Source organism: Oncorhynchus gorbuscha, linkage group LG03 (genome assembly GCF_021184085.1).
Source record: "Oncorhynchus gorbuscha isolate QuinsamMale2020 ecotype Even-year linkage group LG03, OgorEven_v1.0, whole genome shotgun sequence".
Classification (NCBI taxonomy): Eukaryota; Metazoa; Chordata; class Actinopteri; order Salmoniformes; family Salmonidae; genus Oncorhynchus; species Oncorhynchus gorbuscha.
In genome coordinates this window covers 6,552,221-6,696,399 of record NC_060175.1, presented here as the reverse complement: position 1 = coordinate 6,696,399, position 144,179 = coordinate 6,552,221, and the positions used below count along the sequence as shown (strand labels likewise).

General features: G+C 43.0%; 1 protein-coding gene and 1 pseudogene across 1 annotated transcript in view; one reads left to right on the top strand and one right to left on the bottom strand.

The window, feature by feature from the left end:
* The first annotated feature begins 44,342 nt into the window (after window positions 1-44,342).
* LOC124032450 lies at window positions 44,343-122,844 on the top strand (annotated as a pseudogene).
* Window positions 122,845-129,931: 7,087 nt separating this feature from the next.
* The window catches only part of ube2j2 (ubiquitin-conjugating enzyme E2, J2 (UBC6 homolog, yeast)), a 14,775-nt gene continuing 527 nt past the window's right edge, over window positions 129,932-144,179 (bottom strand). The window contains exons 2-7 of the mRNA XM_046338851.1: window positions 143,576-143,723; window positions 143,072-143,112; window positions 142,596-142,698; window positions 140,046-140,184; window positions 135,459-135,539; window positions 129,932-133,654 (exon numbers count right to left, since the gene is read on the bottom strand). Coding sequence (XP_046194807.1) covers window positions 133,370-133,654; window positions 135,459-135,539; window positions 140,046-140,184; window positions 142,596-142,698; window positions 143,072-143,112; window positions 143,576-143,706 — 780 coding nt within the window. The 5' untranslated portion in view covers window positions 143,707-143,723 and the 3' untranslated portion in view covers window positions 129,932-133,369. The remainder of the gene's footprint in view (window positions 133,655-135,458; window positions 135,540-140,045; window positions 140,185-142,595; window positions 142,699-143,071; window positions 143,113-143,575; window positions 143,724-144,179) is intronic.

Genomic DNA, 144,179 nt, shown 5'->3' with positions numbered 1-144,179 from the left:
GTGTAATATAAGGCATCAGTTCCATGATGACTGTAGTGTAATATAAGGCATCAGTTCCATGATGACTGTAGTGTAATATAAGGCATCAGTTCCATGATGACTGTAATATAAGGCATCAGTTCCATGATGACTGTAATATATAAGGCATCAGTTCCATGATGACTGTAGTGTAATATAAGGCATCATTCCATGATGACTGTAGTGTAATATAAGGCATCAGTTCCATGATGACTGTAGTGTAATATAAGGCATCAGTTCCATGATGACTGTAGTGTAATATAAGGCATCAGTTCCATGATGACTGTAGTGTAATATAAGGCATCAGTTCCATGATGACTGTGTAATATAAGTCAGTTCCAATATAAATATAAGGCATCAGTTCCATGATGACTGTAGTGTAATATAAGGCATCAGTTCCATGATGACTGTAGTGTAATATAAGGCATCAACATCAGTTAGTCCATGATGACTGTAGTGTAATATAAGGCATCAGTTCCATGATGACTGTAGTGTAATATAAGGCATCAGTTCCATGATGACTGTAGTGTAATATAAGGCATCAGTTCCATGATGACTGTAGTGTAATATAAGGCATCAGTTCCATGATGACTGTAGTGTAATATAAGGCATCAGTTCCATGATGACTGTAGTGTAATATAAGGCATCAGTTCCATGATGACTGTAGGCATCAGTTCCAATATAAATATAAGGCATCAGTTCCATGATGACTGTAGTGTGATGTTCCATGATGACTGTAGTGTAATATAAGGCATCAACATCAGTTCCATGATGACTGTAGTGTAATATAAGGCATCAGTTCCATGATGACTGTAGTGTAATATAAGGTTCATCAAATATAAGGCATCAGTTCCATGATGACTGTAGTGTAATATAAGGCATCAGTTCCATGATGACTGTAGTGTAATATAAGTTCCATGATGACTGTATCAGTTCCATGATGACTGTAGTGTAATATAAGGCATCAGTTCCATGATGACTGTAGTGTAATATAAGGCATCAGTTCCATGATGACTGTAGTGTAATATAAGGCATCAGTTCCATGATGACTGTAGTGTAATATAAGGCATCAAGTTCCATGCATCATCAGTTCCATGATGACTGTAGTGTAATATAAGGCATCAGTTCCATGATGACTGTAGTGTAATATAAGGCATCAGTTCCATGATGACTGTAGTGTAATATAAGGCATCAGTTCCATGATGACTGTAGTGTAATATAAGGCATCAACATCAGTTCCATGATGACTGTAGTGTAATATAAGGCATCAGTTCCATGATGACTGTAGTGTAATATAAGGCATCAGTTCCATGATGACTGTAGTGTAATATAAGGCATCAGTTCCATGATGACTGTAGTGTAATATAAGGCATCAGTTCCATGATGACATGTATGTGACTGTAAATATAAGGCATCAGTTCCATGATGACTGTAGTGTAATATAAGGCATCAGTTCCATGATGACTGTAGTGTAATATAAGGCATCAGTTCCATGATGACTGTAGTGTAATATAAGGCATCAGTTCCATGATGACTGTAGTGTAATATAAGGCATCAGTTCCATGATGACTGTAGTGTAATATAAGGCATCAGTTCCATGATGACTGTAGTGTAATATAAGGCATCAGTTCCATGATCTGTTCATCAGTTCCATGATGACTGTAGTGTAATATAAGGCATCAGTTCCATGATGACTGTAGTGTAATATAAGGCATCAGTTCCATGATGACTGTAGTGTAATATAAGGCATCAGTTCCATGATGACTGTAGTGTAATATAAGGCATCAGTTCCATGATGACTGTAGTGTAATATAAGGCATCAGTTCCATGATGACTGTAGTGTAATATAAGGCATCAGTTCCATGATGACTGTAGTGTAATATAAGGCATCAGTTCCATGATGACTGTAGTGTAATATAAGGCATCAGTTCCATGATGACTGTAGTGTAATATAAGGCATCAGTTCCATGATGACTGTAGTGTAATATAAGGCATCAGTTCCATGATGACTGTAGTGTAATATAAGGCATCAGTTCCATGATGACTGTAGTGTAATATAAGGCATCAGTTCCATGATGACTGTAGTGTAATATAAGGCATCAGTTCCATGATGACTGTAGTGTAATATAAGGCATCAGTTCCATGATGACTGTAGTGTAATATAAGGCATCAGTTCCATGATGACTGTAGTGTAATATAAGGCATCAGTTCCATGATGACTGTAGTGTAATATAAGGCATCAGTTCCATGATGACTGTAGTGTAATATAAGGCATCAGTTCCATGATGACTGTAGTGTAATATAAGGCATCAGTTCCATGATGACTGTAGTGTAATATAAGGCATCAATGATGACATCATCAGTTCCATGATGACTGTAGTGTAATATAAGGCATCAACATCAGTTCCATGATGACTGTAGTGTAATATAAGGCATCAACATCAGTTCCATGATGACTGTAGTGTAATATAAGGCATCAACATCAGTTCCATGATGACTGTAGTGTAATATAAGGCATCAGTTCCATGATGACTCAGTTCCATGAGTGTAATATAAGGCATCAGTTCCATGATGACTGTAGTGTAATATAAGGCATCAGTTCCATGATGACTGTAGTGTAATATAAGGCATCAACATCAGTTCCATGATGACTGTAGTGTAATATAAGGCATCAACATCAGTTCCATGATGACTGTAGTGTAATATAAGGCATCAGTTCCATGATGACTGTAGTGTAATATAAGGCATCAACATCAGTTCCATGATGACTGTAGTGTAATATAAGGCATCAGTTCCATGATGACTGTAGTGTAATATAAGGCATCAGTTCCATGATGACTGTAGTGTAATATAAGGCATCAGTTCCATGATGACTGTAGTGTAATTGTCATGTTTTGTCTTATATTGTCTTGTCATTTTGCTTTTCCTTCTGTTCGTTTTCCCCCTGCTGGTCTTTTTAGGTTCGTTCCCCTTTTTTCTCTCTCCCTCCCTCTCTCTCTTCTCTCTATCGTTCCGTTCCTGCTCCCAGCTGTTCCTATTCCCCTAATCAATCATTTAGTCTTCCCACACCTGTTCCCTATCTTTTCCCCTGATTAGAGTCCCTATTTCTCCCCTTGTTTTCCGTTTCTGTCCTGTCGGATCCTTGTATATTGTTCGCCGTGCTGTGTCTTGTTTCCCTCAGATGCTGCGTGTGAGCAGGTGTCTGAGTCTGCTACGGTCAAGTGCCTTCCCGAGGCAACCTGCAGTTTATGATCGAGTCTCCAGTCAGTTCTCGTGATTACGAGTGGAATTGTTTCTTATGCTTTATTTACCGCTCCGATTTGTCTAGGAGTATTGCTATTTCCTTAAACTGGATTAAAGACTCTGTTTTCGCCAAGTCGCTTTTGGGTCCTCATTCACCTGCATAACAGTAATATAAGGCATCAGTTCCATGATGACTGAACAAACAACCTTGGGATGAACGAGTGACACATTTCCGGGCAAGGGAGATCCATTTGAAATTAATTCATTCTTCCCTCGACCTTCGACCCTCGACCTGCAAGTGTCAAGTCGTCAGACGTCATGATACGTCATCAGAAGTGTCCACTTGATTTGAGGGTGGAGGGGAGAGGGTTTGGAATACAGCCCTGCACTAGTCACACCATATGTTGCGGAGGGGAGAGGGTTTGGAATACAGCCCTGCACTAGTCACACCATATGTTGCGGAGGGGAGAGGGTGTGTCTTTTGAGTGTTTGAAATACAGCCCTGCACTTTTTGGTACTTGTAGTCTTTATTTATATTTATTTATTTATGAACAAATATCAACAAACAAAAGAGGAATTGTGGCATGCAAACAAGCATACATACAAACTATTTACATTGCCAAGAATCCTAAACAAACAAATCATATTCATTAATAATACAACACATTTTAATTGCCTTTTTGTTTTTCATTTGAGTTAAAGTAGTGCCATATTGTTTAAATTCATTTATAAAGTGAAAAAAGTTTAGGTTTTGAATTAAACCATTTGCATTTGTGAATATGAAATGTACCTAGTATTATTAGCAGTTGAATGAAATATACTACATCTTTATCTATGTCAGAATTTCTGAAATAAATCATTGTATCAAAATCATTAAATAGTACAACCGGTCCTATTTTTGTTTGTAATAACACAAGTGGGAAAAGACAAGTGGGAAAAGGCTACCTAAGTATGATTCTCAATCAGAGACAACTAACGACACCTGCCTCTGATTGAGAACCATATCAGCTCGGGGATTTGAACTTGCAACCTTCCGGTTACTAGTCCACTAGGCTACCCTGCCGATCTCTTAATTGAGATCCCTTTGTGGTCTGTTAAAATCAATTGTTCAATCGAGACTATATCAACCTTGTCAGCCATATCTTCAGAAATCAATACGGGATTGTATAGATAAATCTTTGGTACTCCATGTAAACATAATCTTATCTGGGTTCTTATGTCTCCAAATATCTAGAACACCTAACCTTAGACATATATTCCTTATTACATTTACATTTAAGTCATTTAGCAGACGCTCTTATCCAGAGCGACTTACAAATTGGTGCATTCACCTTATGACATCCAGTGGAACAGCCACTTTACAATAGTGCATCTAAATATTTTAAGGGGGGGGGGGAGAAGGATTACTTTATCCTATCCTAAGTATTCCTTAAAGAGGTGGGGTTTCAGGTGTCTCCGGAAGGTGGTGATTGACTCCGCTGTCCTGGCGTCGTGAGGGAGTTTGTTCCACCATTGGGGAGCCAGAGCAGCGAACAGTTTTGACTGGGCTGAGCGGGAACTGTACTTCCTCAGTGGTAGGGAGGCGAGCAGGCCAGAGGTGGATGAACGCAGTGCCCTTATCTCACAAACAGAATTGCTGTCCTTAGGAGGCCATCCATCTAGATTATCATGTAATACTCTATTAAAATCTCCACCCCATATTACTTTGGCCAATGGAAATGTAGACGTAATTTTACTTATTTTCCTCTCAATGTCTCTAAATAAAATACAGTTACTTGACTTGTTTTTGGAAGCATATGTTATGCAGGTGAATGAGGACCCAAAAGCGACTTGGCGAAAACAGAGTCTTTATTCCAGTAAAGGAAAATAGGCAATACTCCTAGACAAATCGGAGCAGAAAACAAAACATAAAAAACTAATTCCACTCGTAGTGACGAGGACAGACTGGAGACTCGACCATAAACTGTAGGTTTCCTCGGGAAGGCACCGACCGTAGCAGACTCAGACACCTGCTCACACGCAGCATCTGAGGGAAACAAGACACAGCACGGCGAACAATATACAAGGATCCGACAGGACAGAAACGGAAGACAAGGGGAGAAATAGGGACTCTAATCAGAGGACAAGATAGGGAACAGGTGTGGAAAGACTAAATGAGTGAGTAGGAGAATAGGAACAGCTGGGAGCAGGAACGGAACGATAGAGAGAGGAGAGAGAGGGAGGGGGAGAGAGAGGGATAGAAAAAGGGAACGAACCTAATAAGACCAGCAGGGGGAAACGAACAGAAGGGAAAGCATAATGACAAGACAATATAAGACAAAACATGACAGTACCCCCCCCAAACACCGAGCGCCTCCTGGCGCTCTCGAGGAGGAACACTGGCGGCAACGGAGGAAATCATAGATCACAAACGGTCCAGCACGTCCCGAGAAAGAACTCAACTCCTCTCCTCAGGACCGTAACGAAAAACGATAAAAAGGGAAACTAGGGTACTACTCTAAAAAAAAATGAGACACGGGTAGAGAACTGAAAGCTTTAGAGCAAACAGGACCAAACAGGCCAGGAGAGTAACAACTAGGGACAGACTGAGACACAGCAAGGGCAGGAACAAGAACAGGAGAGATGCGGTGGCAGGGAACAGACTGAGACCCAGCAAGACCAGGAGCAGAGGCAGAAAAAAAATTACCAGACTTATTCTGCGCGCAGTCCGAACACGCAGCCACGAAACGGCGCGTGTCACGCTCCTGAGTAGGCCACCAAAACCGCTGGCGAATAGAAGCAAGCGTACCCCGAACGCCGGGATGGCCAGCTAACTTGGCAGAGTGAGCCCACTGAAGACCAGCCAGACGAGTAGAAACAGGAACGAAAAGAAGGTTACTAGGACAAGCGCGCGGCGACGCAGTGTGCGTGAGTGCTTGCTTAACCTGTCTCTCAATTCCCCAGACAGTCAACCCGACAACACGCCCAACAGGAAGGATCCCCTCGGGATCGGTAGAAGCCACAGAAGAACTAAAGAGACGGGATAAAGCATGAGGCTTGGTGTTCTTAGTACCCGGGCAATAAGAAATAACGAACTCGAAACGAGCGAAAAACAACGCCCAACGAGCATGACGCGCATTCTGTCGTTTGGCAGAACAGATGTACTCAAGGTTCTTTTGGTCAGTCCAAACGACAAAAGGAACGGTCGCCCCCTCCAACCACTGTCGCCATTTGCCTAGGGCTAAACGGATGGCGAGCAGTTCGCGGTTAGCCACATCATAGTTACGTTCCGACGGTGACAGGCGATGAGAAAAATACGCACAAGGGTGGACCCCATCGTCAGTATCGGAGCGCTGGGACAGAATGGCTCCCACGCCCAGCCCCGACGCGTCAACCTCAACAATAAACTGTTTAGTGACGTCAGGTGCAACAAGGATAGGAGCGGATGCAAAACGCTTCTTGAGGAGATCAGAACAACAATCATACGACCGGTGAGGAGGAAGGGAGTTGGCTCTGGACCGACTGAAGACCGAGCGCAGATCATGATATTCCTCCGGCACTCCTGTCAAATCACCAGCTTCCTCCTGAGAAGAGGGGACAGAACAAACAGGAGGAATAGCAGACATTAAACACTTCACATGACAAGAAACGTTCCAGGAAAGGATAGAATTACTAGACCAATCAAAAGAAGGATTATGACACACTAGCCAGGGATGACCCAAAACAACAGGTGTAAAAGGTGAACAAAAAATCAAAAAAGAAATGGTCTCACTATGGTTACCAGATACAGTGAGGGTTAAAGGTAGGGTTTCACATAATATACTGGGGAGAGGACTACCATCCAAGGCGAACATGACCGTGGGCTCCCCTAACTGTCTGAGAGGAATGTCATGTTCCCGAGCCCAGGCTTCGTCCATAAAACAGCCCTCCGCCCCAGAGTCTATTAATGCACTGCAGGAAGCTGCCGATCCGGTCCAGCGTAGATGGACCGGTAAGGTAGTACAGGTACTTGACGGAGAGGACCGTCTAGTAGCGCTTATCAGTCGCCCTCCGCTTACTGATGAGCTCTGGCCTTTAACTGGACATGAAATGACAAAATGACCAGCGGAACCGCAATAGAGACAGAGGCGGTTGGTGATTCTCCGTTCCCTCTCCTTAGTCGAAATGCGAATACCCCCCAGCTGCATGGGCTCAACACCAGAGTCAGTGGGGAAAGATGGTAGTGTCGGAGAGAGGGGAGACACAGTTAACGCGAGCTCTCTTCTATGAGCTCGGTGACGAAGATCTACCCGTCGTTCAATGCGAATAGCGAGTTCAATCAAAGAATCACGCTGGATGGAACCTCCCGAGAGAGAATCTCATCCTTAACCTTAGCGTGGAGTCCCTCCAGAAAACGAGCGAGCAACGCCTGCTCGTTCCAGTTACTGGAGGCAGCAAGAGTGCGAAACTCTATAGAGTAATCCGTTATGGATCGATTACCTTGACATAGGGAAGACAGGGACCAGGAAGCTTCTTTCCCAAAAACTGAACGATCAAAAACCCTTATCATCTCCTCTTTAAAGTTCAGATAATCGTTAGTGCACTCAGCGCTTGCCTCCCAGATAGCTGTGCCCCACTGCCGAGCCCGACCAGTAAGGAGTGATATGACGTAGGCAATCCGAGCTCTCTCTCTTGAGTATGTGTTGGGTTGGAGAGAGAACACTATATCACACTGGGTGAGAAAGGAGCGGCACTCAGTGGGCTGCCCAGAATAACATGGTGGGTTATTAACCCTAGGTTCCGGAGGCTCAGAAGACCCGGAAGTAGCTGGTGGCACGAGACGAAGACTCTGATACTGTCCTGAGAGGTCGGAGACCTGAGCGGCCAGGGTCTCAACGGCATGCCGAGCAGCAGACAATTCCTGCTCGTGTCTGCCGAGCATCGCTCCCTGGAACTCGAGAGTAGAGTAGAGAGAATCCATAGTCGCTGGGTCCATTCTTGGTCGGATCCTTCTGTTATGCAGGTGAATGAGGACCCAAAAGCGACTTGGCGAAAACAGAGTCTTTATTCCAGTAAAGGAAAATAGGCAATACTCCTAGACAAATCGGAGCAGAAAACAAAACATAAAAAACTAATTCCACTCGTAGTGACGAGGACAGACTGGAGACTCGACCATAAACTGTAGGTTGCCTCGGGAAGGCACCGACCGTAGCAGACTCAGACACCTGCTCACACGCAGCATCTGAGGGAAACAAGACACAGCACGGCGAACAATATACAAGGATCCGACAGGACAGAAACGGAAGACAAGGGGAGAAATAGGGACTCTAATCAGAGGACAAGATAGGGAACAGGTGTGGAAAGACTAAATGAGTGAGTAGGAGAATAGGAACAGCTGGGAGCAGGAACGGAACGATAGAGAGAGGAGAGAGAGGGAGGGGGAGAGAGAGGGATAGAAAAAGGGAACGAACCTAATAAGACCAGCAGGGGGAAACGAACAGAAAGGAAAGCATAATGACAAGACAATATAAGACAAAACATGGCAGCATAAGTATTTACAACAATGAATTGAACGTGGTTGACATCTACCAATAGTATAATCCATCTCCCTGTATTATCTGCTTCTTGACTCAATATATAACCCTTAAAGTTGCCTTTTAAAATAGCGACACCTGCTGAGCAATTAATACCAAATGAAAACCAAATATCATTCTCCCATTGACACTTCAAAACGCAGTATCTGTGGAAGAGGCATGAGTTTCTTGAATTAAATAAAAGTCGGCACTCTTACCCTTACAATACAAAAATAAAGATTTCCTTTTCAAAATATTACGGATGGCATTAATAGAAAAAACAGGAATGGACACTTACTATCACAGTGACTATATGAAGAATATTAAACTTGTATAGGTTCACATAAATCAGGGTCTCACAAATAGAAAGGTTCTTACTAGGTGCAAATAAAAACAGTCCTTTGCACCACGCAAGTGGTTAACCTAAATTATATATATATATTTTTATACAATTGCAAATAACATTGTACCATAGTTTGGTAAAACAAATAGCCATCAAGCTAACATTAAAAGTCAGTGCGAATTTCCCTTCCATAAAAAAATATATATATTATATATATATATATTATATAATAATAATATATATATATTAAAAAAAGCTTGGCTCACACAAAAAATGCTCTTTCCACAAGAAATATAAAGTTTTATCAGATGCAAATAAAACTCACTTGATAAGTCCAGCAGTCAACAAACTAGGCGTCAGCGTGAATTTCCCTTCCATTACCAAGTCTCCATTACCAAGCCTCCATTACCAAGCCTCCATTACCAAGCCTCCATTACCAAGCCTCTATTAACAAGCCTCCATTACCAAGCCTCCATTACCATGCCTCCATTACCAAACCACCATTACCAAGTCTCCATTACCAAGCCTCCATTACCAAACCTCCATTACCAAGCCTCCATTACCAAGCCTCCATTACCAAACCTCCATTACCAAACCTCCATTACCAAGTCTCTATTACCAAGCCTCTATTACTAAGCCTCCATTACCAAGCCTCTATTACCAAGCCTCTATTACCAAGCCTCTATTACCAAGCCTCCATTACCAAGCCTCTATTACCAATTCTCTATTACCAAGCCTCCATTACCAAACCTCCATTACCAAGCCTCTATTACCAAGTCTCCATTACCAAACCTCCATTACCAAGCCTCCATTACCAAGCCTCTATTACCAAGCCTCCATTACCAAGCCTCCATTACCAAGCCTTCATTACCAAGCCTCCATTACCAAGCCTCCATTACCAAGCCTCCATTACCAATTCCCCATTACCAAGCCTCCATTACCAAGCCTCCATTACCAAGCCCCCATTACCAAGCCTCCATTACCAAGCCCCCATTACCAAGCCTCCATTACCAAGCCTCCATTACCAAGCCTCTATTACCAAGCCTCCATTACCAAGCCTTCATTACCAAGCCTCCATTACCAAGCCTCCATTACCAAGCCTCTATTACCAAGCCCCCATTACCAAGCCTCCATTACCAAGCCTCCATTACCAAGCCTCTATTACCAAGCCCCCATTACCAAGCCTCCATTACCAAGCCTCCATTACCAAGCCTCCATTACCAAGCCCCCATTACCAAGCCTCCATTACCAAGCCTCCATTACCAAGCCTCCATTACCAAGCCTCTATTACCAAGCCTCCATTACCAAGCCTTCATTACCAAGCCTCCATTACCAAGCCTCTATTACCAAGCCCCCATTACCAAGCCTCCATTACCAAGTCTCCATTACCAAGCCTCTATTACCAAGCCCCCATTACCAAGCCTCCATTACCAAGCCTCCATTACCAAGCCTCCATTACCAAGCCCCCATTACCAAGCCTCCATTACCAAGCCTCCATTACCAAACCTCCATTACCAAGCCTCCATTACCAAGCCCCCATTACCAAGCCTCTATTACCAAGCCTCCATTACCAAGCCTTCATTACCAATCCTTGGTATGCCCTTTTCCCTTCCTTGCTCTCTCAATCATCCGCCACAGACGATTCCGAGCTTCTTTGTCAGGTCATTTTTCTTTGCACTTTTCCATGTCATATCCCTCACTGTCCTGGAGATGAATCTCATGATCACTGGTCGTGGTGGCTGGTTGTTTTCCCCATCTCTCAGCCTACCCAGGCGGTGCACTACATCCAGAGAACCTGCAACAACATTTCGCTCCTCCTCCGGGACTAATTGCCCTGCAAATGTGCTTCACTCTTGCTTTGATGTTCTCGTCAGGTTTTTCTGCTATTTCCATCAATTCGAAGATTCCATCTCCGACTATACCGGTCATTCTCATTGACCTTTGAGTTTCCTCTCCTGCTTTGCGACCTGAATGTTCAATGTTGCGTTCTGCTTCTTGTTAAGGGTTGCGTCAATCGAATCTGGTATCAGGATAAATATGACAATGAGTCACCGATTGTATACTATGTACTTTTATTAGCTAAGCACTAAGTGATAAATGCAATTCTCGTATATACGGGCTCTCTGTCACACCTCAAACAGAGAACTGGCCAACACCCTAACGGTATCTTCTTTAATACTCTGACAGAAGTAGTTCCTACTTCCGAGCCGGCCTGTCAGAGTAGAGGTCAAGTGTGGTTTAAACCTACTCAACCTATCGTTGATTGTTGGCGCACGAGCTGGTCCCAGCCCCCGGGCGAATCAGTTGATAGATGTAACTGTTGCTGTGTAGAGTATCTATGCGCTCATACCCTAATCTGGTTCCTGTTATTGCTAAGTTTGAGTTTTAACAAAAGACAGTCTGTTTAACTGCCTGCGTTCTGTGCTTGTTTCCCACAACTCATGATAGCTGCCTACACCTCAAGGCCAGCCACAGCCTTTCCACTAGTCACACCATATGTTGCTTCTAACATACACAGACCCCCTAATGATAGGCCAAGCATATTTTCAATCCTCACAATCCCCCTTTTCACATCCCTATGGGTGTGAATAAAAATTCAGCAATGAATCATATAAAAGCTACAAAGTTTAAAATACCTTCATGTCCTCCATTCGATCCCACTATGTTACTAGATTACCAGCCACCTCGGAACTTAAAACCCTCATGTCAAAAGAGAACAACAGCTCATTTAAAAACAGAATTTAAAAAAAACTGTGTTAAATTTGAGTCCCCATTTTGACACCCACTAGGGTGTCACTCATTATCCTTTATTTCAGCGGTCCCAAAATATTAATATGTTAATAGCATTTCATGAAATTAATAACATGTTGATTATAATATATATAAAAATATTTACAGAAAAACAGAAAAGAAAAATAGAAAAACAAATCAACAAATGATACATGCTTTTGTCTCCCCCTTTTGACACCCACAAGGGTGTCACTTACCAAAAATAGGATAAAACTTCATTGTTTATTGACATGTCAGATATAGGATAAAACTTTGTTCATGGAAAACAGAGTAAAGCAAAGCCAAGCGTTATTATAAACCATCTGGTCCCCTCAGCTACTCCTATCCTGTACCAGGTGGGCTCCTTGCCACCAAAGGACTCTAAACCTTCACATAAGAGAGGACAAGTTATAATCGTACACGTTATGTATTTAAGAAGTTATCATTCCACGACCTCACCCACAGCAAACCATGTAGAGACTATATAACATGTGGAGAGAGACTATATAACATGTAGAGAGAGACTATATAACATGTAGAGACGATATAACATGTAGAGAGAGACTATATAACATGTAGAGAGAGACTATATAACATGTAGAGAGAGACTATATAACATGTAGAGAGAGACTATATAACATGTAGACTATATAACATGTAGAGAGAGACTATATAACATGTAGACTATATAACATGTAGAGAGAGACTATATAACATGTAGAGAGAGACTATATAACATGTAGAGAGAGACTATATAACATGTAGAGAGAGACTATATAACATGTAGACAGATACTATATAACATGTAGAGACTATATAACATGTAGAGAGAGACTATATAACATGTAGAGACGATATAACATGTAGAGAGAGACTATATAACATGTAGAGAGAGACTATATAACATGTAGAGAGAGACTATATAACATGTAGAGAGACTATATAACATGTAGAGAGAGACTATATAACATGTAGAGAGACACTATATAACATGTAGAGAGAGACTATATAACATGTAGAGAGACTATATAACATGTAGAGAGAGACTATATAACATGTAGAGAGACACTATATAACATGTAGAGAGACTATATAACATGTAGACTATATAACATGTAGAGAGAGACTATATAACATGTAGAGAGACACTATATAACATGTAGACTATATAACATGTAGAGAGAGACTATATAACATGTAGACTATATTACATGTAGAGAGAGACTATATAACATGTAGACTATATAACATGTAGAGAGAGACTATATAACATGTAGAGAGACACTATATAACATGTAGACTATATAACATGTAGAGAGAGACTATATAACATGTAGACTATATTACATGTAGAGAGAGACTATATAACATGTAGACTATATAACATGTAGAGAGAGACTATATAACATGTAGAGAGACTATATAACATGTAGAGAGACACTATATAACATGTAGAGAGAGACTATATAACATGTAGAGAGAGACTATATAACATGTAGAGAGAGACTATATAACATGTAGACTATATAACATGTAGAGAGAGACTATATAACATGTAGACTATATTACATGTAGAGAGAGACTATATAACATGTAGACTATATAACATGTAGAGAGAGACTATATAACATGTAGAGAGACTATATAACATGTAGAGAGAGACTATATAACATGTAGAGAGAGACTATATAACATGTAGAGAGAGACTATATAACATGTAGACTATATAACATGTAGAGAGAGACTATATAACATGTAGACTATATAACATGTAGAGAGAGACTATATAACATGTAGAGAGAGACTATATAACATGTAGAGAGAGACTATATAACATGTAGACAGATACTATATAACATGTAGAGAGAGACTATATAACATGTAGAGAGAGACTATATAACATGTAGACAGATACTATATAACATGTAGAGAGAGACTATATAACATGTAGACTATATAACATGTAGAGAGAGACTATATAACATGTAGAGAGAGACTATATAACATGTAGAGAGAGACTATATAACATGTAGAGAGAGACTATATAACATGTAGACTATATAACATGTAGAGAGAGACTATATAGCATGTAGACAGATACTATATAACATGTAGAGAGAGACTATATAACATGTAGAGAGAGACTATATAACATGTAGAGAGAGACTATATAACATGTAGAGAGAGACTATATAACATGCAGAGAGAGACTATATAACATGTAGACTATATAACATGTAGAGAGACTATATAACATGTAGAGAGACTATATAACATGTAGACTATATAACATGTAGGGAGAGACTATATAACATGTAGAGAGGGACTATATAACATGTAGACTATATAACATGTAGACTATATAACATGTAGACTATATAACATGTAGGGAGAGACTATATAACATGTAGAGAGACTATATAACATGTAGAGAGAGACTATATAACATGTAGAGAGGGACTATATAACATGTAGAGAGGGACTATATAACATGTAGAGAGAGACTATATAACATGTAGAGAGAGACTATATAACATGTAGAGAGAGACTATATAACATGTAGAGAGAGACTATATAACATGTAGAGAGAGACTATATAACATGCAGAGACTATATAACATGTAGAGACTATATAACATGTAGAGAGAGACTATATAACATGTAGAGAGAGACTATATAACATGCAGAGACTATATAACATGTAGACTATATAACATGTAGAGAGAGACTATATAACATGTAGAGAGAGACTATATAACATGTAGAGAGACTATATAACATGTAGAGAGAGACTATATAACATGTAGAGAGACTATATAACATGTAGAGAGAGACTATATAACATGTAGAGAGAGACTATATAACATGTAGAGAGACTATATAACATGTAGAGAGAGACTATATAACATGTAGGGAGAGACTATATAACATGTAGAGAGACTATATAACATGTAGAGAGAGACTATATAACATGTAGAGAGACTATATAACATGTAGAGAGAGAGAGACTATATAACATGTAGAGAGACTATATAACATGTAGAGAGACTATATAACATGTAGAGAGAGACTATATAGCATGTAGAGAGACTATATAACATGTAGAGAGAGACTATATAACATGTAGAGAGACTATATAACATGTAGAGAGAGACTATATAGCATGTAGAGAGAGACTATATAACATGTAGAGAGACTATATAACATGTAGAGAGAGACTATATAGCATGTAGAGAGACTATATAACATGTAGACTATATAACATGTAGGGAGAGACTATATAACATGTAGGGAGAGACTATATAACATGTAGGGAGAGACTATATAACATGTAGAGAGAGACTATATAACATGTAGGGAGAGACTATATAACATGTAGAGAGACTATATAACATGTAGGGAGAGACTATATAACATGTAGACTATATAACATGTAGCGGGAGACTATATAACATGTAGAGAGACTATATAACATGTAGAGAGAGACTATATAACATGTAGACTATATAACATGTAGCGGGAGACTATATAACATGTAGAGAGAGACTATATAACATGTAGAGAGACTATATAACATGTAGAGAGAGACTATATAACATGTAGGGAGAGACTATATAACATGTAGAGAGACTATATAACATGTAGAGAGAGACTATATAACATGTAGACTATATAACATGTAGCGGGAGACTATATAACATGTAGAGAGAGACTATATAACATGTAGAGAGAGACTATGTAACATGTAGAGAGAGACTATATAACATGCAGAGAGAGACTATATAACATGCAGAGAGAGACTATATAACATGTAGAGAGAGACTATGTAACATGTAGAGAGAGACTATATAACATGCAGAGAGAGACTATATAACATGCAGAGAGAGACTATATAACATGTAGAGAGAGACTATATAACATGTAGAGAGAGACTATGTAACATGTAGAGAGAGACTATGTAACATGTAGAGAGAGACTATATAACATGCAGAGAGAGACTATATAACATGCAGAGAGAGACTATATAACATGCAGAGAGAGACTATATAACATGTAGAGACTATATAACAATATACAGTACCAGTCAAAAGTTTGGTCACATCTACTCATTACAGGGTTTTTTTTCTTTCTTTCTTTCTTTCTTTCTTTCTTTCTTTTACTCTTTTCTACATTGTAGAATAATAGTGAAGACATCAAAACTATGAAATAACACATATGGAATCATGTAGTAAACAAAACAAAAAAAGTGTTAAACAAATCAGAATATATTATTATCTTTGAGATTCTTCAAGTAGAAAACCCTTTGCCTCCATGACAGCTTTGCACACGTGTATATATTCTTGATATTTACAATTCAAATTCAAATTGCTAAATGATCCCTAGATGTGGATTTAGACTGTTTATTGCCAAAAGATAAGGGGCCTTTGTAGTTCAGCAGGCTGTATTGAAATGTAACCTAACTGTTCCACAAACAAATGCGTGATGGAGGAGAAATATTTACACGTTATGATAATAAAGAATTATGTATCAATAATGGCCTTAAGTGTTCAAACGAAAGTCCATATTAAACTATCGAAATGTCTGATGAATGTCTAAATGTCTGATGAATGTCTGAATGTCTGATGAATGTCTGAATGTCTGATGAATGTCTGAATGTCTGATGAATGTCTGATGAATGTCTGAATGTCTAAATGTCTGATGAATGTATGAATGTCTGATGAATGTCTAAATGTCTGATGAATGTCTGAATGTCTGAATGTCTAAATGTCTGATGAATGTCTAAATGTCTGATGAATGTCTGAATGTCTAAATGTCTGAGGAATGTCTGATGAATGTCTAAATGTCTGATGAATGTCTGATGAATGTCTGATGAGTGTCTGAATGTCTAAATGTCTGATGAATGTCTGATGAATGTCTGATGAGTGTCTAAATGTCTAAATGTCTGAATGTCTGATGAATGTCTGAATGTCTGAATGTCTGATGAATGTCTAAATGTCTGATGAATGTCTGATGAATGTCTAAATGTCTGATGAATGTCTGATGAATGTTTAAATGTCTGATGAATGTCTGAATGTCTGATGAATGTTTAAATGTCTGATGAATGTTTAAATGTCTGATGAATGTCTGAATGTCTAAATGTCTGAGGAATGTCTGAATGTCTGATGAATGTCTAAATGTCTGATGAATGTCTGATGAATGTCTGATGAGTGTCTGAATGTCTAAATGTCTGAATGTCTGATGAATGTCTGAATGTCTGATGAATGTCTAAATGTCTAAATGTCTGATGAATGTCTGAATGTCTGATGAATGTCTAAATGTCTGATGAATGTCTGAATGTCTGATGAATGTCTAAATGTCTGATGAATGTTTGAATGTCTGATGAATGTCTGATGAATGTTTAAATGTCTGATGAATGTCTGAATGTCTGAATGTCTGATGAATGTTTAAATGTCTGATGAATGTCTAAATGTCTGATGAATGTCTGTGAATGTTTAAATGTCTGATGAATGTCTGAATGTCTGATGAATGTTTAAATGTCTGATGAATGTTTAAATGTCTGATGAATGTCTGATGAATGTCTGAATGTCTGACGAATGTCTAAATGTCTGATGAATGTCTAAATGTCTGATGAATGTCTGAATGTCTAAATGTCTGATGAATGTCTGAATGTCTGATGAATGTTTAAATGTCTGATGAATGTCTGAATGTCTGAGGAATGTCTGAATGTCTGATGAATGTCTAAATGTCTGATGAATGTCTGATGAATGTCTGATGAATGTCTAAATGTCTGATGAATGCATTCTTTCTTCATAAATCCAAGGCATCAAAGGAACGTTGTCCGTGAATCAAAACCAACATTTAGGAAGTTTTATGAAACTAAATATACATACTAAAGCCACTAAAAACAGGCTATGAAGTCACAACAAACCCGATTTGAAATATCGACAAGAAAAATAAAATAACCTACCCATTAAACTGCTGACCACAAATGTGAAAACGTTGATAAATCCCCCCCAAAATAATGCATTGAAATAAACGGCACGCAATCAAAATGAATGACAGGCTCATTTAGTTCTCTCTGGGAACAAAGAGCTGAACAGAAATCAAAGCTTTTGCTGTTCTGGAGCAGAACCGTCATCCTCTGTGTTAAAGGCAATCGGCTGACGTGGGTCTTTCTCCACCAGTCTTGTGGACATGTGCTTGACCTGAAGGTGCGTCTTGATATTTGAAGTTGAGTTATTCGCAGTTGAAATGCACTTATCAACGAGGCCCAGTTTGCATTTTATGATTATTCTTTTGTAATTAAAAAAAAAAAAGAAGTAAATATATTGCTTATTTGAAAAACAAACGTGTTATTTGAGTACTCTAAACTGTTACTTTGTAAATGTAAATGCAAATGCCTTACCCCCAACTGATTGTGAGAGTCTCATCTTTCCATAGAAGAGTTAGGTAATCATTTGTATACCAAACCGTTCAGATGCTACAGATTTTTTTTGTGAGACTATATTGATTTTTCGGGAAACTTCCTGGTCTGACTCACACCTCTGTTGCTCTCCCAGATACGGAATGCGGACATCAGCAAATACAGTAGATTGACACACAGCCCATGCAACAACACAACAGCAGCTCTCTTCAGCTTAAACAGACATATTTATTTTTTTTAAATGGGGAATTGTTTTATTATGCTAATTGGATTGGCGTAATGAGCAGACATCGACTCTAGTTAAAACCACTACAATGACAAGGCACGTTCTCAGATAGGGGTCTAGAAGTGCTACCCTCCTCCAGTGAAAATACCCCTACAAAATAAGATGGATCTATTTTAGATATCGGTGACCAAAAACTGGACATGTGTGTCGTTTTTAGACATGAATACCTGTTTCCTAAATGTCTCTGCAAGGTCCAGACAAAGAGGATTCCAGCAAAGCATTTCCTGGAAGAAAGAAAACATGGCGTGAATTCTCCACAAGTGTTGACAATTCTGTAGAAGAGGGCTAAAAGTGTTTTTGGACTTCCATGGAACTAACCTGCGTCACCTGAGAGCGGAGGAGGTGAGAGACCGCCCCTTATGGAGAGAAAAAAATCATAATCACCTCCCCAGTGGCTTAAAAGGAGAGCACATACACAGGCAGACAATATTACAAGACTTTTATTCTCTCTCACACACATTCACAGATAAAGTTTAGGCATCGAATAGTTGGTTCCTGGGCTGTAAACCTCCCAAGTAAGTAAAATATTTTCTCTTACTGATAATGATGAACGGAAAACATATGGTCTAAATGTGATAACTATGGATGTTATTAAGAGTTGTGTGATGTTAAAAAAAAAAAAAAATATTCACGTCTTCTCAGAAAAACCTGCCAGCATGTTGATTTGAGAGAAATCATTAGATATGTTTCTATAGTGTCAATGATTGAAGTAATTTAAACATCTTGTCTATTGCAGCTTCCTGGTCCATGCTCCAAAGGACAGATCTAGGATCAGCTCACCCTCGTCAAATCCAAACCAGGACCTTAATAATCCACAAAGGGGAAAACTGACCTGAGACCAGCATTTAAACCCCACATCTTCCTGCCCAGACACTGCTCTCCATCCAGAGTTCCTCCTGTGCTCCAGCTGTCCATCCATCTATCCACACCCCAGCCAACCAGCCATGGGTCTGATGAGTGAAGACATGAATTGTTGTGTCTGCTTCCAACCCTATTCTCGCAGTGAGAAAATCCCCCGGGTGCTCCACTGCGAACACACCTTCTGTGGGCCATGCTTGGAGACAATCTCCAGGCTCCAGAGTGGCCTCCGGACCGCGTGCTGCCCTCTGTGTCGCTGGATCACCTGTAGCCAGGTCAGCCTACCCTTTTCTGGTTCTCTGGTTGTCAACACTGAGATCTGGGACCAGATAGCAGACAGACAGGAGGAAGAGGAGGAGATGGAGGCGTGGATACCAAATAACAGACAGACACAGACCTCCACACAGTACAAATGGTGAGTACTCCAAGCTAAGATGGATGGATAGCTGCTATGTAGATGGATTTAGAAACTTCTTGAAACCTTCCTCTGGTCTCTGTTAATGGATGTCTGTTGATGTCTGATCTTCCTCCAGTCTCTCTCTCTCTCTCTCTCTCTCTGTCTAACTCAATCTTCTCTCTCTCTCTCCAGTCTCTCTCTCTGAATCTTGTTTTTTTGTCGTACTGTGATAGTTTTACTTTTGGTGTCACTTATGATGATCGTATAAGTGTGTTGTAATTCGCAACAATATCATATAATTACGTTACATTCGCTGCCATGTCGTTGTTATGCCACTGAGGTTAGAAAGCTTGTATCCATGGTGCAACAACTCTTAGTGTAATTACGGTATAGGTGTGACAGCTATCCGCTGTTATAACGGTATAGAGAATTCAGAGTTAAGGGTTTATAAAGGACGTCGTTTGTTCGGTAAAAAAAAAACAGTCAGGATCCTTCTGAGATAATTGTGCACATTTTCATAATTTTCGCCCTAATTTACAAAGTATACGGGACGGGACTTTTATTCTGAAGGATTACATAAATCCGTGACCCCTGACCGGAGATGCAGGAGAAACAGCTGATTCTTGAGAAGTGAACGTGAAAGGAGGAAACCTGAAGGTGATGACAGACGGTTGGTGCACAGACAGAACAATGATATTTCACCGGATGAATAAATATGAAACATCTGATTGGCGTTTCTGCTCACTGTTTCCAAAATCAGAATATCTCTCTAGTTTAAACAGACTGATATTTATGTGGATTTTTTTTCATAATGCCAATTAGATTTCTAACTGGGCGCGGACATCGACTCTAGTTAAAACCACTACAATGACAAGGCACGTTCTCAGATAGGGGTCTAGAAGTGCTACCCTCCTCCAGTGAAAATACCCCTACAAAATAAGATGGATCTATTTTAGATATCGGTGACCAAAAACTGGACATGTGTGTCGTTTTTAGACATGAATACCTGTTTCCTAAATGTCTCTGCAAGGTCCAGACAAAGAGGATTCCAGCAAAGCATTTCCTGGAAGAAAGAAAACATGGCGTGAATTCTCCACAAGTGTTGACAATTCTGTAGAAGAGGGCTAAAAGTGTTTTTGGGCTTCCATAGAACTAACCTGCGTCACCTGAGAGAGGAGGAGGTGAGAGACCGCCCCTTATGAAACAATAAAATAAAAATAATCTCACCTTCGCAGTGGCTTAAACGCACAGGTAGACAATGTTGCAAGGGTTCCCAAACTTTTTTGCCCTACGACCCCATTTTGATATCTGAAAATTCTCGTAACCTCAACCATGTGAAAAAATGAGAGGGGGGGGGGCTATGGCAGTCAATTGTAAAACATTCTAGCAGTATTTCTGATTGCCTTCTCAACTCACCATCACATACTTCTTATCAAATCAAATCCTATTTGTCACATGCACCGAATACAACAGGTGTAGTAGACCTTCCGGTGAAATGCTTACTTACAAGCCCCTTAACAAACAATGTAGTTCAATAAATAGAGTTAAGAAAATATTTAATATTTAAATAAATAAACTAAATGTGGGGCTATGGCAGTCAATTGAAAAACATTCTAACAGTATTTCTGATTTGTCTTCTCAACTCATCATCACATACTTTAAAATGTCGGGCTGTGACAAGTCAATTGCAAATAAGTCTAACACAATGTGTCTTATCTCACCATCTCGTTTTCATTATGGGGTATTGTGATGTCATTATGGGGTATTATGATGTCATGATGGGATATTGTTATGTCATGATGGGGTATTGTGATGTTATTATGGGGTATTGTGATGTCATTATGGGGTATTGTGATGTTATTATGGGGTATTGTGATGTCATTATGGGGTATTGCGTGTAGATTGATTTGTTTTTATTTAATCAATTTTATAATAAAGCTGTAATGTAACAAAATGTGGAAAAATGGAAGGGGTCTGAATACTTTCTGAATGCTCTGTAGCTAACTAAACTACTATCTATGACTGAAAATAGAAGAGGTTTTACAATTCTGAGATCTGTTTTTTTTTAAATCTTGATTGATTGATCATCCTTGATGCTCAAGTTACAGACTTTCTTAAAAGGACAATGGGGCACAATGGATTAGTTCTGAAAATCTTTGGTTGGAGGGAGAAAATGGTGAAAGCGGATGACAGGAATTTGCAAATGAGTCTGGCATCCGCCAAACCCAGTTTCATCCGTCGGACTGCTAGATGGTGAAGTGTGATTCATCCCTCCAGAGAAAGCATTTCCACTGCTACAGAGTCCATTGGCGACGAGCTTTACACCCCTCCTGCCGACGCGCGGCTGCTCGGCCATGGAAACCCATTTTATGAAGCTCCCAACCAACAGTTATTGTGTTGACGTTGCTTCCAGAGGCAGTTTGGAACTCGGTAGTGGAGTGTTGTAACCGAGGAAAGACGATTTTTACGCGCTGCAGCACTCGGAGGCCAGCTCTAGCAGGGCAGCTCTAGCAGGCCAGCTCTAGCAGGGCAGCTCTAGCAGACCAGCTCTAGCAGGCCAGCTCTAGCAGGCCAGCTCTAGTAGGCCAGCTCTAGCAGGGCAGCTCTAGCAGGCCAGCTCTAGCAGGCCAGCTCCAGCAGGGCATACATTTGACTGACTGACTTGTTGGAAAGGTGGCATCCTATGACGGGTGCCACGCTGAAAATCACTGAGCTCTTCAGAACGGGCCTATTCTGCTGCCAATGTTTGTCTATGGAGACTGCATGGCTGTGTGCTGGATTTTATACACCTGTCATCAACGGGTGTGGCTGAAATAGTCGAATCCACATACTTTTCGGGTGTATTTATTTTGCTTTTACTCCTGGCGTCACCCCAGATATAACACCCTTCATAGGGCATGAACGTGTGAAGTGTTGAATTGCAGTCCAGTCTAGATATATAGGAAGTGGGATCTCCACCAGCCACAGCTAACTGAACCAAGGCGTTTGTTGACTTTCATCCAGTCTAGATATATAGGAAGTGGGATCTCCACCAGCCACAGCAAACTGAACCAAGGCGTTTGTTGACTTTCATCCAGTCTAGATATATAGGAAGTGGGCTCTCCACCAGCCACAGCTAACTGAACCAAGGCGTTTGTTGACTTTCATCCAGTGAGCCGTTTAAGAAGTTATGGCTCTTGGTTGAACCTCTAGAGGAATGTCTGAGTCACACTTGGCTGAGAATGTACAACGGTGATACTGGTACTGAGTCAAAGCCGGGCCTGTCTGGTGTAAAGGACCGGAATGCTGCCTTCTCTAACACTGGCTGCTGGGGGGCATACCATCTTGTCCAAGTGGGGGTGTTCAGGACAGAACACCAACACGACACATTCCAATTCGATATCCTCGAGGCGCAGATCACGCTCCTCCTGTTCCATAGATACGAGAATTGGGCTTATTTTTTTAAATATATATATTTTTTTATATTTTACTCTCATTGAAGCCACCTCATCCAACGCAGAGAGACTTCACATCTCCCAGGTAACAACATCAATCCAAAAAAAAACTTACAAAAAATGATCAGAACCAGGTTTGAATTGACAAGATTCCACTACCATTTATTTTACCTTATTTTCTTCTCCACTGTAATCAGTCCGACGGATGAAACTGGGTTTGGCGGATGCCAGGAGAACGCTTTCTGTCCACTGCAAAGTCCCAACTGTAAAGTTTGGTGGAGGAGGAATAATGGTCTGGGGCTGTTTTTCATGGTTCGGGCCCCTTAGTTCCAGTGAAGGGAAATCTTAACCTATATCATACAATGACATTCTAGACAATCCTGTGCTTTCAACGTTTTGGCAACAGGTTGGGGAAGGCTCTTTCCTGTTTCAGCATGACAATGCCCCTGTGCCCCTGTGTACCCGACCTCACTAATGGCTGAATGGAAGCAAGTCCGCGCAGCAATGTTCCAACATCTAGTGGAAATCCTTCCCAGAAGAGTGGAGGCTGTTATAGCAGCAATGTTCCAACATCTAGTGGAAATCCTTCCCAGACGAGTGGAGGCTGTTATAGCAGCATAAGGGGGGACCAACTCCATATTAATGCCAATGATTTTAGAATGAGATGTTCTATAAGCAGGTGTAGTTGGTGTACGCAGGTGTAGTTTGTGTACACCGACTGACCCGTGTGGTGGATGGAGTGAGGAAGCCCCCTCCATCCATTCTATAGGTTTTTTATTTATTTAGAATCACTTTTTTAAATTTAGAATCTCTTTATTTATTTAGAATCTGTTTATTTATATAGAATCTCTTTTTTATTTAGATCTCTTTATTTATTTTGAATCTCTTTATTTATTTTGAATCTTTATTTGTTTAGAATCTCTTTAGCTATTTAGAATCTCTTTATTTATTTAGAATCTCTTTATTTATTTAGAATCTATTTTTTTATTTAGAATCTCTTTATTTATTTAGAATCTATTTTTTATTTAGAATCTCTTTATTTATTTAGAATCTCTTTAAAAAATAGAATCACGTCAGTCTGATTCAGTATAAACAGGTCCTGGTGAGGAGAACTATCCCTCAGTCTGATTCAGTATAAACAGGTCCTGGTGAGGAGAACTATCCCTCAGTCTGATTCAGTATAAACAGGTCCTGGTGAGGAGAACTATCCCTCAGTCTGATTCAGTATAAACAGGTCCTGGTGAGGAGAACTTTCCCTCAGTCTGATTCAGTATAAACAGGCCCTGGTGAGGAGAACTATCCCTCAGTCTGATTCAGTATAAACAGGCCCTGGTGAGGAGAACTATCCCTCAGTCTGATTCAGTATAAACAGGCCCTGGTGAGGAGAACTATCCCTCAGTCTGATTCAGTATAAACAGGTCCTGGTGAAGAGAACTATCCCTCAGTCTGATTCAGTATAAACAGAACTATCCATCAGGCAAAGAGGTCATGTTGGCGTCGATTCTGTGACACCATTGGAAGGGCGACACCAGGATGATTAAGAGGATGTGTGGGGTCAGAAGGGAGTGGGATTATCCAGTGTTGACGAGGTGGAAGGATGTGGCAGTAGCAGATGAAGAGAAGGCAGAGATGATGGCCAAAGCGTTTGTTGAAGTGCATAGCTCGGCAAATTTGTCAGAGGAGGGGTGGAGGGGGAGAGAGGGAACGAGAGAGGAGCATCCTGGAGTGATGGATGGGAGAGAGGGAACGAGAGAGGGGCACCCTGAAGTGATGGATGGGAGAGAGGATGTAAATTATGTGTTTAATGCACCATTTACCATGACAGAGGTGAAAAGGGCAATAGGTACGGCCGTGTTAACTTCACCTGGGAAAGATGAGGTGTGCTATGTTATGTTAAGTTGGCCCATCTTAGTCATGGTTTGGGTAATGTAAAACAGAGTGTGGGAGGAAGGGAAACTACCAGACATCTGGAAAGAGACAGTAGTGGGACCAATCAACTACCAGACAGCTGGAAGGAGACAGTAGTGGAACCAATCAACTACCAGACAGCTGGAAGGAGACAGTAGTGGAACCAATCAACTACCAGACAGCTGGAAGGAGACAGTAGTGGAACCAATCAACTACCAGACAGCTGGAAAGAGACAGTAGTGGGACCAATCAACTACCAGACAACTGGAAGGAGACAGTAGTGGAACCAATCAACTACCAGACAGCTGGAAGGAGACAGTAGTGGAACCAATCAACTACCAGACAGCTGGAAAGAGACAGTAGTGGAACCAATCAACTACCAGACAGCTGGAAGGAGACAGTAGTGGAACCAATCAACTACCAGACAGCTGGAAGGAGACAGTAGTGGAACCAATCAACTACCGGACAGCTGGAAGGAGACAGTAGTGGAACCAATCAACTACCAGACAGCTGGAAGGAGACAGTAGTGGAACCAATCAACTACCAGACAGCTGGAAGGAGACAGTAGTGGAACCAATCAACTACCAAACAGCTGGAAGGAGACAGTAGTGGAACCAATCAACTACCAGACAGCTGGAAGGAGACAGTAGTGGAACCAATCAACTACCAGACAGCTGGAAGGAGACAGTAGTGGGACCAATCAACTACCAGACAGCTGGAAGGAGACAGTAGTGGAACCAATCAACTACCAGACAGCTGGAAGGAGACAGTAGTGGGACCAATCAACTACCAGACAACTGGAAGGAGACAGTAGTGGGACCAATCCGGAAGCCAGGGAAGGACCCAACGAGGCCAACAAGCTATCGGCCAATAGCTTTAACATCACATGTATGTAAGACTATGGAACATATGATGAGAGGAGAGGCTAACTTACTTCCTGGAGAGCAGGGGGTTAGTATCGCTACATCAGAGTGGGTTCAGGAAGGGAAGGGGAACTATGGACCCAGTGCTCTGCTTAGAAGCAGAGGTCATGAAGGCTCAGCGGAACAAGGAGTCTTGTAGCTGTATTTTTCCTCATTGAGGAAGGGGGGGAGGGGGTGGGGCTGGGCGTTCCTCATTGAGAACCATGTATGTTGCATTGATCTGGTCTGTAATAGACTATGGTAGTATAGCGTATGGTTCGGCAGCCCGGACATCATTTGAAAGGCTAGATGTTATACAGGGAGTTGGGCGTTTCAGACATCCCCATTGGCTGAACTACAGGTGGAGATGGGGGATATATGCCATTGCAGATTAGGAGACAGCAGCTGGCAATCAATTATTGGGTCAACCTACAGGGACATGGGGTGTCTCCTCCTGCGAAAGAGATTTTACAGGCATGCTGGGGACATGAGCGAAGACAGAACACGAGCTTTGGGTGGCTGGGATAATATCCAGATCGAAGGAGATGGGACTGTACGGAAGGGAGTTTCGTCCAACGGTAGCTCTTCCTGTAAATCCACCATGGCTCCTCCCACCTCCAGTAGTAGATCTAGAACTATTGGAGAGACTACAGAATGTTAGGGAGGGTGTTGATCCATCTGATTGGTTTAAGAGACGTCTGGATACTTTGTATCAGAATATTGTGGCCATTTACACAGATGGTTCAAAAGATCCAAGGACAGGATGTACTGGGTCAGCATCTGTAGTGCAGGAATGTGGGGTGAGAGTCAGGAAACGTATTACAGATCATCTGGCTGTATATATGGTGGAGCTGATGGCCGTACTGTTGGACTTGCAGTGGGTGGAGGAAGTCAAGCCAGACAGAGCAGTTATTTGCTCTGATTCATGTGCAGTGTTAATGAGTCTCCAGTCCTTTAGGTCATGATCCCCGGGACCACCCATACTTAGAATGTATGCACACATGACTGTAAGTCGCTTTGGATAAAAGCGTCTGCTAAATGGCATATATTATTATTATATTATGTAACAGACAAGATCTGCTTTAACGAGGTGCTACAAACCCATGGCAGGATTAGACAGATAAGATTGACTTGGGTCCCAGCTCATGTGGGGGTGGAGGGGAAGGAGGCAGTTGATGTACTGGCTAAACAAGCACTTAGTAGTGGGGATATTGATGGACAGTAATGGTGTAGAGATGGCAGGAGCAGGTTAAAAGCCTGATATGGACAGTGATGGTATAGAGATGGCAGGAGCAGGTTAAAAGCCTGATATGGACAGTGATGGTGCAGAGATGGCAGGAGCAGGTTAAAGCCTGATATGGACAGTGATGGTGTAGAGATGGCAGGAGCAGGTTAAAAGCCTGATATGGACAGTGATGGTGCAGAGATGACAGGAGCAGGTTAAAGCCTGATATGGACAGTGATGGTGCAGAGATGGCAGGAGCAGGTTAAAAGCCTGATATGGACAGTGATGGTAGAGATGGCAGGAGCAGTGGAATACTAAGGGCAGGCATTTATTTCAAGTACAGAGGAAAGTCTGGAAAGGGAGGACGGCAGGAAGGGACAGGAGAGAGGAGGCTATTTTTTACAAGATTAAGGGAGGGACACAGACAGTAGATTAAGGGAGGGACACAGACAGTAGATTAAGGGTGGGACACAGCCAGTAGATTAAGGGAGGGACACAGACAGTAGATTAAGGGTGGGACACAGCCAGTAGATTAAGGGAGGGACACAGCCAGTAGATTAAGGGTGGGACACAGCCAGTAGATTACGGGAGGGACACAGCCAGTAGATTAAGGGTGGGACACAGCCAGTAGATTAAGGGAGGGACACAGACAGTAGATTAAGGGTGGGACACAGACAGTAGATTAAGGGAGGGACACAGCCAGTAGATTAAGGGAGGGACACAGCCAGTAGATTAAGGGAGGGACACAGCCAGTAGATTAAGGGTGGGACACAGACAGTAGATTAAGGGAGGGACACAGCCAGTAGATTAAGGGAGGGACACAGACAGTAGATTAAGGGAGAGACACAGACAGTAGATTAAGGGAGGGACACAGCCAGTAGATTAAGGGAGGGACACAGACAGTAGATTAAGGGAGGGACACAGACAGTAGATTAAGGGTGGGACACAGACAGTAGATTAAGGGAGGGACACAGCCAGTAGATTAAGGGAGGGACAGACAGTAGATTAAGGGAGGGACACAGACAGTAGATTAAGGGAGGGACACAGACAGTAGATTAAGGGAGGGACACAGCCAGTAGATTAAGGGAGGGACACAGACAGTAGATTAAGGGAGGGACACAGACAGTAGATTAAGGGTGGGACACAGACAGTAGATTAAGGGAGGGACACAGACAGTAGATTAAGGGAGGGACACAGCCAGTAGATTAAGGGAGGGACACAGCCAGTAGATTAAGGGTGGGGCACAGACAGTAGATTAAGGGAGGGACACAGCCAGTAGATTAAGGGTGGGACACAGCCAGTAGATTAAGGGTGGGACACAGACAGTAGATTAAGGGTGGGACACAGACAGTAGATTAAGGGTGGGGCACAGACAGTAGATTAAGGGAGGGACACAGCCAGTAGATTAAGGGTGGGACACAGACAGTAGATTAAGGGTGGGACACAGACAGTAGATTAAGGGTGGGGCACAGACAGTAGATTAAGGGAGGGACACAGCCAGTAGATTAAGGGCGGGGCACAGACAGCAGATTAAGGGTGGGACACAGACAGTAGATTAAGGGTGGGGCACAGACAGTAGATTAAGGGAGGGACACAGCCAGTAGATTAAGGGTGGGGCACAGACAGTAGATTAAGGGTGGGACACAGACAGTAGATTAAGGGAGGGACACAGCCGGTAGATTAAGGGTGGGGCACAGACAGTAGATTAAGGGAGGGGCACAGACAGTAGATTAAGGGTGGGGCACAGACAGTAGATTAAGGGTGGGACACAGACGGTAGATTAAGGGTGGGGCACAGACAGTAGATTAAGGGAGGGACACAGCCAGTAGATTAAGGGTGGGGCACAGACAGTAGATTAAGGGTGGGACACAGACAGTAGATTAAGGGTGGGGCACAGACAGTAGATTAAGGGAGGGACACAGCCAGTAGATTAAGGGTGGGACACAGCCAGTAGATTAAGGGTGGGACACAGACAGTAGATTAAGGGTGGGACACAGACAGTAGATTAAGGGTGGGGCACAGACAGTAGATTAAGGGAGGGACACAGCCAGTAGATTAAGGGTGGGGCACAGACAGTAGATTAAGGGAGGGGCACAGACAGTAGATTAAGGGTGGGGCACAGACAGTAGATTAAGGGTGGGACACAGACAGTAGATTAAGGGAGGGACACAGCCAGTAGATTAAGGGTGGGGCACAGACAGTAGATTAAGGGAGGGGCACAGACAGTAGATTAAGGGTGGGGCACAGACAGTAGATTAAGGGTGGGACACAGACAGTAGATTAAGGGTGGGGCACAGACAGTAGATTAAGGGTGGGACACAGACAGTAGATTAAGGGTGGGACACAGACAGTAGATTAAGGGTGGGGCACAGCCAGTAGATTAAGGGTGGGGCACAGACAGTAGATTAAGGGTGGGGCACAGACAGTAGATTAAGGGTGGGACACAGACAGTAGATTAAGGGTGGGACACAGCCAGTAGATTAAGGGTGGGACACAGCCAGTAGATTAAGGGAGGGACACAGCCAGTAGATTAAGGGAGGGACACAGACAGTAGATTAAGGGAGGGACACAGCCAGTAGATTAAGGGAGGGACACAGCCAGTAGATTAAAGGAGGGACACAGCCAGTAGATTAAGGGAGGGACACAGCCAGTAGATTAAGGGAGGGACACAGCCAGTAGATTAAGGGAGGGACACAGACAGTAGATTAAGGGAGGGACACAGCCAGTAGATTAAGGGTGGGGCACAGACAGTAGATTAAGGGAGGGACACAGACAGTAGATTAAGGGAGGGACACAGCCAGTAGATTAAGGGAGGGACACAGACAGTAGATTAAGGGAGGGGCACAGCCAGTAGATTAAGGGAGGGACACAGACAGTAGATTAAGGGAGGGACACAGACAGTAGATTAAGGGAGGGACACAGCCAGTAGATTAAGGGTGGGGCACAGCCAGTAGATTAAGGGTGGGACACAGACAGTAGATTAAGGGAGGGACACAGCCAGTAGATTAAGGGTGGGACACAGACAGTAGATTAAGGGTGGGACACAGACAGTAGATTAAGGGAGGGACACAGCCAGTAGATTAAGGGAGGGACACAGCCAGTAGATTAAGGGAGGGACACAGCCAGTAGATTAAGGGAGGGACACAGCCAGTAGATTAAGGGAGGGACACAGCCAGTAGATTAAGGGAGGGACACAGCAAGTAGATTAAGGGAGGGACACAGCCAGTAGATTAAGGGAGGGACACAGCCAGTAGATTAAGGGAGGGACACAGCCAGTAGATTAAGGGAGGGACACAGACAGTAGATTAAGGGAGGGACACAGCCAGTAGATTAAGGGAGGGACACAGCCAGTAGATTAAGGGTGGGACACAGCCAGTAGATTAAGGGAGGGACACAGCCAGTAGATTAAGGGAGGGACACAGCCAGTAGATTAAGGGAGGGACACAGACAGTAGATTAAGGGAGGGACACAGCCAGTAGATTAAGGGAGGGACACAGCCAGTAGATTAAGGGTGGGACACAGACAGTAGATTAAGGGTGGGACACAGCCAGTAGATTAAGGGAGGGATACAGCCAGTAGATTAAGGGTGGGACACAGCCAGTAGATTAAGGGAGGGATACAGCCAGTAGATTAAGGGTGGGACACAGCCAGTAGATTAAGGGAGGGACACAGCCAGTAGATTAAGGGTGGGACACAGACAGTAGATTAAGGGAGGGACACAGACAGTAGATTAAGGGTGGGACACAGACAGTAGATTAAGGGAGGGACACGGACAGTAGATTAAGGGAGGGACACAGACAGTAGATTAAGGGAGGGACACAGCCAGTAGATTAAGGGAGGGACACAGCCAGTAGATTAAGGGTGGGACACAGCCAGTAGATTAAGGGAGGGACACAGACAGTAGATTAAGGGAGGGACACAGCCAGTAGATTAAGGGAGGGACACAGACAGTAGATTAAGGGAGGGACACAGCCAGTAGATTAAGGGAGGGACACAGACAGTAGATTAAGGGAGGGACACAGCCAGTAGATTAAGGGAGGGACACAGACAGTAGATTAAGGGAGGGACACAGCCAGTAGATTAAGGGAGGGACACAGCCAGTAGATTAAGGGAGGGACACAGCCAGTAGATTAAGGGAGGGACACAGCCAGTAGATTAAGGGAGGGACACAGCCAGTAGATTAAGGGAGGGACACAGCCAGTAGATTAAGGGTGGGACACAGCCAGTAGATTAAGGGTGGGACACAGCCAGTAGATTAAGGGAGGGACACAGCCAGTAGATTAAGGGTGGGACACAGCCAGTAGATTAAGGGTGGGACACAGACAGTAGATTAAGGGTGGGACACAGACAGTAGATTAAGGGAGGGACACAGCCAGTAGATTAAGGGTGGGACACAGCCAGTAGATTAAGGGTGGGACACAGACAGTAGATTAAGGGTGGGACACAGACAGTAGATTAAGGGTGGGGCACAGACAGTAGATTAAGGGAGGGACACAGCCAGTAGATTAAGGGTGGGACACAGACAGTAGATTAAGGGTGGGACACAGACAGTAGATTAAGGGTGGGGCACAGACAGTAGATTAAGGGAGGGACACAGCCAGTAGATTAAGGGTGGGGCACAGACAGCAGATTAAGGGTGGGACACAGACAGTAGATTAAGGGTGGGGCACAGACAGTAGATTAAGGGAGGGACACAGCCAGTAGATTAAGGGTGGGGCACAGACAGTAGATTAAGGGTGGGACACAGACAGTAGATTAAGGGAGGGACACAGCCGGTAGATTAAGGGTGGGGCACAGACAGTAGATTAAGGGAGGGGCACAGACAGTAGATTAAGGGTGGGGCACAGACAGTAGATTAAGGGTGGGACACAGACGGTAGATTAAGGGTGGGGCACAGACAGTAGATTAAGGGAGGGACACAGCCAGTAGATTAAGGGTGGGGCACAGACAGTAGATTAAGGGTGGGACACAGACAGTAGATTAAGGGTGGGGCACAGACAGTAGATTAAGGGAGGGACACAGCCAGTAGATTAAGGGAGGGACACAGCCGGTAGATTAAGGGTGGGACACAGACAGTAGATTAAGGGAGGGACACAGCCGGTAGATTAAGGGTGGGGCACAGACAGTAGATTAAGGGTGGGGCACAGACAGTAGATTAAGGGAGGGACACAGCCAGTAGATTAAGGGTGGGGCACAGACAGTAGATTAAGGGTGGGACACAGACAGTAGATTAAGGGAGGGACACAGCCGGTAGATTAAGGGTGGGGCACAGACAGTAGATTAAGGGAGGGGCACAGACAGTAGATTAAGGGTGGGGCACAGACAGTAGATTAAGGGTGGGACACAGACGGTAGATTAAGGGTGGGGCACAGACAGTAGATTAAGGGAGGGACACAGCCAGTAGATTAAGGGTGGGGCACAGACAGTAGATTAAGGGTGGGACACAGACAGTAGATTAAGGGTGGGGCACAGACAGTAGATTAAGGGAGGGACACAGCCAGTAGATTAAGGGTGGGACACAGCCAGTAGATTAAGGGTGGGACACAGACAGTAGATTAAGGGTGGGACACAGACAGTAGATTAAGGGTGGGGCACAGACAGTAGATTAAGGGAGGGACACAGCCAGTAGATTAAGGGTGGGGCACAGACAGTAGATTAAGGGAGGGGCACAGACAGTAGATTAAGGGTGGGGCACAGACAGTAGATTAAGGGTGGGACACAGACAGTAGATTAAGGGAGGGACACAGCCAGTAGATTAAGGGTGGGGCACAGACAGTAGATTAAGGGAGGGGCACAGACAGTAGATTAAGGGTGGGGCACAGACAGTAGATTAAGGGTGGGACACAGACAGTAGATTAAGGGTGGGGCACAGACAGTAGATTAAGGGTGGGACACAGACAGTAGATTAAGGGTGGGACACAGACAGTAGATTAAGGGTGGGGCACAGCCAGTAGATTAAGGGTGGGGCACAGACAGTAGATTAAGGGTGGGGCACAGACAGTAGATTAAGGGTGGGACACAGACAGTAGATTAAGGGTGGGACACAGCCAGTAGATTAAGGGTGGGACACAGCCAGTAGATTAAGGGAGGGACACAGCCAGTAGATTAAGGGAGGGACACAGACAGTAGATTAAGGGAGGGACACAGCCAGTAGATTAAGGGAGGGACACAGCCAGTAGATTAAAGGAGGGACACAGCCAGTAGATTAAGGGAGGGACACAGCCAGTAGATTAAGGGAGGGACACAGCCAGTAGATTAAGGGAGGGACACAGACAGTAGATTAAGGGAGGGACACAGCCAGTAGATTAAGGGTGGGGCACAGACAGTAGATTAAGGGAGGGACACAGACAGTAGATTAAGGGAGGGACACAGCCAGTAGATTAAGGGAGGGACACAGACATTAGATTAAGGGAGGGGCACAGCCAGTAGATTAAGGGAGGGACACAGACAGTAGATTAAGGGAGGGACACAGACAGTAGATTAAGGGAGGGACACAGCCAGTAGATTAAGGGTGGGGCACAGCCAGTAGATTAAGGGTGGGACACAGACAGTAGATTAAGGGAGGGACACAGCCAGTAGATTAAGGGTGGGACACAGACAGTAGATTAAGGGTGGGACACAGACAGTAGATTAAGGGAGGGACACAGCCAGTAGATTAAGGGAGGGACACAGCCAGTAGATTAAGGGAGGGACACAGCCAGTAGATTAAGGGAGGGACACAGCCAGTAGATTAAGGGAGGGACACAGCCAGTAGATTAAGGGAGGGACACAGCAAGTAGATTAAGGGAGGGACACAGCCAGTAGATTAAGGGAGGGACACAGCCAGTAGATTAAGGGAGGGACACAGCCAGTAGATTAAGGGAGGGACACAGACAGTAGATTAAGGGAGGGACACAGCCAGTAGATTAAGGGAGGGACACAGCCAGTAGATTAAGGGAGGGGCACAGCCAGTAGATTAAGGGAGGGACACAGACAGTAGATTAAGGGAGGGACACAGACAGTAGATTAAGGGAGGGACACAGACAGTAGATTAAGGGAGGGACACAGCCAGTAGATTAAGGGAGGGACACAGCCAGTAGATTAAGGGTGGGACACAGACAGTAGATTAAGGGTGGGACACAGCCAGTAGATTAAGGGAGGGATACAGCCAGTAGATTAAGGGTGGGACACAGCCAGTAGATTAAGGGAGGGATACAGCCAGTAGATTAAGGGTGGGACACAGCCAGTAGATTAAGGGTGGGGCACAGACAGTAGATTAAGGGAGGGACACAGACAGTAGATTAAGGGAGGGACACAGCCAGTAGATTAAGGGAGGGACACAGACAGTAGATTAAGGGAGGGGCACAGCCAGTAGATTAAGGGAGGGACACAGACAGTAGATTAAGGGAGGGACACAGACAGTAGATTAAGGGAGGGACACAGCCAGTAGATTAAGGGTGGGGCACAGCCAGTAGATTAAGGGTGGGACACAGACAGTAGATTAAGGGAGGGACACAGCCAGTAGATTAAGGGTGGGACACAGACAGTAGATTAAGGGTGGGACACAGACAGTAGATTAAGGGAGGGACACAGCCAGTAGATTAAGGGAGGGACACAGCCAGTAGATTAAGGGAGGGACACAGCCAGTAGATTAAGGGAGGGACACAGCCAGTAGATTAAGGGAGGGACACAGCCAGTAGATTAAGGGAGGGACACAGCAAGTAGATTAAGGGAGGGACACAGCCAGTAGATTAAGGGAGGGACACAGCCAGTAGATTAAGGGAGGGACACAGCCAGTAGATTAAGGGAGGGACACAGACAGTAGATTAAGGGAGGGACACAGCCAGTAGATTAAGGGAGGGACACAGCCAGTAGATTAAGGGTGGGACACAGCCAGTAGATTAAGGGAGGGACACAGACAGTAGATTAAGGGAGGGACACAGCCAGTAGATTAAGGGAGGGACACAGACAGTAGATTAAGGGAGGGACACAGCCAGTAGATTAAGGGAGGGACACAGCCAGTAGATTAAGGGTGGGACACAGACAGTAGATTAAGGGTGGGACACAGCCAGTAGATTAAGGGAGGGATACAGCCAGTAGATTAAGGGTGGGACACAGCCAGTAGATTAAGGGAGGGATACAGCCAGTAGATTAAGGGTGGGACACAGCCAGTAGATTAAGGGAGGGACACAGCCAGTAGATTAAGGGTGGGACACAGACAGTAGATTAAGGGAGGGACACAGACAGTAGATTAAGGGTGGGACACAGACAGTAGATTAAGGGAGGGACACGGACAGTAGATTAAGGGAGGGACACAGACAGTAGATTAAGGGAGGGACACAGCCAGTAGATTAAGGGAGGGACACAGCCAGTAGATTAAGGGTGGGACACAGCCAGTAGATTAAGGGAGGGACACAGACAGTAGATTAAGGGAGGGACACAGCCAGTAGATTAAGGGAGGGACACAGACAGTAGATTAAGGGAGGGACACAGCCAGTAGATTAAGGGAGGGACACAGACAGTAGATTAAGGGAGGGACACAGCCAGTAGATTAAGGGAGGGACACAGACAGTAGATTAAGGGAGGGACACAGCCAGTAGATTAAGGGAGGGACACAGCCAGTAGATTAAGGGAGGGACACAGCCAGTAGATTAAGGGAGGGACACAGCCAGTAGATTAAGGGAGGGACACAGCCAGTAGATTAAGGGAGGGACACAGCCAGTAGATTAAGGGTGGGACACAGCCAGTAGATTAAGGGTGGGACACAGCCAGTAGATTAAGGGAGGGACACAGCCAGTAGATTAAGGGTGGGACACAGCCAGTAGATTAAGGGTGGGACACAGACAGTAGATTAAGGGTGGGACACAGACAGTAGATTAAGGGAGGGACACAGCCAGTAGATTAAGGGTGGGACACAGCCAGTAGATTAAGGGTGGGACACAGACAGTAGATTAAGGGTGGGACACAGACAGTAGATTAAGGGTGGGGCACAGACAGTAGATTAAGGGAGGGACACAGCCAGTAGATTAAGGGTGGGACACAGACAGTAGATTAAGGGTGGGACACAGACAGTAGATTAAGGGTGGGGCACAGACAGTAGATTAAGGGAGGGACACAGCCAGTAGATTAAGGGTGGGGCACAGACAGCAGATTAAGGGTGGGACACAGACAGTAGATTAAGGGTGGGGCACAGACAGTAGATTAAGGGAGGGACACAGCCAGTAGATTAAGGGTGGGGCACAGACAGTAGATTAAGGGTGGGACACAGACAGTAGATTAAGGGAGGGACACAGCCGGTAGATTAAGGGTGGGGCACAGACAGTAGATTAAGGGAGGGGCACAGACAGTAGATTAAGGGTGGGGCACAGACAGTAGATTAAGGGTGGGACACAGACGGTAGATTAAGGGTGGGGCACAGACAGTAGATTAAGGGAGGGACACAGCCAGTAGATTAAGGGTGGGGCACAGACAGTAGATTAAGGGTGGGACACAGACAGTAGATTAAGGGTGGGGCACAGACAGTAGATTAAGGGAGGGACACAGCCAGTAGATTAAGGGAGGGACACAGCCGGTAGATTAAGGGTGGGACACAGACAGTAGATTAAGGGAGGGACACAGCCGGTAGATTAAGGGTGGGGCACAGACAGTAGATTAAGGGTGGGGCACAGACAGTAGATTAAGGGAGGGACACAGCCAGTAGATTAAGGGTGGGGCACAGACAGTAGATTAAGGGTGGGACACAGACAGTAGATTAAGGGAGGGACACAGCCGGTAGATTAAGGGTGGGGCACAGACAGTAGATTAAGGGAGGGGCACAGACAGTAGATTAAGGGTGGGGCACAGACAGTAGATTAAGGGTGGGACACAGACGGTAGATTAAGGGTGGGGCACAGACAGTAGATTAAGGGAGGGACACAGCCAGTAGATTAAGGGTGGGGCACAGACAGTAGATTAAGGGTGGGACACAGACAGTAGATTAAGGGTGGGGCACAGACAGTAGATTAAGGGAGGGACACAGCCAGTAGATTAAGGGTGGGACACAGCCAGTAGATTAAGGGTGGGACACAGACAGTAGATTAAGGGTGGGACACAGACAGTAGATTAAGGGTGGGGCACAGACAGTAGATTAAGGGAGGGACACAGCCAGTAGATTAAGGGTGGGGCACAGACAGTAGATTAAGGGAGGGGCACAGACAGTAGATTAAGGGTGGGGCACAGACAGTAGATTAAGGGTGGGACACAGACAGTAGATTAAGGGAGGGACACAGCCAGTAGATTAAGGGTGGGGCACAGACAGTAGATTAAGGGAGGGGCACAGACAGTAGATTAAGGGTGGGGCACAGACAGTAGATTAAGGGTGGGACACAGACAGTAGATTAAGGGTGGGGCACAGACAGTAGATTAAGGGTGGGACACAGACAGTAGATTAAGGGTGGGACACAGACAGTAGATTAAGGGTGGGGCACAGCCAGTAGATTAAGGGTGGGGCACAGACAGTAGATTAAGGGTGGGGCACAGACAGTAGATTAAGGGTGGGACACAGACAGTAGATTAAGGGTGGGACACAGCCAGTAGATTAAGGGTGGGACACAGCCAGTAGATTAAGGGAGGGACACAGCCAGTAGATTAAGGGAGGGACACAGACAGTAGATTAAGGGAGGGACACAGCCAGTAGATTAAGGGAGGGACACAGCCAGTAGATTAAAGGAGGGACACAGCCAGTAGATTAAGGGAGGGACACAGCCAGTAGATTAAGGGAGGGACACAGCCAGTAGATTAAGGGAGGGACACAGACAGTAGATTAAGGGAGGGACACAGCCAGTAGATTAAGGGTGGGGCACAGACAGTAGATTAAGGGAGGGACACAGACAGTAGATTAAGGGAGGGACACAGCCAGTAGATTAAGGGAGGGACACAGACAGTAGATTAAGGGAGGGGCACAGCCAGTAGATTAAGGGAGGGACACAGACAGTAGATTAAGGGAGGGACACAGACAGTAGATTAAGGGAGGGACACAGCCAGTAGATTAAGGGTGGGGCACAGCCAGTAGATTAAGGGTGGGACACAGACAGTAGATTAAGGGAGGGACACAGCCAGTAGATTAAGGGTGGGACACAGACAGTAGATTAAGGGTGGGACACAGACAGTAGATTAAGGGAGGGACACAGCCAGTAGATTAAGGGAGGGACACAGCCAGTAGATTAAGGGAGGGACACAGCCAGTAGATTAAGGGAGGGACACAGCCAGTAGATTAAGGGAGGGACACAGCCAGTAGATTAAGGGAGGGACACAGCAAGTAGATTAAGGGAGGGACACAGCCAGTAGATTAAGGGAGGGACACAGCCAGTAGATTAAGGGAGGGACACAGCCAGTAGATTAAGGGAGGGACACAGACAGTAGATTAAGGGAGGGACACAGCCAGTAGATTAAGGGAGGGACACAGCCAGTAGATTAAGGGTGGGACACAGCCAGTAGATTAAGGGAGGGACACAGCCAGTAGATTAAGGGAGGGACACAGCCAGTAGATTAAGGGAGGGACACAGACAGTAGATTAAGGGAGGGACACAGCCAGTAGATTAAGGGAGGGACACAGCCAGTAGATTAAGGGTGGGACACAGACAGTAGATTAAGGGTGGGACACAGCCAGTAGATTAAGGGAGGGATACAGCCAGTAGATTAAGGGTGGGACACAGCCAGTAGATTAAGGGAGGGATACAGCCAGTAGATTAAGGGTGGGACACAGCCAGTAGATTAAGGGAGGGACACAGCCAGTAGATTAAGGGTGGGACACAGACAGTAGATTAAGGGAGGGACACAGACAGTAGATTAAGGGTGGGACACAGACAGTAGATTAAGGGAGGGACACAGACAGTAGATTAAGGGAGGGACACAGACAGTAGATTAAGGGAGGGACACAGCCAGTAGATTAAGGGAGGGACACAGCCAGTAGATTAAGGGTGGGACACAGCCAGTAGATTAAGGGAGGGACACAGACAGTAGATTAAGGGAGGGACACAGCCAGTAGATTAAGGGAGGGACACAGACAGTAGATTAAGGGAGGGACACAGCCAGTAGATTAAGGGAGGGACACAGACAGTAGATTAAGGGAGGGACACAGCCAGTAGATTAAGGGAGGGACACAGACAGTAGATTAAGGGAGGGACACAGCCAGTAGATTAAGGGAGGGACACAGCCAGTAGATTAAGGGAGGGACACAGCCAGTAGATTAAGGGAGGGACACAGCCAGTAGATTAAGGGAGGGACACAGCCAGTAGATTAAGGGAGGGACACAGCCAGTAGATTAAGGGTGGGACACAGCCAGTAGATTAAGGGTGGGACACAGCCAGTAGATTAAGGGAGGGACACAGCCAGTAGATTAAGGGTGGGACACAGCCAGTAGATTAAGGGTGGGACACAGACAGTAGATTAAGGGTGGGACACAGACAGTAGATTAAGGGAGGGACACAGCCAGTAGATTAAGGGTGGGACACAGCCAGTAGATTAAGGGTGGGACACAGACAGTAGATTAAGGGTGGGACACAGACAGTAGATTAAGGGTGGGGCACAGACAGTAGATTAAGGGAGGGACACAGCCAGTAGATTAAGGGTGGGACACAGACAGTAGATTAAGGGTGGGACACAGACAGTAGATTAAGGGTGGGGCACAGACAGTAGATTAAGGGAGGGACACAGCCAGTAGATTAAGGGTGGGGCACAGACAGCAGATTAAGGGTGGGACACAGACAGTAGATTAAGGGTGGGGCACAGACAGTAGATTAAGGGAGGGACACAGCCAGTAGATTAAGGGTGGGGCACAGACAGTAGATTAAGGGTGGGACACAGACAGTAGATTAAGGGAGGGTCACAGCCAGTAGATTAAGGGTGGGGCACAGACAGTAGATTAAGGGAGGGGCACAGACAGTAGATTAAGGGTGGGGCACAGACAGTAGATTAAGGGTGGGACACAGACGGTAGATTAAGGGTGGGGCACAGACAGTAGATTAAGGGAGGGACACAGCCAGTAGATTAAGGGTGGGGCACAGACAGTAGATTAAGGGTGGGACACAGACAGTAGATTAAGGGTGGGGCACAGACAGTAGATTAAGGGAGGGACACAGCCAGTAGATTAAGGGAGGGACACAGCCGGTAGATTAAGGGTGGGACACAGACAGTAGATTAAGGGAGGGACACAGCCGGTAGATTAAGGGTGGGGCACAGACAGTAGATTAAGGGTGGGGCACAGACAGTAGATTAAGGGAGGGACACAGCCAGTAGATTAAGGGTGGGGCACAGACAGTAGATTAAGGGTGGGACACAGACAGTAGATTAAGGGAGGGACACAGCCGGTAGATTAAGGGTGGGGCACAGACAGTAGATTAAGGGAGGGGCACAGACAGTAGATTAAGGGTGGGGCACAGACAGTAGATTAAGGGTGGGACACAGACGGTAGATTAAGGGTGGGGCACAGACAGTAGATTAAGGGAGGGACACAGCCAGTAGATTAAGGGTGGGGCACAGACAGTAGATTAAGGGTGGGGCACAGACAGTAGATTAAGGGTGGGACACAGACAGTAGATTAAGGGTGGGGCACAGACAGTAGATTAAGGGAGGGACACAGCCAGTAGATTAAGGGAGGGACACAGCCGGTAGATTAAGGGTGGGACACAGACAGTAGATTAAGGGAGGGACACAGCCGGTAGATTAAGGGTGGGGCACAGACAGTAGAGCAGATTAAGGGTGGGGCACAGACAGTAGATTAAGGGAGGGACACAGCCAGTAGATTAAGGGTGGGGCACAGACAGTAGATTAAGGGTGGGACACAGACAGTAGATTAAGGGAGGGACACAGCCGGTAGATTAAGGGTGGGGCACAGACAGTAGATTAAGGGAGGGGCACAGACAGTAGATTAAGGGTGGGGCACAGACAGTAGATTAAGGGTGGGACACAGACGGTAGATTAAGGGTGGGGCACAGACAGTAGATTAAGGGAGGGACACAGCCAGTAGATTAAGGGTGGGGCACAGACAGTAGATTAAGGGTGGGACACAGACAGTAGATTAAGGGTGGGGCACAGACAGTAGATTAAGGGAGGGACACAGCCAGTAGATTAAGGGTGGGACACAGCCAGTAGATTAAGGGTGGGACACAGACAGTAGATTAAGGGTGGGACACAGACAGTAGATTAAGGGTGGGGCACAGACAGTAGATTAAGGGAGGGACACAGCCAGTAGATTAAGGGTGGGGCACAGACAGTAGATTAAGGGAGGGGCACAGACAGTAGATTAAGGGTGGGGCACAGACAGTAGATTAAGGGTGGGACACAGACAGTAGATTAAGGGAGGGACACAGCCAGTAGATTAAGGGTGGGGCACAGACAGTAGATTAAGGGAGGGGCACAGACAGTAGATTAAGGGTGGGGCACAGACAGTAGATTAAGGGTGGGACACAGACAGTAGATTAAGGGTGGGGCACAGACAGTAGATTAAGGGTGGGACACAGACAGTAGATTAAGGGTGGGACACAGACAGTAGATTAAGGGTGGGGCACAGCCAGTAGATTAAGGGTGGGGCACAGACAGTAGATTAAGGGTGGGGCACAGACAGTAGATTAAGGGTGGGACACAGACAGTAGATTAAGGGTGGGACACAGCCAGTAGATTAAGGGTGGGACACAGCCAGTAGATTAAGGGAGGGACACAGCCAGTAGATTAAGGGAGGGACACAGACAGTAGATTAAGGGAGGGACACAGCCAGTAGATTAAGGGAGGGACACAGCCAGTAGATTAAAGGAGGGACACAGCCAGTAGATTAAGGGAGGGACACAGCCAGTATATTAAGGGAGGGACACAGCCAGTAGATTAAGGGAGGGACACAGACAGTAGATTAAGGGAGGGACACAGCCAGTAGATTAAGGGTGGGGCACAGACAGTAGATTAAGGGAGGGACACAGACAGTAGATTAAGGGAGGGACACAGCCAGTAGATTAAGGGAGGGACACAGACAGTAGATTAAGGGAGGGGCACAGCCAGTAGATTAAGGGAGGGACACAGACAGTAGATTAAGGGAGGGACACAGACAGTAGATTAAGGGAGGGACACAGCCAGTAGATTAAGGGTGGGGCACAGCCAGTAGATTAAGGGTGGGACACAGACAGTAGATTAAGGGAGGGACACAGCCAGTAGATTAAGGGTGGGACACAGACAGTAGATTAAGGGTGGGACACAGACAGTAGATTAAGGGAGGGACACAGCCAGTAGATTAAGGGAGGGACACAGCCAGTAGATTAAGGGAGGGACACAGCCAGTAGATTAAGGGAGGGACACAGCCAGTAGATTAAGGGAGGGACACAGCCAGTAGATTAAGGGAGGGACACAGCAAGTAGATTAAGGGAGGGACACAGCCAGTAGATTAAGGGAGGGACACAGCCAGTAGATTAAGGGAGGGACACAGCCAGTAGATTAAGGGAGGGACACAGACAGTAGATTAAGGGAGGGACACAGCCAGTAGATTAAGGGAGGGACACAGCCAGTAGATTAAGGGTGGGACACAGCCAGTAGATTAAGGGAGGGACACAGCCAGTAGATTAAGGGAGGGACACAGCCAGTAGATTAAGGGAGGGACACAGACAGTAGATTAAGGGAGGGACACAGCCAGTAGATTAAGGGAGGGACACAGCCAGTAGATTAAGGGTGGGACACAGACAGTAGATTAAGGGTGGGACACAGCCAGTAGATTAAGGGAGGGATACAGCCAGTAGATTAAGGGTGGGACACAGCCAGTAGATTAAGGGAGGGATACAGCCAGTAGATTAAGGGTGGGACACAGCCAGTAGATTAAGGGAGGGACACAGCCAGTAGATTAAGGGTGGGACACAGACAGTAGATTAAGGGAGGGACACAGACAGTAGATTAAGGGTGGGACACAGACAGTAGATTAAGGGAGGGACACAGACAGTAGATTAAGGGAGGGACACAGACAGTAGATTAAGGGAGGGACACAGCCAGTAGATTAAGGGAGGGACACAGCCAGTAGATTAAGGGTGGGACACAGCCAGTAGATTAAGGGAGGGACACAGACAGTAGATTAAGGGAGGGACACAGCCAGTAGATTAAGGGAGGGACACAGACAGTAGATTAAGGGAGGGACACAGCCAGTAGATTAAGGGAGGGACACAGACAGTAGATTAAGGGAGGGACACAGCCAGTAGATTAAGGGAGGGACACAGACAGTAGTAGATTAAGGGAGGGACACAGCCAGTAGATTAAGGGAGGGACACAGCCAGTAGATTAAGGGAGGGACACAGCCAGTAGATTAAGGGAGGGACACAGCCAGTAGATTAAGGGAGGGACACAGCCAGTAGATTAAGGGAGGGACACAGCCAGTAGATTAAGGGTGGGACACAGCCAGTAGATTAAGGGTGGGACACAGCCAGTAGATTAAGGGAGGGACACAGCCAGTAGATTAAGGGTGGGACACAGCCAGTAGATTAAGGGTGGGACACAGACAGTAGATTAAGGGTGGGACACAGACAGTAGATTAAGGGAGGGACACAGACGGTTGAATAAGACCTTAAATGTGATGGGAAAGCATCCAACAGGGTGATTATTGCCAGGAAACAGAGACCGTGCAGCAGGAACTGATACAGTGTGGGCAGTATCAGAGGGAAACAGAGACCGTGGAGCAGGTACTGATACAGTGTGGGCAGTATCAGAGGGAAACAGAGACCGTGGAGCAGGTACTGATACAGTGTGGGCAGTATCAGAGGGAAAGAGAGAGGCTGACATCTAGTATGAGGAAGAAGGGCATACAGGAAATAATTTTAAAGAGTATATTGAGTAGAACGTCATTAGATATAGTCTGACATATTTTTTCTTTTTTGAGAGCAACGGGGCTGGCAGGTAGGATTTAGTTTGTCCCGGTCTCTGGCCCACACTCCAGTACAGTAGGTGGCGATAAATGCACCATAACGCTACATACCAACCGCCGATAAACCCTACCGCAGAAGAAGAATCCGTGACCCGGAAGTACTTAGTATATCTGGCTTGCTTCACAGCGGTCTGCTGTTAGGTGGTCTTATGATCGGGTTTTAGCTTATAAAATAAGTGTTTTTTTAATATACCGAAATACGTGTTTATTATTTTATTGTTTTTTATTTCATTTTATTTCAACCGAGTTGACTGTTTCCGACCGAAACCCCCACGCAAATTGTGTGTTTCTTCTTATCTACTTCTCTGTCGTTGGAAAACAATGAAATGAAGGCCTAGCGTTACTAGTTAATCGGCAAAATAGCGAACGTCAGCTAACTAAATCAGATAATCTGCTAGCCTGTGTGGGATTTTCAATTGATGACTGTATTAATCATCGACATTACACTGTGAAATCAAATCAGGTATGTAGATGGTTTATGTCTCAAACACGATTCGGTTTTCGGTAGGGTTTACAACCCGAGGGTGATATTGACGTTTCTAACTACGTTAGTTAGCTAGGCTTGAAATGGGACAAGTAGCTAAAGTTAGCCAGCTAGCTACTGTAGTTGTCTATGTCTTCAGTAATGACAATGTCGGCTAGCTCCGTTTTGTTTGAGAAATGGGTAACCTACAATGAAACGTCCTTATGGAATAGATCAGGGCTTCCTAAAACTGTTTGGCTTCGTGACCCACCATAAGGGTTGAGGGGTGCAAAAACAAGTAGACCAAGCAATACATCAACAACATTATGTTGGCAGCAGATTGAAACTGTAGTATTTTCAAAGTTAATCTCATGCAAATCCAGACACCCTGCCATGGAACTGAAAGTAAAACGTAACCGTTTTTAAGCTAATTACAGTACAGTTTGACATGGCCAATGCTCTGTTCTTAGGCTCAAACATATCAAAATCAATGGGGCACTGATTGTCTAGCTTGTATTTTGTTGATTGTAAATGATGAAAGATTATAGGCTATTGTAAAATGTACAAGGCCTTTTTACATAAACATCTAAAACCGAATAGATTTGAAGTTTACACTGGAAACATTTTTTGATACTGAAACATTATTTATATATATATATACATATACACACACTTAACAAAAATATAAATGCAACACTTTCAAAGATTATACTGAGTTACAGTTCATATAAGGAAATAAGTCAATTGAAATATATTTATTTGTCCCTAATCTATCTATGGATTTCACATGATTTGGATGGCAATAGGCCCACCCCCTGGGGAGCCAGGCACAGCCAATCAGAATGACTTTTTCCCCCCACAAAAGTGCTTTATTACAGACATAAATACTACTCCGAATCCCGCAGGCGATGAAGCTGGGTGTGGATGCCCTTGGCTCGCATGGCTACATGTGGTCTGCGGTTGTGAGGCCGGTTGGACGTACTGCCAAATTCTCTAAAATAAAGTTGGAGACGGCTTATATTAGAGAAATGAGCATTCAATTATCTGGCAACAGCTCTGGTGGACATTCCTGCACTCAGCATGCCAATTGTGTGCTCCCTCAACTTGAGACATCTGTGGCATTGTGTTGTGACACAACTGCACATTTTAAAGTGGACTTTTATTTTCCCCAGCACAAGGTGCACCTGTGTAATCATGCTGTTGAATCCACCTCTTGATATGACACAACTGTCAGGAGAGTGGATTATTTTAGTAAAGGAGAAATGCTCACTGACAGGAATGTAAACACATTTGTGCACAACATTTGAGAGAAATACGTTTTTTGTGATTATGGAACATTTTTATTGGATTTTGTATTTCAGCTCATGAAACATGAGACGTGTTGTGTTTTATATTTTTGTTCTGTGTGTGTGTGTATATATATATATTATTTTTGTCAATGTCATCCCACCGCTTGGGAACCACTGAAATTGATTACGCCTGGAGGTGAAATTTGGATGTTCACCAGAGAGGCACAACATTTTGACAGTTATCTAGCTAGGCCTTTGTCTCAGGAGAGTCCACTGTCTTGGCCTTTAACATTGCAATGGTCAACCTAGATGGAAAACAGTTCAGATGGAGAAGCTCCTTCTCTTTTTTTTTGTATCATAAATGGCTAGTATAACATGTATAATGTTGATAAGTGCAGTTGCCTTGAGCACACTAGCTAGATAGCTGTTTGTGAACAACGTTGTTGTCAACAACTTGACAGTCAGACACTAGATAAGGGCTGTGGCCCGTATTTTTATTTTGCAGGTCAGTTAAGAACATTGTTATTTACAATGACGGCCTGGCAAAAGGCCTCCTGCGGGGACGGGTGCTGGGATTAAACATGTAAAACAAATAAAGGACTAAACACCCATCACGAGAGAGACGAGACAACACTACATAAAGAGACATCACTACATAAAGAGACAACACTACATAAAGAGACAACACTACATAGAGAGACAAAACTACATAGAGAGACAACACTACATAAAGAGACAACACTACACTACATAGAGAGACAACACAACATAAAGAGACAACACTACATAAAGAGACAACACTACACAACATAAAGAGACAACACTACATAGAGAGACAACACTACATAGAGAGACAACACTACATAGAGAGACAACACTACATAGAGAGACAACACTACATAGAGAGACAACACTACATAGAGAGACAACACTACATAAAGAGACAACACTACATAGAGAGACAACACTACATAAAGAGAGACAACACTACATAAAGAGAGACAACACTACATAAAGAGAGACAACACTACATAAAGAGAGACAACACTACATAGAGAGACAACACTACATAGAGAGACAACACTACATAAAGAGACAACACTACACTACATAGAGAGACAACACAACATAGAGACAACACTACATAGAGAGACAACACTACATAGAGAGACAACACTACATAAAGAGACAACACTACATAGAGAGACAACACTACATAGAGAGACAACACTACATAGAGAGACAACACTACATAGAGAGACAACACTACATAGAGAGACAACACAACATAGAGAGACAACACTACATAAAGAGACAACACAACACTACATAAAGAGAGACAACACAACACTACATAGAGAGACAACACTACATAAAGAGACAACACTACATAGAGACAACACTACACTACATAGAGACAACACTACACTACATAGAGACAACACTACACTACATAGAGACAACACTACACTACATAGAGAGACAACACTACACTACATAGAGAGACAACACATCACTACATAAAGAGACAACACTACTTAAAGAGACTACACTACATAAAGAGACTACACTACATAAAGAGACTACACTACATAAAGAGACTACACTACATAAAGAGACTACACTACACAACATAGAGACAACACTACACAACATAGAGAGACAACACTACATAAAGAGACAACACTACATAGAGACAACACTACATAAAGAGACAACACTACATAGAGAGACAACACTACATAGAGAGACTACACTACATAAAGAGACAACACTACACTACATAAAGAGACAACACTACACAACATAGAGAGACAACACTACATAGAGAGACAACACTACATAAAGAGACAACACAACACTACATAAAGAGACAACACAACACTACATAAAGAGACAACACTACACTACACAAAGAGACAACACTACACTACACAAAGAGACTACACTACATAAAGAGACAACACAACATAGACTACACTACATAAAGAGACAACACTACATAGAGAGACAATACACCACTACATAGAGAGACAATACACCACTACATAGAGACAACACATCACTACATAGAGAGACAACACATCACTACATAGAGAGACAACACATCACTACATAAAGAGACAACACATCACTACATAAAGAGACAACACTACTTAAAGAGACAACACTACTTAAAGAGACTACACTACATAAAGAGACTACACTACATAAAGAGACTACACTACATAAAGAGACTACACTACACAACATAGAGACAACACTACACAACATAGAGAGACAACACTACATAAAGAGACAACACAACACTACATAGAGACAACACTACATAAAGAGACAACACTACATAGAGAGACAACACTACACTACATAAAGAGACTACACTACATAAAGAGACAACACTACACAACATAGAGAGACAACACAACACTACATAGAGAGACAACACTACATAGAGAGACAACACTACATAAAGAGACAACACAACACTACATAAAGAGACAACACTACACTACACAAAGAGACAACACTACACTACACAAAGAGACAACACTACACTACACAAAGAGACTACACTACATAAAGAGACAACACAACATAGACTACACTACATAAAGAGACAACACAACATAGACTACACTACATAAAGAGACAACACTACACTACATAAAGAGAGAGACCTAAGACAACAACATAGCATGGTAGCAACACATGACAACACAGCATGGCAACATGACAACACAGCATGGTACAAACATTATTGGGCACAGACAACAGCAAGAAGGTAGAGACAACAATACATCACACAAAGCAGCCACAACTGTCAGTAAGAGTGTCCATGATTGAGTCTTTGAATGAAGAGATGGAGATAAAACGGTCCAGTTTTGTGCTCCAGGAGAGCTAGCTAACTTCCCTGCAGGGTTTTGTTACAGCCCATTTAGTGCACTACATTCGATCATTTGGCGACGTGGGTTTCTCCTCGACACAGTTCAAATCTAATTTTATTTGTCACATGTGCCGAATACAACAACCTTACCGTGAAATGCTTACTTACAAGCCCTTAACCCACAATGCAGTTAGAATCATCATGACTAGCTTTAACCAACTCTCCAAAGACTACTATAGTGCAGTCAGGCAATGGAAGAAGAGATGCATGCTAGCAGCCTAGGTGAGATGGGATGGGATGCATGCTAGCAGCCTAGGTGAGAGGAGATGAGATGCATGCTAGCAGCCTAGGTGAGAGGAGATGAGATGCATGCTAGCAGCCTAGGTGAGAGGAGATGAGATGCATGCTAGCAGCCTAGGTGAGATGAGATGCATGCTAGCAGCCTAGGTGAGAGGAGATGAGATGCATGCTAGCAGCCTAGGTGAGAGGAGATGGGATGCATGCTAGCAGCCTAGGTGAGATGAGATGCATGCTAGCAGCCTAGGTGAGAGGAGATGGGATGCATGCTAGCAGCTTAGGTGAGATGAGATGCATGCTAGCAGCCTAGGTGAGAGGAGATGAGATGCATGTTAGCAGCCTAGGTGAGATGAGATGCATGCTAGCAGCCTCAGGGAGAGGAGATGCATGCTAGCAGCCAAGATGAGATGCATGCTAGCAGCCTAGGTGAGATGAGATGCATGTTAGCAGCCCAGGTGAGATGAGATGCATGTTAGCAGCCTAGGTGAGATGAGATGCATGCTAGCAGCCTAGGTGAGAGGAGATGAGATGCATGCTAGCAGCCAAGATGAGATGCATGCTAGCAGCCTAGGTGAGAGGAGATGAGATGCATGTTAGCAGCCTAGATGAGATGCATGTTAGCAGCCTAGGTGAGATGAGATGCATGTTAGCAGCCTAGGTGAGATGAGATGCATGCTAGCAGCCTAGGTGAGAGAAGATGAGATGCATGCTAGCAGCCTAGGTGAGAGGAGATGAGATGCATGCTAGCAGCCTAGGTGAGAGGAGATGAGATGCATGTTAGCAGCCTAGGTGAGAGAAGATGAGATGCATGCTAGCAGCCTAGGTGAGAGGAGATGAGATGCATGCTAGCAGCCTAGGTGAGAGGAGATGAGATGCATGCTAGCAGCCTAGGTGAGAGGAGATGAGATGCATGCTAGCAGCCTCAGGGAGAGGAGATGCATGCTAGCAGCCTAGATGAGATGCATGTTAGCAGCCTAGGTGAGAGGAGATGAGATGCATGCTAGCAGCCTAGGTGAGAGGAGATGAGATGCATGCTAGCAGCCTAGATGAGATGCATGCTAGCAGCCTAGATGAGATGCATGTTAGCAGCCTAGGTGAGATGCATGCTAGCAGCCTAGATGAGATGCATGCTAGCAGCCTAGGTGAGAGGAGATGAGATGCATGCTAGCAGCCTCAGGGAGAGGAGATGCATGCTAGCAGCCAAGATGAGATGCATGCTAGCAGCCTCAGGGAGAGGAGATGCATGCTAGCAGCCAAGATGAGATGCATGCTAGCAGCCAAGATGAGATGCATGCTAGCAGCCTCAGGGAGAGGAGATGCATGCTAGCAGCCAAGATGAGATGCATGCTAGCAGCCTAGGTGAGATGAGATGCATGTTAGCAGCCTAGGTGAGATGAGATGCATGCTAGCAGCCTAGGTGAGATGAGATGCATGCTAGCAGCCTAGGTGAGAGAAGATGAGATGCATGCTAGCAGCCTAGGTGAGAGGAGATGAGATGCATGCTAGCAGCCTAGGTGAGAGGAGATGAGATGCATGCTAGCAGCCTAGGTGAGAGGAGATGAGATGCATGCTAGCAGCCTAGGTGAGAGGAGATGAGATGCATGCTAGCAGCCTAGGTGAGAGGAGATGAGATGCATGCTAGCAGCCTCAGGGAGAGGAGATGCATGCTAGCAGCCTAGGTGAGAGGAGATGAGATGCATGTTAGCAGCCTAGGTGAGAGGAGATGAGATGCATGCTAGCAGCCTAAATGAGATGCATGCTAGCAGCCTAGGTGAGAGAAGATGAGATGCATGTTAGCAGCCTAGGTGAGAGGAGATGAGATGCATGTTAGCAGCCTAGGTGAGATGAGATGCATGCTAGCAGCCTAGGTGAGAGAAGATGAGATGCATGCTAGCAGCCTAGGTGAGAGGAGATGAGATGCATGCTAGCAGCCTAGGTGAGAGGAGATGAGATGCATGCTAGCAGCCTAAATGAGATGCATGCTAGCAGCCTAGATGAGATGCATGTTAGCAGCCTAGGTGAGAGGAGATGAGATGCATGCTAGCAGCCTCAGGGAGAGGAGATGCATGCTAGCAGCCTAGATGAGATGCATGTTAGCAGCCTAGGTGAGAGGAGATGAGATGCATGCTAGCAGCCTCAGGGAGAGGAGATGCATGCTAGCAGCCTAGATGAGATGCATGCTAGCAGCCTAGGTGAGATGAGATGCATGCTAGCAGCCTAGGTGAGAGGAGATGAGGACATCATGATTACTCATTGTGAGAAGTAGGATAAACTCCTGAGCCTGTATCCACAAAGCATTTCAAAGTAAGAGTGGTGATCTAGGATAAGTTTTCTCTTTAAGATTGTAATGAATGGACAGGAGAGATCTGGGACCGTATCCACAAAGCATTTCAAAGTAAGAGTGCTGGTTCTAGGATCAGTTTTGCCTTTTTATTTCATAATGACAGATCCCAGATCAGTACTCTTACTCTGAAATGCTTTGTGTATACGGGCCCGGGCCCCCAGATCTTTCGTGTCCATGTAATCTTTATCGAAAAGAGAAAACGCACTAGTTCAGTATTCCTGTTCCTGAGATGCTTCGTGAACACAGGCTCAGGAGTCAGTTTTTGGCTGATAGGAGAGGAATTTAGCAGACAGATACAATGGACACAACACATATTCACAGAATGTATTTCTTGCTAAATGAGCATTCTGTAACATGCAATGTGTTTTGTTGCTATAAGACCTTTCATCAAGGCACGATGACATGTTAAATGTTGTATGTGGATCTCTTCTTCCCTCTCCTCTCCTTCCCTCTCCCCTCCTCTCCTTCCCTCTCCCCTCCTCTCCTTCCCTCTCCGTCACACTCCCCTACTCACCTTCCCTCTCCTTCCCTCTCCCCTCCTCTCCTTCCCTCTCCCCTCCTCTCCTTCCCTCTCCCCTCCTCTCCTTCCCTCTCCCCTCCCTCCTCTCCTTCCCTCTCCCCTACTCACCTCTCCCCTCCTCTCCTTCCCTCTCCTTCCCTCTCCCCTCCTCTCCTTCCCTCTCCCCTCCTCTCCTTCCCTCTCCCCTCCTCTCCGTCCCTCTCCCCTCCTCTCCTTCCCTCTCCCCTACTCACCTTCCCTCTCCCCTCCTCTCCTTCCCTCTCCCCTCCTCTCCGTCCCTCTCCCCTACTCACCTTCCCTCTCCCCTCCTCTCCTTAGGTATGTCGTCCCAGCTCCAGGTGTTCTCTGCTCCCTCCAGCTCCTCCAGCGCATTTTGTCGTGTCAAGAAGATGAAGGTGGAGAACTGTGTTTGGGAAGCTTCCTCTGACTGCCCGTACGGTTCCGTGGGGGGACAGCAGGGACTAGGGGGTTACTCCTTCACCCCTGCACTAGGCATGGCAGTGCCCCCCTTCGCCCCCTCTGCGTTAGTGTTCCCTCCCGCCCCAGGCTCCCGTGGCCAGGTGGTGGTCAGACCAGCAGACAGCACGGGCAACCTCCCCCGGGGTTCCAGTCGCCGCCTCAACGACCAGTACACACACTCCTCACACACGAACTCTGAGACGGCCAGCATGGGGAACGGGGTGCGACGACAGGGCCAGAAGAGGAAGAATGACGAGGTTGTCAGCGGGAGCGGCTGTGGGAGTGTTCAGATCTTAGAGGAGCTCTCTGCCCCTCCTCCCGTCTTCTCTACGCGTACGGGGGGAGGAGGAGGAGGAGGGGGTACGGGCCAGTCCATCCCCCACTCGGCCCCCACCACCAAGAGCTCAAGCTCCAGTGGAGAAGGGGACTACCAGCTGGTGCAACATGAGATTCTGTGTTCGGTCTCCTGTAGCTATGAGGTGCTGGAGTTCCTGGGGAGGGGGACCTTCGGTCAGGTGACCAAGTGTTGGAAGAGGGGAACCAATGATATCGTGGCCATCAAGATCCTCAAGAACCACCCCTCGTACGCACGACAGGGTCAGATCGAGGTGAGTCATTTATTTTGATTTGGATCGACTTGGTTCATTCGTGTTTATCGCCCTTCAAGACGTGGTACTACTTTGTTAGTCTGTTACGCTTGGTTGATTTTAATTGGTGATGTGTATTAGCCTGGATTCCAGACCGATCCGTTTCACCTTCATGGTTTTGTGACGTATATCAGCTCGGATACCAGGCTAGACGTTTATTGCCTTTCAAGAGGAAATGTCCCATAGACCTTAGAGCGACTGCCCCTAAAAAAAGCAACCAATTTCCACCAATCCCCTTGAAAACAGCCTCGATATGCATCAGACTTGCATCGATATGAATCAGACTAATTTAGGTCTAGTGTCAAAAATTTCACCCGGAAAAGTGTAAATTGGATACTTTTGGTCTTTTAAAGTCAGTATCGTCTAAAAACAGAGTTTGGAACCTGAGTGCGTCACAACTAATACATGGTCATGTCTAGAATCTAGGTACCACTGAGGATTTTCTACACTTGCTAAATCGGTTGATAAGTCATTGATAAATGATCAGCCAATCTTTTTTTTATGTCATTATATTGTTATATAAAGGAGGATCATATTCAATATAACTCACAAGTTGGTGTTTAAGCCTTTCTCCTGGTTGGCGTCTTGACGGATTTGTCCAAATTCGCCATCAAACATTTACTTTTCTGTCCTTGTTTAACGGATGTGAAATGTTATACTGTTACATTGGTGCCGTGACCTGGATCACTGGTTGCTGCGGAAAAGGATGAGGCCAAAAGGTGGGTGAGTGGAACGGATGTGGAACTGCTAGCTTAGTTAGCGGTGGTGCGCGCTAAATAGCGTTTCGATCGGTGACGTCACTTGCTCTGAGACCTTGAAGTAGTAGTTCCACTTGCTCTTCAAGGGCTTTTGTGGAGCGATGGGTAACGATGCTTCGTGGGTGATTGTTGTTGATGTGTGCAGAGGGTCCCTGGTTCGCGCCCGGGTATGGGCGAGGGGACGGTCTAAAGTTATACTGTTACACTTGCATCTAATTAGTCAGTTAAATTAGCCATAGATCCAGGATTCTTACAAGGTTCAATCTGTCAGATAATCATTTTTTGTTTTTGTATAGAGGTCTCAGTAACAGTTAGTGTCTCCTTCATGTTAACGGGGTGAAAACTGTTTAAATGGACACATAAATCCAAAATAATGTCGAAATCGAATGTCTCTAACCGACTCACCTAACCGTGATACTTAAAACCTAAATCGACACTGTCATTAGGGCGGCGCACAATTGGCCCAGCGTAGTCCGGGTTTGGCCGTCATTGTAAAATAATAATTTCCTAGTTAAATAAAGGTTAAAATTTTTATTTGATTTATTTCACCTTTATTTAACCAGGTAGGCAAGTTGAGAACAAGTTCTCATTTACAATTGCGACCTGGCCAAGATAAAGCAAAGCAGTTCGACAGATACAACGACACAGAGTTACACATGGAGTAAAACAAACATACAGTCAATAATACAGTATAAACAAGTCTATATACAATGTGAGCAAATGAGGTGAGATAAGGGAGGTAAAGGCAAAAAAGGCCATGGTGGCAAAGTAAATACAATATAGCAAGTAAAACACTGGAATGGTAGTTTTGCAATGGAAGAATGTGCAAAGTAGACATAAAAATAATGGGGTGCAAAGGAGCAAAATAAATAAATAAATTAAATACAGTTGGGAAAGAGGTAGTTGTTTGGGCTAAATTATAGGTGGGCTATGTACAGGTGCAGTAATCTGTAAGATGCTCTGACAGTTGGTGCTTAAAGCTAGTGAGGGAGATAAGTGTTTCCAGTTTCAGAGATTTTTGCAGTTCGTTCCAGTCACTGGCAGCAGAGAACTGGAAGGAGAGACGGCCAAAGAAAGAATTGGTTTTGGGGGTGACCAGAGAGATATACCTGCTGGAGCGTGTGCTACAGGTGGGAGATGCTATGGTGACCAGCGAGCTGAGATAAGAGGGGACTTTACCTAGCAGGGTCTTGTAGAGGACATGGAGCCAGTGGGTTTGGCGACGAGTATGAAGCGAGGGCCAGCCAACGAGAGCGTACAGGTCGCAATGGTGGGTAGTATATGGGGCTTTGGTGACAAAACCGATTGCACTGTGATAGACTGCATCCAATTTGTTGAGTAGGGTATTGGAGGCTATTTTGTAAATGACATTGTAAATGAAGTAGAATACTTCTAATTATGCTATTATACATATTTTTTGACACATCATCAGATCTAGGGCATTTTCTGACTGACAGTCAAGTGAAGAGCAGCTGTTGGGATAGCACATGCGAGGCAACAACAGCCCAAATGCTGGGAAAAAACGGTGTTTGCGAGGAATGTCGCGGACGCCGCCCTGCCGGACGAGCTGAACATCATTTTCGAGCACAGTGCCGATTTTGAGCGGCCGAGGAAAATCCCCCGGGGACAACGAGGGAATAGGTACTTACGGTCTCTACGGAGGACGTGTGTACGTTAACCCTCGCAGGGCTGCCGACCGTGCCAGGCACAACAGCAACTCTTCAACTTAGGATACTGAAGAAATTCGTCATGTCCCTGAGGCTCCTCCGTGTTCTACAGGCACAACAGCAACTCTTCAACTTAGGATACTGAAGAAATTCGTCATGTCCCTGAGGCTCCTCAGTGTTCTACAGGAGCACCATCGAGAGCATACTATCAGGGTGTAACACCGCCTGGTACGGCACCGCCGCGCACCGCAAGGTGCTACAGAGGTACGCTCACTGCCTGGCCTCCAGGACACAAGAAGATCATCAGGGACCCGAGTCATGGCCTGTTCTCCCCGCTTCCATCACTCGGACAAAGCAGCATCGTGGCAAAAACTGTCACACTTAATATTTTTAATTGAACCCTTATTTATCTAGCAAATTCACATTTACAATGACGGCCTAAGAACTCAGGGTTAACTGCCTTGTTCAATGGCAGAACTACAGATTTTTACCATGTCAGCTCGGGGATTCAATCTAGCAAACTTTTGGTTACTGGCCCAACGCTCTAACCACTAGGCTACCTGCTGGTTACTGGCCCAACGCTCTAACCACTAGGCTACCTGCTGGTTACTGGCCCAACGCTCTAACCACTAGGCTACCTGCTGGTTACTGGCCCAACACTCTAACCACTAGGCTACCTGCTGGTTACTGGCCCAACACTCTAACCACTAGGCTACCTGCTGGTTACTGGCCCAACGCTCTAACCACTAGGCTACCTGCTGGTTACTGGCCCAACGCTCTAACCACTAGGCTACCTGCTGGTTACTGGCCCAACGCTCTAACCACTAGGCTACCTGCTGGTTACTGGCCCAACGCTCTAACCACTAGGCTACCTGCTGGTTACTGGCCCAACGCTCTAACCACTAGGCTACCTGCTGGTTACTGGCCCAACGCTCTAACCACTAGGCTACCTGCTGGTTACTGGCCCAACGCTCTAACCACTAGGCTACCTGCTGGTTACTGGCCCAACGCTCTAACCACTAGGCTACCTGCTGGTTACTGGCCCAACGCTCTAACCACTAGGCTACCTGCTGGTTACTGGCCCAACGCTCTAACCACTAGGCTACCTGCTGGTTACTGGCCCAACGCTCTAACCACTAGGCTACCTGCTGGTTACTGGCCCAACGCTCTAACCACTAGGCTACCTGCTGGTTACTGGCCCAACGCTCTAACCACAAGGCTACCTGCTGGTTACTGGCCCAACGCTCTAACCACTAGGCTACCTGCTGGTTACTGGCCCAACGCTCTAACCACTAGGCTACCTGCTGGTTACTGGCCCAACGCTCTAACCACTAGGCTACCTGCTGGTTACTGGCCCAACGCTCTAACCACTAGGCTACCTGCTGGTTACTGGCCCAACACTCTAACCACTAGGCTACCTGCTGGTTACTGGCCCAACGCTCTAACCACTAGGCTACCTGCTGGTTACTGGCCCAACGCTCTAACCACAAGGCTACCTGCTGGTTACTGGCCCAACGCTCTAACCACTAGGCTACCTGCTGGTTACTGGCCCAACGCTCTAACCACTAGGCTACCTGCTGGTTACTGGCCCAACGCTCTAACCACTAGGCTACCTGCTGGTTACTGGCCCAACGCTCTAACCACTAGGCTACCTGCTGGTTACTGGCCCAACGCTCTAACCACTAGGCTACCTGCTGGTTACTGGCCCAATGCTCTAACCACTAGGCTACCTGCTGGCTGATAGTTTTTACCCCCAGACCATCTGAATAGCCACCACAGCAAGTGGAACTGCCCCTCCTTACTTTCAGGCTATGCTCAAACCCTTCACCACACCCTGAGCCCTCCTTCCTGCCACCTCTGGTCTCTTGGCCCTCCCATCTTTAAGGCCCCGCTCAGCCCAGTCCAGGCTTTTTACCTCTTTACTAGCTATGACTATGCTGATAGCTTTTATTTATTTTATTGAGGGGAAGTGTACTTACTATGACTGACTGACTGACATGTGTTTCTCCTACCTAGCGATCTTAAGATGAATTCACTAAATGTTTAAGTCGCTCTGGATGAGAGAATATTCTTCAAAGGGTGTTTCACTACTCTGTTGTGTTTTAACACCACGTCATTATAAGAACGACAACATCTAATTCTGTCTTCAACTTGGCAAATCCTTCTATTACAAAATTATTATTATAATTATTTTTATGGAGGGGAGGGGGTCGCTTTCTCATTATAAAAACTCTTCAACTTGGCTTTCCATACAAATCCTTCTATTGCAAAATTATTTGGGGGGGGGGGTCGCGTTCTCATTATAAAAACTGCGTTGGTGAGATTAATACTATTCATGACTTTATTATGTGTTCCTGTGTCTGTCTCATAGGCTAAAGAAAAATGGCCATGCATGCATCCTATGTATTTAGTCAGGCAAGTCCATTATTCTGTTATTTTTTTTAATGAAATAACAAGTTTATAATATCAATGGATTTGCTTGGCCTAAATAAAAATGTGTTGTTCTTAAAGTGGTTCTACGTTAAGCCCTATATGTTGTTTACTATAATATTATATAATGTATTATAAGATTTGCAAATCACTCAACAGTACAGCGTTACAACAAACAAGATTTGGGTCTCAGCCATTATAGGAAAAATACAACCTGTGGGTGAGTGAGTGTGTGAGTGTGTGAGTGTGTGAGTGTGTGAGTGTGTGTGTGAGTGAGTGAGTGAGTGAGTGAGTGTGTCTGTGTGTCTGTGTGTCTGTGTGTCTGTGTGTCTCTGGACAGTGTGTGAGTGAGTGTGTCTGTGTGTTTGTGAGTGAGTGTGTCGGTGTGTGTCTGTGGACTGTGTGTGTGTGTGTGTGCGTCTGTGTGTGTCTCTGTGGACTGTGTGTGAGTGTGTGTGTGTGTGTGTGTGTGTGTGTGAGTGAGTGTGTCTGTGTGTGTGTGTGTGTGTGTGTCTCTGTGGACTGTGTGTGAGTGTGTGTGTGTGTGTGAGTGTGTCTGTGTGTCTCTGTGGACTGTGTGTGTTTGTGAGTGAGTGTGTGAGTGTGTCTGTGTGTGTCTCTGTGGACTGTGTGTGTGTGTGAGTGAGTGTGTCTGTGTGTGTCTCTGTGGACTGTGTGTGTGATAACTGCTGCTCGATCTGACCTCTGTTCTCTTCATATCTCCACACTGTCGTTGAAAGATACCAAAAAAACGTGTTCAGTCAGTCTGAGGCTCTTTGTCTTTGGCCCCGTGACCCAAGTTACTCAGAAACAACGAGAGGAAAAACACTGGCTTCTTAATACATGAGAGAAAACAGACCGTCTCAAGGCTTAAAAATCATTCTTTTAACCTGTCTCCTCCCCTTCATCTACATGGATTTGGTAGTGACATCAAAAGGGATCATAGCTGTCTCCCGGCCAGTCTGTCATGGAAAGGTGTTCCTAATGTTTTATATTCTCTCTCTGTGTATATATAGGCCTTTTGTCGTTGTATGGGTGGAATATTGGCCAAATGAAGATTGGGGTTTGGATTAAAATTGTTAACAAAATCATGCCCCCTTTGGCCAAGCTCCACGTGCAAATTGGCTCCGGTCTGCCTGCTCCCCCCCCCCCCCCCCCCCTCTCCCAACACGTTCAACACAAGGCAGATCGTGACCATGCCTCCACAGACAAAGTTATGTGGTTTGCATGTCCTGCCGGAGGATCCCGGCTATGCGGAACAGGTGGATGGCGCTCGCCTGGTGGTGGTGAGTATAACCAGAGATAATGACCTCCCTGGTATGACTTTAGTTGATAATGTTATTGCTGGTTATGTTGGTAGCTATCTTTAAAACATTATATATATATTTTTTTAGATAAAACAGGGGTGGGCTTAGCTGACATTTTAGCTAACGTCTAACTAGCTAGCCAGCTGTCTGATTACAATGTTAGTTAATTAAATCGTGCTCCTACTAGTTTGTGTATTTTCTAGATACTGCTGGTTATTTAATGTTGTTATTTGATCATGCTAGCTAACGTTAGCATGCAAGTCCGATTTGCAAGTTAGTTTGTGGCTCATACAAGTGTATATTGTCTTAAGGCAAAACTAAATAATGGATGCAACTCTGGTCGTAACAACCTCACCTCGGAGTCGGATTTATACAGTGAATTTGGAGCATCAAACCGCAAAGTCGTCAGCCACCTGACTAGTCCCATCTGAGGCTATGCAGGCAATTAGGATTTAACACAGACACAAAGTCAAAATTGGCTATAATGTAACAAATCATGAAAAGCACATTTTATTTTCTTTGTTGCTTTTTCGGGTTTTGATTTGAGGTTAGGCATAAGGTTAGCATTGTGTTGAGGTTTTGAAATCACATTTTAAGAATGTTTAGAAATGGTTGGGGTTTGTGGCTGTGGTAACTAGTGTCGATTTAGAAGTGTCTTAAATGAGGTTACTGCCCTGATGACAGACCAAAGTTAGTTCCTCAAACCAGCAGATACAACCAGTCAAGAGTCATTTTGGTTGTGAAGTACATTATCAAAAATCTTTTGTCCTTTTCTAACTAAATGCAATTTAACCACTTGTCTATTGTATCACCCTGTCACAGGCCCTCCGTGTCAACACCACCCCATAAGATGAGGAAGTACATTGTGTATGAGGATCGCCTGCTGCAGTTGTTCGAGACGGATCCAGTTTGCAGACCAACATGCAACAGGGAGGAGACCAGAAAAGGGGACCCGCTGCATCACGCAGACATACCCTCTCTGTAGATGTGCGGACTCGAGTCACAAATTTGATGACTTAAAACTCGGCTTCATAGAAAAATATAATATCTAGAGACGGATGACTTGAAATGATCAGACCATGATTTGTAATGTTTTGTTACTAGTTGTGTTGCAGAGTCGACGTAGTTACTCCAAGCAGCTGGAGACAGTAGCTGCAGCTATGCGCTTGCAATTTAAAAAAAAAAAAAACAAAAAAAAAGTACAACTAACTGGTTATTGAAACGCACATTCAGCCCTCTGATTGGACCAGCAGACTGTCAATTAACACATTTCGGATGAGCTAGCCTAGTGAGAAGGGTTTTTGGGGCCGTCAGTGTGAAACGGAATGGGATTTATTTTATATGCTGTACATATTTTAATAGGTTATTAGCCTACCATTTGTATTTTCTATTTATGCCTTTGCATATTCGATCTGGTAACTAACATAGACCCGACGGCATTGCGGCAGGGTAGCCTAGTGGTTAGACTAGTAACTGGAAGGTTGCAAGTTCAAACCCCCGAGCTGATAAGGTACAAATCTGTTGTTCTGCCCCTGAACAAGGCAGTTAACCCACTGTTCCTAGGCCGTCATTGAAAATAAGAATTTGTTCTTAACTGACTTGCCTGGTTAAATAAAGGTACAATAAAATTGCACCAAATTCTTGTTTCAAAAAAACATCTCTGTGCTTCAGAACCAAAAAGCTCCGTGCCTTTAATGTTGACCAACGACAATTCATCAACATTGGCGCACATATCGACATTAGTGACCAGAAAGCGCTTGTTTTAATATCCTCCGGTTTTGTCTGGCATAAAAAAAGTAGCCTGCCTATGTAAATATTATCCATATATACAGTGTATCAATCTACTACTGAGGCATTTTTTTCCCCCCAGAACAATACTATTAGGCTTCCTGGTTTATTTCATCGATTGTTTATATGTAACAGTTATAGCTTCCGTTCCTCTCTTCGCCCCTACCCGGGCTCGAACCAGGGACCCTCTGCACACATCGACAACAGCCACCCTCGAAGCATCGTTACCCATCCCTTATACAAAAGCAGTGCAAAGGGGAACCACTACTTCAAGGTCTCGGAGTGTGTGACGTCACTGATTGAAACGCTATTAGCGCGCACCTCGCTAACTACATTTCTCATCCGATTACATGTACTTTTGAGCGAGGCCTAATAGTTTGGATTATAATCAGTGTTCATAAAGTGTTCATACCCCTTGATTTATTCCACATGTTGTGTTACAGCTTGAATTTAAAAAAAATGCATAAAGTATCTCTCACCCGTCTACACACAATTACCCTATAATGACAAAGTGGATTTTCGTTTTGGTGTGACCGACCAGTATCTTTGATGACGGGCCAGGAGCTGATCTCTTTGCCTGCTCACCTGTGGTTTTCAGTGGGGAGAACATCATTTAGTTAGGTTTAGTCTGACCTGTTCAAACTTCAAACAGAGGACACGTTTGTTTGTCAGATAGCATCGATCCTAGCTGCCGTTGGTCATAGAACAGCAACTGGGTTCACAGCAACTGGGTTCACAACAACTGGGTTCACAGCAACTGGGTTCACAGCAACTGGGTTCACAGCAACTGGGTTCACAGCAACTGGGTTCACAACAACTGGGTTCACAACAACTGGGTTCACAACAACTGGGTTCACAACAACTGGGTTCACAGCAACTGGGTTCACGGATGGATCTATGGAGACTTGCAGGATGACGTTCGGACGGGCTTGATGGAAAAGAAACCTGTCACTCTGCATTAAACTTTTAGTTGACATCTTTTACTTGCATTGTATTTTTTTTTATTGCATTTTATCAGCCAATATGAGGAGGGAGAAACCCTGTGTATTCTGAACCAGGATCAGGTATCAGTCAATATGGGGAGGGAGAAACCCTGTGTATTCTGAACCAGGATCAGTCAATATGAGGAGGGAGAAACCCTGTGTATTCTGAACCAGGATCAGTCAATATGAGGAGGGAGAAACCCTGTGTATTCTGAACCAGGATCAGTCAATATGAGGAGGGAGAAACCCTGTGTATTCTGAACCAGGATCAGTCAATATGAGGGAGAAACCCTGTGTATTCTGAACCAGGATCAGTCAATATGAGGAGGGAGAAACCCTGTCTATTCTGAACCAGGATCAGTCAATATGGGGAGGGAGAAACCCTGTGTATTCTGAACCAGGATCAGTCAATATGAGGAGGGAGAAACCCTGTGTACCATTCTGAACCAGGATCAGTCAATATGAGGAGGAGAAACCCTGTGTATTCTGAACCAGGATCAGTCAATATGAGGAGGGTAGAACCACCAATATGGGAGGGAGAAACCCTGTGTATTCTGAACCAGGATCAGGTATCAGTCAATATGGGAGGGAGAAACCATTCTGAACCAGGATCAGGTATCAGTCAATATGGGAGGGAGAAACCCTGTATATTCTGAACCAGGATCAGTCAATATGAGGACCAGGATCAGTCAATATGGGAGGGAGAAACCCTGTGTATTCTGAACCAGGATCAGTCAATATGGGGAGGGAGAAACCCTGTGTATTCTGGACCAGGATCAGTCAATATGGGAGGGAGAAACCCTGTGTATTCTGGACCAGGATCAGGGAACTCATGTTGTATACGAGACGCCACACAGGAAGTTATGACCGCTCTGACATGTTACCATGGTAACCCCATTTACCACCAGACAAAATGCTGACAGGCACCGTATCTGTATCGGCTGGGAATGAAAGGTGAACATTGTTATATTAGCAGAACACTGCTTCTATGGTATTTTATGTAAAGGGTTGTTTATTCTACATGGACCTGTTACTCTATTTGAACGTTATTTAAAAAATAAAAATCAAAAACCGTAGTTTACTCTGGAGGCTACTGGCCCAAAGCTTCCTCCAGGGATCTTATCTTATACATCTGCCTGTAGTTACTGACCTCAACCTGCAGGAGGTTTGTTAGTTGTGATTGAGTGGAGAGGAAACCGCTGTGGGCGAGGTTCTGACAGAGGGGTGTGTCTTGGTGGTGGCAAGGACACACCCACATCAAACCACACCCCATGCCAACTCACGTTTGGCTTCTGTCACGGCCGGCCAGCATTTCTTGAAGAGCAAGCCAAAAAAACGAGGCCAAATCAGCGGGTGCAGTTCCTCTTTAAACCCCTCCTGTCATTACCATATGCAAGCACAAGACCATGGCGAAGTCCCAATTCATCTCTCCTTCCTCCCTACGTTGTTAACTTTTCCTTCACTGATTTGAAAGGAAATAACTGGTATTCAAAAATATGGGGTAATGTCCCACTAAACCAATGCTTTTCAGATTTGTGTGAAGTGTTGACTGAGTGCACACTTCAGGAGAATTTAGATGTTAACGGGACGCACCTACTACTATAATAGATAGGACTGACTGTTTAGTATGTTGAGGTACTAGATCAATTTAATTGATAGATTTCTATTGGCTTTCAAGAGGAAATTCAAGCTCAACTTGAGCTAGACTATGACTAAAATGTACAAAACTAGCCGTAGAGTGTCAAGATTGTCAAGTGTCAAGGTTTGTCATTCTGTCTGTTCCCAGGTGGGCATCCTGAACCGTCTGAGCGCGGAGAACGCCGACGAGTTTAACTTTGTGCGTTCCTACGAGTGTTTCCAACACAAAGGCCACACCTGCCTGGTGTTTGAGATGCTGGAGCAGAACCTGTATGACTTCCTGAAGCACAGCAAGTTCAGCCCCCTGCCTCTACAACACATCAGACCCATACTGCAACAGGTGACAATACAATACAACTTTATCGACACAGAGACAATGTGACAATTACCTGGTGCTTATTCTGAATGAGTCATTTGTTACATATTAACCTGTTACCTGTTACCATACATTGTACTCAAATAACTCTCCAAAACAGTACAATTGCATGTTACCTTACTTGATCTGTGTGTCAGCCTTAATAGGTGTTTGTGTCTTTAAATTGTCATTAAAGTCCTAGTAAAATGTTCTTTGAAAAGAGTGAACCCTTCAGTGTCCATAGCTAGCACACAGCTGTTTAACTCTTCAGTGTCCATAGCTGGCACACAGCTGTTTAACCCTTCAGTGTCCATAGCTAGCACACAGCTGTTTAACCCTTCAGTGTCCATAGCTAGCACACAGCTGTTTAACTCTTCAGTGTCCATAGCTAGCACACAGCTGTTTAACCCTTCAGTGTCCATAGCTAGCACACAGCTGTTTAACCCTTTAGTCTCCATAGCTAGCACACAGCTGTTTAACCCTTCAGTGTCCATAGCTAGCACACAGCTGTTTAACTCTTCGGTGTCCATAGCTAGCACACAGCTGTTTAACCCTTCAGTGTCCAGCACACAGCTGTTTAACCCTTCAGTGTCCATAGCTGTTTAACCCTTCAGTGTCAGCTGTTTAAACCTTCAGTGTCCATAGCTGGCACACAGCTGTTTAACCCTTTAGTGTCCATAGCTAGCACACAGCTGTTTAACCTTCAGTGTCCATAGCTGGCACACAGCTGTTTAACCCTTTAGTGTCCATAGTTTTTAACTCTTCAGTGTCCATAGCTAGCACACAGCTATTTAAGTGTCCATAGCTAGCACACAGCTGTTTAACCCTTCAGTGTCCATAGCTAGCACACAGCTGTTTAACCCTTCAGTGTCCATAGCTAGCACACAGCTGTTTAACCCTTTAGTCTCCATAGCTAGCACACAGCTGTTTAACTCTTCAGTGTCCATAGCTAGCACACAGCTGTTTAACCCTTCAGTGTCCATAGCTAGCACACAGCTGTTTAACCCTTTAGTCTCCATAGCTAGCACACAGCTGTTTAACTCTTCGGTGTCCATAGCTGGCACACAGCTGTTTAACTCTTCGGTGTCCATAGCTGGCACACAGCTGTTTAACCCTTCAGTGTCCATAGCTAGCACACAGCTGGCACACAGCTGTTTAACCCTTCGGTGTTACGTCTATTTCCCCACCAGGTGGCGACGGCGCTGATGAAGTTGAAGTCTCTGGGTCTGATCCATGCCGACCTGAAGCCAGAGAACATCATGCTGGTGGATCCACTCAGACAGCCCTACAGGGTCAAGGTCATCGACTTCGGCTCAGCCTCACACGTCTCCAAGGCTGTCTGCTCAACGTACCTGCAGTCACGATACTACAGGTAGATTCACCTGCTTTTACACCTCATATTGGGGTTTTCTTTGCAGGTGTGTGTGTGAGTGACACAGCATGTTTGCATCAGTTAGTAATAGCTGGTACAGGTGTATATAACATAATGACTGGTACAGGTGTATATAACATAATGACTGGTACAGGTGTATATAACATGATGACTGGTACAGGTATATATAACATGATGACTGGTACAGGTATATATAACATGATGACTGGTACAGGTGTATATAACATAATGACTGGTACAGGTGTATATAACATAATGACTGGTACAGGTATATATAACATAATGACTGGTACAGGTATATATAACATGATGACTGGTACAGGTGTATATAACATGATGACTGGTACAGGTGTATATAACATGATGACTGGTACAGATGTATATAACATGATGACTGGTACAGGTGTATATAACATAATGACTGGTACAGGTGTATATAACATGATGACTAAATGTAATGTAAATGTATATATACAGGTGTATATAACATAATGACTGGTACAGGTGTATATAACATGATGACTGGTACAGGTGTATATAACATGATGACTGGTACAGGTATATATAACATGATGACTGGTACAGGTGTATATAACATGATGACTGGTACAGGTGTATATAACATGATGACTGGTACAGGTGTATATAAAATAATGACTGGTACAGGTGTATATAACATAATGACTGGTACAGGTGTATATAACATGATGACTGGTACAGGTGTATATACAGGTGTATATAACATAATGACTGGTACAGGTGTATATAACATAATGACTGGTACAGGTGTATATAACATGATGACTGGTACAGGTATATATAACATAATGACTGGTACAGGTGTATATAACATAATGACTGGTACAGGTGTATATAACATAATGACTGGTACAGGTGTATATAACATAATGACTGGTACAGGTGTTTATACAGGTGTATATAACATAATGACTGGTACAGGTGTTTATACAGGTGTATATAACATAATGACTGGTACAGGTGTATATACAGGTGTATATAACATAATGACTGGTACAGGTGTATATACAGGTGTATATAACATAATGACTGGTACAGGTGTATATAACATAATGACTGGTACAGGTGTATATAACATGATGACTGGTACAGGTGTATATAACATAATGACTGGTACAGGTATATATATCATGATGACTGGTACAGGTATATATAACATGATGACTGGTACAGGTGTATATAACATGATGACTGGTACAGGTGTATATAACATGATGACTGGTACAGGTGTATATAACATAATGACTGGTACAGGTGTATATAACATGATGACTGGTACAGGTGTATATAACATGATGACTGGTACAGGTGTATATAACATGATGACTGGTACAGGTGTATATAACATAATGACTGGTACAGGTGTATATAACATGATGACTGGTACAGGTGTATATAAAATAATGACTGGTACAGGTGTATATAACATAATGACTGGTACAGGTGTATATGACTAAATGTAATGTAAATGTATATATACAGGTGTATATAACATAATGACTGGTACAGGTGTATATAACATGATGACTAAATGTAATGTAAATGTATATATACAGGTGTATATAACATAATGACTGGTACAGGTGTATATAACATGATGACTAAATGTAATGTAAATGTATATATACAGGTGTATATAACATAATGACTGGTACAGGTGTATATAACATGATGACTAAATGTAATGTAAATGTATATATACAGGTGTATATAACATAATGACTGGTACAGGTGTATATAACATGATGACTAAATGTAATGTAAATGTATATATACAGGTGTATATAACATAATGACTGGTACAGGTGTATATAACATGATGACTGGTACAGGTGTATATAACATGATGACTGGTACAGGTATATATAACATGATGACTGGTACAGGTATATATAACATGATGACTGGTACAGGTGTATATATCATGATGACTGGTACAGGTGTATATAACATGATGACTGGTACAGGTGTATATAACATGATGACTGGTACAGGTGTATATAAAATAATGACTGGTACAGGTGTATATAACATAATGACTGGTACAGGTGTATATATAGGTGTATATAACATAATGACATAATGACTGGTACAGGTGTATATAACATAATGACTGGTACAGGTGTATATAACATGATGACTGGTACAGGTGTATATATGTATATAACATGATGACTGGTACAGGTGTATATAACATGATGACTGGTACAGGTGTATATAACATAATGACTGGTACAGGTGTATATAACATAATGACTGGTACAGGTATATATAACATAATGACTGGTACAGGTGTATATAACATGATGACTGGTACAGGTGTATATAACATGATGACTGGTACAGGTGTATATAACATGATGACTGGTACAGATGTATATAACATGATGACTGGTACAGGTGTATATAACATAATGACTGGTACAGGTGTATATAACATGATGACTAAATGTAATGTAAATGTATATATACAGGTGTATATAACATAATGACTGGTACAGGTGTATATAACATGATGACTGGTACAGGTGTATATAACATGATGACTGGTACAGGTATATATAACATGATGACTGGTACAGGTGTATATAACATGATGACTGGTACAGGTGTATATAACATGATGACTGGTACAGGTGTATATAAAATAATGACTGGTACAGGTGTATATAACATAATGACTGGTACAGGTGTATATAACATGATGACTGGTACAGGTGTATATACAGGTGTATATAACATAATGACTGGTACAGGTGTATATAACATAATGACTGGTACAGGTGTATATAACATGATGACTGGTACAGGTGTATATAACATAATGACTGGTACAGGTGTATATAACATAATGACTGGTACAGGTGTATATAACATAATGACTGGTACAGGTGTATATAACATAATGACTGGTACAGGTGTTTATACAGGTGTATATAACATAATGACTGGTACAGGTGTTTATACAGGTGTATATAACATAATGACTGGTACAGGTGTATATATACAGGTGTATATAACATAATGACTGGTACAGGTGTATATACAGGTGTATATAACATAATGACTGGTACAGGTATATATAACATAATGACTGGTACAGGTGTATATAACATGATGACTGGTACAGGTGTATATAACATAATGACTGGTACAGGTATATATATCATGATGACTGGTACAGGTATATATAACATGATGACTGGTACAGGTGTATATAACATGATGACTGGTACAGGTGTATATAACATGATGACTGGTACAGGTGTATATAACATAATGACTGGTACAGGTGTATATAACATGATGACTGGTACAGGTGTATATAACATGATGACTGGTACAGGTGTATATAACATGATGACTGGTACAGGTGTATATAACATAATGACTGGTACAGGTGTATATAACATGATGACTGGTACAGGTGTATATAAAATAATGACTGGTACAGGTGTATATAACATAATGACTGGTACAGGTGTATATACAGGTGTATATAACATGATGACTAAATGTAATGTAAATGTATATATACAGGTGTATATAACATAATGACTGGTACAGGTGTATATAACATGATGACTAAATGTAATGTAAATGTATATATACAGGTGTATATAACATAATGACTGGTACAGGTGTATATAACATGATGACTAAATGTAATGTAAATGTATATATACAGGTGTATATAACATAATGACTGGTACAGGTGTATATAACATGATGACTAAATGTAATGTAAATGTATATATACAGGTGTATATAACATAATGACTGGTACAGGTGTATATAACATGATGACTAAATGTAATGTAAATGTATATATACAGGTGTATATAACATGATGACTGGTACAGGTGTATATAACATGATGACTGGTACAGGTGTATATAACATGATGACTGGTACAGGTATATATAACATGATGACTGGTACAGGTATATATAACATGATGACTGGTACAGGTGTATATATCATGATGACTGGTACAGGTGTATATAACATGATGACTGGTACAGGTGTATATAACATGATGACTGGTACAGGTGTATATAAAATAATGACTGGTACAGGTGTATATAACATAATGACTGGTACAGGTGTATATATAGGTGTATATAACATAATGACTGGTACAGGTGTATATAACATAATGACTGGTACAGGTGTATATACAGGTGTATATAACATAATGACTGGTACAGGTGTATATAACATAATGACTGGTACAGGTGTTTATACAGGTGTATATAACATAATGACTGGTACAGGTGTATATAACATGATGACTGGTACAGGTGTATATAACATGATGACTGGTACAGGTATATATAACATGATGACTGGTACAGGTATATATAACATGATGACTGGTACAGGTGTATATATCATGATGACTGGTACAGGTGTATATAACATGATGACTGGTACAGGTGTATATAACATGATGACTGGTACAGGTGTATATAAAATAATGACTGGTACAGGTGTATATAACATAATGACTGGTACAGGTGTATATACAGGTGTATATAACATAATGACTGGTACAGGTGTATATAACATAATGACTGGTACAGGTGTATATACAGGTGTATATAACATAATGACTGGTACAGGTGTATATAACATAATGACTGGTACAGGTGTTTATACAGGTGTATATAACATAATGACTGGTACAGGTGTTTATACAGGTATATAACATAATGACTGGTACAGGTGTATATACAGGTGTATATAACATAATGACTGGTACAGGTGTATATAAGGTGTATATAACATAATGACTGGTACAGGTGTATATAACATAATGACTGGTACAGGTGTATATAACATAATGACTGGTACAGGTGTATATAACATAATGACTGGTACAGGTGTATATACAGGTGTATATAACATAATGACTGGTACAGGTGTATATAACATAATGACTGGTACAGGTGTATATAACATGATGACTGGTACAGGTGTATATAACATAATGACTGGTACAGGTGTATATACAGGTGTATATAACATAATGACTGGTACAGGTATATATAACATAATGACTGGTACAGGTGTATATAACATGATGACTGGTACAGGTGTATATAACATAATGACTGGTACAGGTGTATATACAGGTGTATATAACATAATGACTGGTACAGGTGTATATAACATAATGACTGGTACAGGTGTTTATACAGGTGTATATAACATAATGACTGGTACAGGTATATATAACATAATGACTGGTACAGGTGTATATACAGGTTTATATAACATAATGACTGTACAGATATATATATAACATAATGACTGGTACAGGTGTATATACAGGTGTATTTAACATAATGACTGGTACAGGTATATATAACATAATGACTGGTACAGCTGTATATAACATGATGACTGGTACAGGTATATATAACATAATGACTGGTACAGGTGTATATACATGTTTATATAACATAATGACTCGTACAGATATATATATAACATGATGACTGGTACAGGTGTATATACAGGTGTATTTAACATAATGACTGGTACAGGTGTATATAACATAATGACTGGTACAGGTATATATAACATGATGACTGGTACAGGTGTATATAACATAATGACTGGTACAGGTATATATAACATAATGACTGGTACAGGTGTATATAACATGATGACTGGTACAGGTGTATATAACATGATGACTGGTACAGGTGTATATAACATAATGACTGGTACAGGTGTTTATACAGGTGTATATAACATAATGACTGGTACAGGTGTTTATACAGGTGTATATAACATAATGACTGGTACAGGTGTATATACAGGTGTATATAACATAATGACTGGTACAGGTGTATATAACATAATGACTGGTACAGGTATATATAACATGATGACTGATACAGGTGTATATAACATGATGACTGGTACAGGTGTATATAACATAATGACTGGTACAGGTGTATATAACATGATGACTAAATGTAATGTAAATGTATATATACAGGTGTATATAACATAATGACTGGTACAGGTGTATATAACATGATGACTAAATGTAATGTAAATGTATATATACAGGTGTATATAACATAATGACTGGTACAGGTGTATATAACATGATGACTAAATGTAATGTAAATGTATATATACAGGTGTATATAACATAATGACTGGTACAGGTGTATATAACATGATGACTAAATGTAATGTAAATGTATATATACAGGTGTATATAACATAATGACTGGTACAGGTGTATATAACATGATGACTAAATGTAATGTAAATGTATATATACAGGTGTATATAACATAATGACTGGTACAGGTGTATATAACATGATGACTGGTACAGGTGTATATAACATGATGACTGGTACAGGTATATATAACATGATGACTGGTACAGGTATATATAACATGATGACTGGTACAGGTGTATATATCATGATGACTGGTACAGGTGTATATAACATGATGACTGGTACAGGTGTATATAACATGATGACTGGTACAGGTGTATATAAAATAATGACTGGTACAGGTGTATATAACATAATGACTGGTACAGGTGTATATATAGGTGTATATAACATAATGACTGGTACAGGTGTATATAACATAATGACTGGTACAGGTGTATATACAGGTGTATATAACATAATGACTGGTACAGGTGTATATAACATAATGACTGGTACAGGTGTTTATACAGGTGTATATAACATAATGACTGGTACAGGTGTATATAACATGATGACTGGTACAGGTGTATATAACATGATGACTGGTACAGGTATATATAACATGATGACTGGTACAGGTGTATATATCATGATGACTGGTACAGGTGTATATAACATGATGACTGGTACAGGTGTATATAACATAATGACTGGTACAGGTGTATATAACATAATGACTGGTACAGGTATATATAACATGATGACTGATACAGGTGTATATAACATGATGACTGGTACAGGTGTATATAACATAATGACTGGTACAGGTGTATATAACATGATGACTAAATGTAATGTAAATGTATATATACAGGTGTATATAACATAATGACTGGTACAGGTGTATATAACATGATGACTAAATGTAATGTAAATGTATATATACAGGTGTATATAACATAATGACTGGTACAGGTGTATATAACATGATGACTAAATGTAATGTAAATGTATATATACAGGTGTATATAACATAATGACTGGTACAGGTGTATATAACATGATGACTAAATGTAATGTAAATGTATATATACAGGTGTATATAACATAATGACTGGTACAGGTGTATATAACATGATGACTAAATGTAATGTAAATGTATATATACAGGTGTATATAACATAATGACTGGTACAGGTGTATATAACATGATGACTGGTACAGGTGTATATAACATGATGACTGGTACAGGTATATATAACATGATGACTGGTACAGGTATATATAACATGATGACTGGTACAGGTGTATATATCATGATGACTGGTACAGGTGTATATAACATGATGACTGGTACAGGTGTATATAACATGATGACTGGTACAGGTGTATATAAAATAATGACTGGTACAGGTGTATATAACATAATGACTGGTACAGGTGTATATATAGGTGTATATAACATAATGACTGGTACAGGTGTATATAACATAATGACTGGTACAGGTGTATATACAGGTGTATATAACATAATGACTGGTACAGGTGTATATAACATAATGACTGGTACAGGTGTTTATACAGGTGTATATAACATAATGACTGGTACAGGTGTATATAACATGATGACTGGTACAGGTGTATATAACATGATGACTGGTACAGGTATATATAACATGATGACTGGTACAGGTATATATAACATGATGATTGGTACAGGTGTATATATCATGATGACTGGTACAGGTGTATATAACATGATGACTGGTACAGGTGTATATAACATGATGACTGGTACAGGTGTATATAAAATAATGACTGGTACAGGTGTATATAACATAATGACTGGTACAGGTGTATATACAGGTGTATATAACATAATGACTGGTACAGGTGTATATAACATAATGACTGGTACTGGTGTATATACAGGTGTATATAACATAATGACTGGTACAGGTGTATATAACATAATGACTGGTACAGGTGTTTATACAGGTGTATATAACATAATGACTGGTACAGGTGTTTATACAGGTGTATATAACATAATGACTGGTACAGGTGTATATACAGGTGTATATAACATAATGACTGGTACAGGTGTATATACAGGTGTATATAACATAATGACTGGTACAGGTGTATATAACATAATGACTGGTACAGGTGTATATAACATGATGACTGGTACAGGTGTATATAACATAATGACTGGTACAGGTATATATAACATGATGACTGGTACAGGTGTATATATCATGATGACTGGTACAGGTGTATATAACATGATGACTGGTACAGGTGTATATAACATGATGACTGGTACAGGTGTATATAAAATAATGACTGGTACAGGTGTATATAACATAATGACTGGTACAGGTGTATATATAGGTGTATATAACATAATGACTGGTACAGGTGTATATAACATAATGACTGGTACAGGTGTATATACAGGTGTATATAACATAATGACTGGTACAGGTGTATATAACATAATGACTGGTACAGGTGTTTATATGTAATAACATAATGACTGGTACAGGTGTATATAACATGATGACTGGTACAGGTGTATATAACATGATGACTGGTACAGGTATATATAACATGATGACTGGTACAGGTATATATAACATGATGACTGGTACAGGTGTATATAACATGATGACTGGTACAGGTGTATATAACATGATGACTGGTACAGGTGTATATAACATAATGACTGGTACAGGTGTATATAACATAATGACTGGTACAGGTATATATAACATGATGACTGATACAGGTGTATATAACATGATGACTGGTACAGGTGTATATAACATAATGACTGGTACAGGTGTATATAACATGATGACTAAATGTAATGTAAATGTATATATACAGGTGTATATAACATAATGACTGGTACAGGTGTATATAACATGATGACTAAATGTAATGTAAATGTATATATACAGGTGTATATAACATAATGACTGGTACAGGTGTATATAACATGATGACTAAATGTAATGTAAATGTATATATACAGGTGTATATAACATAATGACTGGTACAGGTGTATATAACATGATGACTAAATGTAATGTAAATGTATATATACAGGTGTATATAACATAATGACTGGTACAGGTGTATATAACATGATGACTAAATGTAATGTAAATGTATATATACAGGTGTATATAACATAATGACTGGTACAGGTGTATATAACATGATGACTGGTACAGGTGTATATAACATGATGACTGGTACAGGTATATATAACATGATGACTGGTACAGGTATATATAACATGATGACTGGTACAGGTGTATATATCATGATGACTGGTACAGGTGTATATAACATGATGACTGGTACAGGTGTATATAACATGATGACTGGTACAGGTGTATATAAAATAATGACTGGTACAGGTGTATATAACATAATGACTGGTACAGGTGTATATATAGGTGTATATAACATAATGACTGGTACAGGTGTATATAACATAATGACTGGTACAGGTGTATATACAGGTGTATATAACATAATGACTGGTACAGGTGTATATAACATAATGACTGGTACAGGTGTTTATACAGGTGTATATAACATAATGACTGGTACAGGTGTATATAACATGATGACTGGTACAGGTGTATATAACATGATGACTGGTACAGGTATATATAACATGATGACTGGTACAGGTATATATAACATGATGACTGGTACAGGTGTATATATCATGATGACTGGTACAGGTGTATATAACATGATGACTGGTACAGGTGTATATAACATGATGACTGGTACAGGTGTATATAAAATAATGACTGGTACAGGTGTATATAACATAATGACTGGTACAGGTGTATATACAGGTGTATATAACATAATGACTGGTACAGGTGTATATAACATAATGACTGGTACTGGTGTATATACAGGTGTATATAACATAATGACTGGTACAGGTGTATATAACATAATGACTGGTACAGGTGTTTATACAGGTGTATATAACATAATGACTGGTACAGGTGTTTATATGTATATAACATAATGACTGGTACAGGTGTATATACAGGTGTATATAACATAATGACTGGTACAGGTGTATATACAGGTGTATATAACATAATGACTGGTACAGGTGTATATAACATAATGACTGGTACAGGTGTATATAACATGATGACTGGTACAGGTGTATATAACATAATGACTGGTACAGGTGTATATACAGGTGTATATAACATAATGACTGGTACAGGTGTATATAACATGATGACTGGTACAGGTGTATATAACATGATGACTGGTACAGGTGTATATAACATAATGACTGGTACAGGTGTATATACAGGTGTATATAACATAATGACTGGTACAGGTATATATAACATAATGACTGGTACAGGTGTATATAACATGATGACTGGTACAGGTGTATATAACATAATGACTGGTACAGGTGTATATACAGGTGTATATAACATAATGACTGGTACAGGTGTATATAACATAATGACTGGTACAGGTGTTTATACAGGTGTATATAACATAATGACTGGTACAGGTATATATAACATAATGACTGGTACAGGTGTATATACAGGTTTATATAACATAATGACTGTACAGATATATATATAACATAATGACTGGTACAGGTGTATATACAGGTGTATTTAACATAATGACTGGTACAGGTATATATAACATAATGACTGGTACAGCTGTATATAACATGATGACTGGTACAGGTATATATAACATAATGACTGGTACAGGTGTATATACAGGTTTATATAACATAATGACTCGTACAGATATATATAACATGATGACTGGTACAGGTGTATATACAGGTGTATTTAACATAATGACTGGTACAGGTGTATATAACATAATGACTGGTACAGGTATATATAACATGATGACTGGTACAGGTGTATATAACATAATGACTGGTACAGGTATATATAACATAATGACTGGTACAGGTGTATATAACATGATGACTGGTACAGGTGTATATAACATGATGACTGGTACAGGTGTATATAACATAATGACTGGTACAGGTGTTTATACAGGTGTATATAACATAATGACTGGTACAGGTGTTTATACAGGTGTATATAACATAATGACTGGTACAGGTGTATATACAGGTGTATATAACATAATGACTGGTACAGGTGTATATACAGGTGTATATAACATAATGACTGGTACAGGTGTATATAACATAATGACTGGTACAGGTGTATATAACATGATGACTGGTACAGGTGTATATAACATGATGACTGGTACAGGTGTATATAACATGATGACTGGTACAGGTGTATATAACATGATGACTGGTACAGGTGTATATAACATAATGACTGGTACAGGTGTATATAACATGATGACTGGTACAGGTGTATATAACATGATGACTGGTACAGGTGTATATAACATGATGACTGGTACAGGTGTATATAACATGATGACTGGTACAGGTGTATATAACATAATGACTGGTACAGGTGTATATAACATGATGACTGGTACAGGTGTATATAACATAATGACTGGTACAGGTGTATATACAGGTGTATATAACATAATGACTGGTACAGGTATATATAACATAATGACTGGTACAGGTGTATATAACATGATGACTGGTACAGGTGTATATAACATAATGACTGGTACAGGTGTATATACAGGTGTATATAACATAATGACTGGTACAGGTGTATATAACATAATGACTGGTACAGGTGTTTATACAGGTGTATATAACATAATGACTGGTACAGGTATATATAACATAATGACTGGTACAGGTGTATATACAGGTTTATATAACATAATGACTGGTACAGATATATATATAACATAATGACTGGTACAGGTGTATATACAGGTGTATTTAACATAATGACTGGTACAGGTATATATAACATAATGACTGGTACAGCTGTATATAACATGATGACTGGTACAGGTATATATAACATAATGACTGGTACAGGTGTATATACATGTTTATATAACATAATGACTGTATATATATATAACATATGACTGGTACAGGTGTATATACAGGTGTATTTAACATAATGACTGGTACAGGTGTATATAACATAATGACTGGTACAGGTATATATAACATGATGACTGGTACAGGTGTATATAACATAATGACTGGTACAGGTATATATAACATAATGACTGGTACAGGTGTATATAACATGATGACTGGTACAGGTGTATATAACATGATGACTGGTACAGGTGTATATAACATAATGACTGGTACAGGTGTTTATACAGGTGTATATAACATAATGACTGGTACAGGTGTTTATACAGGTGTATATAACATAATGACTGGTACAGGTGTATATACAGGTGTATATAACATAATGACTGGTACAGGTGTATATAACATAATGACTGGTACAGGTATATATAACATGATGACTGATACAGGTGTATATAACATGATGACTGGTACAGGTGTATATAACATAATGACTGGTACAGGTGTATATAACATGATGACTAAATGTAATGTAAATGTATATATACAGGTGTATATAACATAATGACTGGTACAGGTGTATATAACATGATGACTAAATGTAATGTAAATGTATATATACAGGTGTATATAACATAATGACTGGTACAGGTGTATATAACATGATGACTAAATGTAATGTAAATGTATATATACAGGTGTATATAACATAATGACTGGTACAGGTGTATATAACATGATGACTAAATGTAATGTAAATGTATATATACAGGTGTATATAACATAATGACTGGTACAGGTGTATATAACATGATGACTAAATGTAATGTAAATGTATATATACAGGTGTATATAACATAATGACTGGTACAGGTGTATATAACATGATGACTGGTACAGGTGTATATAACATGATGACTGGTACAGGTATATATAACATGATGACTGGTACAGGTATATATAACATGATGACTGGTACAGGTGTATATATCATGATGACTGGTACAGGTGTATATAACATGATGACTGGTACAGGTGTATATAACATGATGACTGGTACAGGTGTATATAAAATAATGACTGGTACAGGTGTATATAACATAATGACTGGTACAGGTGTATATATAGGTGTATATAACATAATGACTGGTACAGGTGTATATAACATAATGACTGGTACAGGTGTATATACAGGTGTATATAACATAATGACTGGTACAGGTGTATATAACATAATGACTGGTACAGGTGTTTATACAGGTGTATATAACATAATGACTGGTACAGGTGTATATAACATGATGACTGGTACAGGTGTATATAACATGATGACTGGTACAGGTATATATAACATGATGACTGGTACAGGTATATATAACATGATGACTGGTACAGGTGTATATATCATGATGACTGGTACAGGTGTATATAACATGATGACTGGTACAGGTGTATATAACATGATGACTGGTACAGGTGTATATAAAATAATGACTGGTACAGGTGTATATAACATAATGACTGGTACAGGTGTATATACAGGTGTATATAACATAATGACTGGTACAGGTGTATATAACATAATGACTGGTACTGGTGTATATACAGGTGTATATAACATAATGACTGGTACAGGTGTATATAACATAATGACTGGTACAGGTGTTTATACAGGTGTATATAACATAATGACTGGTACAGGTGTTTATACAGGTGTATATAACATAATGACTGGTACAGGTGTATATACAGGTGTATATAACATAATGACTGGTACAGGTGTATATACAGGTGTATATAACATAATGACTGGTACAGGTGTATATAACATAATGACTGGTACAGGTGTATATAACATGATGACTGGTACAGGTGTATATAACATAATGACTGGTACAGGTGTATATACAGGTGTATATAACATAATGACTGGTACAGGTGTATATAACATGATGACTGGTACAGGTGTATATAACATGATGACTGGTACAGGTGTATATAACATAATGACTGGTACAGGTATATATAACATAATGACTGGTACAGGTGTATATAACATGATGACTGGTACAGGTGTATATAACATAATGACTGGTACAGGTGTATATACAGGTGTATATAACATAATGACTGGTACAGGTGTATATAACATAATGACTGGTACAGGTGTTTATACAGGTGTATATAACATAATGACTGGTACAGGTATATATAACATAATGACTGGTACAGGTGTATATACAGGTTTATATAACATAATGACTCGTACAGATATATATATAACATAATGACTGGTACAGGTGTATATACAGGTGTATTTAACATAATGACTGGTACAGGTATATATAACATAATGACTGGTACAGCTGTATATAACATGATGACTGGTACAGGTATATATAACATAATGACTGGTACAGGTGTATATACAGGTTTATATAACATAATGACTCGTACAGATATATATATAACATGATGACTGGTACAGGTGTATATACAGGTGTATTTAACATAATGACTGGTACAGGTGTATATAACATAATGACTGGTACAGGTATATATAACATGATGACTGTACAGGTGTATATAACATAATGACTGGTACAGGTATATATAACATAATGACTGGTACAGGTGTATATAACATGATGACTGGTACAGGTGTATATAACATGATGACTGGTACAGGTGTATATAACATAATGACTGGTACAGGTGTTTATACAGGTGTATATAACATAATGACTGGTACAGGTGTTTATACAGGTGTATATAACATAATGACTGGTACAGGTGTATATACAGGTGTATATAACATAATGACTGGTACAGGTGTATATACAGGTGTATATAACATAATGACTGGTACAGGTGTATATAACATAATGACTGGTACAGGTGTATATAACATGATGACTGGTACAGGTGTATATAACATGATGACTGGTACAGGTGTATATAACATGATGACTGGTACAGGTGTATATAACATAATGACTGGTACAGGTGTATATACAGGTGTATATAACATAATGACTGGTACAGGTGTATATAACATAATGACTGGTACAGGTGTATATACAGGTTTATATAACATAATGACTCGTACAGATATATATATAACATAATGACTGGTACAGGTGTATATACAGGTGTATATAACATAATGACTGGTACAGGTGAACCAGACTTTACAAATAGGTAATTCCATCCACCGGTGAGAATCTGAGACGACGGAGAAAATACAGGGTTTTATTTCACAACAGTAGAACACTTTCCCAATATACTGTTTCATAGTAAGTGTGTGAGCATGTTATCTGTGTCGTTGTTGACGTGTTTTCGTTCTTTCAGGGCTCCAGAGATCATCCTGGGCTTGCCGTTCTGTGAGGCTATAGACATGTGGTCTCTGGGCTGCGTTATAGCTGAGCTGTTCCTGGGGTGGCCCCTGTACCCCGGGGCCTCGGAGTACGACCAGGTGGGAACCACACCGAGACATGTGTATTTTATCTTAAAACTTGTTATGATGCATTCTAACATGGCCCCTCCTGTCCTCGTCCACTAGATCCGGTACATCTCCCAGACCCAGGGCCTGCCTGCAGAATACCTACTGAGTGCCGGCACCAAGACAAGCCGCTTCTTCAAGAGAGGACCTGACTCCAGCTACCCCGTCTGGAGAATCAAGGTATCGACTCAATTCCAGTACACGACACACTGACTCCACGCACGGATGCGCGCCATCACTCTCCTTCTTGGTCAAATAGCTCGTACACAGGCCCGGAGGTGTGTTTTGGGTCATTGTCCTGTTGAAAAACAAATGATAGTCCCACTAAACGCAGACCAGATGTGATGGAGCATTGCTGTGCCAGCCATGCTGGTTAAGTGTGCCTTGAATTCTAAATAAATAATTGACAGTGTCACCAGCAAAGCACCATCACACCTCCTCCTCCATGCTTCATGGTGTCCAGGTATTACAGTACACCTGACTCTATCTATCCTCTCTGGAGGGTCCAGGTATTACAGTAAACCTGACTCTATCTATCCTCTCTGGATGGTCCAGGTATTACAGTATACCTGACTCTATCTATCATCTCTGGATGGTCCAGGTATTACAGTATACCTGACTCTATCTATCCTCTCTGGATGGTCCAGGTATTATAGTATACCTGACTCTATCTATCCTCTCTGGATGGTCCAGGTATTACAGTATACCTGACTCTACAGTACAGTATACCTGACTCTATCTATCCTCTCTGGATGGTCCAGGTATTACAGTATACCTGACTCTACAGTACAGTATACCGGACTCTATCTATCCTCTCTGGAGGGTCCAGGTATTACAGTATACCTGACTCTATCTATCCTCTCTGGATGGTCCAGGTATTACAGTATACCTGACTCTATCTATCCTCTCTGGATGGTCCAGGTAGTACAGTATACCTGACTCTATCTATCCTCTCTGGATGGTCCAGGTATTATAGTATACCTGACTCTATCTATCCTCTCTGGAGGGTCCAGGTATTATAGTATACCTGACTCTATCTATCCTCTCTGGATGGTCCAGGTAGTACAGTATACCTGACTCTATCTATCCTCTCTGGAGGGTCCAGGTCAACAGTAGTGTACTACAGAGCCCTGGTCAACAGTAGTGTACTACAGAGCCCTGGTCAACAGTAGTGTACTGCAGAGCCCTGGTTAACAGTAGTGTACTACAGAGCCCTGGTCAACAGTAGTGTACTACAGAGCCCTGGTCAACAGTAGTGTACTACAGAGCCCTGGTCAACAGTAGTGTACTACAGAGCCCTGGTCAACAGTAGTGTACTACAGAGCCCTGGTTAACAGTAGTGTACTACAGAGCCCTGGTCAACAGTAGTGTACTACAGAGCCCTGGTCAACAGTAGTGTACTAAAGAGCCCTGGTCAACAGTAGTGTACTACAGAGCCCTGGTCAACAGTAGTGTACTACAGAGCCCTGGTCAACAGTAGTGTACTACAGAGTCCTGGTTAACAGTAGTGTACTACAGAGTCCTGGTTAACAGTAGTGTACTACAGAGCCCTGGTCAACAGTAGTGTACTAGCAGAGCCCTGGTTAACAGTAGTGTACTACAGAGTCCTGGTTAACAGTTGTGTACTACAGAGCCCTGGTCAACAGTAGTGTACTACAGAGCCCTGGTTAACAGTAGTGTACTAGCAGAGCCCTGGTTAACAGTAGTGTACTAGCAGAGCCCTGGTTAACAGTAGTGTACTACAGAGCCCTGGTTAACAGTAGTGTACTACAGAGCCCTGGTTAACAGTAGTGTACTACAGAGCCCTGGTCAACAGTAGTGTACTACAGAGCCCTGGTCAACAGTAGTGTACTACAGAGCCCTGGTCAACAGTAGTGTACTACAGAGCCCTGGTTAACAGTAGTGTACTACAGAGCCCTGGTCAACAGTAGTGTACTACAGAGCCCTGGTCAACAGTAGTGTACTACAGAGCCCTGGTTAACAGTAGTGTACTACAGAGCCCTGGTCAACAGTAGTGTACTACAGAACCCTGGTTAACAGTAGTGTACTAAAGAGCCCTGGTTAACAGTAGTGTACTAGCAGAGCCCTGGTTAACAGTAGTATATTGGGAACAGGTTGCCATTTTGGAAGCTCACCTAGTTGTTCCTGCCAGAATCAGCGTGGATCTCAACACACTGCTGTGAACAGGGCTTTTAGTGGGGTTCGTGGGCAAATAGAAACCTATGTTTTTCCTGGGCACTTCCTTATTAGTTTTTATTGAATCAGTATTTTTGGTGACGACAACATTCCTGCTGTGTGTGTTCAATAAGGCCCCTTCGGACCACGAGGCCGAGATGGGCATCAAGTCCAAGGAGGCTCGCAAATACATCTTCAACTGTCTGGACGACATGATGCAGGTTGGTTAAGCTATGTGACGTCATCCAGTATGTCACGTTTATGTTTATAAACCCCCTTTTTACATTTGACAATTTTAAAAAATGTTTTTATTTATTTTTTACTTAACCTTTATTTAATCAGGTTTGTCTCTTTGAGATATAAAAAATATATATATATATTTTTCGCGTAAGTGGCTCAGCTTTTCGCTAGGTTAATTTCCATTAGCAACGTGTCCTTCAGAACTAACCTGCTACCGGGGCACGCTAACTCACGGCTAACTCCACTCACCCTGAATGAAGTGTCTGAGCCGCGAGTTGAGGACCACAATCCTGTTGGAAAGATTGTCATCCCCTTCATTTTGAGGAAAGATGATCGATTTTTACATATTTAATTAATCAAATGTTTTTTGTTAGTTTTTTTTCGGTGTAATTAAAAAAAAAAGATATACACTTTCATTTTGAGTGTGACTCCAAATCCAGACCTCCATGGGTTGATAAATTTGATTTCCATTGATCATTTTTTGTGTGACTTTGTTGTCAGCACATTCAACTATGTAAAGAAAAAAAGTATTTAATAAGAATATTTCATTCATTCAGATCTAGGATGTGTTATTTTAGTGTTCCCTTGATTTTTTTTGGAGCAGTGTATATACAGCAACACCTCCCCCATAAGCATTCCTGTCTCTTCTATTGAAGTTATATCCACATTTACATTTAAGTCATTTAGCAGACGCTCTTATCCAGAGCGACTTACAAATTGGTGCATTCACCTTATGACATCCAGTGGGACAGTCACTTAACAATGGTGCATCTAAAACTTAGGGGGGGTGGGGTGAGAGGGATTACTTATCCTATCCTAGGTATTCCTTAAAGAGGTGGGGTTTCAGGTGTCTCCGGAAGGTGGTGATTGACTCCGCTGTCCTGGCGTCGTGAGGGAGTTTGTTCCACCATTGGGGGGCCAGGGCAGCGAACAGTTTTGACTGGGCTGAGCGGGAGCTGTACTTCCTCAGTGGTAGGGAGGCGAGCAGGCCAGAGGTGGATGAACGCAGTGCCCTTGTTTGGGTGTAGGGCCTGATCAGAGCCTGGAGGTACTGAGGTGCCGTTCCCCTCACAGCTCCGTGGCAAGCACCATGGTCTTGTAGCGGATGCGAGCTTCAACTGGAAGCCAGTGGAGAGAACGGAGGAGCGGGGTTGATGAGAGAACTTGGGAAGGTTGAACACCAGATGCGGCGTTCTGGATGAGTTGAAGGGTTTAATGGCACAGGCAGGGAGCCCAGCCAACAGCGAGTTGCAGTAATCCAGACGGGAGATGACAAGTGCCTGGATTAGGACCTGCGCCGCTTCCTGTGTGAGGCAGGGTCGTACTCTGCGGATGTTGTAGAGCATGAACCTACAGGAACGGGCCACCGCCTTGATGTTGGTTGAGAACGACAGGGTGTTGTCCAGGATCACGCCAAGGTTCTTGGCGCTCTGGGAGGAGGACACAAACCGTGATGGCGAGATCATGGAACGGGCAGTCCTTCCCCGGGAGGAAGAGCAGCTCCGTCTTGCCGAGGTTCAGCTTGAGGTGGTGATCCGTCATCCACACTGATATGTCTGCCAGACATGCAGAGATGCGGTCACCTTCATCAGAAGGGGAAAGGAGAAGATTAATTGTGTGTCGTCTGCATAGCAATGATAAGAGAGACCATGTGAGGTTATGACAGAGCCAAGTGACTTGGTGTATAGCGAGAATAGGAGAGGGCCAAGAACAGAGCCTGGGGGACACCAGTGGTGAGAGCGCGTGGTGAGGAGACAGATTCTTGGTAGGAGCGACCTGTCAGGTAGGACGCAATCCAAGCGTGGGCCGCGCCGGAGATGCCCAACTCGGAGAGGGTGGAGAGGAGGATCTGATGGTTCACAGTATCGAAGGCAGCCGATAGATCTAGAAGGATGAGAGCAGAGGAGAGAGAGTTAGCTTTAGCAGTGCGGAGCGCCTCCGTGATACAGAGGAGAGCAGTCTCAGTTGAATGACTAGTCTTGAAACCTGACTGATTTGGATCAAGAAGGTCATTCAGAGAGAGATAGCGGGAGAGCTGGCCAAGGACGGCACGTTGCTACTGCTGGAGCATTGAATGAAAGCTCTAAGTGAGTTTCAGTGTATATTAAAATACCATTTACTAATGACGGGATGCATTTAAAAGTTCAGGAATACATTTATGTGATTTTATAAAATGATTTTATTGGTATGAGTGGAGGAAAAAGGTGCTCTGTGCATGGATAAACACAACACATCAAAGATGGCATTAAATTATAAAATTATACAATAAACACTACAATTTTAAAAGCCTAGTTCACACCGTAGACGGCCGAGTTTGCAAGAATTAAAACGTGGTACTGACTCGCCGATGGGGTTGACGGTTCAGCGTTGTCTTAGTGAAGAGTAGCCTAATGGTTAGAGTGTTGGACTAGTAACCGGAAGGTTGCAAGTTCAAATCCCCGAGCTGACAAGGTACAAATCTGTCGTTCTGCCCCTGAACAAGGCAGTTAACCCACTGTTCCTAGGCCGTCATTGAAAATAAGAATTTGTTCTTAACTGACTTGCCTAGTTAAATAAAGGTAAAATAAAAAATAAAAAAGAGTTCGCAATTCACGCGCAGTTAAAAGACAACCAGTATCCACCGACGTGGTACGGATGAAGCCTGAGCTGCAATGTAAAGCTAGCTGAAGCTGGCTAGCTTTATAAAAGCCTGACTAGATCTGGCTTGCTTCATAGTGTACCACTGGACTAGTATTTTGAAAACAAAGTTGTCACAAAGTACTTTACGGATACCCAGCCGAAAACCCCAAAGAGCTTTACAGATACCCAGCCGAAAACCCCAAAGAGCTTTACAGATACCCAGCCGAAAACCCCAAAGAGCTTTACAGATACCCAGCCGTAAACCCCAAAGAGCTTTACAGATACCCTAGCCTATAACCCCAAAGAGCTTTACAGATACCCAGCCGAAAACCCCAAAGAGCTTTACAGATACCCAGCCGTAAACCCCAAAGAGCTTTACAGATACCCTAGCCTATAACCCCAAAGAGCTTTACAGATACCCAGCCGAAAACCCCAAAGAGCTTTACAGATACCCAGCCGTAAACCCCAAAGAGCTTTACAGATACCCTAGCCTATAACCCCAAAGAGCTTTACAGATACCCAGCCGAAAACCCCAAAGAGCTTTACAGATACCCAGCCGAAAACCCCAAAGAGCTTTACAGATACCCAGCCGTAAACCCCAAAGAGCTTTACAGATACCCAGCCGTAAACCCCAAAGAGCTTTACAGATACCCAGCCGAAAACCCCAAAGAGCTTTACAGATACCCAGCCGAAAACCCCAAAGAGCTTTACAGATACCCAGCCGAAAACCCCAAAGAGCTTTACAGATACCCTAGCCTATAACCCCAAAGAGCTTTACAGAAAAAGCAAACAATGCAGAGGCAGAAGCCAGAAGCACACACAGTGGCCAGGAAAAATTCCCTACAAGGCAAGAAATGAAGAAGAAACCTAGAGAGGAACCAGGCTCTATATTTTTTACATGTATTTTATCCATAATGACATCACAATACTCCATAATGACATCACAATACTCCATAATGACATCACAATACCCCATAATGACATCACAATGTTTTACCATTATTTAACTAGGCAAGTCAGTTAAGAACAAATTCTTATTTTCAATGACGGCCTAGGAACAGTGGGTTTAACTGCCTTATTCAGGGGCAGAACGACAGATTTGTACCATGTCAGCTCGGGGATTCGATCTTGCACCCTTTCGGTTACTAGTCCAACACTAGGCTACCCTGACGCTCTGAGGGGTGACCAGTCCTCTTCTGGCTGTACTGGGTAGAGAGGAACCAGGCTCACAGGGGTGAGATGAAAATCTGCTCCAGAGCGCTCAGGACCCCAGACTGTGGTGAAGGTTCACCTTCCAACAGGACAACGACCCCTAAGCACACAGCCAACACAACACAGGAATGGCTTTGGGACAAGCATCTTAATGTCCTTGAGTGGCCCAGCCAGAGCCTGGACTTGAACCCAATTGAACATCTCTGGAGAGACCTGAAAATAGCTGTGCAGCAACTCTCCCCATCCAACCTGACCGAGCTTGAGAGGATCTGCAGAGAACATTAGGAGAAACTCCCCAAATACAGGTGTGCCAAGCTTGTAGCGTCATACCCAAGAAAACTCAAGGCTGTAATCTCTGACAAAGGTGCTTCAACAAAGTACTGAGTAAAGGGTCTGAATACTGATGTAAATGTGATATTTCAGTGTTTTGTATTTAATACATTTTCAAACATTTCTACACTGTTTTTTTGCCTTGTCATTATGGGGTATTCTCTGTAGACTGATGAGGAGGGGGAAAAGTATTTCATCTTTTTATTTTATTTTTAATAAACAAGTTATTTCTGAACATTTAGGCAAGTTAGCTGGCTAATTCATTGATTCTGCTTCTCCTCTGCTCCCTCTCCCCAAATCCTAACTTTAACAATTAGATCATCCTAAACTGAAACTTTCTAGCATCACCTTCATCCAACCTGACTTCCCCCTGTTGCATCACTTCCTCCCGGTGCAGGTCAACCTATCGTCTCACCTGGAGGGGACGGACATGCTTGCGGAGAAAGCCGATAGGCGGGAATTCATCGACCTGCTGAAGCGGATGCTTCGATTGGACGCTGACAAGAGGATCACGCCCACTAAGACGCTGGGTCATCCCTTCGTCACCATGAGCCACCTGCTGGACTTCCCTCACAGTTCCCAGTACGTACACCTGTCTGTGGTGTGAAAGAAAGTTTGGGTTGTGGTGGTGGGGGTTCCCAGTACGTACACCTGTCTGTGGTGTGAAAGAAAGTTTGGGTTGTGGTGGTGGGGGTTCCCAGTACGTACACCTGTCTGTGGTGTGAAAGAATGTTTGGGTTGTGGTGGTGGGGGGGGGTCACGATTTGACTTTTCGCTCTGTGGGGGAAATGTAATTGTTTGAGTCGATTGATTAAATTATTTGATGGAACAATAGATTGATTGTTTGTTTCTCACCCCTTGCAGTGTGAAGTCTTGTTTTCAGAACATGGAGCTTTGTAAACATAGGAGCTCATCGTTCGACAACAACAAAACTCTCTTCTCCACCAACACTCTTCCTAGTGCTGCCACCAGCAACCTCACTGTCACCTTCAGCAGCCAGCTGAGCCAGCACAACCAGGTACACACACACACACACACACACACACACACACACACACACACACACACACACACACACACACACACACACACACACACACACACACACACACACACACACACACACACACACACACACACACACACACACACACTCACACTCACTGAGCCAGCAAACCAGGTACACATACACACACACTCACTCACTCACTCACTCACTCACTCACTCACACACACACACACACACACACACACACACACACACACACACACACACACTCACTCACTCACTCACTCACTCACTCACTCACTCTCACACACACAGTGCAAGTCACCAGGGGCAAGATGTATCAATGATCCGCGATTTACGATCAGCTTTGCCTTTTTAGATCATAATGAATCGAATTTTATATATTATATCGACAAATGGGATCTGATCCTAGATCAGCATGTGTACTTTAAGGCTCTTTAGAATTATGGGTCCAGATCTATGAACAAAATGACTGGGACAAACCTGTTACGTCTGACAGACCAGTAGTGGAACTCTAAATGAGCGTAATACCAACAGGTCCCGTCAGCAGGGGGCGCTGTTCCTCTCATGAACTACCAGCCGGCCCTGTACCAGCAGGCCACCATCAACATCCCTGGTCTGGCCCAGCAGAGTGTCCCCGTGCAGGCACGCCCCACCGGCCTGGCCTGCCAGACTGAGCCCTTCCAGCAGACTCTCATCGTCTGCCCACCAAACACCATACAAGGTAAGAGCCAAACACTATGATGTTGATGCTATTGAGACGACGAGTTGAGTTCATCAGAGGACGAAAGGGAAGTCCAAGTCCTCTGATTGGATGGACCATTGGATGGTTGGATTATTTAAGATGGAGTTTCAAATGTTTTCGGGAACATGACCCAAAAATATGATCTTTACCGTCCACGATAGAGGAATACTTATGGGCCTCCCGAGTGGCGCAGTTGTCTAGAGGCGTTACTACAGACCTGGGTTCATTCCCGGACTGTGCCACAACCGGCCGTTGCCGGGAGTCCCATAGGACGGAGCGCAATTGACCCAGCTTCGTCTGGGTTAGGGGAGGGTTTGGCAGGAGGGGGGCTTTACTTGGCTCATCGCACTCTAGCGACTCCTTGTGGCTGCCCGGGTGCCTGCAGGCTGACTCCAGTCACCAGGTGAACGGTGTTTTCCTCCGACACATTGGGGCGGCTGGCCTTCCGGGTTAAGCTGGCGGGTGTTAAGGAACGCGATTATGTTTCAGAGGACGCATGGCTCCACCGTCGCCTCTCCAGAGCCCGTCGAAATTGAAATTAGGGGGGGGGAAGATGGTAAAAAATAAAACAAAATTGGAATACTTGTTCATGTTTTCAACTGGAACATTTACATTTGTGTTTCTTATTGGACAAGTCAAATCTTTGAAATTGTTGCATGTTGCATTTATTTTTGTTCACAGACAGTTCAGAGAGATCCAGTTCAGACAGACCCAGTTCAGAGAGATCCAGTTCAGACAGACCCAGTTCAGTCAGATCCAGCTCAGACAGACCCAGCTCAGAGAGGTCCAGCTCGGAGACATTCAGCTCAGAGAGGTCCAGCTCAGAGACATTCAGCTCAGAGACATTCAGCTCAGAGACATTCAGCTCAGAGAGACCCAGCTCAGAGACATTCAGCTCAGAGAGACCCAGCTCAGAGACATTCAGCTCAGAGACATTCAGCTCAGAGACATTCAGCTCAGAGACATTCAGCTCAGAGACATTCATCTCATGAGTTCCATCAGCAGCAGATTTTCATATAGAATGGAAAATGAATGTGTTTATGCATCAAATGTTAGTGCATCGAATCGTATCGAACCGAGTCGCATCGATTCATTTTCTAATCAAACCGAATCCCACCGAATTGTTTCAAAGTAAAACGTATCGTTCCTGTATCGTATCGGAGCCCATCTATATACGTATAGTTTTAGCAAGTCGGTTAGGACATCTACTTTGTGCATGACACAAGTCGGTTAGGACATCTACTTTGTACAGGACACAAGTTATTTTTATTTTTCCAATAATTGTTTACAGACAGATTATTTCACTTATAATTTACTGTATCACAATTCCAGTGGGTCAGAAGTTTACATACACTAATTTGACTGTGCCTTTAAACAGCTTGGAAAATTCCAGAAAATGATGTCATGGCTTTAGAAGCTTCTGATAGGCTAATTGACATAATGTGAGTCAATTGGAGGTGTACCTGTGAATGTATTTCAAGGCCTACCTTCAAACTCAGTGCTTCTTTGCTTGACATCATGGGAAAATCAAAAGAAATCAGCCAAGACCTCAGAAAAAAAATGGGAGACCTCCACAAGTCTGGTTCATCCTTGGGTGCAATTTCCAAACGCCTGAAGGTATCACGGTCATCTGTACAAACAATAGTATGCAAGTATAAACACCATGGGATCATGCAGCCGTCATACCGCTCAGGAAGGAGACGCCTTCTGTCTCTAAGAGATGAACGTACTTTGGTGCGAAGTGCCAATCAATCCCAGAACAACAGCAAAGGACCTTGCGAAGATGCTGGAGGAAACAGGTATAAAAGTATCTATATCCACAGTAAAACAAGTCCTATATCAACATAACCTGAAAGAACGCTCAGCAAGGAAGAAGCCACTGCTCCAAAACCACCATAAAAAAGCCAGACTATGGTTTGCAACTGCACATGGGGACAAAGATCGTACTTTTTGGAGAAATGTCCTCTGGTCTGATGAAACAAAAATAGAACTGTTTGGCCATAATGACCATCGTTATGTTTGGAGGAAAAAGGGGGGAGGCTTGCAAACCGAAGAACACCATCCCAACCGTGAAGCACGGAGGTGGCAGCATAATGTTGTGGGGGTGCTTTGCTGCAGAAGAGACTGGTGCACTTCACAAAATAGATGGCATCATGAGGTAGGAAAATGCTGTGAATATATTGAAGCAACATCTCAAGACATCAGTCAGGAAGTTGGGTCTTCCAAATGGACAATGACCCCAAGAATACTTCCAAAGTTGTGGCAAAATGGCTTAAGGACAACAAAGTCAATGTATTGGAGTGGCCATCATAAAGCCCTGACCTCAATCCTATAGAACATTTGTGGGCAGAACTGAAAAATTGTGTGCGAGCAAGGAGGCCTACAAACCTGACTCGGTTACACCAGCTCTGTCAGGAGGAATGGGCCACAATTCACCCAACTTATTGTGGGAAGCTTGTGGAAGGCTACCCGAAACGTTTGACTCAATTTAAACTATTTAAAGGCAATGCTACCAAATACTAATTGAGTGTATGTAAACTTCTGACCCACTGGGAATGTGATGAAAGAAATGAAAGCTGAAATAAATCCTTCTCTCTACTATTATTCTGACATTGCACATTCTTAAAATAAAGTGGTGATCCTAACCGACCAAAGACAGGGGATTTTTACTTGTATTAAATGTCAGGAATTGTGAATAAACTGAGTTTAAATGTATTTGGCTAAGGTGTATGTAAACTTCAGACCGTCTGAATGGCTTGGGACTTAGTAACACTGTTGTGATGTCATGGTGGTCACTGATTGGCTGTTCTTCTGTCTGCAGGTCTCCAGTCATCCAATAAGAGCTCTAGTTTCCCAGTGAGGATGAACAGTTCAGCCCCCGTAGTGAACCAGAACCAATCAACACAGCCACTGCAGCTGCAGCCTGCCATGCTCACACAGGTACGTCTGTCTGTCTGTCTGTCTGTCTGTCTGTCTGTCTGTCTGTCTGTCTGTCTGTCTGTCTGGTCTGGTCTGGTCTGGTCTGGTCTGGTCTGGTCTGGTCTGGTCTGGTCTGGTCTGGTCTTGTCTTGTCTTGTCTTGTCTTGTCTTGTCTTGTCTTGTCTTGTCTTGTCTTGTCTTGTCTTGTCTTGTCTTGTCTTGTCTTGTCTTGTCTTGTCTTGTCTTGTCTTGTCTTGTCTTGTCTTGTCTTGTCTTGTCTTGTCTTGTCTTGTCTTGTCTTGTCTTGTCTTGTCTTGTCTTGTCTGGTCTGGTCTGGTCTGGTCTGGTCTGGTCTGGTCTGGTCTGGTCTGGTCTGGTCTGGTCTGGTCTGGTCTGGTCTGGTCTGGTCTGGTCTGGTCTTGTCTTGTCTTGTCTTGTCTTGTCTTGTCTTGTCTTGTCTTGTCTTGTCTTGTCTTGTCTGGTCTGGTCTGGTCTGGTCTGGTCTGGTCTGGTCTGGTCTGGTCTGGTCTGGTCTGGTCTGGTCTTGTCTTGTCTTGTCTTGTGTGTACGTGTCTGTGAGAACTCCAGGTCTTGAAGCTCAGAAGAATCTAGAACATATTCCGGTTGAAAGGTTGTTGGAGTTGGGCTCATATCTCCTCCTCTCCCCATCCATGGACCATCGTCATGACCTTGACAGTTTTATCGTCTGACCTACATCTTATCTCAATCAGTCCAGAAACACCTGCTTCCACAGGTCGAAAATAATGAGTGTTCACCAACCCGAGGAAAAAGAGTCTCTGCCAACTTATTTAACCCTCCACCCTTTCCTGACCCACCCCCCCTCCCCCTCCCTCTCCCAGGGCTCCTGCACACCCCTGATGGTAGCCACCCTCCACCCCCACCCCCCCACGGTAGCGGGCGTAGCCCCCCAGTACTCTGTTCCCCTGGGGCTGGGCTGTGATGCTGGCCACCCCACTCTGCTGGAGCACACTGCCACCGTGCTGGTAAAACACACACACACCTCCACGTTCTCCCTTCTCCTCCTCCCTCACCCAGTTCAAACCTCTTCTTACATTTACATTACATTTAAGTCATTTAGCAGATGCTCTTATCCAGAGCGACTTACAAATTGGTACATTCACCTTATGACATCCATAAGGTGAATGAACGAGGTAAGATTGTCTCTTACCTTGTTCTCCGTCTCTACTCTGTTTATCTCTGTTTCTTACCTCGTTCTCCGTCTCTACTCTGATTATCTCTGTCTCTTACCTCGTTCTCCGTCTCTACTCTGATTATCTCTGTTTCTTACCTCGTTCTCCGTCTCTACTCTGATTATCTCTGTCTCTTACCTCGTTCTCCGTTTCTACTCTGATTATCTCTGTCTCTTACCTCGTTCTCTGTCTCTGTCTCTACTCTGATTATCTCTGTCTCTTACCTCGTTCTCTGTCTCTGTCTCTACTCTGATTATCTCTGTCTCTTACCTCGTTCTCTGTCTCTACTCTGATTATCTCTGTCTCTTACCTCGTTCTCTGTCTCTGTCTCCCCTCTGATTATCTCTGTTTCTTACCTCGTTCTCCGTTTCTACTCTGATTATCTCTGTCTCTTACTTCGTTCTCCGTCTCTACTCTTGATTATCTCTGTCTCTTACCTCGTTCTCCGTCTCTACTCTGATTATCTCTGTCTCTTACCTCGTTCTCCGTCTCTACTCTGATTATCTCCGTCTCTACTCTGATTATCTCTGTCCCCGTTTCCTTTTTCTCAGTCTGTCATTTCCTCTCTCTTGCAGTGCGGAGGCGCCTACACACACCCTCTTCCCCTCCTTTCTGTAGATCTGCTGTTCTGAGGACATGGAGGCATGATTCCTGACTTCACTTTATTTGAAGCTTCCTGTGGTTGCTTGTTCCCCCTCTCCCTCCCTCGCCCCTCCTTCGCCCCTACTTCCTCTCATATCTTTTCCCTAAAGGAGACACCAGCTGAGACACATCTTTCCTTAACAGCTCGACCCATTCTTCTCCTTTCCTTTCAGTTCAACGATATTGGCACCGCAATGAGACTGTTCCAGTTAGTGTTTCCCTCCGTCCTTCCATCCTTCCTTTCTTGTTGGGTGTAGTTGTCCAGTTTATCAGTTTCCAGACTCCCATGACATCGGTGATGTAGAGAGCTAGTCAGCAGCCATATAGCCCCGTCTCTCTCTCTCTCTCTCTCTCTCTCTCTCTCTCTCTCTCTCTCTCTCTTTCTCTCTCTCTCTGTTTCTCTCTCTCCGTCCCTCTCTCCGTCTCTCTCTCCCTCTCTCTCTCCATCTCTCTCCCTCCGTCTCTCTCTCCGTCTCTCTGTCTCTCACTCTCTCTCCGTCTCTCACTCTTTCTCTCTGTCTCCCTCTCTCTCTCCGTCTATCTCTCTCTGTCTCTCTCTATCTCTCTTTGCCTAATCTAAGTTTTAAGTGTTATTAGTTGTATGTACAGGATAGGCATGGTATGTATCGTCCAACCAGATGCTCACATACAGATTCCTTCTGGACGAAGCAAAAACAATAATAATAAATAATAAAGATAAGAATACCAACATAAAGTAAATGTCTCAGTAGAACAGAATAAACATTTGATCATCGGTATAATACAGGAAGGGACAGTTTAATGGGGATTGGTGTTTAAATTGTGCAGTATTTAGCAATCATGAGAGTCTGGTATTGGAACTTATTATGGATCCCCATTAGTGTTATGCAGGTGAATGAGGACCCAAAAGCGATTGGAAAACAGAGTTTTTAATCCAGTAAAGATACTTTACAAAACAAAAGGCATAATACTACTCGTAAAGACGAGAACAGACTGGAGACTTGATCAAGAACTGCAGGTTGCCTCGGGAAGGCACTTGAACCTAGCAGACTCAGACACCTGCTCACCACGCAGCACTCTTCCTGGGAAACATGGATCCCCACAGGGCAATACAAGAGACAAAACATGAGCACAGTAGCTTCCTGGGGCAGCTACTTTCCTGGGGTTTATATGACATTAGGATCCTGCCAGGCAGCAGCTACTCTTCCTGGGGTTTATTATGGATCCCCATTAGTTCCTTTCAAGGCAGTAGAACTCTTCCTGGGGTTTATTATGGATCCCCATTAGTTCCTACCAAGGCAGCAGCTACTCTTCCTGGGGTTTATTATGGATCCCCATTAGTTCCTGCCAAGGCAGCAGCTACTCTTCCTGGGGTTTAGTTCCTGGGAAGGCAGCAGCTATTGATTAGGGGTTTAGGAACAGCTGGGATCCCCATTAGTTCCTGCCAAGGCAGCAGCTACTCTTCCTGGGGTTTATTATGGATCCCCATTAGTTCCTAGAAAGAGGAAAAGAACCTAATAAGACCAGCAGACTCTTCCTGGGGTTTATTATGGATCCCCATTAGATCCTGCCAAGGCAGCAGCTAATTCCAAAATTATGGATCCCCATTAGTTCCTGCCAAGGCAGCAGCTACTCTTCCTGGGGTTTATTATGGATCCCCATTAGTTCCTACCAAGGCAGCAGCTACTCTTCCTGGGGTTTATTATGGATCCCCATTAGTTCCTGCCAAGGCAGCAGCTACTCTTCCTGGGGTTTATTATGGATCCCCATTAGTTCCTGCCAAGGCAGCAGCTACCCCATTAGATCTTCCAGCTACTCTTCCTGGGGTTTATTATGGATCCCCATTAGTTCCTGCCAAGGCAGCAGCTACTCTTCCTGGGGTTTAGCAACATTAAGGAGTTACAGTGGGGCAAACGTAGTTCCTGAACATTCTGGAACCAGCTACTCTTCCTGGGTCTTATTATAGATATTTTCCATCATAATTTGCAAATAAATTAATTAAAATTCCTACAATGTGATTTTCTGGATATTTCCCATTTTGTCAGTCATAGTTGAAGTGGACCTATGATGACAATTACAGGCCTCCCCATTTTTTCAGCTGGGATTCGAACAGCAACCTTCCTGGGGTTTAGTCCAACGATCCCACTAGGCTACCCTGCCGCCCCAACATGTCAATACTTCTTCCAAATACGGGTGATTTATTATGGACAATGACATTCTGTCCAGGGGGCAGCTACTCTTCCTGTGATATTACAGATAAACACTGGAATCCCCATGCTAACTGGTTTCTATGTGTGTGTGTGCAGCTACTCTGTCAGGCTTGGCCCGGGCACCCAGCAGATCCTCATCCCGTCCTCATGGCAGTTCAGGTTCCTGGCGTGGCCATCCACGGCTCCGCCCACCAGACGGTTGTTATGGATCCCCATTAGACCTCCATCCGGCAGCAGCAGCCCAGCACACAAACAGCTGGATTATGGATCACCATGGTTACATAGATGTCTGTCACAATAGACCAGCTTTATATTCCAGAAGGGTTTATCGATAGGATCCCCATGTCAGTGTAACTATCCAAGGCAAAGCAGCTACAAAAATGTTTTCAAACTTCGGGTTTATTTGTCCCCTGGAGTTCCAGATGGGGGCAGCTTTCTTCCTGGGGATTTAAGCCAGGCATCCAGGCACAGAAACAGTTTTGAAACCTGTCTGAAGGCAGCAGCTACTCTTGTGGGGTTTATTAGGGGTCCCCATGAGTTACTGCAGCAGGGTCAATACTCTTCCCTAGGGGTCAGGCCACCCAGAGGTCACAGCAGGAGAGGAGGCAGCTGGGAAGAGGACCAAGGGTTACAGCAACAACAGAACCACCAGGTACAACTGACTGGAAGATAGCTCTGTGTTACAACAACTAGTTGCAGTTTGTCTTATTAACAATATTACAGTTATCCATCATTAACAACTTTACAAACCAAATATCAACTATAATTACAGTTATCAACTAGTATTTTCTATAGTTACAGTTACCAACTAGTTTATCAACTTTGTTACAGTTACCAACTAGTAACAGTTACCTATAGTATCAGTTATCAACTAGTATCAGGCTCTCAGTTACCAACTTTCAACTATATAGTTACAGTTATCAACTTGTATCAACCTTTCGTTACAGTCCAACTAGTTCTCAACCACTAGTTACAGTTACCAACTGCCGCCCAACTATGTCAATAGTTACAGTTATCAAAATACAGTAGTATCAACTCTTCTGGATCAATATTACATTACTGTCCAGGGTTGGCACCGTATCAACTATGATATTACAGATAAACACTGGAATGAATGCTAACTGTTTTCAACTATGTGTTACAGTTACCAACTAGTAACAGTTATCAACTAGTAACAGTTATCAACTAGTTATCAATCAACTAGTTACAGTTATCAACTAGTTATCAACTAATCCCAGTTATCAACTAGTACAGGTTCCTGGCAGTTACCAACCAGTTTATCCCACTATATAGTTACAGTTAATCAACTAGAGACGCTATCAACTAGTTTATCAACAGTTACAGCCAACAGTTTACAACTAACAGTTGGTTAGGTAACTAGTTATCAACTCATGGTTACAGTTAGATGTTTATCAACTATATAGTTACAGTTATCAACTATAACAGAACAACTAGTTACAGTTACCAACTAGTTTATCAACTATATAGTTACAGTTATCAACTAGTAACAGTTATCAACTATAACAGTTATCAACTAAAACAGTTATTAACTAAAAGTTTTCAAAGTTGATCAACTTAACAGTTATCTGCCTGGAGTGCCAGTTATCAACTATATATTGGTTATTTAAGCCAGTTTTATCAAGCTATACAGTTATAGAAACAGTTATTTGAAACAGTTATCAACTAGTTTAAACTAATAACAGTTACAACTCAACTAGTAACAGTTATCAACTAGTAACAGTCTCAACTAATAACAGTTATCAACTAGTAACAGTTATCAACTAGTAACAGTTATCAACTAGTAACAGTTATCAACAGTAACTAGTTATCAACTAGCAGTTAGACCTAACTAACCGTTATCAACTAATAACAGTTACCAACTAGTAACAGTTATCAACTAATAACAGTTATCAACTAGTAACAGTTATCAACTAGTATAACAACTAGTTACAGTTATCAACTAGTAACTAGTTATCAACTAGTTTATCAACTAGTAACAACAACTAGTTGCAGTTATCAACTAGTATTAACAACTAGTTAACAGTTATCAACTAGTATTAACAACTAGTTACAGTTATTAACTAGTAACAGTTATCAACTATATTATCAACTAATTACAGTTATCAACTAGTTATCAACTCTTATAACTAGTTACAGTTATCAACTAGTATTATCAACTAGTTACAGTTATCAACTAGTATCAGTTATCAACTAGTAACAGTTATCAACTAGTATCAATCAACTAGTTACAGTTATCAACTAATTTATCAACTATAACAGTTATCAACTATTAACAGTTATCAACTAGTATCAGTTATCAACTAGTTATCAACTAGTTAACAGTTATCAACTAGTTACAGTTATCAACTAATAACAGTTATCAACTAGTATCAGTTATCAACTAGTTACAGTTATCAACTAGTAACAGTTACTCAACTAGTTACAGTTATCAACTAGTTACAGTTATCAACTATAACAGTTACAACTTAAGGTGAATGCAACTAGTATCAACTTATATAGTTACAGTTATCAACTAGTTTATCAACTATATAACAGTTATCAACTAGTTAACAGTTATCAACTAGTAACAGTTATCAACTAGTATCAACATACTAGTTACAGTTACCAACTAGTTTATCAACTATATAGTTACAGTTACCAACTAGTATCAACTAATAGTTACAGTTACCAACTAGTTTATCAACTATATAGTTACAGTTATCAACTAGTAACAGTTATCAACTAGTATCAACAACTAGTTACAGTTATCAACTAACTACAGTTATCAACTATAACTAGTTAGTTATCAACTAGTTATCAACTAATAGTTACAGTTACCAACTAGTTTATCAACTATATAGTTACAGTTACCAACTAGTAACAGTTATCAACTAGTAACAGTTATCAACTAGTTACAGTTATCAACTAATAACAGTTATCAACTAATAACAGTTATCAACTAGTTACAGTTATCAACTAGTAACAGTTATCAACTAGTTGATCAACTATATAGTTACAGTTACCAACTAGTTATCAACTATATAGTTGCAGTTACCAACTAGTTTATCAACTATATAGTTACAGTTATCAACTAGTAACAGTTATCAACTAGTAACAGTTATCAACTAGTAACAGTTATCAACTAGTTTTATCAACTAGTTACAGTTATCAACTAATAACAGTTATCAACTAATAACAGTTATCAACTAATAACAGTTATCAACTAGTAACAGTTATCAACTATATAGTTAGTTATTCAACTAGTTACAGTTATCAACTAGTTATCAACTAATAACAGTTATCAACTAGCAACAGTTATATAATAACAGTTATCAACTAGTTACAGTTATCAACTAATAACAGTTATCAACTAGTAACAGTTATATATAGTTAGTTATTCATTAGTTACAGTTATCAACTAATAACAGTTATCAACTAGTAACAGTTATAAACTAGTAACAGTTATAAACTAGTTACAGTTATCAACTAGTAACAGTTATCAACTAGTAACAGTTATCAACTATATAACAGTTATCAACTAGTAACAGTTATCAACTAGTAACAGTTATCAACTAGTAACAGTTATCAACTAGTAACAGTTATCAACTAGTAACAGTTATCAACTAGTAACAGTTATCAACTAGTAACAGTTATCAACTAGTTACAGTTATCAACTAGTAACAGTTATCAACTAATAACAGTTATCAACTAGTAACAGTTATCAACTAGTAACAGTTATCAACTAATAACAGTTATCAACTAATAACAGTTATCAACTAGTAACAGTTATCAACTAATAACAGTTATCAACTAATAACAGTTATCAACTAATAACAGTTATCAACTAGTAACAGTTATCAACTAATAACAGTTATCAACTAGTAACAGTTATCAACTAGTTACAGTTATCAACTAGTAACAGTTATCAACTAGTTACAGTTATCAACTAGTAACAGTTATCAACTATTACAGTTATCAACTAGTTACAGTTATCAACTAGTAACAGTTATCAACTAGTATACAGTTATTCAACTAGTTACAGTTATCAACTAATAACAGTTATCAACTAGTAACAGTTATCAATAGTTAGTTATTCATTAGTTACAGTTATCAACTAATAACAGTTATCAACTAATAACAGTTATCAACTATTAACAGTTATCAACTAGTAACAGTTATCAACTAATAACAGTTATCAACTAATAACAGTTATCAACTAATAACAGTTATCAACTAGTAACAGTTATCAACTAATAACAGTTATCAACTAGTAACAGTTATCAACTAGTAACAGTTATCAACTAGTAACAGTTATCAACTAGTAACAGTTATCAACTAGTTACAGTTATCAACTAGTTACAGTTATCAACTAATAACAGTTATCAACTAATAACAGTATCAACTAGTAACAGTTATCAACTAATAACAGTTATCAACTAGTAACAGTTATCAACTAGTTACAGTTATCAACTAGTAACAGTTATCAACTAGTAACAGTTATCAACTAGTAACAGTTATCAACTAGTAACAATTATCAACTAGTAACAGTTATCAACTAGTAACAGTTATCAACTAGTAACAGTTATCAACTAGTAAGTTAAAACAGTTACAACTTATCAACTAGTAGCAGTTATCAACTAGTAACAGTTATCAACTATATAGTAACAGTTATCAACTAGTAACAGTTATCAACTAATAACAGTTATCAACTATAGTAACAGTTATCAACTAGTTACAGTTATCAACTAGTTACAGTTATCAACTAATAACAGTTATCAACTAGTAACAGTTATCAACTAGTAACAGTTATAACTAGTAGTTATTAACTAGTAACAGTTATCAACTAGTAACAGTTATCAACTCAAACTATAAGTTAGTTATTCACCTTACAGTTATCAACTAGCAACAGTTATCAACTAATAACAGTTATCAACTAGTAACAATTATAATAGTTAGTTATTCATTAGTAGACAGTTATCAACTAATAACAGTTATCAACTAGTAACAGTTATCAACTAGTAACAGTTATAAACTAGTAACAGTTATCAACTAGTTAAATTATCAACATCAACTAGTAACAGTTATCAACTAGTAACAGTTATCAACTAGTTACAGTTATCAACTAGTTACAGTTATCAACTAATAACAGTTATCAACTAATAACAGGTATCAACTAGTTACAGTTATTAACTAGTAACAGTTATCAACTAGTTACAGTTATCAACTAGTTACAGTTATTAACTAGTAACAGTTATCAACTAGTTACAGTTATTAACTAGTAACAGTTATCAACTAGTTACAGTTATCAACTAGTAACAGTTATTAACTAGTAACAGTTATCAACTAGTAACAGTTATTAACTAGTAACAGTTATCAACTAGTTACATCTACTAGCAACAGTTAGCTGGTAAAGTTAGATTTTCAGGGGCTCCACTTAGAAAGGTGTGTGTTTTTTTTCTCACTGATGGAAATGTTTTGGCCATTACTCTGGAACGGACTTGAAAAGCAGGATTGGTAACCAAGTGTGTGTGTATCCAGGGGTGTGTCCGGTGTGTCGCTGATCACCAACGTCATGCTGACTCCGCCCACCTGCAGTGTGGCAGCTCTCTCTCAGCCAATCATCATCTCAGACACGCCCAGCCCGGCGGTCAGCGTCATCACCATCCACAGCGACTCAGACGAGGAAGACGAGAGGAAGTTCCACCCCGCCAGGTGAGGTCATATTCCTGTGTCTGTTCTCCTTTCCAATCACATACGACTGTTGGTTTTATGTGGACAGTCCCTTTATAGATGGTTTTCAGATGATGGCCTATCGAAACTAGCATCTAGCTAGTACTAATCTCTGTTGATATGCAACAATTTCACTGATTTACTTGAATTTAACCCTTTAACTCAGTGAGGAGCATAGGTCATCCACTAATGAGGGTAAAACAAGTATTAAAGTTTTCCTAAAACATGTGAAAATCTGATCTGAATGGACTAGAATTGATCATCCTATCCACCACCATCTACCATATTGATTTCTGTTGTTGCTATGAATCTTAATGTATGTTTCTAATGTACAGTACCAGTCAAAAGTTTGGACACACCTACTCATTCCAGGGTTTTTCTTTCTTTTTTACTATTTTCTACATTGTGAAATCAAATCAAATGGTATTAGTCACATGTGTCAAATACAACAGGTACAACAGGTACAAATACAACAATACACCTTACAGTGAAATGCTGACTTACAAGCCCTTAACCAACAGGTGTAGACCTCACAGTGAAATGCTGACTTACAAGCCCTTAACCAACAGGTGTAGACCTCACAGTGAAATGCTGACTTACAAGCCCTTAACCAACAGGTGTAGACCTCACAGTGAAATGCTGACTTACAAGCCCTTAACCAACAGGTGTAGACCTCACAGTGAAATGCTGACTTACAAGCCCTTAACCAACAGGTGTAGACCTCACAGTGAAATGCTGACTTACAAGCCCTTAACCAACAGGTGTAGACCTCACAGTGAAATGCTGACTTACAAGCCCTTAACCAACAGGTGTAGACCTCACAGTGAAATGCTGACTTACAAGCCCTTAACCAACAGGTGTAGACCTCACAGTGAAATGCTGACTCACAAGCCCTTAACCAACAGGTGTAGACCATACAGTGAAATGCTGACTTACAAGCCCTTAACCAACAGGTGTAGACCTCACAGTGAAATGCTGACTTACAAGCCCTTAACCAACAGGTGTAGTAGACCTCACAGTGAAATGCTGACTCACAAGCCCTTAACCAACAGGTGTAGACCTCACAGTGAAATGCTGACTTACAAGCCCTTAACCAACAGGTGTAGACCTCACAGTGAAATGCTGACTTACAAGCCCTTAACCAACAGGTGTAGACCTCACAGTGAAATGCTGACTTACAAGCCCTTAACCAACAGGTGTAGACCTCACAGTGAAATGCTGACTTACAAGCCCTTAACCAACAGGTGTAGACCTCACAGTGAAATGCTGACTTACAAGCCCTTAACCAACAGGTGTAGACCTCACAGTGAAATGCTGACTTACAAGCCCTTAACCAACAGGTGTAGACCTCACAGTGAAATGCTGACTTACAAGCCCTTAACCAACAGGTTTAGACCTCACAGTGAAATGCTGACTTACAAGCCCTTAACCAACAGGTGTAGACCTAATGAAATATTTGACTTACAAGTAACCAAATTCAAGTGTAGACCTCACAATAGAATGCTGACTTACAAGCCCTTAACCAACAGGTGTAGAGTCACATGTGAAATGCTGACTTACAAGCCCTGTAACCAACAGGTGTAGACCTCACAGTGAAATGCTGACTTACAAGCCCTTAACCAACAGGGGTACTAGTAGACCTCACAGTGAAATGCTGACTTACAAGCCCTTAACCAACAGGTGTAGTAGAGCCTCACAGTGAAATGCTGACTTACAAGCCCTTGACCAACAGGTGTACAGACCTTACAGTGAAATGTGGACTTACAAGCCCTTAACCAACAGGTGTAGACCCTATATACAGTGAACATGCCACAGGGGTACTTACAAATTACCTTAACCAACAGGTGTAGACCCTCCACAGTGAAATGCTGACTTACCCCCTGTAATAGCCTCCACTTGAAAGCCAACAACAGGTGTAGACCTGTACCGGTACAGGTATATAGCCTCCACATTGACTCTGTACCTTAACCAACATATAGCCTCCACATTGAAATGCTGACTTACAAGCCCCACATTGACCTGTACAGGTGTAGATAGCCTCCACAGTGAAATGCTGACCGTACAAGCCCTGTAATAGCCAACAGGTGACTCTGTGAAATGCTGTATACAGCCTCATTATTCTTATTGTGTTACTTTTTATTATGACTTATTATTTTAGCCTACTTGGTTAATATTTTCTTAACTCTTCTTGAACTCCACTGTTGGTTAAGGGCTTGAAAGTAAACATTCAACCAAAGTCTACAGTTGTTGTGTTCGGTGCATGTGACAAATAAAGTTTGATTTGATTTGAATATGTACATGTGGGTAGAGTTATTAAAGTGACTTATGCATAGATAATAACAGAGAGTAGTGGCGGTGTAAAAGAGGGGGGGATAGTCTGGGTAGCCATTTAAATGTTCAGCCGTCTTATAGCTTGGGCAAAGCTGTTTAGAAGCCTCTTGGACCTAGACTTGGTGCTCCGGTACCAAGCCCTTAACAGAACAACAGTCTATATAAAATGGGCTTTCCTCTGACACCGCCTAACCTGTATGGCAGGAAGCTTGGCCTCAGTGATGCACTGGGCCATTCACACTACTCTCTGTAGCGCCTTATGGTTAGATGCCGAGCAGTTGTCATACCAGGCGGTGATGCATCCATCCAGCTCTCGATGTTGCAGCTGTAGAACCTTCTGTGGACCCATGCCAAATCTTTTCAGTCTCCTGAAAGGGAAAAAGTTTTGTCGTGCCCTCTTCAACTGTCTTGGTGTGTTTGGACCATGATAGTTTGTTGGTGACTGGACACCAAGGAACTTGTCTCCACTACAGCCTCATTGATGAGAATGGGGGCGTTCCCGGTCCTCCTTTTCCTGTAGTCCAATGTGGAGGCTATATACAATCATCTCCTTGGTCTTGATCACTTTGAAGGAGAGGTTGTTGTCCTGGCACCACATGGCCAGGTCTCGTAGGTGCAAACTTAATGAGGGTGTTGGAGAATAATAGTGAATTAATCCAAAAGGGGTATTAAATAACACACATGGAATCATGTAGTAACCAAAAAGTGTTAAACAAATCAAAATATTTATTAGATTCTTCCAAGTTGCCAGCCTTTGCCTTATGACAGCTTTGCATGCACTGGCATTCTCAAATAAAATTTTATTTGTCACATACACATGGTTAGCAGATGTTAATGCGAGTGTAGTGAAATGCTTGTGCTTCTAGTTCCGACCATGCACTACAGACCCCGGTTTAATTCCAGGCTGTATCCCAACCGGCCGTGATTGGGAGTCCAATAGGGCGGCGCACAATTGGCCCAGGGTCGTTAGGGTTTGTCCTTCATTGTAAATAAGAATGTGTTTTTAACTGACATTCCTAGTTAAATCAAGGTTCAATAATAAAATATATATTATGTCAAGAAGAGCTCAAATAAACAAAGAGAAACAACAGTCCATCATTACTTTAAGACATGAAGGTCAGTCAATCTGGAACATTTCAAGAACTTTGAAAGTTTTTAAGTGCAGTTGCAAAAATCATCAAGCGCTATGATGAAACTGACTCTCATGAGGACCGCCACAGGAAAGAAAGACCCAGAGGACACGTTCAGTAGAGTTAGCAGCCTCAGAAATTGCAGCCCAAATAAATGCTTCACAGAGTTCAAGTAACAAACACATCTCAACATCAACTGTTCAGAGGAGACTGCATGTGTGGTTCCCACCCTGAAGCATGGAGGAGGAGGTGTGATGGAGTGGGGGTGCTTACTGGTGACACTGTCAGTGATTTATTTAGAATTCAAGGCACCCTCCAGCATGGCTACCACAGTATTCTGCTGCGATACGCCTTCCCATCTGGTTTGCGCCTAGTGGGACTATTATTTGTTTTCCAACAGGACAATGACCAAAACACACCCCCAGGCTGTGTAAGCACTATTTGACCAAGAAGGTGAGTGATGGAGTGCTGCATCACTAACCTCCACAAATGACTCGACCTCAACCCAATGAGATGGTTTCCATGAGTTGACCGCAGAGTGAAGGAAAAGCAACCAACAAGTGCTCAGCATTTGTGGGAACTCCTTCAAGACTGTTGGAAAAGCATTCCAGGTGAAGTTGGTTGAGAGAATGCCAAGTGTGCAAAGCTGTCATCGAGGCAAAGAATCTGTACCGAAGAATCTCAAATATAAAATATATTTGGATTTGTTTAAAATGTTTTGGGTTACTACATGATTCCATATGTGTTATTTCATAGTTTCAATAGTTTTACAATGTAGAAAATAGTAAAATAAAGAAAAACCCTTGAATTATTAGGTGTGTCCAAACTTTTGACTGGTACTGTATCCCTTAATGTATCCCTTAATGTATGTCTCCAATTGACTCTCTGTGTTTGTCTGTTTAACAGCTGTGGTCCGGCTCAGAGGACTAACGTGATCAGCTGTTTGACGGTCCACATTGACTCTCCACGGCCAGCCCCCTGCCTATATAGCACTCCACATTGGGACTCTGGGCAGGTCACCGTGGTGGCACCATCTGTCAAGACCCAGCCGACTGAGACGGGTGAGGTGGCTCACACTGCATACTAGTGTCCACATTGACTCTGTAAGTTATGTACTTTTTGATACTAGATCATGAAAATGGTTCTGTACTAGAATGTGTTGCCTCCAGATGTGTCTCAGGGATCAAGTGAAACTTGCCTGATCCACGAACTCTCACTGCTAGCCTGTACTGGGATTCTGGGCTGTATCATGTTAGCTCCACTAACTCACTGCTAGCCTGTACTTGGAGTCTGGGCTGTATCATGTTAGCTCCACTAACTCACTGGGAGTCTGGGCTGTATCATGTTAGCTCCACTAAGTCACTGCTAGCCTGAGAGTCTGGGCTGCATCATGTTAGCTCCACTAACTCACTGCTAGCCTGAGAGTCTGGGCTGCATCATGTTAGCTCCACTAACTCACTGGGAGTCTGGGCTGTATCATGTTAGCTCCACTTTTTAACTCACTGCTAACCTGGGAGTCTTGGGCTGCATATGTTTTCCACTAACTCACTGCTAGCCTGAGAGTCTGGGCTGCATCATGTTAGCTCCACTAACTCACTGGGAGTCTGGGCTGCATCATGTTAGATCCACTAACTCACTGGGAGTCTAGGCTGCATCATGTTAGCTCCACTAACTCACTGGGAGTCTGGGCTGCATCATGTTAGCTCCACTAACTCACTGGGAGTCTGGGCTGCATCATGTTAGCTCCACTAACTCACTGCTAGCCTGGGAGTCTGGGCTGCATCATGTTAGCTCCACTAACTCACTGCTAACCTGGGAGTCTGGGCTGTATCATGTTAGCTCCACTAACTCACTGGGAGTCTGGGCTGCATCATGTTAGCTCCACTAACTCACTGTTAACCTGGGAGTCTGGGCTGTATCATGTTAGCTCCACTAACTCACTGGGAGTCTGGGCTGCATCATGTTAGCTCCACTAACTCACTGCTAGCCTGGGAGTCTGGGCTGCATCATGTTAGCTCCACTAACTCACTGCTAGCCTGAGAGTCTGGGCTGTTCATGTTAGCTCCACGCAATCACTGGGAGTCTGGGCTGTATCATGTTAGCTCCACGAAATCACTGGGAGTCTGGGCTGCATCATGTTGCTCCACTAACTCACTGCTAGCCTGAGAGTCTGGGCTGCATCATGTTAGCTCCACTAACTCACTGCTAGCCTGAGAGTCTGGGCTGTATCATGTTAGCTCCACTAACTCACTGCTAACCTGGGAGTCTGGGCTGTATCATGTTAGCTCCACTAACTCACTGCTAGCCTGGGAGTCTGGACTGCATCATGTTAGCTCCACTAACTCACTAGCCTGGGAGTCTGGGCTGCATCATGTTAGCTCCACTAACTCACTGCTAGCCTGGGAGTCTGGGCTGCATCATGTTGCTCCACTAACTCACTGCTAGCCTGACTGAGAGTCTGGGCTGCATCATGTTTGCCCACTAACTCACTGCTAGCCTGGGAGTCTGGGCTGCATCTGTTATCTCCACTAACTCACTGCTAGCCTGGGAGTCTGGGCTGTATCATGTTAGCTCCACGAAATCACTGGGAGTCTGGGCTGTATCATGTTAGCTCCACGGAAATCACTGGGAGTCTGGGCTGCATCATGTTAATCCACTAACTCACTGCTAGCCTGAGAGTCTGGGCTGCATCATGTTAGCTCCACTAACTCACTGCTAGCCTGAGAAACTGGGCTGCATCATGTTAGCTCCACTTCACATGCTAGCCTGAGAGTCTGGGCTGTATCATGTTAGCTCCACTAACTCACTGCTAGCCTGAGAGTCTGGGCTGCATCATGTTAGCTCCACTAACTCACTGCTAGCCTGTACTGGGAGTCTGGGCTGTATCATGTTAGCTCCACTAACTCACTGCTAGCCTGGGAGTCTGGGCTGCATCATGTTAGCTCCACTAACTCACTGCTAGCCTGTACTGAGAGTCTGGGCTGCATCATGTTAGCTCCACTAACTCACTGCTAGCCTGGGAGTCTGGGCTGTATCATGTTAGCTCCACTAACTCACTGCTAGCCTGTATGGGAGTATGGACTGTATCATGTTAGCTCCACTAACTCACTGCTAGCCTGGGAGTCTGGGCTTTATCATGTTAGCTCCACTAACTCACTGCTAGCCTGAGAGTCTTTAACTGCATCATGTTAGCTCCACTAACTCACTGCTAGCCTGGGAGTCTATTAGTCTGGGCTGTATCATGTTAGCTCCAGAGAAATCACTGGGAGTCTGGGCATCATCATGTTAGCTCCACTAACTCACTGCTAGCCTGAGAGTCTGGGCTGTATCATGTTAGCTCCACTAACTCACTGCTAGCCTGAGAGTCTGGGCTGCATCATGTTAGCTCCACTAACTCACTGCTAGCCTGGGAGTCTGGGCCACCCATGTTAGCTCCACTAACTCACTGGGAGTCTGGGCTGTATCATGTTAGCTTCACTAACTCACTGCTAGCCTGAGAGTCTGGGCTGTAATCATGTTAGCTCCACTAACTCACTGGGAGTCTGTGCTGTATCATGTTAGCTTCACTAACTCACTGCTAGCCTGGGAGTCTGGACTGCATCATGTTAGCTCCACTAACTCACTGCTAGCCTGGGAGTCTGGGCTGCATCATGTTAGCTCCACTAACTCACTGCTAGCCTGGGAGTCTGTGTATCATGTTAGCTCCACTAACTCATTGCTAGCCTGTACTGAGAGTCTGGGCTGCATCATGTTTGCTCCACTAACTCACTGCTAGCCTGGGAGTCTGGGCTGTATCATGTTAGCTCCACTAACTCACTGCTAGCCTGTACTGGGAGTCTGGACTGTATCATGTTAGCTCCACTAACTCACTGCTAGCCTGGGAGTCTGGGCTCAGCTCCACTAACTCACTGACTAGCCTGAGAGTCTGGGCTGCATCATGTTAGCTCCACTAACTCACTGCTAGCCTGAGAGTCTGGGCTGCATCATGTTAGCTCCACTAACTCACTGGGAGTCTGGGCTGCATCATGTTAGATCCACTAACTCACTGGGAGTCTAGGCTGCATCATGTTAGCTCCACTAACTCACTGGGAGTCTGGGCTGCATCATGTTAGCTCCACTAACTCACTGGGAGTCTGGGCTGCATCATGTTAGCTCCACTAACTCACTGCTAGCCTGGGAGTCTGGGCTGCATCATGTTAGCTCCACTAACTCACTGCTAACCTGGGAGTCTGGGCTGTATCATGTTAGCTCCACTAACTCACTGGGAGTCTGGGCTGCATCATGTTAGCTCCACTAACTCACTGTTAACCTGGGAGTCTGGGCTGTATCATGTTAGCTCCACTAACTCACTGGGAGTCTGGGCTGCATCATGTTAGCTCCACTAACTCACTGCTAGCCTGGGAGTCTGGGCTGCATCATGTTAGCTCCACTAACTCACTGCTAGCCTGAGAGTCTGGGCTGTATCATGTTAGCTCCACGAAATCACTGGGAGTCTGGGCTGTATCATGTTAGCTCCACGAAATCACTGGGAGTCTGGGCTGCATCATGTTAGCTCCACTAACTCACTGCTAGCCTGAGAGTCTGGGCTGCATCATGTTAGCTCCACTAACTCACTGCTAGCCTGAGAGTCTGGGCTGTATCATGTTAGCTCCACTAACTCACTGCTAACCTGGGAGTCTGGGCTGTATCATGTTAGCTCCACTAACTCACTGCTAGCCTGGGAGTCTGGACTGCATCATGTTAGCTCCACTAACTCACTGCTAGCCTGGGAGTCTGGGCTGCATCATGTTAGCTCCACTAACTCACTGCTAGCCTGGGAGTCTGGGCTGCATCATGTTAGCTCCACTAACTCACTGCTAGCCTGTACTGAGAGTCTGGGCTGCATCATGTTTGCTCCACTAACTCACTGCTAGCCTGGGAGTCTGGGCTGCATCATGTTAGCTCCACTAACTCACTGCTAGCCTGGGAGTCTGGGCTGTATCATGTTAGCTCCACGAAATCACTGGGAGTCTGGGCTGTATCATGTTAGCTCCACTAAATCACTGGGAGTCTGGGCTGCATCATGTTAGCTCCACTAACTCACTGCTAGCCTGAGAGTCTGGGCTGCATCATGTTAGCTCCACTAACTCACTGCTAGCCTGAGAGTCTGGGCTGCATCATGTTAGCTCCACTAACTCACTGCTAGCCTGAGAGTCTGGGCTGTATCATGTTAGCTCCACTAACTCACTGCTAGCCTGAGAGTCTGGGCTGCATCATGTTAGCTCCACTAACTCACTGCTAGCCTGTACTGGGAGTCTGGGCTGTATCATGTTAGCTCCACTAACTCACTGCTAGCCTGGGAGTCTGGGCTGCATCATGTTAGCTCCACTAACTCACTGCTAGCCTGTACTGAGAGTCTGGGCTGCATCATGTTAGCTCCACTAACTCACTGCTAGCCTGGGAGTCTGGGCTGTATCATGTTAGCTCCACTAACTCACTGCTAGCCTGTACTGGGAGTATGGACTGTATCATGTTAGCTCCACTAACTCACTGCTAGCCTGGGAGTCTGGGCTGTATCATGTTAGCTCCACTAACTCACTGCTAGCCTGAGAGTCTGGGCTGCATCATGTTAGCTCCACTAACTCACTGCTAGCCTGGGAGTCTAGGAGTCTGGGCTGTATCATGTTAGCTCCACGAAATCACTGGGAGTCTGGGCTGCATCATGTTAGCTCCACTAACTCACTGCTAGCCTGAGAGTCTGGGCTGTATCATGTTAGCTCCACTAACTCACTGCTAGCCTGAGAGTCTGGGCTGCATCATGTTAGCTCCACTAACTCACTGCTAGCCTGGGAGTCTGGGCTGTATCATGTTAGCTCCACTAACTCACTGGGAGTCTGGGCTGTATCATGTTAGCTTCACTAACTCACTGCTAGCCTGAGAGTCTGGGCTGTAATCATGTTAGCTCCACTAACTCACTGGGAGTCTGTGCTGTATCATGTTAGCTTCACTAACTCACTGCTAGCCTGGGAGTCTGGACTGCATCATGTTAGCTCCACTAACTCACTGCTAGCCTGGGAGTCTGGGCTGCATCATGTTAGCTCCACTAACTCACTGCTAGCCTGGGAGTCTGGGCTGCATCATGTTAGCTCCACTAACTCATTGCTAGCCTGTACTGAGAGTCTGGGCTGCATCATGTTTGCTCCACTAACTCACTGCTAGCCTGGGAGTCTGGGCTGTATCATGTTAGCTCCACTAACTCACTGCTAGCCTGTACTGGGAGTCTGGGCTGTATCATGTTAGCTCCACTAACTCACTGCTAGCCTGGGAGTCTGGGCTGTATCATGTTAGCTCCACTAACTCACTGCTAGCCTGAGAGTCTGGGCTGCATCATGTTAGCTCCACTAACTCACTGCTAGCCTGGGAGTCTGGGCTGTACATGTTAGCTCCACGAAATCACTGGGAGTCTGGGCTGCATCATGTTAGCTCCACTAACTCACTGCTAGCCTGAGAGTCTGGGCTGCATCATGTTAGCTCCACTAACTCACTGCTAGCCTGAGAGTCTGGGCTGCATCATGTTAGCTCCACTAACTCACTGCTAGCCTGGGAGTCTGGGATCTGCATCATGTTAGCTCCACTAACTCACTGCTAGCCTGAGAGTCTGGGCTGTATCATGTTAGCTCCACTAACTCACTGCTAGCCTGAGAGTCTGGGCTGCATCATGTTAGCTCCACTAACTCACTGCTAGCCTGTACTGGGAGTCTGGGCTGTATCATGTTAGCTCCACTAACTCACTGATAGCCTGGGAGTCTGGGCTGCATCATGTTAGCTCCACTAACTCACTGCTAGCCTGTACTGAGAGTCTGGGCTGCATCATGTTAGCTCCACTAACTCACTGCTAGCCTGGGAGTCTGGGCTGCATCATGTTAGCTCCACTAACTCACTGCTAGCCTGGGAGTCTGGGCTGTATCATGTTAGCTCCACTAACTCACTGCTAGCCTGAGAGTCTGGGCTGATCATGTTAGAAGGTTAACTCACTGCTAGCCTGAGAGTCTGGGCTGCATCATGTTAGCTCCACTAACTCACTGCTAGCCTGAGAGTCTGGGCTGCATCATGTTAGCTCCACTAACTCACTGCTAGCCTGAGAGTCTGGGCTGCATCATGTTATTCGAAAACATAATTATTATTTGGGGATGTTATTCGAAAACATAATGTAAACTTTCACTGCTATGCGGATGACACACAGCTGTACATTTCAATGAAACATGGTGAAGCACGGGCCACTCGCTAGAAGCATGTGTTTCAGACATAAGGAAGTGGATGGCTGCAAACTTTCTACTATTAAACTCGGACAAAACAGAGATGCTTGTTCTAGGTCCCAAGAAACAAAGAGATCTTCTGTTGAATCTGACAATTAATCTTAATGGTTGTACAGTCGTCTCAAATAAAACTGTGAAGGACCTCGGCGTTACTCTGACCCTGATCTCTCTTTTGAAGAACATATCAAGACCATTTCGAGGACAGCTTTTTTCCATCTACGAAACATTGCAAAAATCAGAAACTTTCTGTCCAAAAATGATGCAGAAAAATTAATCCATGCTTTTGTCACTTCTAGGTTAGACTACTGCAATGCTCTATTTTCCCTGGTCATCAGGATAAAGCACTAAATAAACTTCAGTTAGTGCTAAATGGCTGCTAGAATCCTGAGAGAACCAAAAAATTTGATCATATTACTCCAGTGCTAGCCTGACACTGGCTTCCTGTCAAAGCAAGGGCTGATTTCAAGGTTTTACTGCTAACCTACAAAGCATTACATGGGCTTGCTCCTACCTACCTCTCTGATTTGGTCCTGCCCTGTAGGTACCTATACGTACGCTACGGTCACAAGACGCAGGCCTCCTAATTGTCCCTAGAATTTCTAAGCAAACAGCTGGAGGCAGGGCTTTCTCCTATAGAGCTCCATTTTTATGGAGCAGGTCTGCCTACCCATGTCAGAGACGAAACTCGGTCTCAACCTTTAAGTCTTTACTGAAGACTCATCTCTTCAGTGGGTCATATGATTGAGTGTAGTCTGGCCCAGGAGTGGGAAGGTGAACGAAGGTCTGGAGCAACGAACCGCCCTTGCTGTCTCTGCCTGGCCGGTTCCCCGTTTTCCACTGGGATTCTCTGCCTCTAACCCTGTTAAGGGCTGGGAGTCACTGGCTTGCTGGGGCTCTGTTGTGCCGTCCCTGGGGGATGCGTCACCTGGGTGGGTTGATTCACTGTTGTGGTCGGCCTGTCTGGGTTCCCCCCCACCCCTTGGGTTGTACCGTGTCGGAGATCTTTGTGGGCTATACTCGGCCTTGTCTCAGGATGGTAAGTTGGTGGTTGAAGATTTCCCTCTAGTGGTGTGGGGGCTGTGCTTTGGCAAAGTGGGTGGGGTTATATCTTCCTGTTTGGCCCTGTCCGGGGTGTCCTCGGATGGGGCCATCAGTGTTCCTGACCCCTCCTGTCTCAGCCTCCAGTATTTATGCTGCAGTAGTTTATGTCTGTCGGGGGCTATCAGTTTGTTTATCTGGAGTAAATCACTGTCCTATTCATGTGTCCTGTGTAAATCTAAGTGTGCTGGGCTATCATGTTCTCTCCACTCTCTCACCTGAGCCCTAGAACCATGCCCCAGGACTACCTGACATGATGACTGCTGTCCCCAGTCCACCTGGCCATGCTGCTGCTCCAGTTTCAACTGGCCTGGGCCCTGGACCATGTCCCAGCTACCACTAACTCCTTGCTGTCCCCAGTCCACCTGGCCATGTCCTGCTCCAGTTTCAACTGTTCTGCCTTACTATTATTCAACCATGCTGGTCATTTATGAACATTTGAACATCTTGGCCACGTTCTGTTATAATCTCCACCTGGCACAGCCAGGGAGGACTGGCCACCCCACATATGCTCCACTAATTCTCTTTCTTTCTCTGTACTGAGAGTCTGGCCCTGGACCGTGCCCCAGGACTACCTGACTGATGGCTCCTTGGAGTCCCCAGTCCATCTGACTGTGCTGCTGCTCAGTTTCAACTGTTCTGCCTGGGAGTTGGGACCATGCTGGTCATTTATGAACATTTGAACATCTTGGTCATGTTCTGTTATAATCTCTACTCCGGCACAGCCAGAAGAGTCTGGCTGCCCCATCATGGTTCCTCCACTTCTTCCTGGTTTTGGCCTTTCTAGGGAGTTTTTCTGGCCACCGTGCTTTTACACCTCATTGTTTGCTGTTTGAGGTTTTAGGCTGGGTTTCTGTACAGCACTTTGAGATATCAGCTGATGTACGAAGGGCTATATAAATAAATTTGATTTGATTTGATTTGATTTGATGTTAGCTCCACTAACTCACTGCTAGCCTGAGAGTCTGGGCTGCATCATGTTAGCTCCACTAACTCACTGCTAGCCTGAGAGTCTGGGCTGCATCATGTTAGCTCCACTAACTCACTGCTAGCCTGGGAGTCTGGGCTGCATCATGTTAGCTCCACTAACTCACTGCTAGCCTGAGAGTCTGGGCTGCATCATGTTAGCTCCACTAACTCACTGCTAGCCTGGGAGTCTGGGCTGTATCATGTTAGCTCCACTAACTCACTGGGAGTCTGGGCTGTATCATGTTAGCTTCACTAACTCACTGCTAGCCTGAGAGTCTGGGCTGTAATCATGTTAGCTCCACTAACTCACTGGGAGTCTGTGCTGTATCATGTTAGCTCCACTAACTCATTGCTAGCCTGTACTGAGAGTCTGGGCTGCATCATGTTTGCTCCACTAACTCACTGCTAGCCTGGGAGTCTGGGCTGTATCATGTTAGCTCCACTAACTCACTGCTAGCCTGTACTGGGAGTCTGGACTGTATCATGTTAGCTCCACTAACTCACTGCTAGCCTGGGAGTCTGGGCTGTATCATGTTAGCTCCACTAACTCACTGCTAGCCTGAGAGTCTGGGCTGCATCATGTTAGCTCCACTAACTCACTGCTAGCCTGGGAGTCTGGGCTGTGTCATGTTAGCTCCACGAAATCACTGGGAGTCTGGGCTGCATCATGTTAGCTCCACTAACTCACTGCTAGCCTGAGAGTCTGGGCTGCATCATGTTAGCTCCACTAACTCACTGCTAGCCTGAGAGTCTGGGCTGCATCATGTTAGCTCCACTAACTCACTGCTAGCCTGAGAGTCTGGGCTGCATCATGTTAGCTCCACTAACTCACTGCTAGCCTGAGAGTCTGGGCTGTATCATGTTAGCTCCACTAACTCACTGCTAGCCTGAGAGTCTGGGCTGCATCATGTTAGCTCCACTAACTCACTGCTAGCCTGTACTGGGAGTCTGGGCTGTATCATGTTAGCTCCACTAACTCACTGCTAGCCTGGGAGTCTGGGCTGCATCATGTTAGCTCCACTAACTCACTGCTAGCCTGTACTGAGAGTCTGGGCTGCATCATGTTAGCTCCACTAACTCACTGCTAGCCTGGGAGTCTGGGCTGTATCATGTTAGCTCCACTAACTCACTGCTAGCCTGTACTGGGAGTCTGGACTGTATCATGTTAGCTCCACTAACTCACTGCTAGCCTGGGAGTCTGGGCTGCATCATGTTAGCTCCACTAACTCACTGCTAGCCTGGGAGTCTGGGCTGCATCATGTTAGCTCCACTAACTCACTGCTAGCCTGGGAGTCTGGGCTGTATCATGTTAGCTCCACTAACTCACTGCTAGCCTGAGAGTCTGGGCTGCATCATGTTAGCTCCACTAACTCACTGCTAGCCTGAGAGTCTGGGCTGCATCATGTTAGCTCCACTAACTCACTGCTAGCCTGAGAGTCTGGGCTGCATCATGTTAGCTCCACTAACTCACTGCTAGCCTGAGAGTCTGGGCTGCATCATGTTAGCTCCACTAACTCACTGCTAGCCTGAGAGTCTGGGCTGCATCATGTTAGCTCCACTAACTCACTGCTAGCCTGAGAGTCTGGGCTGTATCATGTTAGCTCCACTAACTCACTGCTAGCCTGAGAGTCTGGGCTGCATCATGTTAGCTCCACTAACTCACTGCTAGCCTGGGAGTCTGGGCTGTATCATGTTAGCTCCACTAACTCACTGGGAGTCTGGGCTGTATCATGTTAGCTTCACTAACTCACTGCTAGCCTGAGAGTCTGGGCTGTAATCATGTTAGCTCCACTAACTCACTGGGAGTCTGTGCTGTATCATGTTAGCTTCACTAACTCACTGCTAGTCTGAGAGTCTGGGCTGTATCATATTAGCTCCCCACTCATGCTGCACAGAAGTCCCAACACATTTGAATAATGTAATGATGCATGTAGAAACTGTTCATTACTGTTCACAAAACAATGTCCATACAGGCTACAACACTTCACAATGGAAGAAGATACCGCTAGCTTCCAGCTTTGTAGGCTAACAATGTCAAAGTTCTGGTATCTTGACAACACTAGGACATACCCACAGAGCTCTGTACAGTTTAGAATCACAAATACAGTATACAGAAGCACAGAATGCTTTAAAACCAGTTTGAGTGTTTCGTTGAAAGCTGCATTTCTAAGCTTGTCTCTCTGTCTCTTCCTGGTTGGTTTCCAGGGCAACTCCAGAGCTCCTACATCAAGCCCAAGCGGGCCAATCGACAGCCCTGTAGTGGTGACAACAGCGACCGCCATAAGCTTGTCCCCAGCCAATCACATCCTCTCAACCTCAGCCAGGTGAGTCAGCCAGCCAATAGTACCCTCTCTTACTAGCAGGTGTGCCCCAGGCCACTGTGACACGTTACAGAACGTTCAGATAGAAATGTATTGTGTAGAACAGTTGATAGTCTATCTTAATTTTTAAACAGTGACGTAAACTGTTTCCTTTGTTTATACAGTTTATTTTCATTGAGTTATTTGGCTAAAGACATGTTCTGATGCAGTTTGCCTGCCTCTCTTTCTCCAGGTACAGCCTGTAGTCTCATCCTCATCCTCGTCTCAGGACCGTTCCCACGGCAGCCTGCGTCGCCAGGCAACCTACCCCCCTAGCCCCGCTTCCCACTACACCTTTCAGGAAGCGCCCTCCCTAAGCGCCGCCCCCAGCCTCTACACCTTTCCTGCCTCCGCAGCGCTAGCCTCCGCCTCTCAGGCCATGGAACAGTTCCTGGGGCGTGGCCACCCCACCCCTTCCACCTACGCCCCTCCCACCGTCTCTTACGGAGCCTCGGGGTTGGCCCGGAGTGAGGCAGGGACCAGGAAGGAGTCTTCGGTGGGGTCAGGGATGATCCATGGGGTGGGGCTTCCTGCAACTTATCAGCACCAGTTTACTGCTGGGCCCCCATACATTAGTGTGAGGCCCCGGGCTGAAGCCTACAGCGCATACCAGCTCAGCCCTCGACGGTTGGGACAGTACCCTTACTTATGATGAGACGTGGGGCGCTTTCAGTAGCATGCAACGTTTTGGAACGTTCAGACAGAAAAAATCCTATGTAGAACAAACGTGTGTGTGAATTGCAGATCACATTAGAGCTGGGATGATAAACCAAAAATGATTGACACCGACTATACCCGACATTTTGTTAATATCGTTCATTACAATATAAGTAGCCTCTAATAGAGAAATGTGAAGTTTGAAATGAAATAAGTTTTCTAATATGGGTGATTGTTGATAGAACAATATATTTACATTTAAGTCATTTAGCAGACGCTCTTATCCAGAGCGACTTACAACCATCAAACTAGTAATAGTTTAAAGGCCCAGTGCTGCCGTTTTTATCTCAATATCAAGTCAGTTCTGGGTAACAATTAAGTACCTTACTGTGATTGTTTTCAATTAAAATAATCTAAAATAAACAGAACGCTAAATAGCAAAGAGCAATTTCTCAAGCGAGGATTTTGCTAGGACTGTCTGGGAGTGGTCTGAGTGGAGAGGGGAAAACTGAAAACCAGCTGTTATTGGCAGAGAGGTTTGGAACTCTTTCTTATTGGTCTATTAACTAATTAACCACCTGGTGATGTCACCAGACACGCTCAAAACTCCCACCAAAAACAGGCAGACATTTCAGACGGGCTTTTTCAAACAGTTTTTACATTTAAAGGGCATTATCATTAAAAAAATATATATATATTTTTTTAAATTTCACAGTGTTATTCCAACCACACGGGGAAAAAAAATGTTTTCGGCTACACTGGGCCTTTAAAGGATATTAAAACTATATGGTGGTGCAGATGTGTTATATACTCTCCTTTCTATTTACCGTTGTCAAATCAATTCAGGTCATTTATCCCGATGTGGATTTTTTGTTGTTGTCCTTATCGCCCAGCTCTAGATCACGTCGACACTACTCATTACATTTTTTTTTTTCGTATCTGAAACGTTGGGACAACGTTTTGCAACTGAACGTGGCTACGGTAGAGCAGTAACCTACTGATGATGTCATGATACTGGGGTTAGAGATGGGGGGGGGGGCGATAATGTGTAGGACTATGGCTCTCACGCACACTCTCTGAAGGGGCAATAAGACCCCCCTACTTCACCTTGTGGATGAATCAGGGAGGGCTATGGAAAGGGGGGGGGGGTATCTTTGAATTTTTGCACTACTGCATTTTATTTACTGTTAAGCAGTGGTTCACCTCAAACTGGTTTAACAGCATTCTGTTAAGCAGTGGTTCACCTCAAACTGGTTTAACAGCATTCTGTTAAGCAGTGGTTCACCTCAAACTGGTTTAACAGCATTCTGTTAAGCAGTGGTTCACCTCAAACTGGTTTAACAGCATTCTGTTAAGCAGTGGTTCACCTCAAACTGGTTTAACAGCGTTCTGTTAAGCAGTGGTTCACCTCAAACTGGTTTAACAGTGTTCTGTTAAGCAGTGGTTCAGCTCAAACTGGTTTAACAGCATTCTGTTAAGCAGTGGTTCACCTCAAACTGGTTTTAACAGTGTTCTGTTAAGCAGTGGTTCACCTCAAACTGGTTTTAACAGCATTCTGTTAAGCAGTGGTTCACCTCAAACTGGTTTAACAGCATTCTGTTAAGCAGTGGTTCACCTCAAACTGGTTTAACAGTGTTCTGTTAAGCAGTGGTTCACCTCAAACTGGTTTTAACAGCATTCTGTTAAGCAGTGGTTCACCTCAAACTGGTTTTAACAGCATTCTGTTAAGCAGTGGTTCACCTCAAACTGGTTTTAACAGCTTTCTGACCTTTTGTAGTAGTATTATTATTATGTGATATTGTACTGTTATTTTTCCCAGCAGAAAAAGTATAATTGTTTTTGTTTTATCCCTGTTTTAATTGGATGTATATTGAGGCGTTCTGGTTTTTAATATCATATATACTATAAATTGTGTTTATTTAAAAGGCTTTGTGTTTTAAAGGACACTAGTCTCCTCTAGGGGTCCAGTCAGTGAGTTGAAACACAGAATACTGGAGATAGAAAAATGTGTTTCTATACCATATGAAATGTAAGGATCAGGATGCATATGAAATGCACTTCCATAAGAAATGTAGGAATATGACATGAGTCTGTCTGTGTTCTACATGGCAGAAATGTACTGTATATAACAGCTATGCTGGTCTGTGAGCTATCGGTAGCGTTGCAGCCTCCTGAGTAGGCCCTAGCTGTGTCTCCTTGCAATAGGAGTGCCCATTGTCTCACGTCAGATGGCGTCACTCCTACGCGACGCTCGTTTTGAGTGCAGACGGCCGTCAGCGCTATCTGACGTCAGACAATGTAGGAGAGCCTAGAAAGGCGTAGCTGGAGACACGGCGCACCTAGCTAGGGAGATGCTACTGCTAGCTAATTAGCTAGCTAGCTAGATATGCTAGCTAATCTTAAGAAAACCTACAGGAGACCTTTGTAGCCTAACTATAGCACCTTTAGCTAGAGAGATGCCAGCTTTTAGCTAACCCAAGGCCGGTCTAAAGGTGATCCAAGTATCTTTAGCATGGCAGGCTAGCTAGAGAAATGCTAGCTACTTGCTAATTTAAACAAAGCACTTAAGGTGATTCCGTTTTCGTCCTCATGCTAGCGAGCAGTAGCCACATGCTGGCCAGCATGAGGGAAAAAAAACGTCTCAGCAGTGTCTTAATCTAAACAAAAGCCCTTTCCAACCATATATCAGAGCGTATAAGGTTGGAATCTTCTAGCTTACCTAAAGGTGATTTGTGTGTCTTTAGCATGGCTGGCTAACTAGCTAGAGATGCTAGCTATATGCTAACCTAAATAACTTCTAACGGTGATCCTTGTGTGTTTAGCACCCTTATATAACCCAAACTAATCCAGTGACATCCATAATATGCTCTGATAATATTTGTATTATATTATTTTACATATAGCCTAACTCCTGTGTTTTTAGTTCTACATGTTCTAAGTTCTAAACTTCTCTATTGTGAGTTTAATATATGTTTTGTCGTTAATGTGAGCTGTCACACAAGACGGTCTTGTTGGTGGCTCATGCCGCACCTGATGGATGGTAGGACGTTTGAATGGAAGGAGAGGGAGACAGAAATGTATGGTTGTTTGACACTGATGTTATGGATCATTTAATTTAAATCATTAGCATGTTGTATGTAGTCTATTCTGTCACAGCCTGGTAACGATGTAGTCTATTCTGTCACAGCCTGGTAACGATGTAGTCTATTCTGTCACAGCCTGGTAACGATGTAGTCTATTCTGTCACAGCCTGGTAACGATGTAGTCTATTCTGTCACAGCCTGTTAACGATGTAGTCTATTCTGTCACAGCCTGGTAACGATGTAGTCTATTCTGTCACAGCCTGGTAACGATGTAGTCTATTCTGTCACAGCCTGGTAACGATGTAGTCTATTCTGTCACAGCCTGGTAACGATGTAGTCTATTCTGTCACAGCCTGGTAACGATGTAGTCTATTCTGTCACAGCCTGGTAACGATGTAGTCTATTCTGTCACAGCCTGGTAACGATGTAGTCTATTCTGTCACAGCCTGGTAACGATGTAGTCTATTCTGTCACAGCCTGGTAACGATGTAGTCTATTCTGTCACAGCCGGGTAACGATGTAGTCTATTCTGTCACAGCCTGGTAACGATGTAGTCTATTCTGTCACAGCCTGGTAACGATGTAGTCTATTCTGTCACAGCCTGGTAACGATGTAGTCTATTCTGTCACAGCCTGGTAACGATGTAGTCTATTCTGTCACAGCCTGGTAACGATGTAGTCTATTCTGTCACAGCCGGGTAACGATGTAGTCTATTCTGTCACAGCCTGGTAACGATGTAGTCTATTCTGTCACAGCCTGGTAACGATGTAGTCTATTCTGTCACAGCCTGGTAACGATGTAGTCTATTCTGTCACAGCCTGGTAACGATGTAGTCTATTCTGTCACAGCCTGTTAACGATGTAGTCTATTCTGTCACAGCCTGGTAACGATGTAGTCTATTCTGTCACAGCCTGGTAACGATGTAGTCTATTCTGTCACAGCCTGGTAACGATGTAGTCTATTCTGTCACAGCCTGGTAACGATGTAGTCTATTCTGTCACAGCCTGGTAACGATGTAGTCTATTCTGTCACAGCCTGGTAACGATGTAGTCTATTCTGTCACAGCCTGGTAACGATGTAGGGAGACAGTCACACTAGTCTTCACACATGCACATTCAGTTGAGCACAGTTTAAAGTATTTGAAATTATTTCAAATAGTAATTGAACCCAGGTCTTCACATGACAAACTGAGCGTTTTAATGTTTGTTGTTTGGACTGTAATAACGAGGCTGAACGATAGAAAGTCACATCGCTCATCGATCAGCCAGGAAACTGCTTTAGAACTTAAACTGACCTACTGAAAATGATTTTGGTTCATTTTGTCACCTGTGGTTTAGATAGAAGTGCATTATCACTCTCGGACGGAACTCTCCCAGTGTTCTGTTGTGACTGAAGGTTCCCACTGCTCTTAATGGAATCATTTTACTGGTTCTGCAGAGAACCTCAGAATATATTCATCTGGGTGGAGTTGTTTATAGTTTTCAAAACACTCACTGGTCTTTTTCTTGATACTGTCTTGTCTTGTCATTATGTTGCACAATGCATTTAAGTAATCAGGTTATTGGTGAGGAAAATGTCAAAGTCAAATCAACCCAATCACTGTTTTCAAATAAATTACCCAGAAGTCCATGTGTCTTGTCTCTTGACTCTAAGCAACGCTAATCACAGTTAACAGGCTTTTGTGTCAGGCTATCATTCATTCAATAGTTAGCTAAACTTCTCATATTGATAGTGAAATCAAAAATTTAGTTTAAACTGAACGGAAATATACCTATGTAGTAGCTCAGTTGGTAGAGCATGGCGCTTGTAACGCCAGGGTAGTGGGTTCGATCCCTGGGACCACCCATACGTAGAATGTATGCACACATGACTGTAAGTCGCTTTGGATAAAAGCGTCTGCTAAATGGCATATATTATTATTATTACATATAGTATATAGTCATTTACTAGATTATTTATGTTTGAATTAATTTTACACACAGGTCTTCATCCTGTCACAGTGTTTCCACAACAACTCCAACCTGCCACAGCAGATTTCCTGTTACCAGCAAGACCTCACCATAAACCTTATTCAATAGAAACCAAAATGGACGTAAATGGGGAGGGACTACCTCAACTTGTCCAAAAAGAAACTCCAATGAAGCGTTTTTTTCTACCGCTGTGCACTAGTCATTATGACCCCTTCCGGTGTTGCATTATCAGTGTCTCAGGATTTGATTCAATGAACAAAGGCACTTCAAACAGTCTTTCCATTTAAGGATGAGAATTTGAACCAATGACGTATATAAACCCTGGATTGCTGATGCTATGTGTTGACCATTAAGGGACTTTGAAGCCAGTAGCAGTCCTCCATAAGAATGAATGGAATTCTACACAATGACGTATATAAACCCTGGATTGCTGATGCTATGTGTTGACCATTAAGGGACTTTGAAGCCAGTAGCAGTCCTCCATAAGAATGAATGGAATTCTACACTATTTCAATTAAATGTTTCAAGGATGCATTTAAGTATTTTGGTTGTCTTAGTGGGGACAGTTATACATTTAAGGGGAAAACAATATATTTTAAAAGTATGCATTAAAGTGTCTGTAAGTTAATACACGTGGCAAAAAAAAACGAATGTAGACGATATATGCCTGTCTTTTTTTTTTTTTGTAAAATATTTTCAAACAAAAGAAAACAAGACGGAATCGAATAGACAGACGCACACATATTCCAACAAACGTCAATGACGTCACACCTGCTCAAACCCACGTTCCCACCGCACCCACATCTATTCCGTTTGTCTCAGTCCAACGTTCCCTCTCATTCTTTATACCTTGGGCGTTTCCAGCACGTTTAACACTATGCACGCATGGCCTCAAATTGTGTTCTTTTATTTCTCGATGTGGGCCCACATTTTTGGGGGGTTTTGCAAAATTTAAATAATAATGCTTTTGATTCATCCACTGTCTTAATGATTTCCCGTTTTTATGTTAAAAAATATATATATAATAAAAAATGATTTACTAGAAAAGTATGGTCCAACCCATTGGGTATCTCACCTCACCCTCATTTGCCATGCCTTGAAATATGTAGATAGAAATGTAAAGATTACTTTTAAATCAAATTTTATTTGTCACATACACATGGTTAGCAGATGTTAATGCGAGTGTAGCGAAATGCTTGTGCTTCTAGTTCCGACAATGCAGTAATAACCAACAAGTAATCTTAACAGAACAATTCCACAACTACTACCTTATACACACAAGTGTAAAGGGATAAAGAATATGTACATGAAGATATATGAATGAGTGATGGTACAGAACGGCATAGGCAAGATGCAGTAGATGGTATAGAGTACAGTATATACATATGAGATGAGTAATGTAGGGTATGTAAACATATTAAGTGGTATTGTTTAAAGTGGCTAGTGATACAGTTTTACATCAATTTCCATTATTAAAGTGGTTGTAGTTGAGTCAGTATGTTGGCAGCAGCGGCTGTTTAACAGTGATGGCCTTGAGATAGAAGCTGTTTTTCAGTCTCTCGGTCCCTGCAGTCTCTCGGTCCCCCTGGGTTGTGCCGTGGTGGAGATCTTTGTGGGCTATACTCGGCCTTGTCTCAGGATGGTAAGTTGGTGGTTAAAGATATCCCTCTAGCGGTGTGGGGCCTGTGCTTTGGCAAAGTGGGTGGGGTTATATCCTTCCTGTTTGGCCCTGTCCGGGGGTATCATCGGATGGGGACACAGTGTCTCCTGACCCCTCCTGTCTCAGCCTCCAGTATTTATGATGCAGTAGTTTATGTGTCGGCGGGCTAGGGTCAGTTTTTTATATCTGGAGTCTTATCCGGTGTCCTGTGTGAATTTAAGTATGCTCTCTCTAATTCTCTTTCTTTCTCTCTCTCTTGGAGGACCTGAGCCCTAGGACCATGTCTCAGGACTACCTGGCATGATGACTCCTTGCTGTCCCCAGTCCACCTGGCTGTGCTGCTGCTCCTGTTTCAACTGTTCTGCCTGCGGCTATGGAATCCTGACCTGTTCACCAGACGTGCTACCTGTCCCAGACCTGCTGTTTTCAACTCTCTAGAGACAGCAGGAGCGGTAGAGATACTCTTAATGGTCGGCTATGAAAAGCCAACTGACATTTACTCCTGATGTCCTGACTTGCTGCACCCTCGACAACTACTGTGATTATTATTATTTGACCCTGCTGGTCATTTATGAACATTTGAACATTTTGGCCATGTTCTGTTATAATCTCTACCCGGCACAGCCAGAAGAGGACGGGCCACCCCTCATAGCCTGGTTCCTCTCTAGGTTTCTTCCTAGGTTTTGGCCTTTCTAGGGAGTTTTTCCTAGCCACCGTGCTTCTACACCTGCATTGTTTGCTGTTTGGGGTTTTAGGCTGGGTTTCTGTACAGCACTTTGAGATATCAGCTGATGTACAAAGGGCTATATAAATAAATTTGATTTTGCTTTGATGCACCTGTACTGACCTCGCCTTCTGGATGATAGCGGGGTGAACAGGAAGTGGCTCGGGTGGTTGTTGTCCTTGATGATCTTTATGGCCTTCCTGCGACATCGGGTGGTGTAGGTGTCCTGGAGGGCAGGTAGTTTGCCCCCGGTGATGCGTTATGCGTTTTAGTCCGTCTAACAGCCAACTTTTGGACTTCATCCCAGAAGGCATGAATTATTGAGTGATTGTTCATTTTACACTTAAAACATGACTGGATTACGTTTACATTTCCATTAGTGGATTAAGTTGACAATTTCATTAGTTACGTTCAATGCACTCTTCAATTTCATTATTTACGTTCCAACACCTCCATCTTGTGCCAATATCAGTTATTTTTTAAATTTTGGTACCAAGAGTTAATCTTTTTTTCCTAAGAGATTGTAAATTGGATTGGCACTCTTCAATGTTTTGTATATCTTACCTATTATATTAGTATCCTTTTCTGACTCAAATAGAATTCCCTCAAGGATTAGAGAATGAGGGATTACATGTTAGCTAGCCAAAATATTTCAAATCAACATTTTGTGACATAAAACTTTTAAGTTGTATGTATTTGAAAATATCTACATTGGTTAGTCGAAAATTGCTTTTTTAGTCTGTCATTTAAGTCGTTTTATTTTTCCCTTACCAAGTTATTTACAGTTTCTATGCCTTTTTTCCATGTGGACCAGTTTATAAATTAAAGCTATCCAAGGATTGTTCCATAGGGGTGTGTTTTTTAGGGAGGGATTATTGGTTCTTGTAGAATCTGTTTCATTTTCTTCCATATTGTTATCTAAACTATTATAGTTGTTCATGGTCTTCGCTTTATCCTTTTTTCCGTGAAAAGATTGTCGTGTTTGTGTATCTTCCATTGTTTCCTCTATGGGGAGATGTAAAACTTCCCTTTATTCTATGAGTTCTATTTGCCCATATAAAGTCTGTTATGACCAAGTATATTTTTTATAAAAGAACGTCTTCGGTGGGGTATTTGGTATTATTATATACTACCGGTCAAAAGTTTTAGAACAACTCATTCAAAGGTTTTTAAATTATTTTTTACATTGTATAATAATAGTGAAGACATCAAAACTATGAAATAACACCTACGGAATGCAAAAACAAGTGTTTAAACAAATCCAAATATATTCTATATTTGAAATTCTTCAAAGTAGCCAGCTTTTGCCTCGATGACAGCTTTGCACACTCTTGGCACTATCTCACCAATAAATTAATAAACGCTTACCTTGACTTGGAAAAGTTCCAGAGTTAGATAGCTATAGCTGGCTAGCTAAAATGTAATCCCTTGTTGTTTGAGTAAGCTAACCTAGCTAGCTCCGTTTGCTAGCTAAGTGAAAGTAAAACATTTTTTAAAAATAAATATAGCTAGCTCTCTCTCTCACTTCTCCTTCATTTCTGAAGAAATTAATTTGTTTAAAACTGTGTGACTCCTGTCTTTCTCTGAGTCAGCTACTCACCACATTTTATACACTACAGTGCTAGCTAGCTCTAGTTTATGCTTTCAGAACTAGATTCATTCTCCAATCCTTTGATTGGGTGGACAACATGTCAGTTCATGCTGCAAGAGCTCTGATAGGTTGGAGGACGTCCTCCGGAAGTTGTCATAATTACTGTGTAAGTCTATGGTGGGGGTGAGACCCAAGAGCCTCCTAGGTTTTGTATTGAAGTCAATGTACCCAGATGAGGATGGAAGCTAGCTGTCCTCCGGCTACACCATGATGCTACCCTACAGAGGTCTGTTGAGGCTATTGTAGACCATTCAAAAACCATGTATTTTAATAAATGATTTGGTGACGTGAATATAGTCACTAGCAATGTAAACGCAACATGTGAAGTGTTGGTCCCATTGTTCTTGAGCTGAAATTTTCCATATGCACAAAAAGCTTATTGCTCTCAAATTTTGTGTCCAAATTTGTTTACATCCCTGTTCGTGAGCATTTCTCTTTTGCCAAGATAATCCATCCACCTGACAGGTGTGGCATATCAAGAAATTAGTTAAACAGCATGATTATTACACAGGTGCACATTGTGTTGCGGACAATAAATGGCCACTCTAAAATGTGCAGGTTTTGTCAGGAACGTCCAACAGAGCTGTTGTCAGAGAATTAAATGTTAATTTCTCTACCATAAGCCGCATCCAATGTTGTTTTAGATCATTTGGCAGTACGTCCAACTGGCCTCACAACCGCAGACCACATGCATGGCGTCGTGTGGGCGAGAGGTTTGCTGATGTCAACGTTGTCAACAGAGTGCCCGGTGGTGGCGATGGGGTTCTGGTATGGGCAGGCACAAGCTATGGACAACGAAGACAATTGCATTTTATCGATGGCAATCTGAATGCACAGAAATACTGTGACGAGATCCCGAGGCCCATTGTGAGACCCATTTATTTTAGGGTATCTGTGACCATCAGTAAAATCTTTGAAAATTGTTGCATATTGCGTTTATATTTTTTTGCTCAGTATATTTTCACATGACACCCGGGACTCCATGGAAAACAGCTGTTATTGAATGAGTGGGCTATCCTGGTTAAATAAATACAAATGATACACTCATGTATGGATGGATTAATTCATTCACAATCATGTTGTGTTTCTGGCAGCCATTTTTTTTTTAATGCCAGAGTGATTAAGTCATTAGTATTTCTATTAGAAATCAGGTCAAAGTTCAGCCGGAGATCTTGTAAAACAACCAACCTGAGAAGTAAAATAACAATAAAAATAACAATAAAAATAACTCCTTGTTGAAACTTGTAATAAACGCGATTGACTTTAAAAAAATGGGCAATTTCGCCACTTTCTACATATGTGAAAATGGCATGTTTCTATGATCTGTGGTTAAAAGGAGAGAAGAAGTCCTAAAAAAAAATGCTTCTGTGACATCACAGGGTAGAATTAAAAGTTTTTAAAAAATGATTTTCAACAAACCTGCTACTAGTTTCTAGCCCAAAGGAGGGTATTTTCTCACTCTTCGTGTCACTGCGAATGTCAGTGTTTGAAAATCACTGTTTTAAATGTTAAAAAGTTAGCATATTTTTCCACAAAATGTAGAAATACACAGTTTTCAAATATGTTGGCACTGGTATTGTGCTGGAGATAACAAACATGAGGTTTAAAAGTGGTGTTAGTTGCCCTTTAACCTAGACAGTAAATCAAGGATAGTTGAAATCAGTGTTTTAAAAGAGGGTTAAATTGACTCTTTTTTGGAAGTTATCTTAACACTCAAGGAAGTGATACGCTCCCTGGAATTATTGTTGATTGTGATGGAGTGCTTTTAACTCCATTAAGAGCAACCAGAAACAGGGAGTTAAATCTACACATTTATCCACAGATATGGGAGGGGCCTCTGTTATATTTCTCAGCATGGTCTGTCGCAGGTTGATAAAAAAATAAAAAAAACTTCTTAAATGGTTTGTGTCAATATGTGTTTTCGCATGAACATGGATTGTTTTCAAATCTTATGCTACACAAAGATCAGAAATGTTTATTTTTTTGCAGTTTAAAACAACTAATTGACTGATTTGAATTCCACAAGATTATCGACCTGAAACAGCACTTAATCGTTCAGCACTAAGAAACGTTCCCCCCCGCCCCTTTAACTAATCCAATCTGTAAGTGGTTCGATTTATAGCAACCGTTAGTGAGACAAGTCGTTCCAGTTTACATGGTGTATGTAGGTAGTCTTCACCTACTGTATGTTCTGCCCTACTCTGAAATGAATTCAAGATGCTAGTTGTGAGAGATGTTAAAAGGACTGGATATCTTCCTGCAAACTGGATTCCAACAGAGATTGGACTTCACATTGTAATGTAAAAAAAAATATATATATATATATATATATATATATTATATATATTATATATATATATATAACTGCCTTCATTTTGCTGGACCCCAGGAAGAGTAGCCTTCGCAGCGGATAATGGGAATCCATAATAAATACAAATAATGTGAAAGATTTAAGAAATATTCAAATAAGGCTTTGCACCCTTATAACTCAAAAAGGAAGTAAACTGAGAGATCTACTCTGCTGTAGTGGATTGGAAATTCTTACAAACACACATATACCAGTCAATTCACTACAATGCCAACTTAATTAAAAATGTTGTGACTGTCATTTCAAAGATGGCGTGATCTTCATCTCTCGCTGGCACTGGGTTCCCTATAACACACACACACACACACACACACACACACCAATAATAACCACCAAACGTATTCTCTAAAATGGCGGGGTACATTTATTTGCATTAACTATGAAAACATACAATTTCAAAATGAGATAATTATGAAGCGTGGAATTTGTGTGTTTTTTGCTGTGCATCTCAAACTATCGTTAAAAAAAGGGGCAGAACAAGAGACAAAAAGATCCTTGTTCAAGTCTTCTGCTATTATCTGAACTTATTGTTTTTCCTTCTGCTTTCTGAAGTCAAAAGTAGGCTACACTGTAGAACAATCTGCACTAAATGCAATGTAAATGAGTAATTCTACTAGCCAGGGAGGTGCTGGTGTGTTTTCACATTAACCAGCTCTTCTCTCAGCCCTGTCCTGTTTGGCAAGACGGGATGTGTCCCAAAGGCTCTGGTCAAAAGCAGTGAACAAGACATGGAATAAGGTGCCATTTTGTACACTGCTAGGGACAAGAAAGCTGGTTCCCGATCTAACAGACTGCCACACCATGGCTACTATTATATAAAATGAAATATTAAACACAAAGGTTTACTTCTCCATGTGCTGTTGTCTCCTCATCAGGGTCTATATAGTCTGTCGTCTCCTCATTGGGGCCTATATAGACTGTCGTCTCCTCATTGGGGCCTATATAGACTGTCGTCTCCTCATTGGGGCCTATATAGACTGTCGTCTCCTCATTGGGGCCTACATAGACTGTCGTCTCCTCATTGGGGCCTACATAGACTGTCGTCTCCTCATTGGGGCCTACATAGACTGTCGTCTCCTCATCGGGGCCTATATAGACTGTCGTCTCCTCATCGGGGCCTATATAGACTGTCGTCTCCTCATCGGGGCCTATATAGACTGTCGTCTCCTTATTGGGGCCTATATAGAGCGATGTGTTGTTAAAAAAAATGGTCAGCTAAGCACCTTGGAGATCCCCGTTTCAGCGCAACATGAGAGATTGACAGCGCTGGATTTAACTGCCTTGGCTCACGGGTTGGGTTGACTGACAACAAAACACCAGCCGAGAGACGAGTCAACTCTTATCTCCTACCCCATTTCCTATTGAGTGCTCTCGTCAGTCGGTCTTTTTGATGTCCTTTGTCATGGTTTAAAGACGAGCCTGATGACCAATGGAATGACCCACAGCACGTATTGGAACTCACCCAAACATAAACATATATCAGCTATACCAAAACACACAGGTAGGTTGACATGGTATTTTAAGATGGGGAATTTAGCTATACTGAAGAAAAAAACAAAACAACATGCAACAATTTCACCAAGTTACAGTTCTTATAAGGAAATCAATCAAATTGAAATAAATTCATTAGGCCCTAATCTATGGATTTCACTTAACTTGGCAAAGGCTCAGCCATGGGTGGGCATAGGCTCACCCCACTTGGATGCCAGGCCCACCCCACTTGGATGCCAGGCCCACCCCACTTGGATGCCAGGCACAGCCAACCAGAATGAGTTTTTCCCCACAAAAGGGCTTTAATTACAGACAGAAATACTCTGTTTCATCAGCGATCCGGGTGGCTGGTCTCAGACGACGTGGAGATCCCGGGCTGGCGTTGTTACACACGGTCTGTGGTTGTGAGGCCGGTTGGATGTACTGCCCCCCCCCCCACAAAAAAAACGACATTGAGGCGGCTTATGGTAGAGAATTGAACATTCAATTCCCTGGCAGGAACTCTGGTGGAGATTCCTGTAGTCAGCATGCCAATTGCACACTCCCTTAAAACTTCAGACATCTGTGGCATTGCTTTGTGTGACAAAACTGCACATTTTAGAGAGTGGCCTTCTATCGCCCCCAGCACAAGGTGAACCTGTGGAATGATCATGCCGTTTAAATCAGCTTCTTGATATGCCACTTGGAAAAAAGGAGAAATGCTCACTAACAAGGATGTAAACACATTTGTGCCCAACATTTTTGAGAAACACTTGTACATACGGAACCGGTCTGGCATCTTTTATGAAACCAACCCTTTACATGTTGAGTTCATATTTTGCTTCAGTAGAATTAAAATGTATATAGGCAGAATCAACTGTCTTGAGATAACTATTTAAATAGGTTACTATTTATAACCTAATTATTCCACTACTATAGTTAACCTATCCACCATGTCCATACTTCTCTTTTCAAAATGTTTGAGTGGGTCAGTAGCATTGTAAAGACACAGACAGACAGCATGCTCTAAAGCCAGCTAAGCGGTTCAGTTCCCCAGGTCTTCCATTCTTATGTGACACATCCCAGGACGAATGACTTATGTAATTTCAACCAACTTCCTCATTATCCTTACAACCCCACTCTTTTCCAACTAATAACCCCATAAAAAAAAAAAAAAAAGGCCAGCATTGCCAGTGATTAAAACGGGCCAAACCTGCGAGTCGTGTATATGGTTTCAACCAGACCGGATGATAAATGAAGCGTGACAATGGTATTATGAACACATGCTGAAGAAGACACCCAGAGGGGGGAGTCAGCCATTTTGGGAAAAAGCCACAACAGACAGACTGACTGAGCCGGTGTTCCAAATGGCACCCTATCACCTATATAGTGCAGTACTTTAGACCAGAGCCCTATAGGTTTCTGGTCAAAAGTAGTGCACTACAAAGGGAATAGGGGGCCATCTGGGACACGTAGAGATCTAACTTGATGTATTTGCTAAACACACAGTGACAACGGATTTAGGACTCAGGCCCGAACCCCCCCCCCCCCGGGGTTTCGGGACTGAATCCTAAATCAGTTGTCACTGTGTGTGTTTAGCAAATACATCAAGGTAGATCTCAACGTGTCCCAGATCTTACTTAAAAGCCAGGGTTTCATTGACATTATATTACACAGACTCCTTCCTGTGTGTTTCTCAGGACACCTGGGGGGGGAGGGGGGTGGAGTCTGTCTTACCTGTCTAAGGTGACACAGGACAGAAGGGCAACACTTACCCAAGTGAGTCTGAACCTTGTTTCCCGGGCAACAGAGGGCTATCTATCCCCACTTAAGACATACTTTGTGGAACTGGAACAGGCAGAATGAAAACATGGTTCAAAATCCACGTTATTTTTTTTTTGTCTTTTTCTTTTTTCTCTCCACAGGGACCCACCAATATGGCGGCACAATAGATTGAAAATGTATCTAGCACACAGAACACTAACAATACAGTGGCTTCAGAGTAAATAGGCAGAGAAGAACAATTACTTGAAAATGTTCTGAGCCAGCGGTCAACCCATGAGCCAAGCACTTCTTCTACCACCTGGTATTAGGTCATAACCACCGAAAGCACAGAGTGGATCAACAACCGTGATCCCAAACAACCCTGTCCCAGTCTCCCCCCTCCCCACCTAAACCCCCCCCCCCCCCCCCCCACCTGCTTCTTCATCCCTCCTTCGAGGGGGGGGCTCAGAATTTCTATCAATAATGTGTTTAAATCATACAATTGTCCTGTAGCTGACCCTCTGCTCTCCTTCATCTCTCCTCTCTCACTCCTGGGCGATGCTCCGCAGCACGTACTTCACCGTGTAGGCAAACGCCGCGAACCCTACAATCACAAACAGGTTGGCCAAGGCGCCGCCCAGCAGTCCGTGGTTCCGATTGGCCTGCTGGAGGCCGGGGGCGGGGTTAGCGGGGCCCAGAGGGCCGTGGCCTCCGTTGAGGGCGGGGATTCCGTAGTTGCCGTGTTGGGGGTCGCCGTCAGGAACCACGTCGGGGAGGGGGAGGGGACGGGCACTCAACTCCTCCTGGGCCTTCTGTTTCTGCTTTATCTCCTGGAGAAAGAGGGAGGGATGGAGAGAGATTGAGTGAGGGATGGACAGGGGAGAAAGGATAGAGAGAGAGATTGAGTGAGGGATGGACAGGGGAGAAAGGATAGAGAGAGAGAGATGGAACAGGGACGACCGATGGACGGGTGGAGCAGGGTGACGACGGGTGGAGCAGGGGGACGACGGGTGGAGCAGGGGGACGACGGGTGGAGCAGGGGGACGACGGGTGGAGCAGGGGGACGACGGGTGGAGCAGGGGGACGACGGGTGGAGCAGGGACGATCGATGGAAAAGAGCCAGTAGTCAGGGAGAGACTAAGTGGAAAAAGGATGAAAGCCTGCAGTCAAAATAAGCCAGTAATAGAATCCACTCAGTGGATGAAATTGTGATCTCGTGTCGGGTTTCCCCACAGTGAATCAGCTGTAGAGCTAGCTGCAAAAACCAGAACGTGTACCCAGGGGGGCCCGAGGTTCAGAAATACTGCTCTAGTATATGCTGCTTTTTAGTAGTATCCGTCTTTAGTTTGTCATAGTTGTGGTATCCGTCTTTAGTTTGTCATAGTTGTGGTATCCGTCTTTAGTTTGTCATAGTTGTGGTATCCGTCTTTAGTTTGTCATAGTTGTGGTATCCGTCTTTAGTTTGTCATAGTTGTGGTATCCGTCTTTAGTTTGTCATAGTTGTGGTATCCGTCTTTAGTTTGTCATAGTTGTGGTATCCGTCTTTAGTTTGTCATAGTTGTGGTATCCGTCTTTAGTTTGTCATAGTTGTGGTATCCGTCTTTAGTTTGTCATAGTTGTGGTATCCGTCTTTAGTTTGTCATAGTTGTGGTATCCGTCTTTAGTTTGTCATAGTTGTGGTATCCGTCTTTAGTTTGTCATAGTTGTGGTATCCGTCTTTAGTTTGTCATAGTTGTGGTATCCGTCTTTAGTTTGTCATAGTTGTGGTATCCGTCTTTAGTTTGTCATAGTTGTGGTATCCGTCTTTAGTTTGTCATAGTTGTGGTATCCGTCTTTAGTTTGTCATAGTTGTGGTATCCGTCTTTAGTTTGTCATAGTTGTGGTATCCGTCTTTAGTTTGTCATAGTTGTGGTATCCGTCTTTAGTTTGTCATAGTTGTGGTATCCGTCTTTAGTTTGTCATAGTTGTGGTATCCGTCTTTAGTTTGTCATAGTTGTGGTATCCGTCTTTAGTTTGTCATAGTTGTGGTATCCGTCTTTAGTTTGTCTTTGTTGTGGTATCCGTCTTTGTTGTGGTATCCGTCTTTGTTGTGGTATCCGTCTTTGTTGTGGTATCCGTCTTTGTTGTGGTATCCGTCTTTGTTGTGGTATCCGTCTTTGTTGTGGTATCCGTCTTTGTTGTGGTATCCGTCTTTGTTGTGGTATCCGTCTTTGTTGTGGTATCCGTCTTTGTTGTGGTATCCGTCTTTGTTGTGGTATCCGTCTTTGTTATGGTATCCGTCTTTGTTATGGTATCCGTCTTTGTTATGGTATCCGTCTTTGTTATGGTATCAGTCTTTGTTATGGTATCAGTCTTTGTTATGGTATCAGTCTTTGTTATGGTATCAGTCTTTGTTATGGTATCAGTCTTTGTTATGGTATCAGTCTTTGTTATGGTATCAGTCTTTGTTATGGTATCAGTCTTTGTTATGGTATCAGTCTTTGTTATGGTATCAGTCTTTGTTATGGTATCAGTCTTTGTTATGGTATCAGTCTTTGTTATGGTATCAGTCTTTGTTATGGTATCAGTCTTTGTTATGGTATCAGTCTTTGTTATGGTATCAGTCTTTAGTAAATGATTTCCATGCAGACTCACATCAACGGCATCAGGAAACAATTCACAGAAAACCTTCTCCTTTAGGTTGAAAGCCAAGCTCTGGGCTGACAGCTGTCGTTTCTGGAGGAAATAAAACAAAAAAACAAGAAATAACCAAAAGAACCAACAATTTGAATTATAATAATAATAATAATACATTTACATCTTATCCAGAGTGACTTAAAGTTAGAACATTCATCTTAAAGGTATAGCTTAGGATTTTGTCAGAACATTCATCTTAAAGGGATAGCTTGGGATTTTGGCAAGTAAGTAATTGACATACTTCTCTCCAGAGGTGAATGAACTCATGGATAAAATTTGTATTTGTCTCCCGTGTCCAGGATTAAGGAAATTCAATGTAGTTTCACAAGCCAATGCTAACTGGCGTTAGCGCAATGAGTGTTAGTCTACAGGAACAGCTATACATACAAAGTCTTCAGACCCATTGAATTCTCCATATTTTGTTAAGTTACAACCTTATTCTAAAATGGATTAAATATAAATCCTGAATCAATCTAAACACAATACCCCATAATGGAAAAGCGAAAACTGGTTTTTGAAATGTTTTAACGTTTATTAAAAATAAATAACTGAAATACCTTATTTACGTAATTATTCAGACCCTTTGCTATGAGACTTTAAATTGAGCTCCGGTGCATCCTGTTTCCATTGATTATCCTTGAGATGTTTCTACTACTTGACTAGAGTCCACTTATGGTAAATTCAATTGATTGGACATGATTTAGAAAAGCACACACACCAGTCTATATAAGGTTCCACAGTTGACAGTGCATGTAAGAGAAAAAAAAAAACAAGCCACGAGGTCGAAGGAATTGTCCGTAGAGCCCCGAGACAGGATTGTGTCGAGGCAGATCTGGTGAAGGGTAACAAAAATATTTCTGCTGCATTGAAGGTTCCCAAGAATACAGTGGCCTCCATCATTCTTAAATGGAAGAAGTCTGGAACCACCAAGACTCTTTTTTTTCAGACAGTCCCTGTCAGGGTGTAGTAGTAGTAGCTAGGGGCTAATTTCAGACAGTCCCTGTCAGGGTGTAGTAGTAGTAGTAGCTAGGGCCTAATTTCAGACAGTCCCTGTCAGGGTGTAGTAGTAGTAGCTAGGGGCTAATTTCAGACAGTCCCTGTCAGGGTGTATTAGTAGTAGTAGCTAGGGCCTAATTTCAGACAGTCCCTGTCAGGGTGTAGTAGTAGTAGCTAGGGGCTAATTTCAGACAGTCCCTGTCAGGGTGTAGTAGTAGTAGCTAGTAGCTCCCTGTCAGGGTGCTAATTTCAGACAGTCCCTGTCAGGGTGTAGTAGTAGTAGTAGCTAGGGGCTAATTTCAGACAGTCCCTGTCAGGGTGTAGTAGTAGTAGCTAGGGGCTAATTTCAGACAGTCCCTGTCAGGGTGTAGTAGTAGTAGTAGCTAGGGGCTAATTTCAGACAGTCCATGTCAGGGTGTAGTAGTAGTAGTAGCTAGGGGCTAATTTCAGACAGTCCCTGTCAGGGTGTAGTAGTAGTAGTAGCTAGGGGCTAATTTCAGACAGTCCATGTCAGGGTGTAGTAGTAGTAGTAGTAGTAGCTAGGGGCTAATTTCAGACAGTCCCTGTCAGGGTGTAGTAGTAGTAGCTAGGGGCTAATTTCAGACAGTCCATGTCAGGGTGTAGTAGTAGCAGCTAGGGGCTTATTTCAGACAGTCCCCGTCAGGGTGTAGTAGTAGTAGTAGGTAGGGGCTAATTTCAGACAGTCCATGTCAGGGTGTAGTAGTAGTAGTACTAGTAGTAGCTAGGGGCTTATTTCAGACAGTCCATGTCAGGGTGTAGTAGTAGTAGTAGTAGTAGTAGTAGCTAGGGGATAATTTCAGACAGTCCCTGTCAGGTTGAAGTAGTAGTAGCTAGGGGCTTATTTCAGACAGTCCATGTCAGGGTGTAGTAGTAGTAGTAATAGCTAGGGGCTTATTTCAGACAGTCCCCGTCAGGGTGTAGTAGTAGTAGTAGCTAGGGGCTTATTTCAGACAGTCCCTGTCAGGGTGTAGTAGTAGTAGTAGTAGCTAGGGGCTTATTTCAGACAGTCCCTGTCAGGGTGTAGTAGTAGTAGTAGCTAGGGGCTTATTTCAGACAGTCCCTGTCAGGGTGTAGTAATAGTAGCTAGGGGCTTATTTCAGACAGTCCCCGTCAGGGTGTAGTAGTAGTAGTAGTAGCTAGGGGCTTATTTCAGACAGTCCCTGTCAGGGTGTAGTAGTAGTAGCTAGGGGCTCATTTCAGACAGTCCATGTCAGGGTGTAGTAGTAGTAGTAGCTAGGGGCTTATTTCAGACAGTCCCTGTCAGGGTGTAGTAGTAGTAGCTAGGGGCTTATTTCAGACAGTCCATGTCAGGGTGTAGTAGTAGTAGCTAGGGGCTTATTTCAGACAGTCCATGTCAGGGTGTAGTAGTAGTAGTAGTAGCTAGGGGCTTATTTCAGACAGTCCCTGTCAGGGTGTAGTAGTAGTAGCTAGGGGCTTATTTCAGACAGTCCATGTCAGGGTGTAGTAGTAGTAGCTAGGGGCTTATTTCAGACAGTCCCTGTCAGGGTGTAGTAGTAGTAGTAGCTAGGGGCTTATTTCAGACAGTCCCCGTCAGGGTGTAGTAGTAGTAGTAGCTAGGGGCTTATTTCAGACAGTCCCTGTCAGGGTGTAGTAGTAGTAGCTAGGGGCTTATTTCAGACAGTCCCCATCAGGTTGTAGTAGTAGTAGTAGTAGCTAGGGGCTTATTTCAGACAGTCCCTGTCAGGGTGTAGTAGTAGTAGTAGCTAGGGGCTTATTTCAGACAGTCCCTGTCAGGGTGTAGTAGTAGTAGCTAGGGGCTCATTTCAGACAGTCCATGTCAGGGTGTAGTAGTAGTAGTAGTAGCTAGGGGCTCATTTCAGACAGTCCATGTCAGGGTGTAGTAGTAGTAGTTAGGGGCTCATTTCAGACAGTCCCTGTCAGGGTGTAGTAGTAGTAGTAGCTAGGGGCTTATTTCAGACAGTCCCTGTCAGGGTGTAGTAGTCGTAGCTAGGAGCTTATTTCAGACAGTCCCCGTCAGGGTGTAGTAGTAGTAGTAGCTAGGAGCTTATTTCAGACAGTCCATGTCAGGTTGTAGTAGTAGTAGTAGTAGCTAGGGGCTTATTTAAGACAGTCCCCGTCAGGGTGTAGTAGTAGTAGCTAGGGGCTTATTTCAGACAGTCCATGTCAGGGTGTAGTAGTAGCTAGGGGCTTATTTCAGACAGTCCATGTCAGGGTGTAGTAGTAGTAGTAGTAGCTAGGGGCTCATTTCAGACAGTCCATGTCAGGGTGTAGTAGTCGTAGCTAGGAGCTTATTTCAGACAGTCCCTGTCAGGGTGTAGTAGTAGTAGCTAGGGGCTTATTTCAGACAGTCCCTGTCAGGGTGTAGTAGTAGTAGCTAGGGGCTTATTTCAGACAGTCCCTGTCAGGGTGTAATAGTAGTAGTAGTAGCTAGGGGCTTATTTCAGACAGTCCCCGTCAGGGTGTAATAGTAGTAGCTAGGGGCTTATTTCAGACAGTCCCCGTCAGGGTGTAGTAGTAGTAGTAGTAGCTAGGGGCTTATTTCAGACAGTCCCTGTCAGGGTGTAGTAGTAATAGTAGCTAGGGGCTTATTTCAGACAGTCCCCGTCAGCAGACAGTCCATAGTAGTAGTAGTAGCTAGGGCTTATTTCAGTTGTAGTAGTAGTAGTAGTAGTAGCTAGGGGCTTATTTCAGACAGTCCCTGTCAGGGTGTAGTAGTAGCTAGGGGCTTATTTCAGACAGTCCCCGTCAGGGTGTAGTAGTCGTAGCTAGGAGATTATTTCAGACAGTCCCCGTCAGGGTGTAGTAGTAGTAGCTAGGGGCTTATTTCAGACAGTCCCTGTCTGTCAGGGTGTAGTAGTCGTAGCTAGGAGCTTATTTCAGACAGTCCCTGTCAGGGTGTAGTAGTAGTAGCTAGGGGCTTATTTCAGACAGTCCCTGTCAGGGTGTAGTAGTAGCATATTTCAGACAGTCCCTGTCAGGGTGTAGTAGTCGTAGCTAGGAGCTTATTTCAGACAGTCCCTGTCAGGGTGTAGTAGTCGTAGCTAGGAGCTTATTTCAGACAGTCCCTGTCAGGGTGTAGTAGTAGTAGCTAGGGGCTTATTTCAGACAGTCCCTGTCAGGGTGTAGTAGTAGTAGTGTCGCCCTTTGTAAAGCATGTTTATATCATATTCGACATAGTGGGTTATGTCACATTTGACATGGGTGATTATGTCACACACCGTTATGCCACATTTATGAATCATGACATATGGTTTATAGATGCTTCGTAACATGTTTATGTAGTGCTTACGAAGGCTTTATAAGCTGACTGTAATAATGGTCTAATATTAAAAAAGGGACAATTGTCCATTGCTACATCAAGTTTTTTTTTAAACATTTTAAATTAATGATATATATAGCCATTGATTGTTGAAGAATATAACTTTAAAGGCTTTCATGAGCTTTTAGTTCAACTGTTGTGCCCCATCAGAACCCAAATAGAAGCTGGTTTTTAAATCCATTGTTTGTAAACAATAGAATTGTATTACACCATGGTTCCAAACTCACAGTGTAGTCAGAGGTCTCGATGCTGCCCAGAGTAGGGCCTTTCTCCACCATGAAGCTGAGCAGACCAGTCAGGATGGTGGAGACGGACCAGGCTGGGTTCCACGTGTCCGGGTGGAAATCAGTGATGGACAGGCATAACCTGGGGGGGGAAGATACAGTGTGACACACTCAGGAAAAGACTGCATGAAAAACAGATGCAATGATTGAACAGGAAATACCGTAGTTCCATAGTTTAAACCCTGAGATTAAATGACATCCATTTAGGATATGTACTTAATTGTGTTAGTAGGGTTGGGGTCAATTCAATTTCAATTCAGGATGTACACTGAAATTCCTATTTTAATTCTCTTCAATGAGGAAAATATGGAATTTGGTTTATTTTCTGAATTTCCTGGAATTGACCCCAGCCCTGGTCATTGGTTCAATACAGTGCCTTGCGAAAGTATTCGGCCCCCTTGAACTTTGCGACCTTTTGCCACATTTCAGGCTTAAAACATAAAGATATAAAACTGTATTTTTTTTGTGAAGAATCAACAACAAGTGGGACACAATCATGAAGTGGAACAACATTTATTGGATGTTTTTAAATAAATCAAAAACTGAAAAATTGGGCGTGCAAAATTATTCAGCCCCTTTACTTTCAGTGCAGCAAACTCTCTCCAGAAGTTCAGTGAGGATCTCTGAATGATCCTGAATGATGACCTACATGACTAATGATGATAAATACAATCCACCTGTGTGTAATCAAGTATCCGTATAAATGCACCTGCACTGTGATAGTCTCAGAGGTCCGTTAAAAGCGCAGAGAGCATCATGAAGAACAAGGAACACACCAGGCAGGTCCGAGATACTGTTGTGAAGAAGTTTAAAGCCGGATTTGGATACAAAAATATTTCCCAAGCTTTAAACATCCCAAGGAGCACTGTGCAAGCGATAATATTGAAATGGAAGGAATATCAGACCACTGCAAATCTACCAAGACCTGGCCGTCCCTCTAAACTTTCAGCTCATACAAGGAGAAGACTGATTAGAGATGCAGCCAAGAGGCCCATGATCACTCTGGATGAACTGCAGAGATCTACAGCTGAGGTGGGAGACTCTGTCCATAGGACAACAATCAGTCGTATATTGCACAAATCTGGCCTTCATGGAAGAGTGGCAAGAAGAAAGCCATTTCTTAAAGATATCCATAAAAAGTGTTGTTTAAAGTTTGCCACAAGCCACCTGGGAGACACACCAAACATGTGGAAGGTGCTCTGGTCAGATGAAACCAAAATTGAACTTTTTGGCAACAATGCAAAACGTCATGTTTGGCGTAAAAGCAACACAGCTCATCACCCTGAACACAGCATCCCCACTGTCATACATGGTGGTGGCAGCATCATGGTTTGGGCCCGCTTTTCTTCAGCAGGGACAGGGAAGATGGTTAAAATTGATGGGAAGATGGATGGAGCCAAATACAGGACCATTCTGGAAGAAAACCTGATTTGAGTCTGCAAAAGACCTGAGACTGGGACGGAGATTTGTCTTCCAACAAGACAATGATCCAAAACATAAAGCAAAATCTACAATGGAATGGTTCAAAAATAAACATATCCAGGTGTTAGAATGGCCAAGTCAAAGTCCAGACCTGAATCCAATCGAGAATCTGTGGAAAGAACTGAAAACTGCTGTTCACAAATGCTCTCCATCCAACCTCACTGAGCTCGAGCTGTTTTGCAAGGAGGAATGGGAAAAAATGTCAGTCTCTCGATGTGCAAAACTGATATAGACATACCCCAAGCGATTTACAGCTGTAATCGCAGCAAAAGGTGGCGCTACAAAGTATTAACTTAAGGGGGCTGAATAATTTTGCACGCCCAATTTTTCCGTTTTTGATTTGTTAAAAAAGTTTGAAATATCCAATAAATGTCGTTCCACTTCATGATTGTGTCCCACTTATTGTTGATTCTTCACAAAAAAATACAGTTTTATATCTTTATGTTTGAAGCCTGAAATGTGGCAAAAGGTTGCAAAGTTCAAGGGGGCCGAATACTTTCGCAAGGCACTGTAACATCTTCTGGGGTAATTCAATCAATCAAATGTAGTTTTTAAAAGCCTTTTTAGTTGTCACATGTGCTTTCCAGATACCCAGCCTAAAACCTCAGAGAGCAAGCAATCCAGAAGCACAGTGGCTAGAAAAAAATCCCTAGAAAAGCAGGAACCTAGGAAGAAAACTAGAGGAACCTAGAGAGGAACCTAGGAAGAAAACTAGAGAGGAACCAGGCTCTGGCAGGTTGCCAGTCCTCTTCTGGCTGTACTGGGTATAGAGGAACCAGGCTCTGGCAGGTTACCAGTCCTCTTCTGGCTGTACCGGGTATAGAGGAGCCAGGTTCTGAGATAGAAAGACTCCCGAGATAAGGCAGAAATATAGAGAGGAGCCAGGGGAAAAAACCCTAGAAAAGGCAGAAACCTAGAGAGGAACCAGGGAAAAAAACCCTAGAAAAGGCAGAAACCTAGAGAGGAACCAGGGAAAAACTTCCTAGAATGTGACTTTAATTGGATTCTTACCGCGTGTTACACTTAAACCTCCCGTTAGGTGTGATCATGTAGATGCTGGGTGGTTTAAAGGGGAAGTCCCGAGGGAATATTAGTTTGCCATGATAATATCCCCCTGTGGAACAAAGAATCAAGACGTTCAATAAATTCAATTACAATATACTGTAACAACAATATTGTCAATTTAGTCAGACACAGAATTTAAGAAAAAGTCAAAAATAACACCAGTTAGTATGATAATTTAAAATCAGGGCTCTCCAAACCTGTTCCTGGAGAGATACAGTCCTATAGGTTTTCACCTCAAACTTAATCTGGAGCACCTAATTCTAATAATTAGCTGGTTGATGAGATGTATCAGGCTAGTTTACAACTGGGCTTGGAGCAAAAACCTACAGGAGGTTAGCTTTCCAGGAACTGGGTTAGAGAGCCTCAATTTAAAGTGATATTATTCAGAGTACTGTACTATATGTAAAAGTGCATTTATCTACCTTCGTATGGGGTTTTCTCAGGACCTCGAACAACATAGTGCCTGGAGAGAGAGGGGGGGGGGGGAATCACATCATGGAAAACGCAATTGGTGAACAACTAAGAAAACCCATGACTGATTTGGCTAACAACAAGTGTACTATTTATTCATAATATAAAGGATCCTGTTCATTCATCACATTCTCTAAAGAGACCTCGGGTGCATCTCAATAGCCATATTCACAGCAAGCAATCACCATCCTCCAGTATTTTCACCAATCCTGTTTTCATATCAGTGCAGATGAAGGCGAGAAAGAGAGAAGAGACCAGGATTGAAAAGTATTGAGACTCGGCTCTTAAACATCCTGGGCCCATATTAAACAAGCATCAGAGTAGGAGTTCTGATATAGGATCAGACCCCCTTCCCCCTTCTAGATCATAATGAATAAGTAACGCACAGGGGGACCTGATCCTAGATCAGCACTCCTCCTCTGAGAGGCTCTATCGATATGCGAGAGAGCCCTTACCATTCGAGGATGTTGGATGGTAGGGGTTCAGCACAGATGTAAGGCACAGGGTCTTTCTTTATCCTGAGGTAGTCCTGCTTTAGTCTCTGGGTGGCTGTGGTCGGTGCCCTCTTATTCCCGTGGCTGTTCATCTACAGGCAGAGAGTTCCTTAGACAGACACCACACACACACACACACACACACACACACACACACACACACACACACACACACACACACACACACACACACACACACACACACACACACACACACACACACACACACACACACACACACACACACACACACACATTAATAGAATGACTGATACGAGTTAACAGGATTTGTTAGGTCGCCAACTAGCTTGATTGGCATGATCAGTACCTGAATTCTAAGTTACATGATATCGGATGATGCTCATTGACATGTATATGGTACTTGATGAACAATCGACACCAAGTAATGATCAACGAGACGAGGGAGTTTACCGTCTTTACGTACCTGGAAATATCACAATTTTTAGATAAATTAGCTAGGAAAGTAAACCAACCGAGAGGGGGGGTTTATTAATCCTACATGTAGCTAGCAGACACATACTGTATATCCATGGGTTGGAGGCTA